The 144,179-nt window shown below is 42.0% G+C and overlaps 1 long non-coding RNA gene across 1 annotated transcript; it reads left to right on the top strand.

The window, feature by feature from the left end:
• Positions 1 to 63,950: 63,950 nt before the first annotated feature.
• Positions 63,951 to 113,614, top strand: LOC149455150 (uncharacterized). Its single transcript, XR_016314095.1, has 3 exons — positions 63,951 to 64,059; positions 86,439 to 86,510; positions 113,481 to 113,614. It is a non-coding gene; the product is annotated as an uncharacterized LOC149455150 (long non-coding RNA).
• Positions 113,615 to 144,179: the final 30,565 nt, after the last annotated feature.

The raw sequence follows: 144,179 nt of genomic DNA, 5'->3' as shown, positions 1-144,179 counted from the left end.
ATGTCATCAGTCTGCTCCTCTCCCTTGGGATCTGACTCCAGTGCTGAAGCAGTCAAAGCAAGAAGTTGCAGTAGGAGCTGATCTATATCAGAGATTTGTATAGAGAGACTTACATAATTGTGTCATTTCTTAACCAACACCTCAATTCAGGAAGTAGCTGCTGACCCAGGATAGTGCATGTACAAAGATGATTTTGTCCTTATCGAAACAAAGAAGTGCAGATGACATCCCATTATCTAACACGCATGCACGTAAAATAAAAAAATATATCTGCTACCTCCAAATCTGCCATCTAGCAGAATCCTTAACAAAAAAATCAATGACTGGTCTATGGCCACAACAGCTTAAGAATCTAAACGCTGTTCATGCCCAATGACCCAAGATCTTATTTCCCTGCTATTCATTTTCATACTGGGATACACAAACACACACGCCACAAATTACTGCTCAAGATGGAACACAATTTTAGCACCACCCTGTTTCCCAAGGAGTGGAATAATATGTGGGAAGCTCTGTTTAAATCGTCTCATAATGTGACAGCCATGGAAAACTCATTCAAAGTTATGTCCTGGTAGTCCTTCACCCCTACTAGAAATGGGATGCTTCCCCACTTACCATTCTTCCTGTTGTTGTGGCTGCTCAGACCTGAGGGACATGAAGCATATATGGGTAGATGTGTCCTAGGGTCAATAGACTGTGCATACGTATATACGCTATGATCAATACAGTTCTTCACATTAATGCATGTAAAAATTCCTAGGAAGCGCTTCTATATGAACCAATAGATGACATCACCAAATGCGAGCATACACTCATTACCCATATCTTCATGGCCACAAAGCAGAAAATAGCAAGCACATGTGGCTCATCGTCCCTCAGCTTTGTCGAGGTGAAAAGCCGCATACATGACACACGTATTAATGAGAAACTCACAGCGATTCTTAACAATATACCTAAATAATTATTTTGCACCTGGCATCCTTGACTCAATAATTTTCCATTTTTGCAGCTAGCTCACAAGACTGCTCTAACTGCTGATGAGAAAAGGTATTTAGCAGTTTATATTTACTAAAATAATTGCATTTTCATGTAGTGTATACTGTGGGAGACCAGACAGAGTGAAATCAGGATCCTGGGTTTAGTAACACTTTAATTTGAGCCTGTGGGTAGCCCTTTCCCCCCTCCTTTTTTCTGTTCCTCTGCTTCATTTTTTCTTCTCTTCCCACTTTGCCCATTCCTTTTTCTTTTCTACTAACCTCCTCTGCTCCTTTTCATTGTAGTCTCCCTCCCTTCACACAAGTGGCCCTCTTTCTTTAATGGGTAACCACAACAGAAAGTCATGACCTTTTTACTAACACACTAACCATCCCATTCACGACATACATATCTCTGATGAGATCATCCCATAGTGGGTCTTTTTGTAACATATCTTTGAATGTGTCTCCATATTATAGTCCCCCACATTAATAGTACAAACTGTCCTACTAATTATTCATCTACCACTAGTTATTTTATATGTATTTAGCATTGCAACTTGGAGTAGGTTTTCTATTTTGCTGTACTCATCGTTTCCCATTTTCATGAGGGTATACTGTTTGCACTTCTGTGTGAAACCTTGCACAAAATTATAAGTGTGCCACAATTTTTTTTTCAATAATAATAACAAAGTGGAATATATAAACTATATCTGATACTAGATCCACTGCATGCTAAATATAACAATCAGGGTGCCCTACTACAACATTGGAGTGAAAATCTTTCAGTCTATATATTCTAAAACAAAAAATTAGTTGTATATCAATAATAATATATAATACTATATAAATTGTGATCTGTAGACTTAGAAAATTCAGTCTGCAGCTACATGGAAAACTGCTTTAAAGTCACAATTGGGAGATAAATGTGGTAGGCTGCTTTCCTAGCTAACTAGGGAGCAATCTTCTGTTAGGTCTATACTTAGAATATACAACTTCTGTAACCAAATTGTTACTTCCCCTGGACTCATTATGCATTGCTTCTCCTTATTTTCTTGCACTTTATATGCCTTCATGTAGCTTATACCCCAAATAACCTGGAGGATTAGCTACCTGATATTTCATTGCCCACCCTAACCCCACCTCAGTATGCTAACCTGGAGACAGATGTCACATCAGAGGAACTGCTTGATGCTATCATGTTACATCAGTCAGGTAAAACTCCTGGTGCTGATGGCCTTTCAGCTAAATATTACAAACAATATGCTGATACTTTAACCCCTTATTTGCATTAGATCTTACAGCATGTGTTTCAGGTCAAAGTGCTCCTTTACTCCATAAGTGACCACGCAGGGTCTCACAGGTCTCTCAAAACAGGCAATAATGCTAAGAAGACACATTTTTCGGATCCAAAACATTGGGGAGCCCTAACACAGAAGAAATAGATGATCCCACATCTTTCCAGAGCTGTTGTACCAAAGGACATGACCAGAAGCTGTGCAAGAAGTCCGCATTCTGGGCACAGCCCCTAAAACAGGTTGCCGGACCTATGGTATGCCAGAGGTGGCGGACCTATGGCACGCATGCTGCAGCGGGCATTCAAAGCCCTCTCTGTCACATCTTAAAAGAATATAATCAGCATTTATTGTTTATCTGGCCATCTTGCTAGAGGGTGGATTCTTACATGCTGTCATTTATTGCTGACTGGGAGATCTTTACCCTGGTGATGTGTTCTGGCTCCAGATAAAAAATAAATGCTGATTATATTCTTTTAAGATGTGAGTGGTTTGGTATTTGCATTCATCCTGTTTGAATCTTGCAGTATTACACTATATACATTTCTCTGCACCAATCATCTTTCTATGATGATTGATCTCTAGTGGTCCTGGTGGTTGGAGGCTGATTTTATTTATGGTTTGGAGTTCTGAGGCATATATCTATACCTGCATTGGGGGATTTTCACCTAAACCTGGAGATTGGAGGCTGAGTTGAATGGGTCTAGGATTCCAGAACCCATAATTAAGGCGTTTTTTTCAGCATTATCTGGTGAGTGCGGTATTTGATCTTAGCACAAACGGGTGTGAACATGGGTCAAGGGTCTTGGAATATGGACTTTCAACTTCACTCTACTCACTATATTCATCTCATAAATATTTTTTGGGAGTGGGACTATCCAATTAATATTATACTGTATATATTATAATTTGTATTATTTATTATTTATTCTTTTGAGTATTTATTTGCGCAGTTTTAATGTTTTTTGTTATTTTAGTAGTGTTTACACTAAGGAGCAGCAGCATTTATTTGGGAATTATTTCACAATTTTTGGCTCTGGTGATTTTTGTATATATTAGGAGATCTTGACCAAGGGGCCTTCATTATATGAGTCACAATAGTATGAAATATAGAGCGTGTGGTATGCAGTATCATGGTCCCCAGATGAGGGGGAATCAGGTCCCTATAGATAATGTCATGGAGTGGAGGCGATAGCCACCTGCATGTTAGTACATGCATTATTTGAGGTGGGATGTAGCCAATCATGGACATGTACTATTTTTGATGCCAGATAATACAAATAAAAATTAGGAAATGCAAGCCCTGCCATTTGAGTGGTTAGGCGCAGGACCTCCAGAGCAATTCTAGGTACCTTGGGGTGCCAAAGGAATACAGTACAAATAGTGTCAATTTGTCTGAAAATGGATTTAGATATCTTACAGGGAGCATTAACCAAAATATTCAACAATTTAGGTAATTAAATAATTTTTAGAATATTGACCCTACCCATGAGATCCAATGGTAGATCGATCCACTGCTCAGTTTGGTGTTTCAGTTGGAAGATTAAGGGACAAGCATTATCTGCAATATAAGAATGCAAAGGCAACTGAACTATAACCCCTAGATAACTAAATTAAGTAACCACCTGCAGTTTGGAATCCAGGTGAATTTCTGACACAGCAGCTGAATCCAAGGGGAAAAGACTGGATTTCTCCCAGAGTAATTACCAAAATTTATAATTTTCTTCAATAAATAGGAGAGAGAATCATATAGGTCAGCGAGATAATCGAAAGTGTTATCCACATACAGAGATATATGTTCTTCAGTCATACCAGTGGGAAGGCCTTTACTGGTGGGAAAGTTGTGGATACGAACTGCAAGTGACTCTATCGCCAATGCAAATAGAAGGGGGGACAACGAGCAACCTTGGCAGGTGCCACGATGTTTGCGGAAGACATCAGTAATATGAGAATTCACCCTGATCCTGGCCACAGGGGCAGTATGGAGAAGATAAATCCAGGCAATTATACGTGGGCCACAGCTGTACCATTGCAATAGCAAGATAGGGCCATTCAACACTATCAAAGGCCTTACAAGTGTCTAGGGAGATGAGAACACAAGCAGGAGGTCCTTCATGAGGGTATTGAAGATTATAGAATAAGCTGTGAATATTCATTCTAGTAGAACGACCAGGTATGCAGCCCCCTTGGTCTCCCTGTACAAATCTCATAACCACTGCATCCAGGACTTTTAAAATTTTAACGTTTACATTTATTAAGGAAATTGGTCTATAGGAGTCACATTTAAGGGGATCCTTATGTGGTTTTAAAAGAAGGCTAATTAATGCTTCCTGCATCAATGGAGGAAGCACTCCAACATCCAATGCTTCTGTAAAGGTTTGGAGAACAAAGGGGCTAATTAGATGTTTAAATTTAATATGCCACTCAGATAGTAAGCCACCCAAGCCTGGGGTCTTATGATTAGACAGCTGCGAGATGGCAAGTTAATTCTCCTCTACAGACAGTGGGACATCAAGCTCTTCTCTTGTATGAGAGGACAGGAAAACATCCAATACTTCGTGAGAAGGGTACCAATATGACCAGTAGGTAAGTAGATACAGGAAATGGAAGTGGGAGTAGAATCAGGTCTAGCCAGGTACACAATTAAACAACCAGCTTTGTTACCATGTTCAAAGATTTTCTTTGTGTAGTGTAAAGCATATTTTTGTTAGTTAAATTCAATAAGCGAAGCTCTTATTCTCTCCATGCATGCAACCATAGTTCCCGTGTGGATTGGGTAGGGCCAGTAGTGTAATTGCCCTTGGCCTGGAGCTTAGCAGTTTCCAGTTCCTCCTTGCATAAATTATTATTTTTATGGAGAGCACCTGTAACAGACATAAAAGTGCCACAGAGGGTGGTTTTGAGAGCCTCCGATTCCACAGACAGGGTAGCAGAGTGCAAGTTTGTATTCCAATAATCAGCAATGCCTTGTTTAAATTCTCCCTGTACTACTTGATCCTCTAGCCACAGTGATTTTAAATGCCAGTGGACGGAGCCCATACGAGGCAGAAGTTTTACGTCTACCAAAAGAGATGCCTCTAGGAAGATAAGAGACAGCGGAAATGAAAGGAAGAGTGACAGGAGTAGCAAAGGCCAGATCTATACGAGACATAGTATGAAAAAAATCTAAATGACAGGAATATTGTAGAGTATCCGGATACTTCCATCGCCGCACTTCAAGACCAGTACCCAATCTAGAAATTTCAGAGTGAATGTGACCGACACAATCTGCAGTGTTAGCATAACAAATCATTTGTCTGTGTGTATAGATACCTGCACTATATCCGCAGAGAGTGATTTAGCCAGTAAAATAGACACTCCACAGGATAAGGGGTGTGGGTGGCATGAAAGGATCTAGCAACCCAGTTATCTTTAACCTCCCTGGTGGTATTCCCGAGTGTAGCTCGGGGTAAAATTTCAGTACCACAAGCGGTAACCCCGAGCTACACTCGGGCTTACCATGCGGTGTTGCTCAGGGATTCCCTGCAGCGCTTACCTTGCCCTTCGCTCCCGCGATGCGTCCCCTGCAGCGTCCCCGGTCATCGCTTCCGGCCGATTCCGGCTTCCAGCTTCCGTGTTCCGGTCCCTGCGAGCGTCGGGACGTACAGGGGCCGGAACCGGCTGCAAAATTAAAAATTTTAGAAACTGTCATTTTCTAATAAATGAATATGACATAGTAAAACATTACTGTTTCAAAGCATTTCACATACATTTTGTCCCTACTGCTTTGTCCTGTGCCCTGCCTGCATTTTGACTGTTCTTTCTGCCTGGAAACTTAGAAAAGTCCATGGCGTCCACAAAGCGTCATTTTAGGTCAAAAGCGGTTTTAGACCAGCTAGAGAAATCAGAACCACTTGCAGAATTGAGTGATAATGATTCGTGGGGAAATTCGTCATCAGACACTGAAATCGATTCTGCGACTTTGCTCAGCGATGTGCGAACTTGGCGCTATATTTCAAAGTTCAGTGTTTTTGGTTTGATTATATTATTGAATTAAATTTGTTATTATTATATTATTATTTTTTATGATTATTTATTAAATTATAATTTATGATTTCGTGTTTTAAGTTTTATCCTACCCGGAATGTTTACTAGACTCTTGTTTGGACAGATTTCAGTGAGTTATTCCTAAAAATTACAGGCTTACAATATAAAACGCCAAATTTCCATGCAAAATAATGGTACCGCTTTCAGCACCAAAAATCTGAAATAATCATACCGCCAGGGAGGTTAAGTGCTAAGATTTTGGAATTAAGCAAGTGGGTCTCCTGTACACAAACAATATGAGGTTAATATTTTTTGAGAAAAGAGAACACTAGGGATCGCTTTTGAGGTGAATTTAACCCTTTTATATTCCAGGAAATAATACTCAATGCGGGAGCCATAAGAAAGACATATAAACATAATGAAACACACAGTACAGTAAACTTTCCCAGAGTGATTCCAGTAAAGGAACTAATAGCAATGCATGTAATTAGAAACTCATGAGACAAAAACAGAAAAAAAAGGAAAAAAGTCAGACCAGTTGTGAGCCGTCACAAAAAATAACCATCCAACTCCCACCCATCCCACCCTGCTCATCTATCCCAAACACAGAGAGCTTGAGTCCCAAAAAGAAAACAGATAGGCAGACCCCCAGATGGGTCAGGGGGTGTCATGAAGCCAGTAAGAGGCCCATCCTGTGAGCCTTAGGTACTCTGAAAGGAGAAACAACATCTGAACAGTGTGATAACAATAATGAAGGACAGGTTCACAGTCATCCAATAAACATTACAGAGTAAATAATACTAGAAACCAGTAACTTATGAAAAGGCAGAGGAAAGTTTAACAACCCTTTATTATATAAGTAGCATAGTAATTCCAGTGGGTAAACGCAGCAAAAACTGGTGCAAGTACCCAGATCAGTGACACCATCTGAAGAGAAGTGGCAGAATGGGTCAGGCAGGATGCCTACACAGATTCCACCAGTGGAAGCACATCAACTATAGTGAAGGCCAGAAGGAGTAGGGATCCGGTACGATTCCATCTAGCTGTTGGTCCAAAACGAGCATCCAGCCAGGATGAAGCTTCTTTTGGAGCAGAAAAGAAGTGGGCTTTTCCATCATGAGTAATGCGTAACTTAGCATAAGGAAGACCATGCAGTTAAAGATGATCCTTTACAGCTGTAAAGGAGGTGCGCTGGCGTTGGACCTCCGCCAAGGAGTCCAGGTAGATGGAGATGGTGTTGCCAGTGTAGTGAAGCACTTCTTTCTTTCTTGCCAGGTGTAGAATGGTCATCTTATTCTGAAAGTTGAGGACGCAAGTGATGAGAGAACGCAGTGGTGAGCTCAGTGGAGGTTGACAGAAGGGTGTACGGTGTGCTTTTTCAATAGCAAATATAGAAGGTAGTGGATTAGCCCCAAATGCTACATGTAGCCAAGAACAAAGAAAATGTTTTGACTGGCTCCCTCAGAACACTCTGAAAATCCCATAAAGCAAAGATTTTTGCTGCACGAGCGGTTCTCTAAATCATCCAATTTAGCTTTAAGGGCTGCCAACTCATCTGAAGCAGAGCAGACTGTAGGAGACAGAAGATGAGCATGTCTTCTATGGAGCCAATTCATTCGTCAGCTGCTACTGTTCTTTTCCTCAGGCTCTGCACATCCTGTTTCAGCAAAGAGAATCCAATACGGATGATCTCTATTTGGGTAGTAAGGGTAGCTTTGAAGTCCTGTATAGCCTGCATGATCTCAAAGAGTGTAGGCTGAGCTTGTGGAGTATCAGGATCACTGTCAATGGCAGCATGGTGCAGGGGAATTAGGATGGATAAGAGGAGAAGCACTCACTGCTGCAGAGCATGCTGCATGACTGTAGACAGTGCAGGGAGATCAGCGCCTTCTTGACTGTGTAACCTGGTCAACTTCTCTGTCACCGCAGCAGCCATAGTCTGCCCCATTTTCACCATTTTGATGGAGTGTGTGTGTGGGGGGGGGGGGCACCACCTCCAGGCACCACCAGGAAGGACACTGAGTATTGCAGCAGAGAATCCACCTCAGGATGAGTGCAGGATGATTGGGGAACACCAAAGCTCAGGAATTAAGCAGCTGCTTGGTCTGCCATCAAGGATATTTACCTTAATGAATTCTCTGCATTGAGGTAAAAAACCTTCCATGGTCAGATTCCCCCAGCCTAAATACTTACCTGAGCCCTATCTTGATCCAGTGATGCTCTCCCTCTCTCTCCTCACTGGACATAGAGGCAGTAGTGGGAGCCATTGGATCCTGCTGCTGTCAATCAAATCATGTGAGGAGGGAGTGAGGCTGAGCCAGTCTTGTGTGTCAATAGACACACAGCCCAGCTTGGTATCAAGCCCTCATGTGTGCCACCATAGGAAGCATCCTCCCTTGGTGGCACATGCAGAAGGGGAGAAGCCTAGAGTGCTGGTTGGGACCCCAGAAAAGGAGGTTTTGCAAAACCATTGCACAGAGCAGGTAAGTATGACAGTAAGTCTGTTATTTGAAATTAAAAAAATGTTAACGTTATCACTTTAAGCATGATAATATTGCTATCAGCTCTATGAATGCTGAGAAATTATTTGATTTCATGTTGCCATGAAACCCTCACCAAATTTGGATTTGGTCCTGGTTTCATTACATGGATCAAGCTGTTGCACTCTGCTCCTGCAGCTAGGGTTTTTGCCAATAATGATAGCTCATAATATATTTTGGCCTACATAGGGATATAAGACAGGGCTTTCCCCAGATCTTTTTGCAGTGGCCGTGGAACCTCTGTGGTCTGTGGGTGAGATCATTGGAAGATAAGATATCATTATATCCACTCCTCCCACCACCTCATCCCCCACAGCCACTTCCTCATGTACCACTTTCCCCTCCCTCCTAGATTGTAAGCTCAAAAGAGCAGGGCCCTCGAACCCCTCGTGTATCGCACTGTCTCTGTCTTGTCTAATGTCTTGTCCCCCTGCCTTTGTACAGCGCTGAGCAAACCCTTTGGCGCTATATAAATACTGTATAATAATAATTATATGCTGATGATGTTTTATTACATCATCAGCATATAATAAAATAATATATAATGCACAGTCCTCCTTGACATCTACCCTTCATACCTTTGATGCATTTGAGTTTTTTTCCCATTGATACATAAGCACAAAAAATGGTTTCCTCATCTTTACCATGGGTCCAGCAATTTAAAAACGGTGGGTATTTATATTTAATCTGATCCTAAGTACTTCTTTGATTTGAATTTTACCCCTGTTACTACACAGCTTAAATTTAAATGTGAATCCTGGTATGCTTTCCCTTTATCTCAGGTGGAAAGAGTCAACCTTTTCAAAATAATTTTTCTCTTCAAATTTACCTATGCCTTTCAGCAAACCCCAGTCTGGGTTCCTCCCTGAATGTTTTGTATAAATATTGCTACCATCTCATCTTTTTTATGGGCCATTAAACCCCCAAGAATATCATTAGCTACTTTGCAACTTCTAACAGAGGATACAGGCCTGGCATTGCCCATCTTATACTTTTACTATTTTGCATTGCTCCTAGTTACTTTACATTGGTGGTTTACCATTCACAAAGGTAATTAGGCCCTTGACTTGGAAGTGACTGTGTTGAATCCCCATCTGCTCTTCACTCTTTAGTGTACAGAGGACCCTACTTTCTTCTAAATATACCTTTGCCAATAAAATCTACTTTAAAAAATTATACACTCTTGGTAAATTCAACAGTACCCCAGAAATTTGGTCTCTTTTCACTCTTCTTTGGAATAATCCCTTTCTTCCCCATTTAAACTCCATTCCTGACCAGATTATTTGGAATAGAATTGGTATTCAGACCCTTTCTCAGCTGTTTCAGGTAGGGGAGTTTTTTACCTTTAACTCACTGAAGAGGGAATATGGTCAAATTTCCCCAAATGCCAAATCTTACTACAACTCTCTCTTCAATCTATGCCCACCTTATTACCTACCACTGAGCTAAAACTTCCTCTCTATTTCAAAAGTAGAATGATATACCAATTCTTTCAGAAGCAGAATGGAGGATGTGGTGGCTCAATATATTAAATTGACATTCTCTGCAAGGGACGAATTTGTGCAACTGAAATTTCTACATAGCATTTATTACACCCCTCAGCGGCTACATGACAATATAGCTCCCTTTCTCCAATTTGTTACAAATGTCAGAAAAATACTGGTTCCTTTTACAACGTGGTTTGGAGCTGTCCACTAGCTTATGAATATTGGGAAAATATAGCATATAGACTGACAACAGTACTAAACCTACCCTTGACTCCAGAACCCTTGGTATTCATTTTGGGTTTAATGATACCCCAAATATTTCCAAACATGCAAACCTCCTGCTCTTTTACGTCTCTCGCTATGCTAGAGGAGAGATACTACTTAAATGGAAGCTACCAACCCCATTACCTTACTCCGACTGGTATCTGGCTGTCAGCGCGTCCAGTGTATCAGCTACCGTATATAAGCAGAGGATGCCTGACTTAATATAAAAAGATTTGATCCATGTGGACAAGTTCTGTATGACAACCCCATTCTCATTTACCCTCCCCCTTCCCTTCCACATAAAGGCTAACAATTTTTGTCCAGACTAGTAATTTGGAGCATGTTCATTGTTGCTAATGTCTTGTTATGATTTGACTATTGGGAATGCTTTTTTGTATGTTTCACCTCTTGTATCTATTTTCTAGTGCTGTGCTTAAGATGTGATATATTTCATTATATTTTGTCTCCATGTAAAATCAAACATTCTTTTAAATACAGCTGGTGAAAAAAAATGTCACAAGATCATCACATTTCATGCTATGAATGATCAAAGTGTTGTTCTCCAAGGTTCCATTGTGGGACCATTGCTTATGAAAGTACATGCAGACATGGATGGATGGGTAAGTTTGCTTTGAATATTAAAAGTGAATTAAATTGCTTTTTTAGTTTGTGATGCTCAGATATAGTTAAGTTCTTCATGTACAAATGGTTTATAAAAGATAGGGTCCTCCATTCAGACATGTTTAGGGAAGGGAAACTACTGCTTTTGGGTCAAATTTAGTTTTTTTACTATCTATGTACACTCTTTGTTTTACAAATAAATATTTGACATATGACACAGAATTTCCAAAGCACTGTAGACTAGCTAAAACACAGCACTGCCATTTTGTAATTTTCTGTCTGCAAGTTCAGAAAGAACATTTCAGTAAGGCATTAGTCACTGCTCTAATTACCTTAGGTATGCAGATTTCATCAGAAGCTATTGAGTTCTATAAGTAACTTATTTAGCATAAAAGAAGAGAAGGTAAAGCCTGGAGAATATGGAAACAAGCATCAAACGCCACATGCTGGCTCAAAAGAAGAATGCAATGTTTTATCAAGCATTACCTTATATTTACATGAATAATTAAAAGAGAAAAATGTTTTAAATGCTATTTTTAGAAAATAAATGAGATTGTGTCCAGAGATTCATGTTTCACAAATGTGTGTCTTTCAAAAGCACCAATGTAAGCACTTAGTAGATTCTCTGAATATATGCTACTCTGGACTGATGATTTAAGGTTTTCAATTGGTCTCTGTCGTGTGACTTGAGACATTGTCAGGACCTGGTAGTATTTCTCCTTGCTGAGCCACCTGAGATGCTGGACAGCTCTTTGGACAATTCCTTGGCCTTGAACCTTGTTTCTGGTGAACCTTGAACGCTTTGCTCCGCCCATTAATCTCCTATTTAAGCAATGTCTTTGCACTTGCTAAATGCCAGATTATTGTGCTCTCTCTAGCCAATCTCTCTCACTTGTCACTCCTGCTGCCATTTGTATCTTTACTCTTGATCCCAACCTGCAACCATTTGTTATGGACTTTTGGCTTGTTTACTGACTATGATTCTACTTGATTCCTACCTGCTATATCTGCTACTGGACTCTGGCTTGCTCACCTCTTGGTGGGGTGATTCTGAGGGCCTTGAACTGGTACTAGCAGCAAAACCCATCTCCACCACCAGGAGTTCTGGTGAATACCAGTTAGTGCTTAGACTCTGCACCTCTAGTGAGCCTGCATCACCTGCTAGGGTGACCAGCTTGTATACTTATCCTGCTTTTTAGTAGGAGTCTCTCTACTGCTATAGTTACTGGACTACCACTTAACTGCTTACGGTGACAAATATTGCTATCACTCTATGGTTCTATGACTGGCTTTTTGTGTAGGACATTCTTTCCACACTTGTGGTTGTGCCAAGGATGCTTTTGCTCCCTGTCTCTTCACCACCTGCATTGATCTCCCAGCTGAATTAGAATTCATTGTGTGTCTGCCTTATGGGAGTGTTCTGGCAGGTGTGAGCTAATTGCTGCCTCATTTGATGCAGCTACTGTATGTCTCAATGCTGAATTACATCATTGAGCTGCAGATGATGTGTTTGATGTCACAACATTGCTGCATTGGTGTGGTCTTCCAGTACATGTGAACACTTTTTTTGGTGCTTGGCAGGGGTATAAATGGAATGCCAGTCGCCACCATATCATCTGCTTCCAATGGTAGGGAAGCTAATGATTCCAGGGATGGTGACAGGAGACTGTTTTTCAAAGCAGTTGTGGTGGCAGAAGATTATTTTCCAGCTTCCAGTTTTTGCTGTCAAAGCTCAATTGAGCAAGCTGAAGTTAGAAGCTGATTGGCTACCATGCACAACTGAACCAGATTTTACATGCTCCAGTTTTAGTAAATCAACCCCAATGTTTTTAACATTGATTTAGTTATACCTACTGTATGTACATGCAAAATGTAAGTTCATTTGTTGGATAGATTTTTCTTATGAATATAAATTTGTGTGTGTTTAAATAATCAACCTATGTATCTATGGAAAAGGCAGATTGTTGCTTTAAAAATCACTTAAGGCTGTTTCACATATGTGTTGAATTTTAAAGCAGCCTTAAAGTGTAGTAAAGCTACTGGTTCCTCTTGATCCTCATCCGTAAGGACACCTCCTATGACAGACACGTTACATGCAAGGTACCAGAATCTACAAATTATCCTCTGGATCGTGCTTTCACATCAGAACAGTACAAAAGGAACTGAGTTAAACTAGAAACTCTTATGGTATGATTACACATCACCTTTTCACCATAGCAATACACAGCCAGCTAATCAAGCCACAGTAGACAGCCAAGTTCTTTTCGCAACACAAGTTAGTCACAAAGGTACTTGAAAAGTTTAATGACCACCCTGAATGCTACAGAGCCTGACAATCTTCTTTCTAAAACACTGTCAGAGGCTTACACATGTAATGCGAGATAGACCTCCTAATCAAATGGCTTGGAAACAAGTCAGCTGAACATGCCAGGCTAGTCAGGACAATAAATATAAACTACCCAGACACTGGCCCTAAAATGATCTGGGATAGACTTGATTAATTTTATGGCTCAGCAGGAGTAATAGAAAGTGTACTATTCAAAAGACTTAAAATCATTCCTAAGATACCTACTAAGACCTATCAGAAAGAGAAGTAAGTGACTTACTAATGGAACTTCAGGTAGCCAAAGCCGAATGGGACTTACAAGGATTTGCTTTCCTAGACACAGCCAGGAGCAGGACCGTCACTAGCATAAGGCGACTCAGGCTCTCGCCTGAGGGCACCAGGATGAAGGGGGGGGGGGGTAAACTTAGAATCCTCAGCCATTTGCTAGGATTCCATACCTCCAAACCGTTTTGCGTATGGTCCTGTCATGAATACTGGCTGCATCCCTGGTCCACTAGTTAGTCTGTTAGGGGCGCGCTAGCACAGGCAAACTAAGTACCTGCCCTGTATCTCTTGCTCCTCCCCTCTATTCCTATTCTCAGCCTGTGTGTGTGTCAGATATAGTATAATGAGATCCTCAAGATTTCCTGCCCTGTCCTGTGTTTGTGTGAGTGTGTGTGTGTGCCAGCCCCGCTCACCTCCCGAGATCTGCACTCCATGGAGCGCAGCTGGAGAGTTCATCTGACTAATGGAGACTTTTCCCAGCCCTGATACCGAGTGAGTACCCTCCACTGCTCCAAACAGGGAGCATTCTGCTTGGTGTATTGGGACAATGCTGCCCAATGTATTGGGCAGAATGCTACCTGGTTAATGGGGGGAATGTTGCCTGGTTAATGGGGGAATGCTTACTGGTTAAATGGGGGGAATGCTGCTTGGTTTATTGAGGAGAATGCTGCCTGGTGTATTGGGGGAATGCTTCCTGGTTAATGGGGGGAATGCTGCCTGTTTAATGGGGGGAATGCTGCCTAGTTAATAGGGCAATGCTGCCTGGTTATTGGGGGGAATGCTGCCCGGTGTTTTGGGTGATTTCCTCCCTGGTCAATGGGATGAATACTGCCTGGTTAATGGGATGAATACTGCCTGGTTAATGAGGGGGAAAGCTGCTTAATGTATTAAGGGGGAACGCTGTCCGGTCAATGGGGGGAATGCTGCCTGGTTAATGGGGTGAATGATGCGCGGTTAATGAGGGGAATACTGTTTTGTTTATTGGGGGGGATGCTGCCCAGTTAAATGGGAGAATGCTACCTGGTGTATTGAGGGGAATTATGCCTAGTGTATTGGGGTAATGCTACCTGGTATATTGGGGGGAATGCTACCTGGTGTATTGGGGGAGAATGCTGCCTGGTAATGGGAGGAATATTGCCCAGTCAATGGAGGTGATACTGCCTGGTATATTGGGTGGGGGTGCTGCCTGGTGTATTGGGGGGAATGCTTCCTGGTTAATGGGGTGAATGCTCCCTGGTTAATTAGGAGAATACTGCCTTGTTTATTTGGGGGAATGCTGCCTAGTGTATTGGGGGGAATGCTGCCTGGTATATTGGGGGGAATGCTACCTAGGTAATGGGGGGAATGCTTCCTGGTTAAATGGGGGGAAGACTGCCTGGTGTATTGGGGAGAATGATGCCTGGTTAAATGGGGGATGCTGCCTGGTGTATAAGGGGGGAATGCTGCCTGGTTAGTGGGGGGATTGCTGCCTGGTTAGTGGGGGGATTGCTGCCTGGCTAGTGGGGGGAATTCTGCCTGGTTAGTAGGGGGAAAGCTGCCTGGTGTATAGGCAAAAGCGCTGCCCAGTCGATGGGGTGAATGCTGCCCAGTCAATTGGGGGGGAATACTGCCTGGTTAATGGGGGGGGGTGCTCCCTGGTTAATGAGGAGATTTCTGCCTTGTTTATTGGGTGTAATTTTGCCCTGTTAATGGGGAGAATGCTGCCCGGTTAATGGGGGGGTGGAGGGGGGGGATGCTGCCTGGTGCATTGGGGGGAATGTACTGCTACAGGGCGGCAAGGCTGTGGAAAATCATATATATATATATATATATATATATATATATATATATACGCAATTTGTATTTCCCTTACCCGCGCCTCTATGGGCAGCTAGGGATATCAATCACCAGATCCCAATCAGCAAATCCCGATTGTCAGGTAAAGCTGACATGGGAGAGACAGGAGAGAAAGAGTGTGTAAGCAACATGAACATGCTGTTTTGTATCTCTCTGCACAGCAGAGAGATACAAAACAGCATGTCTTACTAGTAAAATACAGCACACAGTAAAACACACACAGTTAACCATTTGATAGCCCCAGATGTTAATCCCTTCCCGCCCATTGTCATTAAAGATTTTTTTTTTCGCAAAGACATGTAGCAGAATACATTTTGGCCTAAATTTATGAAATAATTTGATTTTTTAAAATCTTTTGATTGTTAATGTTTTATAGAAAAAAAAGTCTAAATATAGTTTTTTTGTGGGAAAAAAATTACATAAATGTGATGTATGTACAGCGTTGCATGACCCAGCAATTGTCACTTAAAGTAATGCAGCGCTGTATCACAAAAAGTGGCCTGGTCAAGAAGGGAAGTAAATCATCTGGAGGGCAAGTGGTTAATGGAGAACAAATTAAGAAGCGTATGCCATATGGGAGTGAGAGTTGCATTGTGGATGGGAGAGGGGTGGAGGGAGGACAGGGAGGGGGCTAAATGCACCTTTGCCTGTGTATACAAAAATCCTTGCACCAGCCCTGGCCAGGAGGTCAACCAGTTTGTACAAAAACTACCCTATAACTTACATGAGCAGTGGATCACACATGGCTTCAAATATAAAGACAGCATAATGTTCCATTCCCCTCTCTCGCTCTTTTTTTGTGGACTTTGAAAGCTAGCAAGCTAGAACAGGAACAGGAATGTTGCAGTACCAGGGGTGGACTGACCATTTGGAAACTCGTGCACTGCCCGAGGGCCCAGGGTCAGTAGGGGGCCCCATGAGATGCCCCTGGTACCTTTTTCATAGGCTTTTTTGAGTGTGGGTGAGGACACAGGGGCCCCATGATCCCCTATTGCCTGGGGGCCCCATGAGTTGTCAGTCCGCCCCTGTCCAGTACATCATTGTCAGAGAGAAAGACAGAAACTTCTTGAGATTTCTTTGGTTTAGAGATAATGACCCCTCCAAAGACATCATTAAGTACTGCATGAGAGTACACATCTTTGGCAATAGCCCTTGTTCTGCAGTTGCTATCTATGGACTCAGATGGTCTGCTCTGGAGGGTTAGCTTAAATATGGCTCAGATGCTAGACAATTTATAGAAAAGGATTTTTATGTAGATGGCTGTTTAAAATCTCTACCCTCCAATGAGTCTTCAATTAGTCTCCTAGAAAAAGCACAGCAAATGTTAGCCTGCTCCAGTATCAGGCTTCAAAAGATTGCTTCTAACAGTAAGGAAGTAATGGAAGTTTCCCTTCCTGAGATCACTCTCATGATCTAAGAGACTTAGATTTAGGAACAGACTCTTTACCTGTACAAAGCAGTCTTGGTCTGTTATGGGACTTTACCTTCCAAATAAGCAGAAGAAAAACCATTCACTCGCACAGGTGTCTTATCCACGATTAATAGCCTGTATGATCCATTAAGATTCGCAGCCCCTGTCACCATTCAAGCTAAAGCACTGTTTAGAAACTTAAAGCGGTTGTAAGCCTAACAAACACAAATAAATATATTCCTACAGTTGAATAGATTTTACCTTTACTAAGCATTTGAGCCTAGTTTGGTATTTTGAAGCAATTCCTTTCTCCATAAATCCCCCCTGCTCTTCTAAACAGAATAAATCTGACACAAACAGAAAAATGGTGTCGCCACACCCCTTCTCCTATGAGTGACACGCTGTGCTGAAGACAAGACCAGCATGAGCCTTCATGTAATACACTGCAAAGGGGTGTGGGAGCGGGTGTCCTCTCCCTGCTGGTTTCTGCCTTCACAAGATCAAGAACTCAGCAGCAGTGATTTATGACATAGATCGGCATCACTTCTGTAATGCTATAGTTATCTAGGTAAGTCTGCTGACAGCTGATTATTGTCCTGCTCTTCACAGCATCTAGCTTTTGAATTGCTGTTTACAGAGGTTTACATGAGAATGTTTCCTGGTCAACATTGCTACTTTAGGCTGCAGGATTCCTAGGATTTTAACATTAACCCCTTCTTACCAGCTTTCTCCTGATTAGCACAGATCCTGCACTGTAAGCAGAGCTGCATTAGGCACTGGCACCTGTGTATTCCATTGAATGCACTCAGGAGACATGATCACAGGCATAGAGATGTCAGATAGCTGTGCAGGTTCTTGAGCCGAGACTGGAGGGTGTGTATAACTGAGAGATTGTGTGACATCACATCTCCGCCTACTATTCTCTGGTCCCAAGCCATGCCCATAGACCATCTGTTTTTGGAGGGCTGAGACAAGCTAAGGGAGCATTTTTTTTTTTAGGTACACTCACAGCTGTATGTATGTTTACATTAAAATGTATTCATTTATGGCAAAAAGTATTTTTTTATATTTGGGTTTACAACTTTAACTTGTGAAACATCTGACTGTCATGCCCCACTTCCCCTTGATTAAAGTAACTCTTATGTGGAGAGTGGAGAACTTTCCTAACAGCTTTATCTGATCTGTGAGTTTCATGTCCATATGCTCCTACAGAAGTACAAAGCCAAAAACTTTGCACATTCTCTGATGCTTCTGTCAAAGCAATAGCTGCTGTTGCCTCCTTAAAAACTGTAGATGTTACAGCACAGCACCACATAGGATTTATCATGGGCAAAGCAGAACTGGCTCCACACCCTAAACACATCATACCTAGACTAGAAATTTGTGCTGCAGTATTAGCTGTGGAACTAGCCAAACTTATTGCATCAGAAATGGACATTGACCTTAAAGGTGCCATTTTCTACATTGACAGCAAAGTGGTGTTAGGTTACATCGATAATGAAACTTGATGATTCTATGTTTATGTCAACAAGAGAGTCTTAAGGATTAGGATATCCACGTATCCAACACAATGGCACTATGTATCTACTGACGATAACCCTGCAGACCAAGCTACGAGAGTTGTCACTGCATGCTGCCTTAAGGACACAACATGGTTTACAGGACCTGTGGTCTTGTATAGTACAGAACAGATCAATCCTGATAGTGGCACAATTTAGCTAGTAGATCCAGACTCAGATGCTGAAATCCACTTTGAGATCTCCACAATTCAATCAGTCACCTTAAATCCCACAAATTTAACAGATTCTCAACCTGGAAGTCACTAATTTGAACTATTACTTACCTCATCCATATAGATCATTCCTTTAAACGTGCAGCCCATCCCAATAACTATGACTGTAAAAACTGGCACTATTGTCAAAGGATTAGTTCAGCAGTAGAACTCCAGCAGTCTCAAGATTTCAGCATCAGCACTGTGCAAAAAACCTATGCCAGGAAAATTGACTGTATCTGAAACAAGAAAGCAATACCCATTTCTAGATAAAAATGGCCTCGTCACCAAAACTCTTCTAAATGAGGATGGGAGAGTAAAAAAAGTCAAAGTAAACAGGGAAGCAAAGTATTTCCTCAGACCATTTTCGGATTTGATATTGCTGTTTTTTTTTCTGAGGATCCAAATAGTGGTATTCAGTGACACTTGTGGGGGGGGGGGGTATTCTGCCTCCAGTTGGGAACTTCATCATTCCTCCCTGCAATATTACATTAGGCCACTACATGGAGCCCAGAATAAATGTAATGTTTTACATAAACTAGAGACTGTTTAGCCTTAATAAAATACTCTTTCATTCTAAAAAAAGGAAACTGGTGCATCCTGAGAACTCAGACTCCATCTTAAGAAGTGAGGGAAAGGAACCAGCCATAATTCTCTGCAGCACGTTTATTGACTAAATTTACATCTGCTAAAGGCAGCATCACTAGTGAGCATGGACTTATTACCATCCACATATAATGATTGCATGTACTTCTTATCTGTTTTTTGATAGTATCACCCACCTTGTTTTCTTAATAAAGCTTCAAGATTACATTCAGTCTAACTTATTGCAGAATAGGAGGGTTTAGCTGCATGTCAAGTTACACACAGGGAAAAGTTTAGCAAGGACAGAACACTCTGATAACATAACACAATCTTCTGGAAAAGGCATGTTCTCTTGTCAGTTTCACAGCTTAAAGTGTTACTAAACCCACAACAGTAAAATAAATCTGTATATGCCAGTAAAGCATGCTTGTTATACTCACTGTGGAACCTAAGGGGTTAATCATTTGCACTGTGTAAAAAAGTAGTTTGATCCTGTTTTCTCTGCCCCTCCTCTTGTTAAGATGTCCATCTGATAAGACAGACTGAACCCGTAGCTACATGTACATGCTCAATTTAGTGTGCATTGCTAAAAATTATTTTTTTTCTTGAGAGAGTGCATGTGATCAGCACAGGACCAATCAGCACTGTCCAGACAGAGGGTCAGGGGTTTTTCATCCTCCTAGAGCAGAAAGAAAACTCCTCCTACAAGCTTTAACCAGTGCTCTGCTGAAGTCACAAGACTGCTCCAACTGCTAATGATAAAAGGTATTCAGCAGTTTATATTTACTAAAATAATTGCATTCCATGTTCTGTGTACTGTGGAAAACCAGATAAAGTGCATTGCAGGGTCCTGGGTTTAGTAACACTTTAGGCTTTAATTCTAAAAAAAAAAAAATTGTGTACTATTGCTTTAAATTTTTATTCACTTTTTTTAGTCATTTTTCTGTGAACAAAAGTGTACAAAAACACAAAAATAAGGAAAAACAAAACAAGCACAATGCAACACATAAAGAATTTTCAAAGTAACCGAAGCTTTCTCTTTCCAGTAGTACCTTAATTTAGCCCTTTTTTCTCCATTGTCTGGAAATATGTGTTTTTTATTTGCAGATCCTAAATGTTGCAGAGTTCAATATCATGTAGAGTTGTGGTGCTTATGTGCTGCATTGTCCTGTGAGTCAAAGGTAAGGAGCAGAGTCTTAATTCTCAGTGTTATTCAACCTAGAAAAGGAACAGTCAGCAGGGATGCTACAGAAGGTATGACTATAGCAGCCAAAGTTGCTTTTTTATTTTTAATTACTGCTGGAGACTTCCATTATTTTATTATTTGTCCAATATGGAGTTTGGCTGTAATGGCACTAATAGTGGAAAAGACACATGTGCTGTAGAGGTTAACTGCTGTGCTATGTTTTGCTCAAATATGGACAGGGTAGTTGTCAAGTAATATAGTTGAGTAATAGTCCTTTTGAAGTGGTATAAAAAAAAACAGGAAAAAGGATATGGGGTTCTTTTCCAGGCATGCAGTATGAATGACAAGGAATGAGAAGGCTTCCAGTTTGTGCCTACCTCCTGACTAAACACCCCCCAAACCAGAACATGTCAAATGACTTTCAACATGAGGTGGGGTTCTTGCAAAGGGATGTGGCAACGCTTCCTAATTATGTGTTATTGTTCTTGTTTAAATGACTTATATGAAATGTTTTTGTGTTCATTGTGTTTATTTGTGTATATTTAACTCTTTGTGGGAATTATTATTATTATACAGTATTTATATAGCGCCAAACGGTGTGCTCAGCGCTGTACATTAGTGAGGGGGACAGAACATGAGACAATACAGTACAATACACGAGGGGTTCGAGGACCCTGCTCTTTTGAGCTTACAATCTAGGAGGGAGGGGATAGTGGTACAGGAGGAAGGGGCTGTGGGGGATGGAGTGGTAGGAGGAGTGGAGGAGATTGGTTGTTAGGTGAGGGTGGGGTAGGCTTCCCTGAAGAGATGGGTTTTCAGGGTGCGCCTGAAGGTGAGGAGGGTAGGTGACAGTCTGATGGATTCGGGTAGGAAGTTTCAGAGGATGGGGGAAGTCCTGCAGAAGTCCTGCAGTCGGGCGTGGGAGGAGGAGACCAGGGAGCTGGAGAGTAGGAGGTCCTGTGAGGAGCAAAGGGCACGGGTAGGGTAGTATTTGGGTATCAGGTCAGTTAGGTAGTTTGGGGCAGCGTTATGAATGGCTTTGTATGTCAGAGTTAGTAATTTGAATTTAATGTGTTGGGCAATCGGGAGCCAGTGAAGGGATTGGCAGAGGGGGGTGGCAAATGTGGAGTGGTTGGTGAGGTGGATGTGTCTAGCCGCTGAGTTCAGGATAGACTGGAGTGGGGATAGCATTTGTTTGGGTAGGCCAGTGAGAAAGGAGTTGCAGTAGTCCAGGCGTGAGATAATGAGGGAGTGTCGAGTTGTTTAGTAGTGTCTGGGGTGAGGAACATGCATATCTTGGAGATGTTGCAGAGGTGGAGACTGCATGACTTTGATAGTGATTGGACATGAGGTTGGAAGGAAAGGTTTGAGTCCAGGGTGACACCCAGGACTTTGGTGTGTGGGGTGGGATTAATGGTGACGTTGTTAGTCGTGATGGATAGGATGGGGGGGCGAGGGCTGGGGAGAAAACTAGGAGCTCGGTTTTGGACAGGTTTAACTTGAGGAAATGGAGTGACATCCAGTCTGATATGTCGTTCAGGAGATGGGCGATGCGGGCAGAGAGTGAGGAGGTGAGGGGTGGAGAGGTAAATTTGTGTGTCGTCGGCATAGATGTGATAGTTGAAGCCGTGGGAGTGTCTCAGTTTGCCAAGGGAGGAGGTGTAGATGGAGAAAAGGAGGGGTCCGAGGACAGAGCCTTGGGGGACTCCAACAGAGAGGGGGAGAGAGGGTGAGGTGGCAGTGTTGTAGGTGACATTGAAGGAGAGTTGGGATAGGTAGGAGGAGAACCAGGAGAGATCAGCGTCCCTGACGCCAAAGGAGTGCAGTTTAGTAAGGAAGAGGGGGTGGTCGACTGTGTCGAAGGCCGCGGAGAGGTCGAGGAGCAGGAGGACTGAGTAGTGGCCATTAGCTTTGGCGATTAGCAGGTCGTTAGTGATTTTAGGTAGGGCGGTTTCGGTGGAGTGTAGGGGACGGGTTGGAGTATGGGTTGGGGTACCTGTTCCCCTGGGAAGGGGTGTATATTTGGGGGAGTCCTTGTTATAAAGAGAGCTTCCAGACAACTATAAGTCCTCCCCCACATCCTTTTTGGAAGACAGGATGTGGGGAAGAGACCATTGTCCCTCAACAATGTAACAAGGTGCTTTGCAGGGGAAGGAAGTTTTTTTTCCTGTACCATTCCAAGTAACATGCCTTTAAACACTGGGGATGGGGGTACCTTGCAAAGCACAGTGGCAAAAATACCAGACACATTTTTGAGGGACAAGGGCTTTTTCCACACATCTTGTCCCCAAAATAGATAACAAGGTTTGTGGGGGAGATTTATAGGAATCTGGATACCCCATTTATAATAAGGAGGTAGTCAGATATCCACTCCCCTCAAGGTAAATGTGTATGGGGGCACATCATGAGCCCTTAGTACTTATTCCCATAAAAAAACAAATAATGAAACTCACACTATAAAAAATCCTTTAATAGCAATAAAAAATGTAAATAATTTCACCTGATGTGCTGTAATTCTATTGTCAGTCACATCAGCCAGTCACAATGACCTGCCATCTGACTATGTTTCTCCACCACACTTCTGTTGCAAATTAAAGAGTCCACAGTGTTACTGGAATGTGAACACAGTGGCAGGAATCCCGGGTGACCTCAATGACCAAATATGGTCAAGATTATATTTGGCCAATGGCAATCCTGAGGATCCCTGGTGGTTATTTCAGCAGCCAGAGCCAGCCAAGACAACATCTCGAAAAAATGCGCTTATGCTATATCACATAGAACATCTAATAGTAATTTTGAGACTGATTTACATTTTCCTGAAAACACAATTTATAATCTGACCTTTGTTCAGATGACTAACTTAGTCCCAAATCTGCACAAATTTGGGACATTGAGGTGCCTTTTAGGGATTAAATTAAATAGCAACTATTTCACATTAATCTAAACCTCAGACGGCCTGGAAGAATGTAAAACGTAAAACCGGTCTCCCGGTAAACCTCTGTTTTCCCACATTCCTTTAATTTTTAGGCTTTTTATGGCTTCTTAACCAGAGGGAGAAAGTGAATATAAAGGCTTGTTACATAATAATGTACAGTCATTAGCACAGCAAATGTCCAGACTCTCACAGCCTAAATCAAAGATTTCCCTGGACAATGAGTGTTATTTGTAAAAGAAACAGGATTTGCAGAATTGTTTATTTTTGTATCTTAACTGCCAAAGCTGCTTGAAGCGCAATGTAAAGCATGGTTCTGTAGACCCTAAGACAAATAATAAAAAGGTTTTCCCATATTGTAAGCTGTAGCACAGCTTTAAAGCAGCAAAGTCATCAAATGTATGTTAATATTGTTATCCAATGGCCATCTAACCAGATGTGTTTTGGCTATTGCATTTAAAAACAAAAAAAATAAGACTTACATACATTGAATCTAAGTAAAATGCCAACTCACATCTAAAAACTACAAAAAAGGTGGTACTGCTGAGCAGGAGTAAAATCATCTATTGCTCAATTTAACAAGAAAATGATCAGTGCACTAATGTAGCTCAGAGCTTAAAAATAGAGATGAAACTTGGTTCGGGTCAGGTTTAGGCGAAACCAGCCTGTTCACCGTTCGTAGACCCACTAAACGAAATGATTTTCTGGCTGCTGTATTGCAAACACAGTACCAGGGATGCAGGGTGTTGTAATTGACTGACTATCCCTAGTGCTGCAGTAATATAAATAAAATGTTGGGGATATGTGGATAACTGTCATTTAGTGATGGGAATGCAACATATATACATCAGTAGGCATCAAGTCATCATGATTGAAGATGTGTTCACGTCAAACCAAGCCACACACCTTTCAACTTTGAGAGGGTACCTTAAAAGGAAGGCCCCCCCCCTACAAGGCACTTTGTCAAAATGCTCCCCAAGAAGGATGTGGAAGTATAATTGTGGCTCAAAGTGAAATCTGGAAGTCCCCTTTTTAATAAGGGGGACCTCAAATATCTTCCTTCTCCCAGGAGAATGAGTACAAGGGCACATTGGTAAACCTTAGTTATTCCTAAAGAGTTACAGTACATGTAAATAAACGCACGCCTTATAAAAAGTCAGTTATTGAAATTACAGTAAAATTACACAAAAGTTTAATCAACATGATTGATGTGGAATTACAACAGGAAACATTAATTGATTTTTTGGGTGTTTTATTTCAATGAACCTGTTCCTTCCCACATAACAAATACTGTATATGCAGCAAAAATGCTGGTGGGCCTTATTGTCCAATTGCCACATATATGCATCCATGCAGAGCATTGTTTTGTGCTCCCAGCAGAGTAACCAAGCTGTCACCAACAGCTACTTATGTTTATGATTGGGTGCTCGTAGTATGGGCTCCCAATTATGTGACAGTCATTCACACTGATCATATGGTCAGGAACTCTCATTTATATACCTTAAAGGGCTGGCAGGAGGCATTCTTTATGGGAATGGAACAACAAATGGGTCCAGCACTGAATTCATTCCATGGTTGCCAGCATCCCGGAAGTGATATAATCAAAGATTAATTCTCCAGTAATCTGGATTGGGACTTTTTGGGTGCAGGTTAACTTTTGCTATTTACTTTCTTTTTAGGTTTTTTATTTTCCTATTCTATATATTCTTATGGACAAATCCCCAATAGTGGGGATAGGATTTATTTTCCTAGTTACCTGCCAAGTCTCCATAGTTAATTATATGGACTCCTATTGAATCTATATTACTTATACAACACTTATTATGAAGTATTCACAGCTAGTGTGCTGTATATACTGTATGTACAATTGTAGTCTTTCACAGAGGTCCTGTGTTTGTCCTTGTTCTTAGTCTCCTGTTAGGACCTTGCTGGCTCATTTGAGGAGTAGTAGAGATAGTTCTAGGACACGTTGCCCTATTTACAGTATATATCGTGTGACACACGTGCTTTGCTATGGCTAAAAGAGAGTATAGCAGATTAGTTTCACATACTTATTATTACAGTGTTAGTACTGACTACTCCAACTTCTTTCCTCTTTTTTGTCTGTTGTCCTTAAAGGGCAGACAAGGCAATGGTGTCATATTGCTTGCACTGACCTCCTGCGTTTTACAGTCCGCTGTCTGTGTCAGGCGATCCCTGTGTGAGAGGATTGTGCCCCTCCCCCCTTATGGGGATTCATTTTTCTCTCCCTCTTTATGCTCCTGTGTGAGCCTCCATTGTCATCTATTCTTGGGCACACCGGGGCTCCACTGGTTAGCAGTTTGGAACCAAAGTATTTTCTGCCCTTCTTTGTACAACTGGATCATTCCAGAAGAAAATTAGATGGAATGTAGGCTGTAAATTGATGTATATAATTTTGTGTATATCTTTTATTGTCATGTTTTGTGTTTTTGATCTATATCCACTACATTTTGCAGAATGTTTTTGCTGGCCATATTCTCCTTCAGCATACTCCTGAAGAAAGACTTATGTTCTGAAACATTTTGGGTTCTCTGCTGAAGCTTACTCCCTCCTTACTGCCCTTTGAGTTGTAGGAAAAGCTGCAACATTACGTTCCAGCTTAAAACAAGTTATAAATACAGACCATTAATTTTCTATGCTGTGTAGGTTTTTATATGAATGTTGTGTTACACCATGATGTTCTTTCACATGGTTTTTTAATATGATTTATTGATAATTTTTCTATTGTTTGTTCTGGGTTGCCCTTAAAGTCCCAATCCAAATAGTTGGGGAATTCATCTTTGACTTTATGGGTATGGGTAAAGGTTACTAATGTATTTATTCCCCTGGTCAGGCATGGATATCCCTAGGCACAGTGTGCTTAGCCACTTCACTCTTAAACAAGAAATCAACCAAAGACCTGAAAATATAGATTATAGAATGAATTTCCCTTCATTTGGAAAAAGGTTTCAACAATTATGCAAATGTAAACCTTTTTGGATTTTTACGCCTAATATCCTAGCTTCTAAGGGGTTCAATGAAGAGGTATACACCATCATTTAATTCTACAACCTAGCTATTTACTTGATCCCTAACAGAAACCAAAAACCAGCACTCGAATCTTCTTGCTACACTGAGAACACGGAATCTAGCACCCGCTGAGGTGCCGCCCTTGATAGATTGGGGAATCTTGTTACTAACAAAATAGAGCAAAACAGGGCACACTCTCCTCGTGTATTACCATGATAAGAAATTTATTATAAAATTACAAAGGCATACTCACAAACCAAAAAGGTCATAAAAACAGACAAGAAGTCAAAGATGCCAGTCGTGGACAGCAGAGGTCCTCGGGTAAAAGTTCTAACGCATTTCTGGAGTCAAACTCAAACTCCCTTCCTCAGAGCAATAGATAAATCACAATGCATAAGGATGGTTCTTTTCAATGCTTGCTCAATATTGAGGTCAGTCCCTCCATAGTAAGAATTGGTTTTTAATTTAATGTGCATATATATGTATGTATATATACACTATATTGCCAAATGTATTGGGACATTCCTCCAAATCATTGGATTCAGGTGTTCTAATCACCTCCATGGCCAAAGGTGTATAAAATCAATCACCAATTCATTCAGACTGCTTCTGCAAACATTTGTGAAAGAATGGGCCGCTCTCAGGAGCTCAGTGAATTCAAGTGTGGTACCTTGATAGGTTGCCACCTGTGCAATAAGTCCATCCGTCCTACTAAATATTTCATGGTCAACTTTTAGTGGTATTATAACAAAGTGGAAGCAACTGGGAACAACAGCAACTCAGCCAGAAAGTGGTAGACCACGTAAAATGACAGAGTGGGGTCAGCGCATGTGCCTGAAGTGCGCAGAAGTTGCCAACTGTCTGCAGAATCAATAGCAAAAGACCTCCAAACTTCAAATTAGGACAACAATAGTGTGTAGGGAGCTTCATGAAATGGGTTTCCATGGCCGAGCAGCTGCATCCAAGCCTTACATCACCAAGTGCAATGCAAAGAGTCGGATGCAGTGGTGTAAATAACATCCCCACTGGACTCCTGAGCAATGGAAATGTGTTCTCTGGAGTGACAAATCATACTTCTCTGTCTGGCAATCTGATGGACGTGTTTGGGTTTGGTGGTTGTCAGGAGAACTGTACTTGCCTGACTGCATTGTGCCAAGTGTAAAGTTTGGTGGAGGGGAGATTGTGGTGTGGCATTGTTTTTCAGGGGTTGGGCTTGGCCCCTTAGTTCCACTGAAGGGAACTCTTTGTCAAGGTCCTACCTTTCCTCAGAGATTGTGTTGCTCCATGTGCTGGCATCCATCTTTAGTTCCTGCAAAGCATGGTGGGAGCCTTTATGCTTTCAGGCCTCTGCGGCTTCTCCTCCAGAAGGGTGTGGCTGATCACATTTAAGCCTGCTGTCTGAAGTTGCTCTTTGCATTCATGTCCTGTATGTTCCTTTTGCAGCAAGCTCTTGTTCTGTTCTCGTTGCTCTCCTGGTAACCGACTCGGCTTGGACAAGACTATACATGGATGAGCGAGTTTGGGGTGAAGGAACTTGACTGGTCTGCACAGAGGCTTGACCTCAACCCGATAGAACACCTTTGGGATGAATTAGAGTGGAGACTGTGAGCCAGGCCTTGTAGTCCGACAATAGTGCCTTACCTCGCAGGTGGCAACCTATCACGGTACCACACTTGAATTCACTAAGCTCCTGAGAGCAGCCCATTATTTCACAAATGTTTGTAGAAGCAGTCTGCATGCCTAGGTGCTTGATTTTATACAACTGTGGCCATGGAGTTGAATGGAACACTTAAATCCAATGATTTAAGTTTAAGGAATGTTCCAATTTTTTTGGCAATATAGTGTATATATACACACATATATATGCACATTAAATTAAAAACAAATTCTTAATGTGTTCTTATGTATGTACCGTATTTTCCGGCGTATAAGACGACTGGGCGTATAAGACGACCCCCTACTTTTCCTGTTTAAAATGTAGTGTTTGGGCTATACTCGCCGTATAAGACTACCCCTCTTCCAGTGCACACCAGTGGGAAGAATCGTGCCCCATCATTGGTGTCAGTGGGAGGAATAGTGCCCCATCATTGGTATTAGTGGGAGGAATAGTGCCCCATCATTGATGTCAGTGGGAGGAATAGTGCCCCATCATTGGTGTCAGTGGGAGGAATAGTGCCCCATCATTGGTGTCAGTGGGAGGAATAGTACACCATCATTGGTGTCAGTGGGAGGAATAGTACACCATCATTGGTATTAGTGGGAGGAATAGTGCCCCATCATTGGTGTCAGTGGGAGGAATAGTGTCCCATCATTGGTGTCAGTGGGAGGAATAGTGCCCCATTATTGGTGTCAGTGGCAGGAATAGTGCCCCATCATTAGTATCAGTGGCAGGAATAGTGCCCCATCATTGGTGTCAGTGGGAGGAATAGCACCCCATCATTAGTATCAGTGGCAGGAATAGTGCCCCATCATTGGTGTCAGTGGAAGGAATAGCACCCCATCATTAGTATCAGTGGCAGGAATAGTGCCCCATCACTGGTGTCAGTGCTAGGAATAGTGTCCCATCATTGGTATCAGTGGGAGGAATAGTGCCCCATCATTGGTATCAGTGGGAGGAATAGTGTCCCATCATTGGTGTCAGTGGGAGGAATAGTGCCCCATCATTGGTATCAATGGCAGGAATAGTGCCCCATCATCAGTATCATTGGGGGGAATAGCACCCCATCATTGGTGGGAATAGCACCCCATCATTGTGTCAGTGGAATAGTGCCCCATCTTTGGTGTCAGTGGGAGGAATAGTGCCCCATCATTGGTGTCAGTGGGGGGGGGGGGAATAGTGCCCCATCGTTGGTGTCAGTGGGGGGGAAGAATAGTGCCCCATCGTTGGTGTCAGTGGGAGGAATAATGCCCCATCATTGGTATCAGTGACACCAACGATGGGGCACTATTCCTCCCACTGACACTTGCTGACCCCTGTTCCAGTACGGTGCTGCTGCAGCCAGCATATGTGGTTGCAGCAGCACCTCTACACGGCACACTTACCTGCATCTCCACTTGATTTTTGCGGGGCCGCTCAGCTCCGCCTCCTCGCCGGTGATTGGCCGCCTGTGTGCCTTTCCTGAGCTACAGTTCTGGCGGCCAATCACTGGTGAGGAGGCGGAGCCGAGCAGCCGCGCGAACATCCAGTGGACGAACCGAAGGAAGGAGCAGCCGCGCTTCCTGGACCGGATCGTCGTGGGACCGGAGCCAGGTAAGAGACAGCAGCCCCTGCCCATCCCTGTACTTAGTTTCCCTTCTGTTGGAAGGGGAAAAAAAAGTGTCAGCATGCCGTTACCGGCGTATAAGACGACCCCCGACTTTTGAGAAGATTTTCAAGGGGTAAAAAGTCGTCTTATACGCCGGAAAATACGGTATATGTTTTTATATATATTCTAGATTCTCTTCTTTTTTATATATATACAGTAGATAAAAACGGGTTTTTGTCCCATATCACTCTCAATATAACTTTTTAGACTTCTATTTTTTGTATTTTGTTCATCAGGAATATTATCAATTTAATATTAGAACAAATTAATAGTTACCGTATATACTCGAGTATAAGCCGACCCGAATATAAGCCGAGGTACCTAATTTTACAACAAAAAACTGGGAAAAACTATTGACTCGAGTATAAGCCGAGGGGGGAGGAATAGTGCCCCATCATTGGTGTCAGTGGGGGGAGGAATAGTGCCCCATCATTGGTGTCAGTGGGGGGGAGGAATAGTGCCCCATCATTGGTGTCAGTGGGGGGAGGAATAGTGCCCCATCGTTGGTGTCAGTGGGGGGAGGAATAGTGCCCCATCGTTGGTGTCAGTGGGGGGAGGAATAGTGCCCCATCGTTGGTGTCAGTGGGGGGAGGAATAGTGCCCCATCGTTGGTGTCAGTGGGGGGAGGAATAGTGCCCCATCGTTGGTGACCCCTGCTCCAGCCTGGGCTCGCTCGCTCCCTCCCTCTCCCATGGTACACACTTACCGGTCAGATGTCTTCCTTCTCCGGCTGCTCTCCTCCTCTTCACTCGCTCGATCTTCGCGGTGCCGCTCGGCTTCTCCTCTCCAAGCTCCACCTCCTCGCCGGTGATTGGGCGCCTGTGTGCCTCTCCTGAGCTACAGTTCCGGCGGCCAATCACCGGCGAGGATTGATCCCGGGGGTGTGTCCAGATGACAGGCACGGCATGTCATCTGCAGACGTTGACTCGAGTATAAGCCGAGGGGGCCGTTTTTCAGCACAAAAAATGTGCTGAAAAACTCGGCTTATACTCGAGTATATACGGTATTCTTTCTTTTGCTTTATATTTCGTTTCAGCAATGCTTTTTTTCATGCCTTTGATTTTTAATGTTTTTTTATGATGTTTATTATAATGCTACCTTGTATCGTACTTCAAACATTTTATTCCACGGGTATTGCTTTTTTTGCCCTTTTTGACCCCCATATCTGTACCTATAGCTTTCCCCGTGCACTTAGTTACCATCTACCCCAGCTTGGCATCTGTGTGCACACACACAGACCTATCATCTCTGCCTCAAGTGCTCTGCCATGATCCACCTCCTCACGGCTTCTCTGTGTGGGCACAAAGATCTGTCATTTCTCTGCAATTTCTGGTATCCCGTGTTTACTGCATACTTGGCCCTTCCAACATTTACCTTCATTCTCCATGGTGAGCATCTTGTTGTGAGCTGTGTTTTTTGCTTGTTCCCTTTCTTCAGGCTTTGATATACACACCAGCCTGCTAGTTTGGATTGGACTCTACTGATTGGTCAATTTAAAGCTGTCACTTTACTCCCATTTCCCGCCCCTTTTTTTCATGCATACTAGCTTCCAGCTACAGGTATAAAAGTGGCTCATACCCCATGATTGGTTGTATTTGATAAAGGAGGCGGGGCCTGTGAAACACATTGTACATGCCCCTTTCTTACTTCCCACATGTTGAGCATGGCAGTTGTTGATGCTGCTGCTGTTCCATCTTCACATGGCGGGTCCGGTTCCCAGTGGATGGCAGTTGTCCCTTGTTTGCAGACTGTGCTTTTCATCCTTACACATGCTGTCTTTCTCCTCCACGTCCAAGCAGCACCTTACTTACTTGAATGTAAGTGTGGATATTTGTTTTTCTAAAAAATTATACAATGTTTTTACAAATTCGTGCTCTTTGACTTCCTTGTTGTCTTCTACATACTGTCCAATAACATCATATAGAGATTTAAGGCATCCCCCAAGCATGTTTTTTGTGTATTTACAATATTGCCTTTTAAACAACATGAAAAGACCATCTCCTTACTGAAGATTTTGCATCAATACATATCCTCTATGGCAGTGCCCAACGCTCTACACTCTTTTTTTTCAACAATATCTTGGCTTTTAGCCACCAGAAATCTTAAGCGACATAGTCGTGCACTGGAGCAATTGTGGCGTAAAACCAAATTTCAGCAAGCATTCACCCTATATAAATCTGCTTTCTTAACATACAATTCCCCCCTCCATGATGCTAAACAAGCCTACTTTGTCACTCTTATTAATACCTTCTCATCCAGCTCTCGTTGTCTCTTCCCTACTTTTAACTCTCTGCTTTCTCCACCTCCACCAAGTAACTCACTGCTTACAAGAATTAAATAATTTCAAAAACAAGATTGATGGGGGGCGTGGCCAAAGATGAAAATGATTGGCTGCATAACCACACAGCTCTGCTGTACTCACAGCAGCGGTGGAATGGAAACTCCAGAGGAAACGCAATAGCCTGGTGACCCTCAGGGAGATGACAAAGAAGAGGAAAGCTGAGAGGAAACTCTCAGAGTTTCTCCTTGGCTGGATCACAGCAATCCCCAACATGGCAGCAGCAGCTCAGGTTCTTCCTCCTCTCCCTCAGCACACAGGCAAGTCTCTGCAGCTTCTCCTCTGACACCTGTTAAGCAGAAAAACAGCTCTATCTTACTGCAGCCTGTCTCCCCTGCTTTCTCTACTTCCTCTAATGAGAGCCCAGCAAATCTAAACCTAGAATGACAGATATTAACCCACAGCATGCTGTAACAGATTCTCACACTAATACTTCACATTCTGCAAGTAATTTCTCAGCTCCAATAGCTAACTTTCCTACTACTAGTCAGCCTATTTATTTCATTAAGATCATTCATACAGTCAGATATCATTAACTCTATGCAACAAATCAAATCAGAGATTAATGACCTTGGCGACAGAGTTGACCATGTTGAAACAAAAATGGGAGAATACGCCACTTCCTTTAACACCCTAGTAGACGCCCACAGTGGAAGAGACAAAGAAATTGAATGGCTCAAAAATAAAGTCGCAGATCTGGAGGATAGATCACAGCGTAACAACATTAAAATAAGAGGCATTCCAGAATCTATACAACCTAACCAATTGAAAGCATATACCGAAGAGTTCTTTTGTGCCCTCCTACCTGATGATACAAACACAGATCTGACCATCAATAGAATACATCGCCTTCCAAAACCCTCCCATCTGCTAGATAAAATACCTCGAGATGTCTTAATCAGAATTAATTTTTTTTATGTCAAAGAACAAATCATGGACATTGTGTGCAAACTCCAAAATTTGCCTGCTCACTTCTCCTCTTTATAGCTTTTCACAGATTTATCTAAGCACACCATGCAACTCAGGAAAAATCACCTCCCAATAACAAAAGCTCTACGAAACTACAAAATTATTTATTGTTGGGGTCACCTCACTAAATTGATCATCACCAGAAATGACTCAATCATCACAATCAACAGCCTAAAGGAAGGTCTGCAATGTCTTAGAGAGTGGGACATTCTACCAGACCCAGAAAGCTACCCACAACATTCTACCGCCACCAGAGCATCTCCAGAGTGGAACCTGGTCACTCACAAACGCCAAACTAAACATTGACCGTATACTTATTATTATTATTATACAGGATTTATATAGCGCCAACAGTTTGCTCAGTGCTTTACAATATAATGGGAGACAATACAGCAACAATACAGTTCAATACAAGAGGGATAGGAGGGCCCTGCTCCTCGGAGCTTGCAATCTAGGAGGAAGGGAGTATACTTGCAAATTTATCTCATGGTCCCAGCTTAGATGTAATTTCACATGTTTAAGCAAGGCACTGAGGGTACTGCCCTTACCGAACACACTACCTGTAAGTATGCCTGCCAATGGCAAGGTCACTTTTTTTTTTGCCCCAAAAGTACTACGCAGTTTTTATTGCGTTCAGATCTTGGCTAAGATCCTACTTTTTACTGATTTGTTATCTCTTCAGTTATCTGTATTTGTTTATTTTTTTCCCTTTTGGTTTCTACTATCATGTAATTCCTGATAGTCTAAATGGTTTAACTGACATGTGCAAAAAATGTATTAGTGCTTTAGGGGCCCCTTGGTTAAGCCCCGATTAATATTGGTAAATATATCTATTCAATTGGTATAAAAATGATCTCTATTAATGTCAATGGCTTGAATCATCTGGCCAAATGTACAAACATGTGGAAACAGGCATTTAAAGATAAATGTGATATATACTCTGTGTTCAAGAGACTCATTTCGTAGATTGAGGCCTTTAGGCCCCTCCTAAATGCTCACACAAAAAGTTTCCACATGTCTATACTGCCAATGCCTCTTAAATTTACACTAAACTTTGTCCATCATAAAAATATCTCAGACCCCGAAGGCCGGTACATGATTCTTACTGTATATGTACTATAGATAATACAGATTACACTATTGTATATTCATATGCACCTAATACTCATCAAAAAAGATACTTTACCAAGCTCTTCAAACTAATCTCCAAAAATCGTTCTGGTTCCCTTATACTATGCGGTGACTTCAACCTCATAGTTGACAGAAACCTAGACTTAACAAAATCTCAAAAAAAGACTACCCCAACCCTATACTTCTTTCTAATAAATGAAGATGTCTATGACGTTTGGAGGTGATAACATGAAGGTGAAAGAGATTGCACCTTTTTTTCAGATAGACACCAATCTTATTTGAGAATTGACTGCATATACGTAGATAAATGGCTACTGAAAAATGCTACCACATAAACCATAGATGATATAATGTGGTCATACCACGCACCGGTTTCAATTACTATTTCGGATAACCACGTATTGAAATCACACAACCTCTGGCACATAAATTTGTCCATTATAAAAATCCCCAACAATAACTTGATACTTGAAAAACATCTTGAGGCGTTCTTCCATATAAATTTGCAATCTGTATCAAACTCTAGCACTCTTTGGTGCGCTCACAAAGCATATATACGTGGTATAATTTTACAAATGTGCGCTAAAGCTAAAAAGCAAAGAAATAAACAGCTTAATGACTTACTACAGGATATTCACAAACCAGAAACACAAAATAAAGCTCAAATCGATCAAACCACCTCGAATACACTCTCCAGAGTAAGGAACTAATTACACTCCTTACTAATGTACCAACTTGATATAAGTACGCAAAGATTAAAACTCAACTACTACTCTAATGGAAACAAGGCAGGGAAATACCTAGCGCATAAAATGAAATCCCTGCATACTAGAACTAAAATACTGTATCTTATCAACTCAAAAAATAAAGCTAAAATCACTAATCCTCAAGAAATAGCAAATTAATTTGCTAGTTACTACGATTCGCTTTACAACCTAAATCAAGACAAATCCACTCTCCAACCTTCTATAGAAAACATACAAGCATTTTTGTCACAAATTCTCTTACCCACTCTTTCAAAATCACAATTAAGTATCTTAAACTCCCCTATCACAATAAACGAAATAAAAAGAACAATAGTAAAATTAACCAATGGCAAAAGTATGGGACCAGATGGATTTTCCAGCGACTACTATAAAATTTTCAAAAATACCCTCATCTAAACCAACTATACACTGACGCGTTTTCTTCCGCCTCATTACCTTACGAAATGCTACAAGCATTAGTCGTAACAATCCCCAAATCAGGTAAAGATCCAAACAACCCACAACATTTCAGGCCTATTTCTTTATTAAATACTGATATTAAGATTTATGCTAAAATTATAGCATGCAGACTGCCCAATATACGCCCAGATTTGATCAAGCCTGACCAGTTAGGCTTTACTAAAGGTAGACAAACATCTGACGCAACCCGGAGACTAATCAACATAATTCATTATGTAGACTCACAAAAAATTCCCTCCTTATTACTTGCTGTGGACGCCGAAAAGGTTTTTGATAGGATACACTGGACATACATGTTCCCAGTACTGCATAAATTTGGATTTTCGGGAACGATTATTAATGCTTTTTCAGCACTTTACTCAAATCCTCCGCCCAAGTCTAAGTATCTAACATGCTATACAAACCATTCTTAATTACGAATGGTACCAGACAAGGATGCCCTTTGTCGCCACTAATTTTTAACCTATCAATTGAACCTCTTGCTGAAACTATAAGAAACAATCCAGATATACATGGCTTCTATATACAGGTGAAACTCGAAAAATTTGTATATCGTGCAAAAGTTCATTTATTTCAGTAATGCAACTTAAAAGGTGAAACTAATATATGAGATAGACTCATTACATGCAAAGCAAGATAGTTCAAGACGTGATTTGTCATAATTGTGATGATTATGGCTTACAGCTCAAGAATCCACAATTTCAGAAAATTAGAATATTACATGCAATTAATAAAAATTAATAGAACAATATTGGACCTCTGAAAAGTATAAGCATGCATATGTACTCAGTACTTGGTCTGGGCCCCTTTTGCAGCAATTACTGCCTCAATGCGGCGTGGCATGGAAGCTATCAGCCTGTGGCACTGCTGAGGTGTTATGGAAGACCCAGGATGCTTCAATAGTGGCCTTCAGCTCTTCTGCATTGTTCGGTCTCATGTCTCTCATCTTTCTCTTGGCAATGCCCCATAGATTCTCTATGGGGTTCAGGTCAGGTGAGTTTGCTGGCCAATCAAGCACATTAATCCCACGGTCATTAAACCAGGTTTTGGTGCTTTTGGTAGTGTGGGCAGGTGCCAAGTCCTGCTGGAAAATGAAGTCAGCATCCCCATAAAGCTCTTCTGTGGAAGGAAGTAGAGATGAGCGAAGAAATGAAAAATTCGATTCGACTGATTCGGCGAATTCGTGGACAATATTCGATTCGAGTCGAATAAATTCGCTGTGAATTTAACTTAAAAAAGGGTGTTTCTAGGCTTCAGAGAGACTTAATATTAGTGCAGAACACTGTACCTTTAATTTAAATGCCCTTGGAGTCTGCTGGGGAAGAGAAATAATACTGTCAGTCAGTATGACATGCAGATGAGTGCCGTCGATCTTAGAATCACCGCACACTTCACTCATTTGGGCAGTCACGGGGCCAAAACCAGAGTGTGGAGCCACAGTGTGGCGGTGGAGGCAGCAGCAATGGGAGGCCATACAGCACCCTATGACAAAAATGGAAACCACCAGCAATGTGAGGAGACCTGAAAGTGGCACATGGCAGAGTGTGGCGATAGAGACAGCAGCAATGGGAGGCCGTACAGGGACCCATGACACACTCTGGACCTGGCAGCAGCATGAGGAGGCGGTACAGGGGCCCATGACAGATTACGGGCCTGGCAGCAGCATGAGGAGTCGGTACAGGGGCCCATGGCAGATTACGGGCCTGGCAGCAGCAATGGGAGGCCGTACAGGGACCCATGACACACTCTGGACCTGGCAGCAGCATGGGGAGGCGGTACAGGGGCCCATGACAGATTACGGGCCTGGCAGCAGCATGAGGAGTCGGTACGGGGGCCCATGACACACTCTGGACCTGGCAGCAGCATGAGGAGGCGGTACAGGGGCGCATGACAGATTACGAGCCTGGCAGCAGCAACTTGGACAGGAGGACGTTCAGCTTCTGCACCGTCGGGTGCGTGCTCGCAAACTGTTGTCTCTTGGAAACGGATTCCAAGAAAGACTGCTGACGGAATCCGTGAAGAGGAGTAGCAGGAGAAGGAGCATCTGAACGAGCGGAATATGCCAACAAGCGACAACAGTGGCCCATGACAGATTACGGGCCTGGCAGCAGCATGAGGAGTCGGTACGGGGGCCCATGGCAGATTACGGGCCTGGCAGCAGCTATGGGAGGCCCGTAATCTGCCAGCACCCTATGACAAAAAATGGAACCCACCAGCAGTGTGAGGAGACCTGAAAGTGGCACATGGCAGAGTGTGGCGATGGAGACAGCAGCAATGGGAGGCCGTACAGGGACCCATGAGAGACTCTGGACCTGGCAGCAGCATGAGGAGGCGGTATAGGGGCCCATGGCAGATTAGGGGCCTGGCAGCAGCTATGGGAGGCCCGTAATCTGCCAGCACCCTATGACAAAAAATGGAACACACCAGCAGTGTGAGGAGACCTGAAAGTGGCACATGGCAGAGTGTGGCGATGGAGGCAGCAGCAATGGGAGGCCGTACAGGGACCCATGAGAGACTCTGAACTTGGCAGCAGCATGAGGAGGCGGTATAGGGGCCCATGGCAGATTAGGGGCCTGGCAGCAGCTATGGGAGGCCCGTAATCTGCCAGCACCCTATGACAAAAAATGGAACACACCAGCAGTGTGAGGAGACCTGAAAGTGGCACATGTTTGGGGCATGATTCATGGCGGATTTAGTCAGTTGTGTCAGGAACTGGTGGTTTGAAATCCAGACTAATCCACGCCTGATTCATTTTCACAAACGTGAGTCTCTCCACACTTTGGGTGGACAGTCGTGTCCTCCGCGGAGTTGCAATACCTCCTGCCGCACTAAACACGCGCTCCGATGCCACGCTACTGGCCGGGCATGACAGCCTTTCAAGGGCAAATTCAGCTAGTTGGGGCCAAAGGTCAAGTTTCGTTGCCCAGTAGTCAAGGGGATTGTCTACCTCGGTTGGCAGGGTGCTGTCCAAGTAGGCCTAAGCCTGTTGTTTGAGGTCCTGCTCCAGGTCCACCTGATGCTGCTGCTGCTGCTGCGGCTGGTTAGTAGTTTCCTCACTGCGCTGGTGAAGAAAGCTACTCATCATCGACTGCAGACTGAGGCAGCCGCTGCTGGTGGAGCTGCCACTGCTCCTACCACCCCACCCCTCCCCTGCTGCCATGGCAGCGGAACACGAGCGCACAGGGCCCACAGTGTCTGAGGATGGACGTTGGCGCAGACAGGCAGAGACCAGCTGACTACATAGGTGTTTTTTATAGTACGTTATTTTGGCCTCCCTCTCAGCAGGTGTGAAAAAGGCCACCATTTTTGAACGGTAGCGAGGGTCCAACAAGGTGGACAGCCAAAAGTCATCCCTCTGTCTGATGGTTATTATTCGGCTGTCGCTACGCAAGCAACCGAGCATGCTATGGGCCATTTGTGCCAAGGAATGCGAGGGACTCCCTGCCTCCATCTCCACAGCATACTGCCACGGTGCGTCTAGGTCCTCTGTCTCCTCTTCCTCCTCCTCTACCAGATGCTCCTGCTCCTCCACTCCTGTCCGCTGAGTGGAAAAACCACCCATTTCACTCAATAATTCCTGAGCACCAATGTCCTCCTCTACCTCCTCCTCTTCTTCCAGTCCTGCCCCCACAGGGGCCATGTGGCGTTGAGATCTGTGCGCCACGTCTACCGCACCCTGACCAGCCATTGTTAACAGCATTTGTTCCAGGACGTGCAACAGAGGAATGACGTCGTTCATCCCATAGTCCTGCCGACTCACGAATAGCGTGGCCTCCTCAAAGGGCCTGAGCAAGCGCAGGTGTCACGCATGAGCTGCCAATGGCTGACATCTAAGTTACACAGGGAGTACCTTTATCTGCTTTTAACATCAGGAAATCTGTGATGGCCTTTTGCTGTTCGTAAAGGCGGTCTAACATATGTAGGGTTGAATTCCACCTTGTTGCAACGTCACAGCATGAGGAGTCGGTATAGGGGCCCATGGCAGATTAGGGGCCTGGCAGCAGTTATGGGAGGCCCATAATCTGCCAGCACCCTATGACAAAAAATGGAACACACCAGCAGTGTGAGGAGACCTGAAAGTGGCACATGGCAGAGTGTGGCGATGGAGACAGCAGCAATGGGAGGCCGTACAGGGACCCATGAGAGACTCTGGACCTGGCAGCAGCATGAGGAGGCGGTATATAGGGGCCTACGGCAGATTAGGGGCCTGGCAGCAGCTATAGGAGGCCCGTAATCTGCCAGCACCCTATGTCAAAAAATTCAACACACCAGCAGTGTGTGAGGAGACCTGAAAGTGGCACATGGCAGAGTGTGGCGATGGAGACAGCAGCAATGGGAGGCCGTACAGGGACCCATGACAGACTCTGGACTTGGCAGCAGCATGAGGAGGCGGTATATAGGGGCTTATGGCAGATTAGGGGCCTGGCAGCAGCTATAGGAGGCCCGTAATCTGCCAGCACCCTATGTCAAAAAATTCAACACACCAGCAGTGTGAGGAGACCTGAAAGTGGCACATGGCAGAGTGTGGCGATGGAGACAGCAGCAATGGGAGGCCGTACAGGGACCCATGACAGACTCTGAACTTGGCAGCAGCATGAGGAGGCGGTATATAGGGGCCCATGGCAGATTAGGGGCCTGGCAGCAGCTATGTGAGGCCCGTAATCTGCCAGCACCCTATGTCAAAAAATTCAACACACCAGCAGTGTGTGAGGAGACCTGAAAGTGGCACATGGCAGAGTGTGGCGATGGAGAAAGCAGCAATGGGAGGCCGTACAGGGACCCATGAGAGACTCTGGACCTGGCAGCAGCATGAGGAGGCGGTATATAGGGGCCCATGGCAGATTAGGGGCCTGGCAGCAGCTATGTGAGGCCCGTAATCTGCCTGCACCCTATGTCAAAAAATTAAACACACCAGCAGTGTGAAGAGACCTGAAAGTGGCACATGGCAGCAGAGTGTGGCGATGGAGACAGCAGCAATGGGAGGCCGTACAGGGACCCATGAGAGACTCTAGACTTGGCAGCAGCATGAGGAGGCGGTATATAGGGGCCCATGGCAGATTAGGGGCCTGGCAGCAGCTATGTGAGGCCCGTAATCTGCCTGCACCCTATGTCAAAAAATTAAACACACCAGCAGTGTGAAGAGACCTGAAAGTGGCACATGGCAGCAGAGTGTGGCGATGGAGACAGCAGCAATGGGAGGCCGTACAGGGACCATGACAGACTCTGGACTTGGCAGCAGCATGAGGAGGCGGTATATAGGGGCCCATGGCAGATTAGGGGCCTGGCAGCAGCTATGTGAGGCCCGTAATCTGCCTGCACCCTATGTCAAAAAATTTAACACACCAGCAGTGTGAAGAGACCTGAAAGTGGCACATGGCAGCAGAGTGTGGCGATGGAGACAGCAGCAATGGGAGGCCGTACAGGGACCATGACAGACTCTGGACTTGGCAGCAGCATGAGGAGGCGGTATATAGGGGCCCATGGCAGATTAGGGGCCTGGCAGCAGCTATGTGAGGCCCGTAATCTGCCTGCACCCTATGTCAAAAAATTAAACACACCAGCAGTGTGAAGAGACCTGAAAGTGGCACATGGCAGCAGAGTGTGGCGATGGAGACAGCAGCAATGGGAGGCCGTACAGGGACCCATGAGAGACTCTAGACTTGGCAGCAGCATGAGGAGGCGGTATATAGGGGCCCATGGCAGATTAGGGGCCTGGCAGCAGCTATGTGAGGCCCGTAATCTGCCTGCACCCTATGTCAAAAAATTTAACACACCAGCAGTGTGAAGAGACCTGAAAGTGGCACATGGCAGCAGAGTGTGGCGATGGAGACAGCAGCAATGGGAGGCCGTACAGGGACCATGAGAGACTCTGGACTTGGCAGCAGCATGAGGAGGCGGTATATAGGGGCCCATGGCAGATTAGGGGCCTGGCAGCAGCTATGTGAGGCCCGTAATCTGCCTGCACCCTATGTCAAAAAATTTAACACACCAGCAGTGTGAAGAGACCTGAAAGTGGCACATGGCAGCAGAGTGTGGCGATGGAGACAGCAGCAATGGGAGGCCGTACAGGGACCATGACAGACTCTGGACTTGGCAGCAGCATGAGGAGGCGGTATATAGGGACCCATGGCAGATTAGGGGCCTGGCAGCAGCTATGTGAGGCCCGTAATCTGCCAGCACCCTATGTCAAAAAATTCAACACACCAGCAGTGTGTGAGGAGACCTGAAAGTGGCACATGGCAGAGTGTGGCGATGGAGAAAGCAGCAATGGGAGGCCGTACAGGGACCCATGAGAGACTCTGGACCTGGCAGCAGCATGAGGAGGCGGTATATAGGGGCCCATGGCAGATTAGGGGCCTGGCAGCAGCTATGTGAGGCCCGTAATCTGCCTGCACCCTATGTCAAAAAATTAAACACACCAGCAGTGTGAAGAGACCTGAAAGTGGCACATGGCAGCAGAGTGTGGCGATGGAGACAGCAGCAATGGGAGGCCGTACAGGGACCCATGAGAGACTCTAGACTTGGCAGCAGCATGAGGAGGCGGTATATAGGGGCCCATGGCAGATTAGGGGCCTGGCAGCAGCTATGTGAGGCCCGTAATCTGCCTGCACCCTATGTCAAAAAATTAAACACACCAGCAGTGTGAAGAGACCTGAAAGTGGCACATGGCAGCAGAGTGTGGCGATGGAGACAGCAGCAATGGGAGGCCGTACAGGGACCATGACAGACTCTGGACTTGGCAGCAGCATGAGGAGGCGGTATATAGGGGCCCATGGCAGATTAGGGGCCTGGCAGCAGCTATGTGAGGCCCGTAATCTGCCTGCACCCTATGTCAAAAAATTTAACACACCAGCAGTGTGAAGAGACCTGAAAGTGGCACATGGCAGCAGAGTGTGGCGATGGAGACAGCAGCAATGGGAGGCCGTACAGGGACCATGACAGACTCTGGACTTGGCAGCAGCATGAGGAGGCGGTATATAGGGGCCCATGGCAGATTAGGGGCCTGGCAGCAGCTATGTGAGGCCCGTAATCTGCCTGCACCCTATGTCAAAAAATTAAACACACCAGCAGTGTGAAGAGACCTGAAAGTGGCACATGGCAGCAGAGTGTGGCGATGGAGACAGCAGCAATGGGAGGCCGTACAGGGACCCATGAGAGACTCTAGACTTGGCAGCAGCATGAGGAGGCGGTATATAGGGGCCCATGGCAGATTAGGGGCCTGGCAGCAGCTATGTGAGGCCCGTAATCTGCCAGCACCCTATGTCAAAAAATTTAACACACCAGCAGTGTGAAGAGACCTGAAAGTGGCACATGGCATGAGAGACTCTGGACCTGGCAGCAGCAGGAGGAGGCGGTATAGGGGCCCATGGCTGATTAGGGGCCTGGCAGCAGCTATGTGAGGCCCGTTATCTTGCAGCACCCTATGTCAAAAAATTTAACACACCAGCAGTGTGAAGAGACCTGAAAGTGGCACATGGCAGCAGAGTGTGGCGATGGAGACAGCAGCAATGGGAGGCCGTACAGGGACCCATGAGAGACTCTGGACCTGGCAGCAGCAGGAGGAGGTGGTATATAGGGGCCCATGGCAGATTAGGGGCCTGGCAGCAGCTATGTGAGGCCCGTAATCTGCCTGCACCCTATGTCAAAAAATTTAACACACCAGCAGTGTGAAGAGACCTGAAAGTGGCACATGGCAGCAGAGTGTGGCGATGGAGACAGCAGCAATGGGAGGCCGTACAGGGACCCATGAGAGACTCTGGACCTGGCAGCAGCAGGAGGAGGTGGTATATAGGGGCCTATGGCAGATTAGGGGCCTGGCAGCAGCTATAGGAGGCCCGTAATCTGCCAGCACCCTATGTCAAAAAATTCAACACACCAGCAGTGTGAGGAGACCTGAAAGTGGCACATGTTTGAGGCATGATTCATGGCGGATTTAGTCAGTTGTGTCAGGAACTGGTGGTTTGAAATCCAGACTAATCCACGCCTGATTCATTTTCACAAACGTGAGTCTCTCCACACTTTGGGTGGACAGTCGTGTCCTCCGCGGAGTTACAATACCTCCTGCCGCACTAAACACGCGCTCCGATGCCACGCTACTGGCCGGGCATGACAGCCTTTCAAGGGCAAATTCAGCTAGTTGGGGCCAAAGGTCAAGTTTCGTTGCCCAGTAGTCAAGGGGATTGTCTACCTCGGTTGGCAGGGTGCTGTCCAAGTAGGCCCAAGCCTGTTGTTTGAGCTCCTGCTCCAGGTCCACCTGATGCTGCTGCTGCTGCTGCGGCTGGTTAGTAGTTTCCTCACTGCGCTGGTGAAGAAAGCTACTCATCATCGACTGCAGACTGAGGCAGCCGCTGCTGGTGGAGCTGCCACTGCTCCTACCACCCCACCCCTCCCCTGCTGCCATGCCAGCGGAACGCGAGCGCACAGGGCCCACAGTGTCTGAGGATGGACGATGGCGCACAAAGGCAGAGACCAACTGACTACATAGGTGGTTTTTATAGTACGTAATTTTGGCCTCCCTCTCAGCAGGTGTGAAAAAGGCCACCATTTTGGACCGGTAGCGAGGGTCCAACAAGGTGGACAGCCAAAAGTCATCCCTCTGTCTGATGGTTATTATTCGGCTGTCGCTACGCAAGCAACCGAGCATGCTATGGGCCATTTGTGCCAAGGAATGCGAGGGACTCCCTGCCTCCATCTCCACAGCATACTGCCACGGTGCGTCTGGGTCCTCTGTCTCCTCCTCCTCCTCCTCTACCAGATGCTCCTGCTCCTCCACTCCTGTCCGCTGAGTGGAAAAACCACCCATTTCACTCAATAATTCCTGAGCACAAATGTCCTCCTCTACCTCCTCCTCTTCTTCCTGTCCTGCCCCCACAGGGGTCATGTGGCGTTGAGATCTGTGCGCCACGTCTACCGCACCCTGACCAGCCATTGTTAACAGCATTTGTTCCAGGACGTGCAACAGAGGAATGACGTCGTTCATCCCATAGTCCTGCCGACTCACGAATAGCGTGGCCTCCTCAAAGGGCCTGAGCAAGCGGCAGGTGTCACGCATGAGCTGCCAATGGCTGACATCTAAGTTACACAGGGGAGTACCTTTATCCGCTTGTAACATCAGGAAATCGGTGATGGCCTTTCGCTGCTCGTAAAGGCGGTCTAACATGTGTAGGGTTGAATTCCACCTTGTTGCAACGTCGCAGATCAGGCGATGCTGTGGAATTCCGTTCTGCCGCTGCAGCTCAATGAGGGTGTTCTTTGCGGTGTAGGAATGGCTGAAATGCATGCACAGTTTACGTGACATTTTAAGGATGTCTTGCAGTGGGATGGTGGATTTTAGGAACCGCTTGACAACCAGATTGAACACGTGAGCCATGCATGGCGCATGGCACAACCTTCCTTGACGCAGAGCAGACACCATGTTCTTTCCGTTGTCAGTCAACATGGTTCCGATTTTTAGTTTGCGCGGAGACAGCCATCTGTCGATTTCTCTGTTCATTACACTCAGCAGTTCCTCCCCTGTGTGACTACGTTCGCCAAGGCATACCAGGTGCAGCACAGCGTGACACCGTTGCGCCCTGCACATGTGATATGCCGGTCGGGTAATGGGACTTGGCACGGGGGTGGCGGCTGAGGACACGGCGGAAAAAGAGGTGGTAGAGGCGGACATGCTTGCTGGACCAAGGACGTGCAAACGTGGAGGCAAAAGCGTCGTGACCTGTCCAAGTTGCTGGTGCGGCTGTGCCGGCACCACGTTCACCCAGTGGGCCGTAAATGACATGTACTGTCCCTGACCGTAGTTACAGCTCCACACGTCGGCGCTGCCGTGCACTTTGGCAGAGACCGACATGCTCAAAGACTGGCCCACCATCTCTTCTACATGTGAATGCAGGGCTGGCACTGCCTTTTGGGCAAAGAAATGACGGCTTGGCACTCTCCACCGCGGCGCGGCACAAGCCATCATTTCTCGGAAAGGTGCTGAGTCCACCAGTTGGAAAGGGAGGGACTGCAGCACCAGCAACTTGGACAGGAGGACGTTCAGCTTTTGCACCGTCGGGTGCGTGCTCGCAAACTGTTGTCTCTTGGATACGGATTCCAAGAAAGACTGTTGACGGAATCCGAGAAGAGGAGTAGCAGGAGAAGGAGCATCTGAACGAGCGGAAGATGCCAATGAGCGACAACTCCCCTCAGCAGAGGTGTTGGAGCCTTGACTGGCTGATAGAGGGCGATTGACGACGTCGGGTGACGGAGCAAGTAACGGAGCGGGTGATGGAGCGGGGGCTGGGGCAGGCAGAACCGCCGTATGTTTATCACGGTTTTCCCAGGCCACCGAATGGTGACGCTGCATATGCTGACGCAACGCTGTAGTCCCAACATGGGCCCCCTGGCCACGCTTGCATTTCTGGCCACATAGTCGACATACGGCTACGTTTACTTCCTCGGGCGGCTTGAGGAAAAATTGCCACACCACCGAGTAGGAAACTTTGCCCCCGCTACTCTTCACTGGCTGACTGCTACTTCCTCCGTGCGCACCGGCACCACTACTGGCCGTGGTGGTAGGCTGCAGTGGAGCTGGTGCTCTACTCCGTGGACGTTTGGCTCCACTGACACTGATGCGACCCTGCTGCTGTCTCCTGGGCAACCCACCGACTGTTTTGCTCGCTGCCAAGCTGCCACCCTCTTCTCCTGATGATGCGGAAGAAATTGCCTGATGACGACGAGGCTGCCAAGTGCGATCAACCTCCTCATCATCAAGTAGGGTCTCCGCCTCACTACTAGCCCCCTCGGCTGCGTCTGGGTCAGGAGACAGACCTGTCTCTAGACCGGCTACCGAGCCACTCTCCTCGCCAGTACTTGTTCGCTTGGCTGCTGAAAAGGCCGATGTCTCCCCCCGTTCCTGACCGCCCTCTGTTAGCTCTTCCTCACTGTACAGTGGGGCTGAGCCCACAGCATGCGATACTTCGCTTGGTGAGGGAACAGCAAAGGACAGGGGCAGGTAGAGGACACGTGATTTCAGTGGGCTTGGTCCCGGGCCATGCCAACTAACGGTTGTGTCTGACGTACCCACCGACCGTTGGCTGTAGGTGTCAGAGGTGACCTGGGAAGAGGAAGACGACCGAGCCAACCAATCAATGACGGCAGGGTTGTCGGTGGAGACACGACCGCTGGATGACACCGGGAGCACTGGCCTCTGGCTGCGAATACTGCTGCCTCGACCCCTTCCTCTGCTGCCACGTCTGCTCGCTCCTAAAACATTGCCTCCTCTGCCACTCCTCTGCATGTTGTCTGACATACTATTTAATTCAACGATTAGGTGTCCCTGAGTAACAATTCTCTGGCACGCAGTAACAATTCTGTCTGTCCCTGAGTATGAATTCTGTGGCCCTGAGTAACAATTCTGTGTCTGTGCGAGTAACAATTCTGTGTCTGTGCGAGTAACAATTCTGTGTCTGTGCAAGTAACAATTTTGTGTCTGTGCGAGTAACAATTCTCTGGCACTCAGTAACAATTCTGTCTGTCCCTGAGTAACAATTCTCTGGCACTCAGTAACAATTCTGTCTGTCCCTGAGTAACAATTCTCTGGCACTCAGTAACAATTCTGTCTGTCCCTGAGTAACAATTCTCTGGCACTCAGTAACAATTCTGTCTGTCCCTGAGTAACAATTCTCTGGCACTCAGTAACAATTCTGTCTGTCCCTGAGTAACAATTCTCTGGCACTCAGTAACAATTCTGTCTGTCCCTGAGTAACAATTCTCTGGCACTCAGTAACAATTCTGTCTGTCCCTGAGTATGAATTCTGTGGCCCTGAGTAACAATTCTGTGTCTGCGCGAGTAACAATTCTGTGTCTGTGCAAGTAACAATTTTGTGTCTGTGCGAGTAACAATTCTCTGGCACTCAGTAACAATTCTGTCTGTCCCTGAGTATGAATTCTGTGGCCCTGAGTAACAATTCTGTCTCTGTGCGAGTAACAATTCTGTGTCTGTGCAAGTAACAATTTTGTGTCTGTGAGAGTAACAATTCTCTGGCACTCAGTAACAATTCTGTCTGTCCCTGAGTAAGAATTCTCTGGCACTCAGTAACAATTCTGTCTGTCCCTGAGTATGAATTCTGTGGCCCTGAGTAACAATTGTGTGTCTGTGCAAGTAACAATTCTGTGTCTGTGCAAGTAACAATTTTGTGTCTGTGAGAGTAACAATTCTCTGGCACTCAGTAACAATTCTGTCTGTCCCTGAGTAACAATTCTCTGGCACTCAGTAACAATTCTGTCTGTCCCTGAGTATGAATTCTGTGGCCCTGAGTAACAATTCTGTCTCTGTGCGAGTAACAATTCTGTGTCTGTGCAAGTAACAATTTTGTGTCTGTGAGAGTAACAATTCTCTGGCACTCAGTAACAATTCTGTCTGTCCCTGAGTAAGAATTCTCTGGCACTCAGTAACAATTCTGTCTGTCCCTGAGTAACAATTCTCTGGCACTCAGTAACAATTCTGTCTGTCCCTGAGTAACAATTCTGTCTGTCCCTGAGTATGAATTCTGTGGCCCTGAGTAAGAATTCTCTGGCACTCAGTAACAATTCTGTCTGTCCCTGAGTATGAATTCTGTGGCCCTGAGTAACAATTGTGTGTCTGTGCAAGTAACAATTCTGTGTCTGTGCAAGTAACAATTTTGTGTCTGTGAGAGTAACAATTCTCTGGCACTCAGTAACAATTCTGTCTGTCCCTGAGTAACAATTCTCTGGCACTCAGTAACAATTCTGTCTGTCCCTGAGTATGAATTCTGTGGCCCTGAGTAACAATTCTGTCTCTGTGCGAGTAACAATTCTGTGTCTGTGCAAGTAACAATTTTGTGTCTGTGAGAGTAACAATTCTCTGGCACTCAGTAACAATTCTGTCTGTCCCTGAGTAAGAATTCTCTGGCACTCAGTAACAATTCTGTCTGTCCCTGAGTAACAATTCTCTGGCACTCAGTAACAATTCTGTCTGTCCCTGAGTAACAATTCTGTCTGTCCCTGAGTATGAATTCTGTGGCCCTGAGTAAGAATTCTCTGGCACTCAGTAACAATTCTGTCTGTCCCTGAGTATGAATTCTGTGGCCCTGAGTAACAATTGTGTGTCTGTGCAAGTAACAATTCTGTGTCTGTGCAAGTAACAATTTTGTGTCTGTGAGAGTAACAATTCTCTGGCACTCAGTAACAATTCTGTCTGTCCCTGAGTAACAATTCTCTGGCACTCAGTAACAATTCTGTCTGTCCCTGAGTATGAATTCTGTGGCCCTGAGTAACAATTCTGTCTCTGTGCGAGTAACAATTCTGTGTCTGTGCAAGTAACAATTTTGTGTCTGTGAGAGTAACAATTCTCTGGCACTCAGTAACAATTCTGTCTGTCCCTGAGTAAGAATTCTCTGGCACTCAGTAACAATTCTGTCTGTCCCTGAGTAACAATTCTCTGGCACTCAGTAACAATTCTGTCTGTCCCTGAGTAACAATTCTGTCTGTCCCTGAGTATGAATTCTGTGGCCCTGAGTAAGAATTCTCTGGCACTCAGTAACAATTCTGTCTGTCCCTGAGTATGAATTCTGTGGCCCTGAGTAACAATTGTGTGTCTGTGCAAGTAACAATTCTGTGTCTGTGCAAGTAACAATTTTGTGTCTGTGAGAGTAACAATTCTCTGGCACTCAGTAACAATTCTGTCTGTCCCTGAGTAACAATTCTCTGGCACTCAGTAACAATTCTGTCTGTCCCTGAGTATGAATTCTGTGGCCCTGAGTAACAATTCTGTCTCTGTGCGAGTAACAATTCTGTGTCTGTGCAAGTAACAATTTTGTGTCTGTGAGAGTAACAATTCTCTGGCACTCAGTAACAATTCTGTCTGTCCCTGAGTAAGAATTCTCTGGCACTCAGTAACAATTCTGTCTGTCCCTGAGTAACAATTCTCTGGCACTCAGTAACAATTCTGTCTGTCCCTGAGTATGAATTCTGTGGCCCTGAGTAACAATTCTGTGTCTGTGCGAGTAACAATTCTGTGTCTGTGCAAGTAACAATTTTGTGTCTGTGCGAGTAACAATTCTCTGGCACTCAGTAACAATTCTGTCTGTCCCTGAGTAACAATTCTCTGGCACTCAGTAACAATTCTGTCTGTCCCTGAGTAACAATTCTCTGGCACTCAGTAACAATTCTGTCTGTCCCTGAGTAACAATTCTCTGGCACTCAGTAACAATTCTGTCTGTCCCTGAGTAACAATTCTCTGGCACTCAGTAACAATTCTGTCTGTCCCTGAGTAACAATTCTCTGGCACTCAGTAACAATTCTGTCTGTCCCTGAGTAACAATTCTGTCTGTCCCTGAGAATGAATTCTGTGGCCCTGAGTAAGAATTCTCTGGCACTCAGTAACAATTCTGTCTGTCCCTGAGTAACAATTCTCTGGCACTCAGTAACAATTCTGTCTGTCCCTGAGTAAAAATTCTGTGGCCCTAATAACGTTTCTGTGGCCCTAAGTAACAATTCTCTGGCACTGAGTAACAATTCTGTCTGTCCCTGAGTATGAATTCTGTGGCCCTAACTAGCGTTTCTTTGTCCCTAAATAACGATTCTGTGGCCCTCATTAACAAGTCTGTGTCCCTGAGTAATGGTTCTCTGTCCCTAAGTAACTTCTCTCTGTCCCCAATTCTCGTTTCTGTGGCCCTAACTCTGTCCCTGTCCCTAGTACAGAGCGGTCTGCCTCTGTTCAATGACTGCAGGCAAATGAAGATTTCCAAAATGGCCGCTATATATACCTCGACCATTACACAGTGCTGGCTGGCTGGCTGCTGATTGGCTGATGCGATCACATGTCGTTGAGGAATGCATTATGGGGCAGCGCGCCTTGTCTGCGCGCCTTCCCCGACATCCCCGCTCCGTCGCCGCACATGTCAGCCGCCATTTTCTGAAAAATTTCGATTCGCGCGTCCGAATTAGGCTGTTTTTCGGATTCGGCACGAATCGAAATTTTTCCGATATTCGACTCGAATTCCACTTCGGATACTTCGATTCGCTCATCTCTAGAAGGAAGCATGAAGTGCTCCAAAATCTCCTGGTAGACGGCTGCATTGACCCTGGACTTAATGAAGCACAGTGGACCAACACCAGCAGATGACATGGCTCCCCAAATCAACACAGACTGTGGAAACTTCACACTGGACTTCAAGCATCTTGCAGTGTGTGCCTCTTCATTCTTCCTCCATACTCTGGGTCCTTGGTTTCCAAATGAGACGCAAAAGTTGCTCTCATCAGAAAAGATGACTTTGGACCACAGCAACAGACAGGTCTGTTTTTCTTTAGCCCAGGTAAGACGCTTCTGATGTTGTTTGTTGTTCATGAGCAGCTTGACAAGAGGAATACGACATTTGAAGCCCATGTCCACAATCTGTCTGTGTGTGGTGGCTCTTGATGCACTGTCTCCAGCCTCAGTTCACTCCTTGTGAAAATACCCAACAGTTTTGAATGGCCTTTTCCTGACAATCTTCTCCCTTCCACATAACTTTCTATTAATGTACTTTGATACAGCACTTTGGGAACATCCAACTTCTTTTGCAATTACCTTTTGAGGCTTTCTCTCCCTATGGAGGGTGTCAATGATGGTTTTCTGCACAACTTCCAGGTCAGCAGTCTTTCCCATGATTGTGATTCATACTGAACCAGACTGAGAGACCATTTAAAGGCTCAGGAACCCTTTTCAAGTGTTATGGCTTAATTAGCTGATTAGAGTGGGACACTTTGTGCCTAGAATATTGCACCTTTTCACAATATTCTAATTTTCTGAGATTGTGGATTTGGGGTTTTGATAAGCTGTAAGCCATAATCATCACAATTATGACAAATCACGGCTTGAACTATCTTGCTTTGCATGTAATGAGTCTATCTCATATAATAGTTTCACCTTTTAAGTTGCATTTAACTTTTGCACGATATTCTAATTTTTTGAGTTTCACCTGTAGGTACAAACCACCACAAAATAACGCTCTTTGCGGATGACATCATTTTAATGCTAACTAATCCCTCTACTTCTTTAGTAGCAATTCAGAAAACTCTCATACAATTCAGTAATATTTCATATTATAAAATAAATGCATCCAAAACTAATATCCTAAATCTGGGTGTAGATCAGCGACTTTTGGCGGCAATCAGCGACATATGGCGGCGACCAGCGACTTATGGCAGGACTGCGGGACTGCGGCGGACATTTTGACATTGGGGGGGAACTGACTTGGGGTCACCGACATCCCCAGTGACACCAATACAGTGGTCAGTGAAAAAAAACCCACTAAAACTGTACTAATGTCACTGGGGAGGAAGGGGTTAACATTTTTAGAATTTGCAGTGTAAGGGGAGTGTTTTACTAGGGGCGGGGGTGTGTACTGGACGGGGGGAGGGAGGGGGGAGCTGATTGAGGGAGAGAAACTCTGCAGGTTCTCACAAGCTGTCAGAGAACTGACACAGAACAGGGCTGTGTGTAAACAATGCAGCCCTGCTCTGTGTCAGCGATCACCGTCAATCGCGGGAAAACGGCCGGTGAAAACCGGCCGTGACTTGTCGGCTGACACCTGCTGTTGACACTCGCAGGACAGGTAGGGCGGGCACACGCCTCGCGCGCGCCCCCTACCTGTTTTGAAGGCAGCCGTTTTAAAACGTGCTTTTGCCTACGAGTGCCGCCCTGCCACCGTTTATATGCAGTGGCTGGGCGGCAAGTGGTTAATGACCAGGCCTCTTTTTGCTACTTGGCGCTGCACTAATTCAACTGATAATTACATGGTCATGCAATGCTGACAAAATTTACGTCCTTTGTGTTCACACAAATAGAGCTTTCTTTCGGTGGTATTTGATCACCTGTGCACTTTTATATTTCACGCTATAAACAAAATAAGACCAAAAATTTTAAAGAAAAATGATATTTTTTACTTTCAGCTATAAAAAATATATAGTAAACTCAAAGTTAGTTAAAATTTAGGCCAAAATGTATTTTGCTACATGTTTTTGGTAAAAAAAATCCCAATAAGTGTATATTGATTGCTTTGTGTGAAAGTTATGTCTACAAACTATGGTATAGATACTGCAATTTACAGCATTTTTTTGCTATACAGCGCTGCGCTAGTTTAACGGACAATTGCGCGGTCATGCAATACGGTACATAAATGAAATTTACATCCTTTTTTTCCCACAAATTGAGCTTTCTTTCGATGGTATTTTATCGCCTGTGCATCCTTTTATTTTTTGAGCTTTAAAAAGAAAGGCTGACAATTTTGAGGAAAAAAACAATATTTTGGACTTTTTGCTATAAAACATGTCCAGTAAAAAAAAATTTAAAAATCAAATTTAGTCATAAATTTCTGCCAAAATGCATTCTGCGACATGTCTTTGCTAAAAAAAAAAAAACAATACATGTAAATTAATTGGTTTACGTGAAAGTTATAGCGTTTACAAATGGCGGGAAATATACTGGGATTTTATTTTTTTTTTATAATAATAATGGGCGGCGATCAGCAACTTATGGCGGCGATCAGCGACTTATGGCAGCGATCAGCGACTTATGGCAGGACTGTGGGACATTCTGACACTGAGGGGGAACTGACTTGGGTTCACTGACATCCCCAGTGACACCAATACAGTGATCAGTGCAAAAAAAAAAAAACACTGACACTGTACTAATGGTACTGGGGAGGAAGGGGTTAACTTTATTATTCAGTGAAAGGGTTAACTGTGTGAGGTGAGTGTTTTACTAGGGGGCGGGGGTGTGTACTGCAGGGAACACCGCTGATCGGCAGAGATAAACTCTTCTCTCCCAATCAGCCTGTCAGGAGCTGTCAGGGAACTGACAGAGAGCAGAGCTACTGCAGCCCTGCTCTCTGTCAGTGATTGCCGCTAATCGCCGGAACACAGCCGGTAACGATCGGCTGTGATCCGGCAACTGACATCCATGGCCGTGATCGGCAAGGCAGGTAGGGCAGTGGCGCACCTCGCGCACGCCCCCTACCAATTTTGAAAACACGTTTTAAATTGTGGTTTTGCGCAGCCGTGCCACCCTGCCAACGTATTTCTACAGTGGCTGGGCGGCATGTGGTTAACCACTTGACTCCCAAAGCAATTTTTTCAAAATGGAAATATGGATCATTTGTTCATTTGCATCCATTTTTCTTTTGTTGTAAAGGAAAAAAAATAGAGCTTTGATCAGTTAAAAAAACAGATGTTGATGGATGCAAATGTAAATAAATGATCATCCGTTTACATCTATTTTTCCATAGAGATGCATTAATGTCCATTTTACATCTGTCAAGGGATGAATGAAGTTTGGACAAACAGTTTGCAAGCGTTGAAGGGACCTTGAAAACAACTACTGTAATTTAATAAATATATAAGAGATATTATTTAGGATTACCTGTATTTACAAAAATAAGAATTTAAGTTAGAAACCGCACACAGCATATAAAACAGAAAATTTGGTACAGTACACTATTTGGAAGTCCACACAATCACAACAATATTGTAGCAACAATATTATAACTAGTTCTCCCACTATGCCAAATTGAAGTCAGAGAAACAAACTCTCTACTCTTGCATTTTGAGAGAAGGAATGAATGTAGGGACTCTTCCAGTAATGATATAGTCTTAATTATTTACACTGACCCTTTGTGGTTAGATGGGATGAAATTTTACTGCTGCAGCTCCTTTCAGAAAGAGAATTATGCATTTGGAAAACTACATTTAAATGTCTCTTTGATGATCTATATTAAGTATAGAAGCTGTTAAAATAACACAAAAAAAAATTCATTTGATTGGGGCCTGGTCAATATGTTTTTACATTTTGACTACAATTGTTAAAATATAAATTCTCCTCTAATTTCACTATACAGATTGCAAAAATTGTTTAAGCATTTTAAAAGATGTATACCTTCCCCTTTCTGAAGAAATGTTGTTTGTTTTAACACATCGTTTCTCAGACTGATTTCTGGATGGTAGAATCTGTCTTCATTATAACCACTTGAGAAATGTCAATATTGCAGTGAGAAAAGCTGAAGTATCTGCATTCCTTTAATGGAGGATGAACCATAGAATTTTTCATTAACCACTTACTCTTTTTACGGGGAATGGCTAGAATTTGATTTGGAGGTATATTTATAAAGGATTTCTTGATAAATATGCCATTAAATCTCTTATAGCTATTCACATCTATATTTGTCTTGAATGTCATGCCCATATGCACCCTAAATATAATAGGGTGAATCTGTACCATTCAAGTGTGACAGCCAGTGAACAGCTGGTTAATGATAGGTTTACAGTAAGCTGTGAAACCAACTTTTACTTGGATGTTAAATGTACTGTTCTGAGCTCATTACAGTGCTGAAACTGTGTTTAGCACTAGTGAGATTGAACATATATGTTGTTTTACTTATGTAAAAAGAAAAAAACTGTCCTTTTCCCCCTTTCATATATAACCAATCCAGCATATTTGGCATGCCAGCTGGTATACTGGTGGCGTGGCATGAGGGAGTGCCCCCTTACTATGTTGATATCAACCTACATGCCCTTCAGCACTCAGCAGTTCCCACCAAAAAAAAAAAATGTTAAACCACAGTTGCCCAATGCTAACAGGTATTGGGCTCTTCAGCATATGGGATTTGCAGAAGAGAGTGCAATCAAGAGGAAGCTTATGTGTAATCTAACTACCAATTATGATGGAAAAGTCAGACACATTGCTAACATATAATTTTATTGTTATTGTTCATACTTACTTTCTAGGTTTCAGTGTATTATGGAATAAAATTTGGAGGGGATCTTTGCTAACTGAAAAAGGTGATATTCTATTTATCCATATTAAAATATATTCCCAGAATTTTTATATTTTTAGACAGTACTACCATAGATGCATAAGTGTTCGCCATTGGTTTCAACCTTTCCAACAGTTTGAGGGGAGCCCTTGGGTCACTTGTGTTATTCAAATGGGGTTCTGTACCATGTGGAAGATAATTTATAACCAAGTTCTTGAATTATTGTACTATAGAAGTAGAGTGAGCGAGAGTGAAGAATTCTAACGTATTACTAAGTGGAACTTCTTGTCCCATGTTGTTAGAGAGTTTGTTGATCTGGGTGGTGTATCAAGAGTTTTCAAAAATTGTGAGAGCTGGAGATGTCTTCAAAAATCCATTCAGAAGGACCCAAACTGCTGCCAAAGATCAAAAAGGGTTAGTAAATTGCCTTCCAGTGCTAGTGCACCATAGCTTAGGTCTGTGCACTTGCCCCATGTGCCAAAAAAAGATATATCCTCTCCTGGGGCAAACCAGGGAAATCCTCCTAACGTAGTAAGACTATAGACGCTAATTTCACTGTTTATTATGTCCCAGACTTTCAATGTGGCTGTAGATAGTGGAGACACCCCATCTGACAAACCCCTATGTGCTCTTGATACCCAAGGGGTACGAGCAAGGTTGTTTCTATTCATGTGATTTTCTGTTTTGACACAGATCTTGTCATTCTCATAATAATCTCAGTTTAGAATCCTCACGAGTATCATAGCTTTATAATGCAAATGAGGATCCAGTAGTCCCAAACCCCCTCCCCCTACTTTTCAACCTCCGCAAGATTGAAAAAGATATTCTAAGGTTTCTTGATAACCATATAAAGTCTATAAACAACTTACATATGCATCTAAAAAAAATGCATTTGGAAGAAGATGGGAACTGTATGGTAAAGATACAAAATTTGGGGCAGGACATTCATCCTCCTTAACCACGTAAGAGTGCTCCATTGCCACCTAAGCATGTCTGTTTCTAAGGCTTTCAACAAATGCTCATAATTTTATAAGTATATGTTTTTCTGATCTGCTGAAATGGATATGCGTAAGTAGAGCATAGACTGTTTTACCCATACAAATGGAAAAGATGCCTGCAAATATTGTCGGATATTTGTATAATTTCAGATTTTTTTTTTATGTTTTCTAAAATTAGATAACTTTCTGTACTTATTCCATTCTGTCATCTGTCATTAATATAGGAAGTGATATAATGGGGTATTTAACATAAAAGAGAATATCGTCGGCATATGCTGAAAAGTTTATTTTCAGTAAGCCCTATCGAAAATTCTTTTGTATCAGAATTTTGCCTAATCTTGCAAAATAAGTGTTCTAACACTAATGCAAACAATAAAAGTGACAGGGGGCATCCTTGTCTCATCCCATTTCCAATTGGAAACCTGTCCAAAAATGTTACAATTACTTGTATCCTAACTTCTGGTTTCCGATACAGTGAACTTATCTATTTCCCCACATGACTATCTAGTGCCAGGAGCCGCAATAGTTCTTCCATAAAAGTCCAGTCCACTATGTCAACAGCCTTTTTGATGTCTGCAGAAAGAATTAAAGAGGGCAAGGAGGTTAGCTCAGTGTCGCCGTAGATGGTATTAAAGTCCTGCACAGGGGTGGACTGACAACTCATGGGGCCCCCGGGCAATAGGGGATCATGGGGCCCCTGTGTCCTTTCCCAAACTCAAAAAATCCTATGAAAAAGGTACCAGGGGCATCTCATGGGGCCCCCTACTGACCCCGGGGCCCTCAGGCAGTGCCCGAGTTTCCAAATGGTCAGTCTGCCCCTGGTCCTGCATGAATTATCTCTTGCCTTCCTACCCGGGATAAACCCCATTTGATCAGGGTGGTCCAGAAAGGGAACAAAAGGCTGTAATTTCCTGGCTAGAATTTAAAAAAAAAAATTTGTATTGCGGTCAAGTAGAGAAATTGGTCTATAACTTTGACACAATGTGTGGTCTTTCCCTGGTTTAGGAATAGCAGTAATATCAGATAATAATGCTTCATTAGGTAATGGTGAGTCGGCTGTGATAAAGTTAATATACTCAACCATGGGGTCTAATAAGATTGTCTTAAATCTTTTATAATAAGAATTAGTAAGGCCGTCTGGGCCTGGACATTTTCCATTTAGAAAGGAAGAGATCACCTCCCTGAGTTCTTTGACTCTGAATGGCTTTTCCAAGCTTTTCTGGGGATAACTTCGGGAAGTTGTCCTCAACCAAATAGTTCCTTATTAACTGCTGTTGTTGCTCAAGTGACACAGTTGAGTCATTTATTTTAATATTGTATAGAGAAGCATAATAGTCCCCCTGATATTTAATTTATGAATATGGGTACTTTCTTAATGCCCTCTTATTGTATTTGCAAGCATCTTTTCACATTTATTTCCTAATTCATAAGCTTTATATCTGAATTTTGCTTTTATTCTACATTCTGATAGTTTTGCCAATCTTTCTAGTAGTTTCTGTTCATCATAGGTATTTATTCCAGATGTATGCTTTTTTTCATAAACTTGAATTTAGGCAATACGATTATCCAGTTTCTGTTGTTTTGCTTTTTTAATACATGTGCCATGTGGAATGAATACCCCTCTTACTACTGCCTTATGTCCTTCCCAGATAGCCTGCGATAAGACAGAACCCCAAGGGTTATTGGATAACTATTCTTCTAGAGCCACTGTGACTTCTTTATTTACAATATCCTCATCGAGTAAACAATCATTAAGTCTCTAGGACCATTTCCTTCATGGAAAAGCTCCCACTTTTAATACTACTATTACTGGGGCTTGGTCTGAGACTGTAATTTGTTCAATTGAGGTCAAAGTTACATTATGGAGGTAATAATAGTCTAAATAAATGCTATCTAACCGAGAGTATGTTTTATGTCTTTTAGCATAATAACTGTAATCCTTGGTTTGGGGATTTAATACCTGCAATATCTACCAAGTAAAGTAACTGTAACATATTTCGTAAATGATTAATTGCTCTAATAGAGATAGCAGATTTCCCCTCAGAGGTGTCTAATGATGGATCCATACAAAGGTTAAAATCACCTCCTAGTATCAGGAGACCTTCTGTAAAGTCTGTCAATTTAACCAATGTATTAGAAAGGAATTCTACTGTACATGAATTAGGTTCATATATTGCTGCCAGTGTACATAACTGACCTGCAATTATTCCCTTTACAAACACAAAGCATCCATCTATGTCAGTCAGCTGCTCCTTAAATAAGATGGGACACGATTTCTGAGTAGTAATTGATACTCCTTTAGGTTTAGATCAGGGGTGCCAAACTGGTGGCCCTCCAGCTGTTGCAAAACTACAAGTCCCATCATGCCTCTGTTGTTGGGAGTCATGCTTGTAACTGTCAATCTTGCAATGCCTCATGGGACTTGTAGTTTAGCAACAGCTGGAGGGCCACCAGTTTGACACCTGTGGTAAATATTTATTCAAAAGTGTATGAAACCAATGGAGTTAGGTGGTTAGGTGTGGGTTGGAAATTTGGGAAGAGATGCTGCAGTAAAATGAGTCTCCTGCAGCATCACTACATGTGAAGAAAGGTCACTTCTTGCTATAGTTTGTTTTGCTTAATTGCAGAGTTTAAGCCTCGCACATTATATGACAAACATTTAATTACTACCATAAGGCATATTAATCTAGTGACTGTGCCCATGAAATAATAAATTAAAGTGCATAAAATGTGTAAATGAATGATTTGTGTGAGTTTAGCTGCTGTGAATTAAAACAAGTGCTATATAATCAAAAGCTAAATTTCATAAATAAACCTCTCTGCCCCAAACCTACATAAAGAAAATGTAAAACATGACCATAACAAACATGTTATAGTAATACAAAAATAGCAAAACTAAATACTCAAGTAACAGCAAATAGATCCAAGTAAAAAATCCCAGAAGAAAAGGTGCTTGCGAAGGTGTACCCAAAACAGGTGCTCCACCTTTAAGTGTCTTCAGTCTTCCCATGCAGACATACACTCACCATAAGTTACTAGTCAGGTTTGTAGCACTTGGGCATATACCCTAGGTCTCCAATAGCTTGTTCCTATGGGTTCTTTTCAGATGGTGTACCATCATGCAAACAAAATACCAGGGAGGGTCTCATAACATAAAACCATTTGATTTTATTAAGACACACAAAAGTATAGTAAAAAAAAATTCACACTCACATTTTTAAGTGCCTATAAGAACATGCACTCGGTAAGTATATCTTACATAGGGAGGAAAAGATGCTGTGCACACCTACAGATGACGTCACATGGCTTATTTGGGTCTTGTGATGGAGGTCCTGAAAACCAGTGTACTCTGTCTAACTCAATATAAGCTGGTGCATCTTTGCATAATATTTGAATAAAGATGCCCTGTACCATGGGGGTTAAGTTAAGGTAATCATTTCCGGGAGGCCCCAAATTCTTATATTTGGCTGTCTAAAACAGTTTTCATAATCATCCGGTTGGTAAGTTAGGTTTGTGATGAAAGCTTTTTGAGCTGTAACTTTAGTCTACAGTGGATTCAAAGACTGCACCAGACATTCCTAATTGGTCTCAACTACCTCTACTCTATGTCCCAGTTGCATTGTATCCTTCTTAATAGCTTTCACCTCTTGTTTAAACATATTCTCCACCGCTGAGATAAGCTCCACTATACCTGCTTTAGTGGGTAACACTTTATTATGTTCCCTTAAAGTGGAGTTTCACTCACCCTGTCAAAAAATAAAAGTAAGCAGCTACAAAAACTGTAGCTGCTGACTTTTAAAAAACAGCCACTTACCTGTCCCTAGGGTCCCGCAGTGTGTCCCCTGCAGCCCTTTCCACTGGCCATCCTGTATTCCAGGAGGCCGTAATCTTCAGTGTGGGCACCCGGCTGTGACAGGTTGCAGCTTCACAGCCGGGTACCCACTGCGCATGTGCGAGTAGCACTGAGCTTCATGAATGGTCCTGTAGTCTTCTGGGACCTGTCACGTGTCCCAAAAGACTACAGGGAGGGAGGGAGGACACTTTCCACTTCCGGCCAGCTAGGCGATCGGACCAGAAGTGGGAGCGGCAGGGGTGGACTGACAACTCATGGGGCCCCTGGACAATAGGGGATCATGGGGCCCCTGTGTCCTTGCCCAAACTCAAAAAAAAGCCTATGAAAAAGGTACCAGGGGCATCTCATGGGGCCCCCTACTGACCCCGGGCCCTAGGGCAGTGCCCGAGTTTCCAAATGGTCAGTCCGCCCCTGGGGAGTGGGTACCTGTCAAATTCGGGTATCCACTCCCCCCCACCCCCCAAAGGTGCCAATCCTTAATGGGGAGTGGGGGAGCAGTTCTTAAAGTGGAACTTCCCCTTTTGGGTGGCGCGCCGCTTTAAGTCCCAGTCCTGATTATGTGGTTCAGCAGTCGGGTAGGCAGGTGAATGCAAGTTCGTGGAGGTCTGATTATGTAGCACTGAAGAACTCTGGCTATGTTTATTATTGTCTGCAGAAAACAAAACAGCACCATTTTCTTCAACAACTTTGAGAGCAGAAGCAGGAGCAAAAGCAGAGAACAGAGCAGAGGAAAGGCTGTGTTCCTGATCTTTGCTTAATATTGAAAATTCTGCTCTCCTGAGGTCTGTTCACACCCTTAATGTCTTTAAAGGCTTCAAGCTTGGTTCAGACTGTCATGTCTTATGTGATTCGCACAGGAATCGCACCATATTCCTATGCAAATCACATGCTATTCTGTGCAGTGCGATTTAAGCCCATCATTTTGTATGGCTCAAATTGCACCACATCTGTACAAAAAAAGTGCAGGCACCTTTTTTTTTGCCACACTGGAATCAGATCACATGAATGTTCACACCCATGCAATTCAATTCAGGAAAAAACACTGATTTTTGCGACCTGCTTTTGGGGTGTTGTTAACCTTTAATTGACATCTGCAACAGATCGCAGATATGCAGGAAATGTAGTGATTCCTGTGCATTACATCACATCAGTGTGAACCGAGCCTCAGTCACGTCTGCCCTTTCCCTTTTCCCCTCAAGACTGTACGTTATAAGTTACTGCAGTCTTTCTTGATGTGTTTTATCTCTCAGACTTTCCACCATTTTTCAGTCTCTGGACTCATTCTATCTTATTAATATTTTGTGAGGTCTGGAGACAGTATTCTAAATGAGGTCTAACAAAAAATCTATGTAGGGAAACCAAGGCTCCTGCTGTTGAGCTCTTTAGTGATTAATCTTAGAATTATATTTGCTTTTCCCACTGCTGGGCCACACTGTTTGCTCATTTTGCAATCATCTGAAATAACTACCCCAAATCTTTTACCTTTTTACCTGTAGTGCTGGCCAACACTGTACCCCAAATATTGTACTCTATCAAGGGATTCCTTTTCCTAGGTGCATTATTTTACATTTAAAAAGAAGTAAATGCAGTCTGCACTGCTTGAATCAATTGTAAGATTCCTTCAAGCAGTGGAAACTGCATTTCCTTCTTTTTAAATGTAAAATAATGCACCTAGGAAAAGGAATCCCTTGTTCATGTTCTCATGTTTCATGTTACAGGCATCCACAGGAGTATCAACCCTATTTTTTTTTTTATTGAACACCTTTGTGTGATGCCAATTCTTTGGGTGGAGGATAGCACAAAGCTGAGTGCAATGCACATGGTTTCATGTTCGGTTTGTTTTTCCTCTCTGTTTCACCTTCTTTGTACAAATTGGTCCTTATTTTTGGTGAGCGAGGCTCTAATTTGAGGAAGTTTTGTTCATATACAGTATATCTTTTGGATTTTTGGAGTACTATTACACAAAAGCTTGGATTCAACACTGAAAGCATTGTCTGATATTACGAGGGGAATTCAAGGCAAACTGGGACTTTTAAGTTTATATTAAAAAAAGAAGGAATTTCAAAGAGTAGAACCTGCATTTATTTTTCAACATACTCCCCTGCTACATTTATATATTTATCCCAGCATTTAACTAATACCTGGAAAGCTTTAGTATAGAAAGATTTGTCAGTACACCTGAACCATCCTAGGACAGCCTGCTTCACTTCATCATGATTGTATTCACTGTTTCCACACAAAGATTCGTCTGTTGTGCAATTCACAACAAGTTATGCAGCGATTATCCAGGATCAGGTATTCCATGCACTGAATGTTCACAGGAATGACTGCTGTGGGATAGGAACCACCACTGCTGGGATCATCACTGACGGACGTGCGGCCATCTTTGAAACATTTACACAATTCAAATGTCTTACTGTGGCTGAGCATCTCATCATCGTACTGTGCCTGAAGTTTTCTGTAGATAACTGCGAGTTTTACACCTTCGTTCACAAGACATTTCATAACCACATGCTGTTCCATGCACGCACTAACACTGTTGTCTGCCATCTTGATTACTGGTCTCTGGACTGGCCTGTGACATGTGCGCCACCTACACTCGCTACTGCATGTAGTATCACCATGCTAGCATCCATTTTTATACCTATAAAATTAATGCTGGGTTCTCATATATGCAGTGCAGTATATCACATGTGATTTGCAACATGAACCGCACCATATTCCTGTTCAAATCACATGCGAATCATGTGCTGTGCAATTGGAGCCATACAAAATGTATTGCTCCAATCACACCGCATCGGCATCAAAAAGGTGCAGGACACTTTTTTTGGTCCGCACTATAATCGTATCGCGTGGTTATTCACACCCATGCAGTGCAATTCTGCACATCGCCCCATGTTTTGTGGACCGATTTCGGGGTGTTGTTAACTTAACATACACACTCGCAGTGGTTCGCATGAACGAGGTGCAATTCTAATGCGGTGCAAAATTTATACAGAAAACACTGAACCCAGGCTGAACCCAGGCTAAAACTCCCAGTTTGATGTGAATGCGCCTTCTATAATGAATGTCTGTGAAAAGTGTACATATTTGAACAAATGGCAGATTGGATTTTTTATTTGCTAATAGCAAGGATTTGCATACTAATTTGAAACTATTTGGTATTAGTCCAATTACATAATTTCCCGTATTTCAAGTCCCTAGAAGTGTGACTTGCAATTGAGTAAAGCCTGTATGCATCTGCCACTGACCAAAGTAACGGACACACTGCATGACAGACCTCATATGGTAACTGCTCTTACGTTTACTTGCACAGATAAAAGTACCTGCCTTGTACCATACATGTACAAAGGGTAATTGTCTTGGCTTACTTCCCTACTACTGTATGCATTCTGCCAATATACATGAGTTTAAAAGTGATTTTGTATATATATATTCTTGAACTTTTATGGTCAGTTCTGATTTAGTTAAAAAAAAAGTAAAAAAAGCATTCTGTTAAGAAATGGTGTTAAACAGATATATTGGATGGTTTACTGTAACAAAATATCTATCCCCAGTGAGTCAGGCAGAGAAATGTCACACCTGCTGTGTGTATTGTGTGTGGTGTGTCAGACACAGTACCCTTGGAATCCTGTGTACAGATGATGTTGGGAAATGAATTTTTGCTTTATAAGCCATGTTCTCTTTTGCTCTGGGGCTCAGTGTGAAGTCCTTTTGTTTCACTGTGAAAAGAAGTGCTGTGTGTTGCTGTTTACTTTATGCCAGGCTGAGGGGAGGTGGGCAGTAGAGGATTGTTCTGGCACGTTTTCTGACACGCATGGGAAGCTTCCTAGACCGTTTATTTTACACTGTTCAGATTCTCATCTGGAAGCTGGATAAGGTACCTTAGTTTGTTTAACTCTTCTGCTTACATTCAAAACTGTTATTAGCAAAGCTGTCATTGCTCATGATATTTTTATAGTTGTTTTTGCTTTGAATTGTAATCTGCTACTTCTGCTCCCCTCCATTTCTGGAGCTCTCCACTTTTGCCAGGTGCTGAAATTTTAGATTTCATCTGCATCACCACCTGCTGGTAAAATTTGATATTGCAAAAACAAAAATATTGTTGAATTGCATTCATCTAAGCAATACAAAAAACAGTAAACAATCTTTTGGCTATATAGAGCATGCAGAAAGCTGGATTCTCTGTATTGTTACATAGAAAGAAAAAGAGTTTAACATTTTCATTTAAAGTGGAAATTATATTTAAAGTAGAAAAAGTAATGTTTCTTTGGGATCCCTTTTCTTTGAGCTTCTATCAGTTGACAACACCTCTTCTGAAATACTCAGTCATCAGAGAAAGTTAACAATTTTTTAAAAGTTTGATTTTTCAGTATATCAACAGGTTCTAGACCACTTCAAATCTCTGGCACTAGGGATGAGCTTTTTCCAAGTGTGGAATGACCATGAGTTCAACCCAAACCCACGTTGTTCCTAGTTCAATGATCAGGTGAACTAAATTGCTAATTTTTGACAATTTACCCACCTGAATCTGTGGCTATTGTAGCCGGAAGTCATTCACTTAGTGGTGGGGTGCCAGGGTGTCATTCATTATGACTGACCTACATTGCTGGGTGATGTGATTGACATTATATTTTTTTCAAATTGGGCATTTTCAGAGTATATGTATTTACGTTTTTATAAATAAATAAAAAGTGGTACTATGTGCCCCTTACTTTTTCTTGTCGAGTTGAAGCAGATACATGGGGACTATTTTCTGCCCTGAGTGTCTCTTAGAAAAGCATACAAGGCCTGTATCTAGGATAAGGATCTAATGTGATTTTTTAGGCAGGACCCCACATCTTTTGTTTGTCTTTTCTTCTGTATGACATGTGGCTTTGGTTCAGGGCGATGGAGAAGGGCACACTCTTTCCTCCCCATTTTTCTATCTAGACAGGCAGAATGCATAGATGATGGTTTAAATAGTGTAAGAAAACATGCACTATGCGTAATACCTCCACTGGACTGCCACTGTTATTAAAGGCAAAACATCCTTTTCCTAAGTAAAAAAATTTATCTCTTACAGCGCTGTCCTCTTACTGTATGTGCATCAATATCTAAATATAAATAAATAAAGGTGAATAGATACATAAATCAACAAACATCAAAAATGAATTATTCATTAAACATAAAGTGTTTTGTGCTCAACCAGATATCCTCAGCAGATCCACTGATTCCGCTTTACACCTACACCAAAAACTCTTAATATATGTAAAAAGTCCAGTCCTTGTAAATAATATGTAATTCACTATAATACACAGTCCATAGAATAATATATCAATAACAATAAAGTGCTCTGTGCTAAAAAAAATGTGACTTGTGTGGATCTGGCACCTCCTCTTTGCACCTTTTTCACACATGAAAGTTGACTCTAAGCTATATAGCTACAAGAGTCTCAATAGCTTATATGAACTTGACATCAACATGGGTAATCAGAACGGGTCCTCTTAGAGCTCTCCCAAGGCTCTGCTTCCTTATGCTTGATGTCATCCTCCAATCCACCGTTCTGTCATCAAGGATTTCCATGATCAGGATGCATTATGGAAAAAGGAAGGGAATCAAAACCCTTTTTATTTTAAAATACGGATATTAAAATTGCACTCACTTAGTATATAAGGTACAAGCTCTGTGTCAAAATCTGGACCCAGAAGCGCTACCATGGTGTGTGTTCCACAGGCTGGATGTGACATCACCAGAACCAGAAAGTGAATTCTATGTGTTTTGCCTGGCCCCCAGGGCCTCTTCAGGAACTGCGATGTCTGGTCTCGGTTGTTCAATATATCCTCCTAAGTGCCTCTTACTCCACCTTAACTTTCAACTCTCTATTATAGCACACCGATGGGCATATTTGAAAATAACATATTCAACCTATGTCCCTCATTAAAAATAAAAAGCAAAAAAAGACTGTTAATAATTTAATAAAAATTGATATTGAAATCTATAATGGCACTAAGTTGTTGTCTGACTAGCCTAACTACAGTTCCCTCCTAGCAGCCAATACTATAAATAAAATACTAATAATTCAGATAATACATATTAGTTATAAATGATGTTAAAAACTTTTATGCGCATGGGGATAAATATAAAAGTTATTCATATATATAGTTACATAGTTACATAGTTGTTAAGGTTGAATAAAGCCATATTTCCATCCAGTTAAATCTGTGTGGATGTGGATGTACTATGTCTCTACTATTACCCATATCCCTGTATATTGTGTTCAGTAAGATTGCCATATCTGAGTATATGTTATTAAATCCATGATGGACTATTATTATTAAAAAACTGGAAATTACGCATACTTTTTTGCTTTTTATTTTTAACGAGAGGCATAGATTGAATATTTTGGTTGAAAAAGCTGAAAGTTTGAGTGGAGTAGGAGGCACTTAGGTGGATATATTGAACAATCGAGACTGGACATTGCAGTTCCTGAAGAGGCCCTGGGGCAGGACAAAATACGTCACATACGGCCCTTGGAACACACACTGTGGTGTTGTTTCTGCGTCCAGATTTTGATACAGAGCTTGCGCCTTTTACAGTATACCAAGTCAGTGCAATTTTAATGTTTATATTTTTTTAAATAAATAGTATTTCATTATGTTGGGATTCCCTTCCTTTGTCCAAAATGCATACTGAGCATGCAAATCTTTGATGGTGGTATGGTGGATTAGAGGAGGACGTCAATCATATGAAAGCAGAGCCACAGGAGAGTTCTAGGAGGACCAATTTTGATTACCCATGGTGATGCGAAGTTCATACAAGCTGTTGAGACTCTTGTAGCTACATAGCTCAGACGCAACACCCTCTGTTGAGTGGGGTGACACTTTGGGGGGGGGCACAACTTTCGTTTGAGAAAAAAGTGTAAAGAGGAGGCAGCAGATCTGAAGAAGTCACATTTTTTAGCATGGAGCACTTTATTGTTATTACTATATTGTTATATGGACTGTGTGTTACAGTAAATTAAATCTTATTCAGAAGGACTGGTCTTTTTGTTGTAGATGTAAAGCGAATGTGGTGGATCCACTAAGGATATCTGGTTGCGTACACATCACTTTATTTTAGATGAATGATTAATTAGAGGTGTTTTTTCATTTATATAGTTATTTACCTTTATTTATTTATATTTAGTGATTGATGCGCTTAAATAAGAGGATAGCACTGTAACAGATGTATTGTTTTAGATGATGGTCTAGTATGAACTTTGTGGACCCCATGGCCTTTTTTCTCTATTTTGTTGGGGTTCTTCTTAGGAATGCATACTAGACTCTTATCTAGGATAATTTTTTTTTCTTTGGGGGGGGGGGGGGGCGGCAACACATTTGCTTCCCCCTCCTTTCCTTGTCACCCTGGCTGCATGCTTACATTGTGAATTCTTAGGGGTATATCATACCTCCTTGGTACTCTTTTACAATAAAAAGGACAAGGTAAATAAGGAGAGACTGGGGTTTACTCACTAAAGCTGGTTCACTCATAATCTCTGCATGGAAACCAATCAGCTTCCAGTTTTTATTGCTAAAGCTTAATTGAACAAGCTGGGGTTAGAAGCTGATTGGCTACCAGGTGCACAAGATTCTGAGTGAACCAGCTTTAGTAAATTTCCCCCTACTGTGAAAAGTCCTTTATTAAAAAACAAAGAATTTAAAAAAATTGTTCCCTGATGCAAATCCAACATGAGTCACACCATCCAGCAATGTGTATCCAGTGTCACTCATGACCCACGTACATGATGACCCTTTCCAAAATGGTTCTATCCCATTGCACTACTGCAAATGACAGCTCAGCTCCCCAACTGGCTGTTGAATATCAATGAACCAGCAGGAAATGCTGGCTGATCAAATAGGGTCAATGATGTCACCCAGGACCCCCCTGTCAGTTTTTTACAAACCGAATATGGCAGGAAAGGAACTGTCATTTAGGGACAATAGTTTTTTTAATGTTACATGTGCTAGAGTACCGCCTACAAATGTGGCACTTTACATACAGGTTTATTCTATCCCCAAGGAGGTTATTTAATCGAATTGTGTATCTTTAATGTTGCTCATGAAAAATCTTCTCCCTGCAGGACAGAGTTTAAAAATTGTGTTACATTTTTACATGCACCCTATGGCAGTGTCCAGCTACCTATGCCCTTTTTTACCAAAAGCTTGAAAATTGGACCTGAAAAAAGGCCAGAAAAATACTACGTTTTGGCTCCCATAGACCTCAAAAGGGTTCCAACATTATGTTTGGCCTTTATGGATTTCACAAGGCCATTTTGTTCATTACTATCTGGCACACAGAGTGCCTTCCTGCTGGTTAGGTGCATGGTAATATCCTGCCTTAATATTTTTTACAAAGTTAGCATACAAGGGAGACAAAATGTATATCTAAGCAAAACGTTTTTTATAGTTTTAGATAGAGTGGGAAAGCATTACACCCCCTGTTAAGTTTATATTACTGCCTTAGTCCCTCTTGTGAGATTCATCCTTCTATATATACTAGTATATACTAGTGACCATTGTCACCAACAAAAACATTTATGGGAAATGCAAAATTGTTGTTCCCAGAATATGAAGAAAGAGGGGAAATCCCTTTCAATGGGGAAATGGTGAAATCTGTTCTGGGGAGAGGGGGATACCCTCCAATTTGAACGTTTTCTTCTGATGGGTCTCTGGGAAAGGAAAAGAGGAGGAATTTCCCCAATGGTACACAGACAACAAAAATAACCTAGCAGGGGTTTTAACTCTTTCATACTCTATTAAAAAAACAAACATTTGGCAATACATTATATTGCCAAAAGTATTGGGATGCCTGCCTTTACATGCACATGAACTGTAATGGCATTCCAGTCTTAGTCCGTAGGGTTCAATACTCAGTTTGCCCACCCTTTGCAGCTATAACAGCTTCAACTCTTCTGGGAAGGCTGTCCAAAAGGTGTAGGAGTGTGTCTATGGGAATGTTTGATCATTCTTCCAGAAGCACACTTGTGAGGCCAGGCACTGATGTTGGATGAGACACGTCCATCAGATTGCCAGAAAGAGAAGCATGATTCATCACTCTTGAGAACACGTCTCCACTGCTCTAGAGTCCAGTTGCAGCGTGCTTTACGCTACTGCATCCAATGCTTTCCAATACATTTGGTGATGAAAGGCTTAGATGCAGCTGCTCGGCCATGGAAACCCATTTCATGAAGCTCTCTATGCAGTGTTGTTGTGCTAATCTGAAGGCCACATGAAGTTTGGAGGTCTTTAGCTACTGACTCTGCAAACAGTTGGTGACTTCTGTGCACTGTGTGCTTCAGCATGCGCTGACCTCACTCTGTAATTTTACGTGACCTACCACTTTGTGGCTGCGTTTCTGTTGTTCCCAGTTGCTTCTACTTTGTTATAAAACCACTAATAGTTGACCATGGAATATTTAGCAGCAAGGAAATTTCACAGATGGACTTATTGCACAGGTGGCAACCTATCACAGTACCACGTTTGAATTCACTGAGCTCCTGAGAGCGACCTATTTTTTCAAATATTTGTAGAAGCAGTCTGCATGCCTAGGGGTTTGATTTTATACACCTGTGGCCATGGAGGTGATTGGAACACCTGAATCCAATTATTTTTAGAGATGGCCCAATAGTTTTGGCAATATATTGTATATACTTTAACTGGAAGACATACATTTTCATGCCTTAACCTTTAAGGTTATTTTTTTTTAGTCCCTGTTGAACGTATTAACTACAATCTGCTCACACTAATACGTGTTAAAGGAACCCAAAAGGGTTAACAGTTGCTTATTTCTTACAAAGTTTGGCAGATTCTGTTTTAAGAAGTAACATTTAAATGCATGTAAAGTATAATATACACTGGTACTATATGGGTTGACAGCCGAACTCCATGTAAGTATTTCATGTATACACAATATTCAATTTGAAAAGATACTTGGTACAGTAGAGGATTCATTAAACTCATTTTCTGACTCAAATTCTTAGCGAATACCAACTGGACCAGCTTATCTAAAAATCCAATCTCTATGCTTTGGAGCAACTGTAGCTATAATAAATGTAAATATGTATTTAATTTAAATGTATCTATATGCACATGCACAGAGGTGCAACAGAAACACTTGAATAACAGGTATAAAGACAGAGCAAAGTAAATGCATGGTGTTGTTTACAAGTCTGCTTAACTAATAAATGTAAGGGTTAACACTAATAATTATGTCTTCCAAAGTATTTATCAGGAGGGTTTTTTTTCTATTTCTGAAGGACTTTGTTTGAGGAATCAGATCTTCAGAGCCCCAGGCAATGCTAAGAAAAGGATTGTGTTGAGCAGCTCTGCTAAACAGGCTGTGGGACTGTGTGTTCTGGCTTAGAAATACAGTTCTTTCATTTTAGGACAGTTTGAGTTGCAAATTTCATCTACACAGAGTATGTGATGTGCATGAAATACAGACATAACATTCCTGTGTTTTTATACAGCGAATAGAATTATGTGTAAAGATAAAAATAATTTATTTCTAGAAAACAATGCATGCCAAATCTTCCTGTTAAGAACTGTAATTTAAAAAAAATTATTTAAATATGAACTCACTGCAGCTATTAAAAATGTAATTAAAGAGGAGTTCCAGCTGAATTAAAAAAAAAATAAAAGTCAGCAGCTACAAAAACTGTAGCTGCTGACTTTTAAAATACAAGCACTTACCTGCCCCTTGGTCCAGAGGTGTCCTCACCACGGTCTTCTCTCCCTGGTGCTGGTATCTTCAGTGTGGGCCCCCAGCTGTGACAGCTTGCGGCTTCATAGCCGGGTGCACGAGTAGTGCTGTGCTTTGTGAATGGTCCCGTAGTCTTCTGGGACCTGTCACATGTCCCAGAAGACTACAGGGAGGGAGGGGGGAGGTCAACTCCTGCACCGTAAGTTGGAACGGGTACCTGTCAAATTTGGGTACCTGCTCCCCCTCCTCCTCCCTGGCTCCCCAAAGGTGCCAATCCTTAAAGCGGAACTTCCCCTTTTGGGTGGAGCTATGCTCTAAGTTATGTATTCACTAAAAAGTAGCTAAAGCAACTTTGTGGCAAAACAAAAGATTACAAATAAACTGCTCCCTGCAAAAAAGACATGTAATTGCTTTTACATGAAAGCCAATCGCCGGCTGAAAACACGATACCAGGATGATGCCTGCAGCTGTAGGCATCATCCTGGTATAACCATTCAAAGTCCAGTGATGTACCAGTATGTAGCTGGTCCTTGTTGGGTGTAACCATTAGAATATTCCTCCCTGCATCCACCCACTTCAATGGTGGGCACACATTAGGTCACACTTTGCCACATGCTCCACATGCTCCAGTTCCAAGATTGTACAAATGTCTAAATAGTGGCACGCTTGAATAAAAATTGTCCACGTATAAGTGGTACCCCATATGGAAAAAGGATAACACCAAGTCCCAAACTATCTTGCCACTGCTCCCCATGTGGTCTAGGCTCCCGGGGGGCTCCACGTGACTATCTTTTCCTTGTAAATCCAAAACTTATAAGTATAGCCTGTTATCCTCTCACAGGTCTTCTATATCTTGACCCCATATCTGGCACGCTTGATGGGGAGAAATTGTTTGAATGCAAGGCGGCCAGAAAAATTAATCAGGGACTCATCAACGCAGATTTGCTGGGGAGTATAGACATCTGCAAATTTTTGGTTAAGGTGATTTGCGAGGGGCTGAATTTTGTGCAGCCAATCAAATTAAGGGTCACTCCGAGGATGACAGAATGTATTGTCTTTGAAATGCATAAAACACATTATACTCTCATATCTATGCCTGGCCATCGCAGCAGAGAACATGGGCATATGATGAATCGAGTCTGCGGACCAATACAACCGCAATTCACTTATTTTAGTAATGCCCATATTGAGGGTTAGGCCCCAAAAAAATTTAAATTCGGAAACCGTAATGAGTTTCCATGAGACTGGTCTGGCAAGGTTTGAATTTGGATTGGCGGCGATAAATTGTTGTGCATATAAATTGCTTTGATTCACAATCAATGCATACAGATATTCCGTGAAAAACAGCTCCAAAAATCAAGGGGAGTAGTTAAATTTGTTATTTCCACCTGAATTCCGGGTTGGGCAGTGAATGGGGGAAGTACGAGTGCTGCAGAATTGGTGGGCTGTCAATCGGGATTTGCAAGCACATCCGGAAGGATACTAGGAGCTCTATGGGCCTGTGTGCGAATTCTTGGTGGCTGTGGGACAATACTTGTGCTTGACACCGCACCAGCTTGTACTGGACTTATGGGACTGGCCACGTCACCAAGTCATATTGCAGTGCTGGTATTATTATTATACAGGATTTCCTGATCTTGGGAGCTTACAATCTAAGAGGTATGTGAAAGACCAGGATGTACCAGGCTACTAGTACTCGCCAGTTCACCAGAAGGTAGTGCGGCACTAGTACTGGCACTCTGCTGCATATGAGAGTCCTCAAAATTTACCGACAAGTGCTAACAGAGATCAGGCCTGATTCTGCAAACACTGCGGTTTTGTGTGCAATGTATCAAGTGACAGTGACCTACTGACACTGCACTTGCTGGGGGAGAAGGGGGGGGGGGGGTAAGAGTATGAGCTAAATGCAGGTGTTGGCAGGTGTCGGTGCTGATCCCGCTAACGCTGCGTTTTTGGGGACGTTATACTAATGTGAACGCTGGTATAGTGCTGATCTGATCAAAGATATTGATCCGTTCAGACGCTATACTAGCAATGGAGGTTTATTGTGCATGAGCATGCTCCTGGCAATCAAGGGGTTAAATGTGATGACTGGTGTACTGACGGGCAATCTGACGCTATCTGAAAACCACGGGAGTGCAAATCATGTATATATATATGTGATTTTGTGCGCCCATGCCGCCCTGTAGCAGTATTTCTGCTATAGGGCGGTCAGGAATCGGTTACAGAAGTGGTGTGTGTTATGGCGCTGCGTTATTTTAACTGACAAATGCGTGGTCATTCAACACTGCACCCAAATTAAATTTACGTCCTTTTTTTCCCACGAATTGATCTTTCTTTCGATGGTATTTGATCACCTGTGCTTTTTTTATTTTTTGCGCTATAAAGAAAAAAGGCTGACAATTTTGAGAAAAAAAAATATTTTGGACTTTTTGCTATAAAACATGTCCAGCAAAAAAAAATGTAAAAATCAAATTTAGTCATAAATTTCAGCCAAAATGTATTCTGCGACATGTCTTTGCTAAAAAAATCCCAATACGTGTAAATTAATTGGTTTACGTGAAAGTTATAGTGTTTACAAATGGCGGGAAAGATACTGGGATTTTTTTTTTATATACTAATAATGGCGGCGATCAGCGAATTATGGCAGCGATCAGGGACTTATGGCAGCGACCAGCGAGACTGCGGCGGACATTTTGACATTGAGGGGTAATGACTTGGGGTCACTGACATCCCCAAAAACACTAATACAGTGATCAGTGCAAAAAAAAAAAACTGACACTGTACTAATGGCAATGGGGAGGAAGGGGTTAACTTTATTTTTCAGGGAAGAGTTATAGGAGTGAGGGGAGTGTTTTACTAGGGGGCGGGGGTGTGTACTGGGCGGGACAAGGCTGATCAAGAAAGAGAAACTGTTCTTTCTCGATCAGCTCATCCTCGAGCTGAGAAGGAAGTGACAGACAGCACAGCTACTGCAGCTGTGCTCTCTGTCACTGTTTGCCGCCGATCGCCGGGACATAGCCGCTAAGGAGCGGCTGTGACCCGGCGACTGACATCTGCGGCGGTGATCCGCGGGACAAATAGGGCGGCGGCGCACCTCACGCGCGCCCTCTATTTGTTTACAAAACACACGTCTTAAAACATGGTTTTGCCTGTGAGTGCCGCCCTGCCGCCGTATATGTACAGTGGCTGGGCGGCATGCGGTTAAATCCTTCCTTTAGAATCACTGTAACGAAAGAGTTTAAAGTCTATACTTAATAAATTGTAGCTGGGCTCACTTTGAATATGCAATCATGTGCAAATGAAAACCTAGGAATTTTCTTTTCACATAACTGGATTACTAAAGTGAATATTCACTTAATTTACTCAACTTTAACAGTCTACAAGGCACTTATACCCCCTTCCTGCCCAGGCCAATTTCCAGCTTTCAGCGCTGTCGCACTTTGAATGACAATTGCGCGGTCATACAACACTGTACCCATATGAAATTTTTATCAATTTTTTGTGACAGATAGAGATTTCTTTTGGTGGTATTTAATCACCTCTGGGTTTTTTATTTTTTCTTAAACAAACCAAAAACCACTGAAAATTTTGGGAAAAAAAAGTTTTTTCTTAGTTTTTGTTATAAGATTTTGTAAATAAGTGATTTTTCTCCTTCACTGATATACGCTAATGAGGCTGCAGTAGTGGGCACTGATAGGCTGCACTGATGGACACTGATAGGTGGCACTGGTGAGGAGGCACTGGTAGGTGGCACTGATGGGCATTGACAGGCATCACTGATGGGCACTGAAAGGCAGCACTGATACATGGCACTGATAGGCATTAATCAGAGTATAGTATCAAGTCAATTAAACTCCTGGGATATTGATCTGGTCAGTTAAGTAGCAGAGGGGGTTGTTAATCAGTTTCAGCTGCTTTGGTGTTAATGAAATTAATAAAAGGTGCACTAGACCTGCCAATTCTGGTGTTCAATGGTAAATGCCCATCGAGCTCTATGGTGCCGAGCAGTGAGCACAGGACCCAATACAGGATTTCGGGCCCTCAGGCCACCCTCTGATTGTTTGGTCAGAGACATTCACACCAGTGGCCTGCTGAAGGTCATTTTGTAGGGCTCTGGCAGTGCTCATCCTGTTCCTCCTTGCACAAAGGTGCAGATACCGGTCCTGCTGATGGGTTAAGGACCTTCTACAGCCATGTCCAGCTCTGTTAGAGTAACTTCCTGTGTCCTGGAATCTCCTCCATGCTCTTGAGACTGTGCTGGGAGACACAACAAACCTTCTGGCAATGGCACATATTGATATGCCATCCTGGAGAAGTTGGACTGCCTGTGCAACCTCTGTAGGGTTCAGGTATTGCCTCATGCTACACTGACCCTAGCCAAATGCAAAACTAGTGAAAAACAGTAAGAAAAGATGAGTAAGCAAAGAAATATCAGTGTCCTCCATCTGTAAAGCCATTCCTGTTTTGGGGGTCATCTCATTGTTGCCTATCTACTCCACCTGTTGTTAATTTATCTAACACCAAAGCAGCTGAAACTGATTAACAACCCCCTCTGCTACTTAACTGACCAGGTCAATATCCCAGGAGTTTAATTGACTTGATGCTGTACTCTGGTTAAAAGTGCTCCTTTAATATTTTTTAGCAGTGTATTTGTTTTTTTGATGAACTATTGTGATTTACTCCTTTTGTGATCTTTTTTTTTACCTTTTCCCTGTATGTGTCTTTTAACCCTTGCACTGTGTGAGGTTATCACTAGGGGGTGTTGTTGGTGGGTGGAACTTTGGGTTTATTAGTCTGTTCAGTTCTATGCTGTAGTGTCTTGAGAAAGATGAACTGAACTTCAAAAAGTTGACCATAAAAACACTGCTGTTTTTGATCTTCCTCCTCTGCAAGACTTGTGAGTGCCTCTAAATCAGTTTTGGATTTAGTTGTTTTATATTGACAGCATAAAATAGAATACACTTAAATGTTATTTTGTTGATTGGTTATCTATCTATCTATCTATCTATCTATCTATCTATCTATCTATCTATCTTTCTCATACTTTCATCTGGATTCCCCCCATAGACATACAGCCCTTGGAAGGAGACAAGGGTGGTGGTTGTTGTACTAATTTCATTGGATAATTAATGTTAAGCATAGATCATGTATTTGTTTTATTCTATTATACACTATGAGTCAGTACATTTGTAAATGTATCCTAACAATGAGCAGGCAACCTTCTAAAACATGACATTGATCCACTTATGCTGTCATTTTGAATAAGCTTTGTAAATGCAGCAGAGTTAATTCACTTTTTTCACACTACAAAGAGTTCCAGATTAAGAAAAGTAAGGTTAGGGTTTCCTCCATCTTGACCACTAACACCACCTCATATCACCAACTGCAGGGTCTCCTAGATCCATCTGGAGCCTATGCAACATACGTTTCACAGGTTGTATTTTTGCCCCTAATCATATTATGTCATAGACTGTTGGGAATTCTTCTTGATTTTGCAAATATATTCTCTTTATTTTACTCCTGAGTTCCATTAATATTATAATTGCTACTATTATTATTTCTTCTCCTTCCATGATGTTACACTGGCAATACAGGATGATATGGAAGATAAGCTTTATATAGATGCAGTGTTTTAACCTGCATTACATTTTGCTCAGATCTTCTTAATGATTACTGAGTTTATATGCTTTGATTGTAACCCCCAGGGCTGCCTCCAAATTATTACCGCTTAATAACCCTGACATAGGACTTGTTTACCAATGACAGGTAAAATTAACTGGAGAGCATGTTCGCCCCAGAGAAATAAAATTAGAAGCTCAGCAGTTTTCATGTCTGGGAAAACATCATATAAGCACGAACGCTGTGAGTTGAAATAATCGTGCCTCCTGCTGCAGTTTTCTCCTATACCATGCTACCTATAGCTCTAAAGACAAAAGTTTTATATGATTAATATATACATGTGTGCTGGATTGAGTGTTCACTATTGGTTTCTATTATACAGGGTGTCCCAAAAGTCTGGATCCATTGGCAAAAATTAATTTAAAATTTTTATTACAGTATACATGCTCAATGCTCAAACTGATAGCCTTAGACACATCCTAACACTGATGTATTTGTTGAACACAAGCACATTGAATATTTCTTAATGTAGCAGGACTGATGTTGTTGCTTGCACTGCTTCTTTAGAGCAATGATTGTTTTGGGCTGATTCTGATGGACTACTGACTTCAGATGATCCTAAAGAATAAAGTCAAGCGATGTTAGGTCAGGAGACCTTGTAGGCAATTTAACTGGATCTTACCTTCTGTTCCACCTGTTTGGAAAAGTTTGATTTGAAAAATTTCTCACAGCAATAGCAAAGCGTGGCGGGACACTATTTGCTGTAAGCATATTTTATGCTATTCCAATGATGGAATGGTATCTAATTGACAGACAAGCAGAGATTGTAAACAGGCTGCAAATAATCCTTCGCCAAATATTCCCAGGATTGTGCAGGACTGGTCTGCCTAACTTCTGGCTGTCAATGGTTGCTAAGGAAGCACCTGTCGCATCCTTACCAACCAGTTATGTCACCCGGCCCATTCACTTACATGGTAGGGAATCCCTGGCCATGTAAGCAAATGGGCAGGGATCAGAAGGATTACATCACTGCCTAAATATGGCCACATGGCCATATTTAGGCAATAACATTGCCCAAATATGGCCATGGCTGTATAACTGCTATCCTCCTTCCTTCCCTTAAATTGCTGATGATAGTGCAAAATATGACATTTTAATCCTCCCCCCCAACAAAATGAAAAAAAAATATTTACTAACCTTTCAGAAATGGTATGGATTTAAAGGGGAAAATAGGGTCTTCCCAAATCCTTATCAGACCTCTAATCCAAGCACTTCAGCCTGGCAGGCCAGGAACTAGAGGGGACAGATGCACTGGCAAACCCTCCTAAAACATATCAGGCCACATGCTCTCTTCTTCTTCTTCTTCATCCTCATCCTACTTCTTCTTCTTCTTCATCCTCATCCTACTTCTTCTTCTTCTTCTTCATCCTCATCCTACTTCTTCTTCTTCTTCTTCTTCTTCATCCTCATCCTACTTCTGCTTCTTCTTCTTCATCCTCATCCTACTTCTTCTTCTTCTTCTACTTCTTCTTCTCATTCTTCTTCTTCTTTTCATTCTTCTTCTTCTTCTTTTCATTCTTCTTTTCATTCTTCTTCTTCTTCTTTTCATTCTTCTTCTTCTTCTTTTCATTCTTCTTCTTCTTCTTTTCATTTTTCTTCTTCTTCTTTTCATTCTTCTTTTCATTCTTCTTCTTCTTCTTTTCATTCTTCTTCTTCTTCTTTTCATTCTTCTTCTTCTTCTCATTCTTCTTTTCATTCTTCTTCTTTTCATTCTTCTTCTTCTTCTTTTCATTCTTCTTCTTCTTCTTTTCATTCCTCTTCTTCTTCTTTTCATTCTTCTTTTCATTCTTCTTCTTCTTCTTTTCATTCTTCTCATTCTTCTTCTTCTTCTTTTCATTCTTCTTTTCATTCTTCTTCTTCTTCTTTTCATTCTTCTTCTTTTTATTCTTCTTCTTCTTCTTTTCATTCTTCTTTTCATTCTTCTTCTTCTTCTTTTCATTCTTCTTCTTCTTCTTTTCATTCTTCTTCTTCTTCTTCTTTTCATTCTTCTTTTCATTCTTCTTCTTCTTTTCATTCTTCTTCTTCTTCTTCTTCATCTTCTTCTTCATCTTCTTCGTCGTGCCTCGTGACTGCCCAAATGAGTGAAGTGTGCGGTGATTCTAAGATCGACGGCACTCATCTGCATGTCATACTGACTGACAGTATTATTTCTCTTCCCCAGCAGACTCCAAGGGCATTTAAATTAAAGGTACAGTGTTCTGCACTAATATAAAGGCTCTCTGAAGCCTAGAAACCCTTTTAATAAGTTAAATTCGCAGCGAATAAATTCGCATCGAATCGAATTTCTGCCGCAAATTCAGAGAATCAGCCGAATCGAATTTTTGAATAATTCGCTCATCTCTAATTATAATGAATGACCCACCAATCGTCAAAATAAAAAAATTGTCAAAACACCAACCCATCTGCTTGGGCTGCACACCCACCCTACTGACATCTTTCTGAAGCTGTCATTAGGTTTATGTACATGGGAGAAGGGTGTATTGACATCACTAACCAAATGTGGACATGGCCATATTTGGTCCATAGCTAAGACCATGTTTAATCAGTGATGTTACCATTCCCCTTCCCCTTTGCTTTCATGACTTTGGATTTCCTGCCATTTAAGTGAAATGGGACAGTGATTAGAGATGAGCGAATTATTCAAAAATTTGATTCGGCTGATTCGCCGAATTTGCGGAATAAATTCGATTCGATGCAAATTTATTCGCTGCAAATTTAACTTATTAAAAGGGTTTCTAGGCTTCAGAGAGCCTTTATATTAGTAGTTTCAGATTTACAAGGGAAAAGAATGTCATGTGGAGCCCCCCCCCGGATGCCCAGACTACATGGGGAGCAGTGGTAAGATAGTTTGGGACTTGGTGTCATTCTTTTTCCATATGGGGTACCACTTATATGTGGACAATTTTTATTCAAGCATGCCACTATTTATACATTTGTACAATCTTGGAATTGGCGCACGTGGCACCATGTGACCTAATGTGTGCCCCCCATTAGAAGTGGGTGGATGCAGGGCGGTATATTCTAATGGTGGGCATACCACACACTTTTTCTGGCAGAGATTTTTTCTCTTTTTTCATTCAGCCCCCCATAAAAAAAAGAACATATACCCAACAAGGACCAGTAATGTACTGGTACATCACTGGATTTTGAATGGTTATACCAGGATGATGCCTACAGTTGCAGGCATCATCCTGGTATAATTTTTTCAGCCGATGATTGGCTTTCATGTAAAAACAATCCTAGTGGCTAATTAACTGCAGGATTTCTCTTACAAGAAGCGGGAGTAGATGTCCCCTCCCCCGCTGCCTTCCACGACCTTCTCGGGAAGTCCTTTGCCATCGGGGGAATCTAAGAATGCACCTGGTGTTTCTGCCAGCTGACCATAAAGCTGATTGGAGACCGGATTGGTGCCAATCATCTCTATAGTCTAAGAAATCGGAAGCTATAAGCATTTCATCACTTCAGTTTTGCAGGATATAAACAGCTCCATTTGTAAATTGGGAAAACATCTGATCACACCAATCTTGGAGAGATTAGATAATGTAAGGGCAGAGGAGAGATCTAGAGTCTGATAGACCCCAGATTTCTTAAAAAAAAAAAAAGATCACAATTAGAGATGAGCGAATTATTCAAAAATTCGATTCGGCTGATTCGCCGAATTTGCGGGAGAAATTAGATTCGATGCGAATTTATTCGCCGCGAATTTAACTTATTTAAAGGGTTTCTAGGCTTCAGAGAGCCTTTATATTAGTGCAGAACACTGTACCTTTAATTTAAATGCCCTTGGAGTCTGCTGGGGAAGAGAAATAATACTGTCAGTCAGTATGACATGCAGATGAGTGCCGTCGATCTTAGAATCACCGCACACTTCACTCATTTGGGCAGTCACGGGGCACGACGAAGAAGATGAAGAAGAAGAAGAAGAAGAAGATGAAGAAGAAGAAGAAGATGAAGAAGAAGAAGAAGATGAAGAAGAAGAAGAAGAAGATGAAGAAGAAGAAGAAGAAGATGAAGAAGAAGAAAAAGATGAAGAAGAAGAAGAAGAAGAAGAAGAAGATGAAGAAGAAGATGATGAAGAAGATGATGAAGAAGAAGAAGATGAAGAAGAAGAAGAAGATGAAGAAGATGAAGAAGATGAAGAAGAAGATGAAGAAGATGAAGAAGAAGAAGATGAAGAAGAAGAAGAAGAAGAAGAAGAAGAAGATGAAGAAGATGAAGAAGAAGAAGAAGATGAAGAAGAAGAAGAAGAAGAAGATGAAGTAGAAGAAGAAGAAGAAGAAGATGAGGATGAGGAAGAAGAAGAAGAGGATGAGGGTGAAGAAGAAGAAGAAGAAGATGAGGATGAAGAAGAAGAAGAAGATGAGGATGAAGAAGAAGAAGAAGAAGATGAGGATGAAGAAGAAGAAGATGATGATGAAGAAGATGATGAAGAAGAAGATGAAGAAGAAGAAGAAGATGAAGAAGAAGAAGAAGAAGAAGAAGATGAAGAAGAAGAAGAAGAAGAAGAAGATGAGGATGAAGAAGAGAAGGAAGAAGAAGAAGAAGAAGAAGAAGAGGAAGAAGAAGAAGAGGATGAAGAAGAAGAAGAAGAAGATGAGGATGAAGAAGAAGAAGATGAGGATGAAGAAGAAGAAGAGGATGAAGAAGAAGAAGATGAGGATGAAGAAGAAGAAGAAGAAGATGAGGATGAAGAAGAAGAAGAAGAAGAAGAAGAAGAGGATGAGGATGAAGAGGATGAGGATGAAGAAGAAGAAGAAGAAGAAGAAGATGAGGATGAAGAAGAAGAAGAAGAAGATGAAGAAGAAGAAGAAGATGAGGATGAGGAAGAAGAAGAAGAAGAGGATGAGGATGAAGAAGAAGTAGAAGAAGAAGAAGAAGAAGAGGAGGATGAGGATGAAGAAGAGGATGAGGATGAAGAAGAAGAAGAAGAAGAGGATGATGGTGAGGAAGAAGAAGAAGAAGAAGAGGATGATGAAGAAGAAGAAGAAGAGGAGGATGAGGATGAAGAAGAAGAAGAGGATGAGGATGATGAAGAAGAAGAGGATGAGGATGAAGAAGAAGAGGATGAAGAAGAAGAGAATGAGGATGAAGAAGAGGATGAGGATGAAGAAGAAGAAGAGGAAGAGGATGAGGATGAAGAAGAAGAAGAAGAAGAGGATGAGGATGAAGAAGAAGAAGAAGAAGAAGAGGATGAGGATGAGGATGAAGAAGAAGAAGAAGAAGTAGGATGAAAATAAGAAGAATTCCAGTACAGCAAAAAGTGTATCTGCAGAGAGCTCCGCTATTTCTGACAGTTCTCTGACAGTTCCTTCACATTTACAGCGGTTGAAACATTGTATCTATTTGTTTCCGAATAAAAACATCTGTATCCTAAATGGAAACAAATAGATACAATGTTTCAACCGCTGTAAATGTAAAGGAACTGTCAGAGAACTGTCAGAAATAGCGGAGCTCTCTGCAGGGACACTTTTTGCCGGCTGTAGAAGGGATGAAAATCGGCCGATCGGGAAAAATTTGATTCGTGCATCCGAAGTTTGCTAATTTTCGGATTCGGTGCGAATCAAATTTTTCCTAATATTCCAAATGAATTCCACTTCGCCAAGTTCGATTTGCTCATCTCTAACAGTGATGTTACTGTTTGCTGAAGTCTCAGCGGGGCCTACACCTGCCAGTGTCCTTAACAACCACTGATAGCTTGAAACTGTCTTGTATAATAGTGACAAGCAGAAAAATGTTTAGGCATTCTTCAAAACTGTGCTATTATCAGTTGGTAAGCCGATATATATGGGACCCTCTTTTAGATGGTATGTTGCGATTTTTGGGAAAAAAAAATATTTCCTACAGGCCTGTGAGCCTTTACCATTAGCCTTTTATGTGACATGTTCTATTTTCAGTATAAAATGTGCTTTGTGAAGACTGAACAGAAATATAACTGCATAATACTTACTGGACTGCCAATCAGGCATCCAATCTTCACATTGTTAAATAGCTAAGGTAGTAGGTGGCTGAAGTATCTTCAACATCTGTTACAATTTTTTGGTAGTGTCAAATACCTGGTGTCACCTACCAGCTGCTACATCACTACAGCTCTGCACCAGGAAGGGAACACAAGCTTTCACACACCTGAAAGAGTTTGCTGGCAAGTTACTAATAGTTAGTACAAACGATCTGCTTAAGTGTCACAAGTGTTATTTTTTTTCATTATTAATTTAAGTTATGAAAGCTTTTGTAAAGCTGTTATTTTACCATGTTACATGGGCATCCCCCAAAAGGGAGTATACACAGCTCTAAATCTCTTTTTTTGCTGTAGTTTTGGTTAACACAAGTGTTTTCTTCTGAGTTGGTAAATAGAGTGATTCAGAATGCTGGGGCTAACAAGCTATCACAGCAGTATTGTTAATATGCAGATAAAGTTTACACTGATAGAAGTATTGATCAGCCTTGGCTTGTTCATCAATCACTGACAGAAAGTACTAAAGCTAGGAAGATTGCAGATGAAAGCATTCAATCGCTGTGTTACTTCCTTTTATAGGTAAGACCACTGCAGTCTAACAGGGTTTCTGGAGATACATTTGATGTATGTTAAACAGTAATTGATTTCTACAAGCCTGATGCATAGCAGGTATTCCACATGCACAGTGTAAGATAGAAGGATTGCATCAAGCTGAAAAAATATACAGTATAAACTGCATAGTTAAATCATTAATTTGGTTGAAAAAAGACTCATGTGCATCAAGTTCAACTTTTCACAACTCCTGTAATTTTGGTTTTTGAAGAAACAGGTTTAGGACAGAGGTTGCTCACCGTCTTCTCCCCACATAGGCCATCTGCTCTTGTCCCCACATTTATGGAGAAGACAATGATGGGCTGTTTATATCAAACTGTTTTTGCCACCTATAACTTGTTCCACTACAATGCTCAAACTGTCACCTTCCCAAGGTCCACTTTTAGCTTTCTGCTTTCCCATACTTTCTTCTCATTCTCTTTCCATTTTTCTTTCCCCTCCTAATCATACCCCTATCCCCACCTATCACCCCAGCTTTTTTTCTTTTCTTCTCTTGTCCCCTTCCCATCCATCCCCTATCCCCTTCCCATCCATTTCTTCCCTACCTGGTATTCCTTACTCCAACAAACACACTCACACACAGAGAGACCTGGCTTTAGTGACCCTCAGCTCTGGTTTCCACTTTTAGCTTTCTGCTTTCTCATACTTTCTCCTAATTCTCTTTCTATTTTCCTTTCCCCTCCTATCACTCCAGCTTTTTTTATTTCCTTCTCTTGTCCCCTTCTCATCCATCTCTTCCCTACCTGGTATTCCTTACTCCAATACACACACTCACACACAGAGAGACCTGGCTTTAGTGACCCTCAGCTCTGATTTCGATTTAACACTCCAACAATTTGTCTGCTTCATCCATCAACTGGACTTAGCAAGCCAACTGTGGTATCTATCAAAATTGTTTCATATAAAGTTAAGGCACTTAATGTGCCTTGGAAAAGGTCCTGTTTCCAGGGGGAACTGGGGGAACTATGGAGACTAAGATTACATGTAGTCTTTTTAGAAAAAGCCCATTTTTAATCAATCATCTCAGACTTTCAAGTTTGAGATATGCAATTTCCTGCTATAGCGCTAACTTGCAAGGTTAGGGATAAGCATTCTGATCTTAGGTGCTTTACCATGGTTTTGGAGCAATCGTATCTTACCAATAGGTCATGGCAGCAAGGTCCTCCTGTGCAATTAACTCTGGAGAAGCATATAACCATAACACAAAGTCCACACCCTGTTTACTACTTAGGAATATATGCAGCACATTTTCACATAATATATGCAGCACATGTTGCGTCTCTGATCACAATTCAATATAATGTTAATATTCCCATTACACACGTTTCTGGATCAGGCTCATAAGTAGCGGGTGCTGCAGCAACATCCAGCTGGAGACTGTAAACATCACAGGTAAAAGTATATATTTGTTTGTTTAAGCATACTGATTTGTTTCTCGCAAATATTTCTTCTTAACAGCCTAGTAACAGTTTTACTTTTTGACTACCCAAATGTGAAGTGCATTGTTCCCATTCCGTACTCAGGCAAACACTTTCCTCCCTCCCTTGCTATGTCCCTAACAATCACTACCATCAATGCCAAATGTTTTAATCACCCTTACAAATGCACGCTACTATGGAAATAAGCCCTTTCCCAAAATATAGACATCCTATGCATCCAAGAAATGCATTTTGCTAAAAATAAAGCACCAAATTGTACTCACAAATTATACCCTCACTGCTTTTATGTCCATTTGGATAAAAAAGCTAGAGGGGTCATGATAGCCATCCACTCCAGATTTCTTATTCTTGCGGCGATATTCAAAAAATGCCCATTCATTATAGTAAATCCCTACTCTCCCAACGCAGGACAAAAATCTTTCTTTAAAACTGTACAAAGTAAATTATCTAGCTACCCTAGAGAGCACATTATCTTCTGTGGGGACTTTTATGAGATACTGGACCACTCCCTAGATTCCTCCAATCCCCTAAGGAAACACTCCTCTGTACTATCCTCAATGCTTGCAACAGAAAACCTCTATGATATCTGGTGGTGTGTGCATGGTATGGAATGGGATTATACCTTCTTTTACTCTACCCAGAGGTCCTATTCCAGGCTTGATCTGTTCCTCACATCTAATCCCTTTTACAGCAAATTACATCTGTCTCTATCGGGCTTGTCACATGGTCTGACCACGCTAAAGTGACCATAACACTTAGGACTGGTCCTATATCCAAACCCCATTTAGTATGGAGACTCAATCCTTCTCTACTAACCCTCAAATTACACAATTCACAGATCAAGGATGAAATAGAATCCTATTTTTCAATCAATGTAGATTCAGTAATCAACCCTACCACAGTGTGGAATGCTCACAAATCAGTGCTTAGAGGATTGTTCCTTAAAATTGGTGCCCACGAGAAAAGAAGATTCTCTGACATTACCTCACAATATCTGGACCACATTAGAGCTTGAAAGCCACAACAAGGTATCTCCAACCCCTCAAACTACCAGTGAACTCTGCCAGCTTCGTCTCGACCTAAGCTCCCACCTCTACAAAAATCTTGACTTGTACATTAAACGTCTTCACCTCTCTTGGTATTCCCAAGGAAATAGGCCTGGCAAGGTCTTAGCTAACCAGTATAAGCATAGAGTAGCTCAATCCAAAGTACCATATTTAACGAACCCCCAGGGCAACAGATGCACCAACCCACTCGATATTGCCAATTGCTTTAAAGACTTTTACTCCAAACTATATCATATTGCCACATCTCCCACTGCTTCATCCCCATTTGGACGCAGCCATTCATGCTTTCTTATCTGCAATTCAACTTCCTTCTATTACCCCTACCCAACTCAGTTAGCTAGCAAAACCTTTTACTGAATAAGAACTCACGACATCCATTAAAACTGTCCCCGTACATAAAAGCCTGGGGCCCATTGGGTTTTGTAACTAATATTATAAGGTATTTTCAGATTTACTAGTCCCTCACCTATGCGGCTCCTTAAACAAATTTATGGCAACAGGTGAGATACCCAAGGAATCCCCAGAGGCCTAATAGTTACTATCCCAAAATCAGGCAAGAATTTTGATGACCCAGCTAACTTTTGATCCATCTCCTCAATCAACACCGACTTGAAAGTCTATGCCAAACTCCTGGCATCCCAACTGGCAACATACATTCCTCACCTAATACATCTAGATCAGTTTGGGTTTATTCCTAACTGACAAGCCTCTGATGGCACATGTAGGTTCATAGACCTCTTTCAGTGGGCTGAACATAATCGGACTCCTCTGTTTTTCTCTCTAGATGCAGAGAAGGCGTTCGATAGAGTACATTGGAACTACTTGGAAAAAGTCCTCATTAAATTTGGACTGACAGGTACGTTTCTCCAGGCCGTACTAGGTCTCTACTCTCTACCCACAGCCAGAGTTTGGACAGGGGGATACTGTTGGACTCACTTGCTATTACAAATGGCACATGGCAAGGATGCCCATTATCCCCTGTTATTTTTGCCATGTTAATAGAGCCACTAGCCCCCACCATTCGCACTAATCCACTAATTGAAGGTATCGAGGTAGGGAAGGTTTCCCATAAAATCGGCTTTACGCAGACAACATTATTGTCTCAATCTCTAATCCCTCACAATCCCTATCCACTCTACTGCAGATACTAGACGACTTTGGACAGATCTCACTATACAAATGAATCACTCTAAATCGTCATTGATCGGTATTTATCTCACCCAATCAAGTAAGACTGAGATCTCCCAAAGGGCACATTTCTCGTGGGCACCCAACTCAATGTTCTAATATTTAGGGATACAATTAACTACACCCTCCTCTGCTCTACTATGCATCAACTTGGAGCTCATGATCATCAAACGTCAACAAATAATCTCTACCCTAAAGGGGACCGGAACTTCCTGGGCAGGACGCATTGCCCTAACAAAAATGTTTCTTTTGCCTCACACTTTGTACTTCTTCAGAAGTCTCCCAGTTCAAATTCTTTCTTGCCATCCCAATAGATTACAAAACATCTTGAACTCTTTCATTTGGGAACACAAATGATCACGGTTACACCACTCAATCCTGTACCTAGTGACCAGATCAGGAGGGATGGGAGCACCAGATCTAAAAGCGTATTATAAAGCTGCTATACTTGGTCAAACAAAATCCTGGTGGAATCCCATGGTTTTCACTAACTGGAAACAAATTGAATATACTGTATTACCAGCGGAACCACATCTATTGCTAAGTGCCTTATGGCTTCATTGCCATCCTCCTCATTTTTCCCTAGACACCATTAAAGCTACGATAAGAGTTTGGTGTCCCATCCTGCAATCAACTAAAGGTATCTCCTTTCAAACACTAGAAAATTTCCCGCTGGACTCAATTGATCTTTTATCTCCAAATCTACCTCTACATCTTTGGACCGCAAAAGGTGTTCGCACCCTCTGTGTGAGGTCCCGATTCTTGTGATCCCTGATTGACTAATCAGGGATCACATGAATAGTAGTAAACAAGATGTCACTTCCTGACATCATTGTGTACTACTTGTGAAATCTGTGAATGATCACAGAGGTCACATGGTATAAGGCTATTCACAACAGCCTTGTACCATGTGACAATCTGTGACCAATCACAGCTCTCACAGTATTTCTCAATGGCTGCAAGAATGCAGCCAAAGAGAAGGAGAAATGATTGCTTTTACAGCCATTATGGGTGTAAAAGCAATGTGTAAAAAAAGAAAAAAAAATCTTCATCACCCCCCACAAGTAGTACAGTGTCACCATGGTAACACTGTACTGCTAGTGTGATAGTATGTTAAAAAAACAAAACACAAATAATAATATAAAAAAAATACAAATATAAAAAACATTTAGAAAAATTATAATTTTTGGTTATAAACTAATTTGGCCAAGATTTTGGCCAAGATTTATGAAGAAAGATTATTTATTTGCAAAGTTTTATAAGAAAAGCACTTTTTTTTTTCAAAATGTTCGGACTTTTTCATTTATATAGCAAAAAAATAAAAATCCCAGTATTGCATGACTGCGCAATTGTCATTCAAAGTGTGATAGCACTGAAAGCAGAAAATTGACCTGGACAGGAAGGGGGTGAAAGTGTCTGGACTTGAAGTGGTTAATGACCAATAGTTAATACTTAAAACACAGGGCATTATGGCTTAATGGCACAAGAAGCTGCACATTACCTTAATCATCACAATCCTACCTATACTGCTAATTTCTAGGTAAATTACATATACCCTCTACTGTCCTTGCCCACGATGGAGCCATCTAAGACCATTGTTCTTGATGTGATTTACTGTTCTTTTCTCTCTAACCATTCCGTTTATTCCAGACAATATGGTACCAATTTTTTCTCCTTTTGCGTATTGATGTACTTTCTATATTGGAGAATTCTATGCAACTTGTTTAGTAGAGGATTTAATCCCTACCCCTGATGTTATTGTGTTTTGTAAAACTGGAAAATCTTAATAAAATTAAGTGAAAAAAAGTATATATTTGCCAGCACACCACAGATCATCAAATGTCATATGAGATTTAATTTTATTGAAGAATGATCACATCACAAAAAGAAAGATACAACTTTTTGGAGCCGCGCAGAATGCTTTCGTCAAGCATGTCACATTCTCTCTTTTCAACGTCCCAATCAATCACATGCACAGTAACAGTGCATAAAGTTCAATTATTCTTATCTAGAAAAGCACTAAGCTGTGTGATTTTTATTCCAAGAGCTTTTTCCAAAGCTCACCAGGGGTTGGCTAGTTGACAAGATAAGTAGAACTTTCAGTAACACACCTGTGACTCTGGACTCTTAAGTGTGACTGGCAAAAAATGTGAAACTGAAAGTAAATGAACCCAGTATTCTGTGAGAGACCTTGCAAAAATACAAAGCATACCTTTAATAACCAGGGGAAAGGAAATACTAAAGTTCATAGTGGGGGGCACACCATCTAACACACCCAAAAATAACAGCAACACATGGATCTGTTGAAGAGAGTGAATATGTACCAAACTGGCCATCTGGAAAGGAAAGTAATAGGTTATTTTTTTTACAGAGAATGCCAAGTATGTCCATTGACAGGGTCATATTAAAATACTTTTAATACCCTTTTATTATTACTTGAATCACGGTGAGCTTTGTGTTTTTCTTCAAAAAGTTAACATTTTCACACATATATCAAAAATAAGTGTGGAAACTATTTGAAGAACCCTCATATTTAATAATCCAGCATGAAACAATACCTTATAATCATCTCAGTTCTCCAAAATCCCAAATGCTCCCTATTTGCACCACTGCTATCTCTCTGGTATAGAATATGACATGGTTTCTGAAACTACTGCCTTGGAGCTTAGGGTTAAGTACATAATTTTTATGAATTATTATTTATAACCTTTTCTCTGATTTTTTTTTAATGGTGAAGGAGCCCTAGCCAACAATCTGTCTGACAGAAACATGCACTTGTAGACAAAACAAGATTTTTGAATTGTTTATAGTTAATACCAGTGTTACAGGGTAATTTGGATCCAAGAGCTCAAGCACCAGATGAGCAACCAACTTATATTCCTCCTTTCACTGTGCAGTGAAAGGCTGAGGGAGGGACAAGACATGTGTAATTCAAAGTGCTCCTAAAGAATTAAGTTTTTTTACCTTAATGCATTCTATGCGTTAAGGTAAAAAGCCTTCCAGTATTATCTCCCCCCGGCCCCCTTAAATATTTACCTGAGCCCTGTATCAATCCAGCTCTATGCCTGAGAACAGCATTGCTGCTCTCTCTCTCCTTACTCAGAGGCTCAGAGGCAGGCCAATGGCCTTTGCTGCTGCCAATCAAATTCTATGATGAGGGAGCCAAGGCAGGGCCACGCTGCGCTCTTTGTGAGAGCCTGACTTGGGAACACGTCCACCTATCTGTCCTCATAGCAAGTACTTGCTATGGGGGCAGACACAGAAGGAGTAGGAACCCAGAATTGGGGGACCCCAAGGAGGAGGTTCGGGGCCGCTCTGTGCAATACCATTACACAGAGCAGGTGAGTATAATGTGTTATTCTATTTTTTTTAAATTTCCTTTAATAATGCTTTAACCGCAATAGAAAAAAAACAGGGTCATGCCCCCTTGCCCCCCCACCCACCCCCAGATAGAGCTGTGCAGTGTGGTAGAGCTGTGTATATCTCAGAAATGGATGGACATAAATTAAAATCTTTTGGCAAATAAAATACATCCTATATATGTACACCCTGTTCCAAATTATTATGCAAATTCTATTTAAGTGTCACAAAACTTAGTTTTTCAGTTTAACTCATGGATGGCATTGTGTCTCAGGGCTCTTTTGATCACTGAAAACGATCTCGGACACCTGTGATAATTAGATTGGCCGGTGAGCCCAATTTAAGGAAAAACTACTAAAGGAGGGTGTTCCACATTATTAAGCAGAGCACCATTTTCAAGCAATATGGGGAAGAAAAAGCATCTCTCTGCTGCCAAAAAGAGTGAAATAGTTTAATGCCTTGGACGAGGTATGAAAACATTAGATATTTCATGAAAACTTAAGTGTGATCATCACACTATTAAGAGATTTGTGGCTGATTCAGAGACGGGTTCGTGCAGATAAAGGCACATTGAGGAAGATTTCTGCCAGATCCATGCATCGGATCAAGAGACCAGCTGCTAAAATACCATTACATAGCAGCAAACAGATATTTGAAGCTGCTGGTGCCTCTGGAGTTTCACGGACATCAAGGTGTAGAGCCCTCCAGAGTCTTGCACCTGTGCATAAACCTTCTATTCGGCCACCACTAACCAATGCTCACAAGCAGAAACGGCTGCATTGGGCAGAAAAATACATGAAGACTAATTTTCAAACAGTCCTGTTCACTGATGAGTGCCGTGCAACCCTGGATGATCCAGATGGATAGAGTAGTGGATGGTTGGTGGACGGCCATCCTGTTCCAACAAGGCTGTGACATCAGCAAGACAGTGGTGGAGTCATGTTTTGGGCCGGAATCATGGGCCCCGAAGGTGTAAAGATGACCTCTGCAAAGTATGTGGAGTTTAAGACTGACCACTTTCTTCCCTGGTACAGAAGGAAGAACTATGCGTTCCGTAATAAAATCATCTTCATGCATGACAATGCACCATCGCATGCTGCAAAGAATACCTCTGCATCAATGGCTGTTATGGGGATAAAAGGAGAGAAGGTCATGGGGTGGCCTCCATTCTCCCCTGACCTCAATCCTATTGAGAACCTTTGGAGCATCCTCAAGCAAATGATCTATGAGGGTGGGAGGCATTTTACATCCAAACAGCAGCTCTGGGAGGCTATTCTGACATCTTGCAAACAAATTCAAGCAGAAACTGTCCAAAATCTCACAAGTTCAATGGATGCAAGACTCGTGAAGCTGCTATCAAATAAGGGGTCCTATGTTAAAATGTAACATGACCTGTTAAAATGGTTAAAAAGGTAAAATGTTGTTAAAAGTTTGATTGAAATAGCTTTTGATTTCAGTAAATAAATATGCTGCGAACACAACAAATGACAATTTTCAGTTCTTTACAACCTATAAAGTGTTTTGAAACTTACTGTGCGTAATAATTTGGAACAGTGCATTGTAAGTTTTTTATGTTTAAAAAAATTACTGTTATCATTAGGAGGTTTGTTCAATAAAATTTGAATTGTACTCTTAATAGCTGATAACATGAGAATTATGCTGACTGTTATTTATATCAATTATTTAGGTAAATGAGAAAAATATCATTTGCATAATAATTTGGAACACGGTGTATTTCATCTGTGTTTTTATCTGTTGCCTGAATTTCAGTTTTAAATGTGTATTGCAATGTATGTAAACTAGGATTTGCAGTTTTAAGGAGATTAAATCTTATTTTCCTATTGTGACTAGGTCACTAAAAGCAATTGAAAGTGAATGACACAGTAGTGCACTTTCATAATCACAGTCTTCTGTGTTTTTCTTTTAAAGTTTGCAAAAATACAGTTTGTTGGCTTTCAAAACCTGTGTGGACAAAACCACTCTGTCTATAAAAACTTCCATTACATAATCCATACTTTTGTATCAAGTACTCTGTATAGGGTGTTTCCAATACTAACTGGTTTTTATCGGATATATACTGTAGTATATCAATATTCTTATTTCTTTACCAGCACTTACTTTTTTTTTTTAGTTATGCTTGAACTAAATCAATTAGTCTTTATAGAAGAGTTTGGGTGCTTTATGGGTGAGATTGTGCTACAATTAGTTCCATTCAACATCTGGGGACTTTTATGTTGCATACATATTTTCTATCAGTTCCTTTTTAATTGAGATATTGGAATATTTTTCAATGCACACTCTTCAGGCAAAAAAATAGTGGTTTGTTTAGACAGAGGTCAGGGGTCCTGCATCCTCCTAGAACAGAAATAAAACTCCTCCTACAAGTTTTAACCAGTGCTCTTCTGGGCACTGGTAGAAGTCATAATACTGCTCTAACTGCCGATGAGAAAATGTATTTAGCAGTTTACATTTACTAAAATAATTGCATTTCCATGTTCTCAGTACTGTGGGAGACCAGATAGAGTGAATGCAGGGTCCTGGATTTAGTAACACTTTACATACCTTAGACCTTTATGTCCAGGCATGCATGTAATATCTGAAATTTGCTACCGTCAGATTTCACATTCTCTAAAATGATGATGTGTCTCATGTTATTGCCTTTCTTTTAACAATGTATTGGATTTTATTCTTGCTGAACCTGTGGTTGAACATCCTCATGCTCCTGTTTAGTTGAAGTAACTACAAGCATGTCATTAGTTATTAGGGGAATGTCTCCAAATGCTTCTGCATTTTATACTGAAATCCATCACTGTCAGATTTGATCCCAAAGGGTATCTGATTGAACTTGTGTCATCCCCAAGGTGTATTAATGTAGACAGTGGTGATGATTGTTCATCTATTTTGACCTGCCTGTAACCACCTTTCTTTTTAGGATTGTGAAAAATTCTTTCAAATCTAGTTTTGCTTGTCAAATGAAAGTGTATTTTAATTGCTATTTTAAAAGAACCTTGGGATCCAGATCTATGGCAAGATTTCTATTTTTAAGGGATCATAAAACTGTTCACCAAAGGTTCTTACAAATACTGCATCTTTCAGCTCTGCAAGTGATAATGTAAACCTGCAGGGTAAATTGACTGTATTTGTTGGAAGTAGATGCCACTAAGTTAGCAGTGTTTCTGTTACATCACTGGAATCCTTGAATCTTTCTTGACAATGTGGGTTTATTTCATAACGCTACATTGTAATGCAAGTGTCTTGGTTACCAGATAGAAAAGGCCTGCCTTGCATTGTTGAAAGTTGCATGACATTACTTGGCTAGTGAGGTGCAGTAAAGGCACAGTGGGCTTGCTTTTTTGGCACTAGATGATGTCTATTTGCAACACATAATGTCAGTTTAGCCTGCATATATTCAGTACAGATACACTTTAAATGTTACCATGAAGCTATAGTATAAGGAATCTTCCTGTCAACATGCACTGCTCAAAAAAATTAAAGGAACATTTTGAAAACACATCAGATCTCAATGGAGAAAAATATCATGATGGATATATATACTGATATGGACTGGATAATGTGTTAGGAACGTAAGGATGCCCCATCGTTTGATGGAAATGAAAATTATCAACCGACAGAGGACTGAATTCAAAGACACCCCAAAAATCAAAGTGAATAAATGATGCAACAGGCTATCCCCTTTTGCTGAAAATTCATTGCAGCAACTCAAAATGGTACTCAGTAGTTTGTATGGCCCCCACGTGCTTGTATGCATGCCTGACTATGTCAGGGCATGCTGCTCATGAGATGACAGATGGTGTCCTGGGGTATTTTCTCCCAGATCTGGACCAGGGCATCACTGAGCTCCTGGACAGTCTGAGGTGCAACCTGGTGTCGACCGAAACATGATATCTCAGAGGTATTCTATTGGATTTAGGTCAGGCGAGCGTGGGGGCCATTCAATGATATCAATTCCTTCATCTTTCAGGAACTGCCTGCATACTCTTGCCACATGAGGCCATGCATTGTCATGCACCAGGAGGAACCCAGGACCCACTGCACCAGCGTAAGGTCTGACGATGGTGTCAAGGATTTCATCCCAATTCCTTATGGCAATCAGGGTGCCATTGTCTAGCCTGTAGAGGTCTGTGCATTTCTCCATGGATATGCCCCCCAGACCATCACTGACCCACCAACAAAACGGTCATGCTGAACGATGTTATAGGCAGCATAATGTTCTCCATGGCTTTTCCAGACCCTTTCATGTCTGTCAGATGTGCTCAGTGTGAACTTGCTTTCATCTGTGAAAAGCACAGGGCACCAGTGGTGGACCTGCCAATTCTGGTGTTCAATGTCAAATGCCAATTGAGCTCTATGGTGCCGGGCAGTGAGCACAGGGCCCACTAAAGGATGTTGGGCCATCAGGCCACTCTCATGAAGTCTGTTTCTGATTGTTTGGTCAGAGACATTCACACCAGTGGCCTGCTGGAAGTCATTTTGTAGGGCTCTAGCAGTGCTCATCCTGTTCCTCCTTGCACAAAGGAGCAGATACTGGTCTTGCTGATGGGTTAAGGACCGTCTACGGCCCTGTCCAGCTCTCCTATAGTAACTGCCTGTCTCCTGGGATCTCCTCCATGCTTTTGAGACTGTGCTGAGAGACACAGCAAACTTTCTGGCATCCTGTAGGAGATGGACTGCCTATGCAACCTCTGTAGGGTCCAGGTACCGCCTCATGCTGCCAGTAGTGACACTGACCATAGCCAAATGCAAAACTAGTGAAAAACAGTAATAAAAAATCAGTAGGGAAAAAATGTCAGTGGTTTCCATCTGTAAAACCATTCCTGTTTTGAAGGTTGTCTCATTGTTGCTCATCTAGTGCACCTAATTTCATGAACACCAAAGCAGCTGGAACTGATTACCAACCTCCTCTGCTACCAGATCAGATCAATATCGTAGGAGTTTAATTGACTTGATGCTATACTCTGATTAAAAAGTGTTCCTTTAAATTTTTGAGCAGTGTATATAAAGTCAGTGTCAGCATATTTTTCTGGAAAACGTTATTTAAAAACAACATTGTAATTTGACATTCAAATACTAGGTGCCGTTGTACCTTCAAAATAAATCTTCTGTAAAACCTCTAGCTTTATCAATGTATTAATTCCATTATCTTCCATTTAACCATGGAACATTCTTAACACAACCATATGCAATAACTAGTGATACTAAAAAAAGGAGAATGTAACAGTTCTGCCTTCATTTGCATAAGTCTGGCTGGTGATTTAATACCACGTCTAAAATACAATGATTCTCACTTACTAAATAAAATAAACAAGAGCAGGAACAAACAGCAAAACATGAGCATACAATTGTATAAATGAGTTTGCAACATACAACATGAACACGAGTGACTTAATATGTGCAATCTCGATCCAAGAAACTATATAGCTGATTGCTGATGAGTAATATGCTTTACTAGTATGTTGTGCTATCCAAACACCTATGCTTTTATGCCTTCTGTTCCTAAGATGTGGTCATGTTATTAAACATTTTTTTATTAAATAACCTGTAATAGAAATAAAAAGCATGCCTGGTTTATCAAAACCTCATTCATTCAACATGCAGCCAAAGGCATTTTTAATCACAGCACAAGTGTATATGCAGGAAATGTTACACCATTGTGTTGCTTTCAGACTTGTTTAAAAAAAAGTAAAGCAATCTGTATTTTTTGGATCACAATGCACCACAAATGCATGTAAATTCAGTTCAGTAAATAATAAGTGTATAATACCAAAATACAGAGCAAAGAAACCTTAAATGCACTGCAGACACACCACAAATGCATAACATGGAGAAAAGTACACTGTGGAGATTGCAGTCAATAAAATGTACATTCTATAGCATACCATCCTTGTTAATAAATTCTGTAAATGTTTGCTATAGCCCGTGGGTGAACATTTTCTGCACAACATAAAAGAAAGATATGTTTTGTGGATAGATATTTTGGGGAAGATTTACTTAAACTGGAGCTCTTGGAATTGATAAAACAGGAAGTCCACCGGATGTCATCAGTGATGTGGCAAAATGATGGCCATGCTACTTCTTATTTATTCTTTCAGTTGTTTTCAGCCGGATTTGATAAAATGTTATATATATATATATATATATATATATATATATATATAAAAACTATATTTCCAAAGTATTGGGATGCCTGCCTTTACACGCACATGAACTTTAATGGCATCCCAGTCTTAGTCAATAGGGTTCAATATTGATGTGAACATAAAGTAATGAGAAGAGATCAACGCATACAGATTCCCCAATCCTTCATGACAATGGACACTAAACAAAATGGATATTAAATGGATATTAAAGTCCAAATGACATATAAAATAAAATCCAATTGACTTATGCAGTAGGTCCATAAAGCACTAGGGCAAGCTCTTGTAGCTGTAGCAGGCTCTGGGTGAAGATATAAAAAGGAGAAAAGCACCTCCAAGTGCAATATGTTGTACATTTATTGAGGAACATAATGAGAAACACTTACATAATGAAAGAAAACAAAAGGCTTAGGCATGTGTAGTAGAAACGAAGGACATGGTGGACGCCGCTATGTTCTTTGTTTCTACTACACATGCCTAAGCCTTTTGTTTTCTTTCATCATGTGAGTGTTTCTCATTATGTTCCTCAATAAATGTACAACATATTGCACTTAGAGGCGCTTTTTTCCTTTTTATATCTTCAATATTGATTTGGCCCACCCTTTGCAGTTATAACAGCTTCAACTCTTCTGGGAAGGCTGTCTGAAAGGTTTAGGAGTGTGTCTATGGGAATGTTTGACCATTCTTCCAGAAGCACATTCGTGAGGTTAGGCACTGATGTCAGATGAGAAGGGCCATCTCACAGTCTCCACTCTAATTCATTCCAAAGGTGTTCTATCTGGTTGAGGTCAGGACTCCGTTACTGAAACTGAAAGGCCAAGCCCAACCCCTGAAAAACACACCATAATCCCCCCTCCACCAATCTTTACACTTGGCACAATGCAATCATGCAAGTACCATTCTCCTAGCATCCACCAAACCCAGATACATCTTTTGGATTGCCAGACAGAGAAGCGTGATTCATTACTCCAGAGAACACGTCTCCACTGCTCTAGAGCCCAGTGGTGGTGTGCTTTACACCACTGCATCCGACGCTTTGCATTGCACTTGATGATGTAAAGCTTGGATGCAGCTGCTCGGCCATGGAAACCCATTCCATGAAGCTCTCTATGCACTATTATTGTGCTAATCTGAAGTTTGGAGGTCTTTAGCCATTGACTCTGCAGACAGTTGGCGACTTCTGCGCACTGTGCACTTCAGCATGCCCTGATCCCGCTCTGTCATTTTACGTGGCCTACCACTTTGTGGCTGAGTTGCTCTTGTTCCCAGTTGCTTCTGCTTTGTTATAATACCACTAACAGTTGACCATGGAATATTTAGTAGCAAGGAAATTTCACGGATGGACTTATTGCACAGGTGGCAACCTATCATGGCATCAAGCTTAAATTCACTGAGCTCCTGAGAGAGATTCTTACACAAATGTTTGTAGTCTGCATGCCTAGGTGCTTTATTTTATACACCTGTGGCCATGGAGGTGATTGAAACACCTGAATCCAATGATTTGGAGGAGTGTCCCAATACTTTTGGCAATGTAGTGTATATCCACTATATGCCAGAGGCCCTTTTTTATCCCCTGAAGATGCCCATTGCATCGGACAAAATGCACGTAGGCATGTGGCATATGATTTTGTACACCTGCTGTTGATCCCAGGAGTGGTGCGTTTTGCCTGTGTTACTCTAACCTTTGTGAGTATATCTACTTTTAATAAGCCATGTGAGTTTAGCATACTACTCTACGGTCCTTTGTTCTTCCTCTTACTCATTATTGCTTTGAGGTGTTGGCTTTGGATAATCAGTGAATGACTGTGGCCCCCTAATTGGATTATTTCTGTGCTGTTGATCTCTTATCATTTTGAGATCATCACTGTTTAGTAAGAGAACTGGCACACTTGTCTGTGAGATCATTTGGTATTTTTACTCATGGACTTTAATCATTTTCTAGATTTCACATTTGGACTCCAATATATTCATCTTTGAAGTTTACTTCTTTGTTATGCATAAAATGTATGTTATATGACTGTTATTTTACCATTTATTTGATGAGCATTGTTTATTACTGTTTAATATGAGTTAATTTTATTTTTTTCACACACATATTTTTGTACTGATTACCACACCTACCATTCTTTATCCTGAAGATCATGAACACATTTTCAGTGACTGCTATTATTTCCCTTTTTGGACATCATCCTGACCCTGACATAAACCTAAACTCTGTATCCTTCCTTGATACCTCACTTGTACACCTCCAAAGGAATAGAAATGAGACTTTCAGAGATTTAAAGGGTAATGTCAGGGCTCCCAGGTATGACCAGAGGTGTGTGACTGAAGCAGGGAAACGCAGACTTCAGATATGTGATTAACAATGTAATTTATTAACACTAACAATACAAACATAAACGCAGTGCAATACTAAACATAATACAGTGCAAACAAACCCAACCAACCACCCACAGATAACAGTACATACAAGCAAGCGTCGTCAGGCAGGCCGAGTCAATATCAATTGGGCAGGTAGGTACAGGGGGAGCAAGCGGAGAATGGTCGGGGTCACAGGCCAGGTTCAGCAGGTAGCAAGCAGCGTAGTACAGAGGGTCAGGCAGAGGGATGGTCAGGGTCACAAGCCAGGGATCAGAACAGGTAGCAAAGGAACAGAAACAGGATGCAGGACAGATACAGGGCCCAGGACAAACACAACACCAAGGCAGAGTCTGCAAGTCTGGCCATCCCTTAAATACACCAGTATCATCAGTTCCAGGTGTTAGCTGGCTGAAAGGTTGAGTCTCTGATTGCTGGGAGCACCCGCTGGCCAGCCCTGGTACTGCAGATCAAAAGGCAGGTGAGTCCCACCATTGCTGGCCAGTCCATTCCTGACAGTACCCCCCCCCCCCTCAAGGAGCAGCCTCAGGACACTCCAAACAGTCCTAGCTGGGAAAAATGTTCCACCGCCCGGGTCTGGTAACTGGCGGGATATCAAAGACTGGCACACCGGGCAGGACTCCGGGCAGCGGTACACCGGGCAGAGGCACATCGGGCTGGACTCCGGGCAGAGGCACACCGGGCAGAGCCACACCGGGCAGAGGCACATCGGGCTGGACTCCGGGCAGAGGCACATCGGGCTGGACTCCGGGCAGAGGCACATCGGGCTGGACTCCGGGCAGAGGCACATCGGGCTGGACTCCGGGCAGAGGCACATCGGGCTGGACTCCGGGCAGAGGCACATCGGGCTGGACTCCGGGCAGAGGCACACCGGGCAGAGGCACATCGGGCTGGACTCCGGGCAGAGGCACATCGGGCAGGACTCCGGGCAGAGGCACATCGGGCAGGACTCCGGGCAGAGGCACATCGGGCAGGACCCCGGGCAGAGGCACATCGGGCTACCAGGCGAAACGGCAGGCAGCGGGCCACCGGGCGGAGCGGCAGGCACCGGGTCACCAGGTATGACAGCGGGCACTGGGTCACCAGGCATCAGGTCATTTGGCTCACCAGCGGGCACCGCGCATCTGGCAAGGCAGTGGGCACCGAGTCACCAGGTACGACAGCGGGCTCTGAGTCAATTGGCACGACAGCGGGCACCGGATCAGGTACCGGATCATCTGGATCAACAGCGGGCATCGAGTCAACTGGCCTAATAGGATCGTCAGGCTGGATCAGTTCATCATGCTGGGTAGAGGCATCAGGCTGAATGCCGGCGTCCGGCTGAGTAGAGGCTTCAGGCCGAGTAGAGGCTTCAGGCCGAGTAGAGGCTTCAGGCCGAGTAGAGGCATCAGGCCGAGTAGAGGCATCAGGCCGAGTAGAGGCTTCAGGCCGAGTAGAGGCTTCAGGCCGAGTAGAGGCATCAGGCCGAGTAGAGGCTTCAGGCCGAGTAGAGGCTTCAGGCCGAGTAGAGGCATCAGGCTGAAGAGAGGCATCAGGCTGCATACAGGCATCAGGCTGAAGAGAGGCATCAGGCTGCGTACCGGCATCAGGCTGAAGAGAGGCATCAGGCTGCGTACAGGCATCAGGCCGAGTACAGGCATCAGGCTGAGTAGAGGCTTCAGGCTGAGTAGAGGCTTCAGGCTGAGTAGAGGCTTCAGGCTGAACCACGGAAGGCAGGCTCACCGGTTTGGATACTGGCAGGATGGTATTGGTTGGAAAGAATTTTCGCTTTTTTCTGGTTTTAACTACTGGAGCACTGCAAGTAAACGCAGGTCTGCAAACGAATGGAGCAGCTGGAGACAGAGAAGAACTGGAGGATGGAACAGGAGAGGAAGCAGTTGCTACAGAGGGCTTTTTTACAGGGTTAAAGGCAGGATAGGTGCAGCGAGTGGGAACAGGGTACTGACATGCGGTAGATAGCCAAGTATACTGGGCTGTAACTGGAGGAGCTGTTGGGAATACAGGAGTAGAGTTAGAAGCAGGACTGGGTTTTTGTAGGCTGACTGAGGCTGGGTGCAACAAGTCTGTCCATGTCTGCAGTATGGGTTGAACAAAGCTGAGCTTACACAAAGCCTGTCTGGTCAATGACTGCACTGCGTTTATACAATCTCTTAGTGTCTGTGGTGAACATGTGGAATAACGCTCCAGAAAGTAACCCACATCATCCTCTAATAACCACACCAGGGACTCTACCTGGTCTGCACTAAATGGTGGCAAAAATTCATCCCTGCATTCAGGGGAACCAGATGAAACCAACTCTGCACAAACCTCAATCAAAGGCTGCACCTCAGAGAACTCTGTGCCCTGATCTACTAGAACATGAGCGAGCCGTATACATTCTAGCAGTTCATCCCGGGTATACTCCTTCAGAGTTTGATAAGCATACTCCCTGTCGTCAAACACTAGCAGATATAAATACGCAACCTCATCCAGATCCATCCTTCCCATCAACAAGCCAAGATGGCTTCCCTGTGCAGCCACTTCTGGTCAGGATTGGCCTTGGTGTAATGTCAGGGCTCCCAGGTATGACCAGAGGTGTGTGACTGAAGCAGGGAAACGCAGACTTCAGATATGTGATTAACAATGTAATTTATTAACACTAACAATACAAACATAAACGCAGTGCAATACTAAACATAATACAGTGCAAACAAACCCAACCAACCACCCACAGATAACAGTACATACAAGCAAGCGTCGTCAGGCAGGCCGAGTCAATATCAATTGGGCAGGTAGGTACAGGGGGAGCAAGCGGAGAATGGTCGGGGTCACAGGCCAGGTTCAGCAGGTAGCAAGCAGCGTAGTACAGAGGGTCAGGCAGAGGGATGGTCAGGGTCACAAGCCAGGGATCAGAACAGGTAGCAAGCAGCGTAGTACAGAGGGTCAGGCAGAGGGATGGTCAGGGTCACAAGCCAGGGATCAGAACAGGTAGCAAAGGAACAGAAACAGGATGCAGGACAGATACAGGGCCCAGGACAAACACAACACCAAGGCAGAGTCTGCAAGTCTGGCCATCCCTTAAATACACCAGTATCATCAGTTCCAGGTGTTAGCTGGCTGAAAGGTTGAGTCTCTGATTGCTGGGAGCACCCGCTGGCCAGCCCTGGTACTGCAGATCAAAAGGCAGGTGAGTCCCACCATTGCTGGCCAGTCCATTCCTGACAGGTAAATTCACCTCTGAGAACATGATACATGTTCCACCCATTTTTAGGATGGAACATGCACCATGCTCCTCATCCCTGCACTCCCTATGACAGCAGTAGGGGGAGAAATTCCCTGTACTAGCTGTCAGTTTTTAAAAACAGTGCGGCCGTGCGGGGCTCCACCCACACAGCTTCATCATTCATTCACAGTGGAGCCTGTCAGACTGTATCTGCTTGCCCATATGGGATGTACGATACACTGACAGGTTTGCATGGCACCAGCTCAAAAAACATTTGTATTTAATTATTTTTTTTAATGTGAACTTATTCTTTAAGGCTATGAAGTCTCAGCAGGGCTAATTAGTCAATCACTGAAGCTCTTTTTACGTTGCATATTTTCAACAGCTATTGAAAGTACTTCTAATGTGAGCTTGTATTCCACAAGTTGTGTCATTTACTAAAAGGAACATTTTTGCCTCCCTTTTCATCCCCTAATGCATCCAATCTCTCTAAATCTGGCATTTCTGACTATTCAAAATAAAATTACATTTTAAAAACTTGTATCTAGAATTCACATATTTTCCAACTATTTTAATTGTAAAATAAGTGAATCTTGATTTGAATCTATGTGAATGTTGTGTGAAAACAGTTTTAAATAGACCAAAAAGAGCCAAGAGTGCTGGCAGGGGACCCTTGAAGAGGATGATTGGGGGTGCTCTGTGCAAATCCATTGCACAAAGCAGGTAAGTATAATATGTTTGTCCAACCTCTAAAAAGTAGTGACACTTATTTCACAAAGCTAGTACAAAGGAAAAATATTGGTGGGACAAAGCACCACTGTGTTTTGTAGAGGTTTGAATGTTATATTATACACGATGGTGCTATGGTTTAAATAACAGTATTTAAAAAATCACAAAGAATTCAAGAACCTGTGACAAATTAAAATTCACATGGACCATGTGACTTTTCATTCCTAATTAGTTGAGCTAAGCATAAAATAAAAATCCGATCTGTCCTCAGTCTAAAAATTAAGTATTTTAATTGCTTGCAAATTTATCCCTGTCAATGAAATGCAAACATTTCAGGACAAAAAATGTTACAGACAATTTAAAATTTAACGTATCCATGCTCAGTCCATTAAAATTATATCTAAATGTAATAGTTGCATTGCTGTACAGACATAAACAGGAGAAGTGAGATAGGGGGGCAGGAACTGCTGTCTACAATACACACCTGCAAGTACTTTATGAACACTCAGAGGCATGCTAAGGAACAGACAGGAGCAAAACATAAACTCCAGCTTCCACCCCAATTTCTCCCCTCTCCTACTTGTTTGTACCGTAGTGTGAGCTTATATTTGATTGTGATTTCAATGGACTAAGCAATGATTTTTTGATTGTTAAGAAGATGTGTTTGACTAAATAAAATAAGATGGATATTTGCTGGAACAAGCACTGTGCCCGATAATTTTTATATACAGATTATACCTTCTGTTTTGCATTGGTTAAAGTGATTGTAAACCTTTATTTTTTATTTTTTTAAATAAAAAACATGTTATACTTACCTGCCACCATAGGCACATCATTGTGGCACACCTGTATGCTCACTCCCAAGCTGGATCTGAGTGTCTATAAGACACACTGAGCATGGATTGGCCCCACTCCCTCCTCACTTCCTCACTGGCTTTGAATAACAGCAGCCAATGGCTCCCTCTGCTGTGTCTGAGCCAATGAGGAGGAAGAGAGCAGAGAGCACATTGCTGGATCGAGCATAGAATGCATGAAGGTAAAACTCTCTGCCGTTACAACCAATTTTAGTAATGGAATCTTTGAAGTATTATTAGGTGTTCAGCTAAAGCTGCAAGTTCCCTTTCAGCCAGATTTTCCAAAATCATCCTATGCTATTCCATTTCTTCTAAATAGCAATGCGCTCAGGTGTGTTTGAATATGAGTCTGAACCCACCAGAACTATCCCACCAGGAAGCTGTCACTGCAGACAGCCAATCATAAGCAGCATAGGCATTTACGCGCTTTAGTCTTGTATATTTGCAGCTACGGGGCCTTTGTTGCCTATGATTGGCTGTCTGCAGTGACAGCTTCCTGGTGGGATAGCACAGGAGGGATTGGACTTGTGTCCGTACATGTCTGAGCTCATTCCTACGTATATAGTACATACCAGCACTCCTACTGTTTTAAATGCACCTCCACCCATTACACATGCAGCTGTAGGGGGGCTTCTTCATAAAAACATCTGCCATCTTCAGGATGAGCTGGACATTACAATTGTGTCCCCTCTAGCAGTGGTTCCAGGCTATTCAAACTGTATATATGTGCAGTGCACCCTCTCATTCTCTAGCTGAAGTCAGCTAGGGGATGAATGATTGTAATGTGCATCCTCTCCTGGAAACTGCAGGATGGAGGAGGATTGAGGGGCCACTGGTTTTTGTGGAGATGTCCCCTTAGCTGTATGTGTAATGGGAGGAGGTGCAGCATTTAAAGAGGTCCTAAAACTTTAAGGATTTTACCTTAATGCATTCTATGCATTAACCACTTCCCGTCTGGCCGCTGTATATAAACGGCCGGACGGTGGCAGTGCAGGGGCGGGTTGCCGTTCATAAACGGCACCCGCCATTTTGGATTGCTCCCTGGGAGCACGTGGCACCGCGATCCGGTGCCCGCTGTGTTAGGTCCCGATCATGTGACATGAATAGGTGTAAGCAAGATGTCACTTCTGACATCATTGCTTACTACGTGTGAAATCTGTGAATGATCACAGAGATCAAATGGTACAAGGCTAATCACAACAGCCTTGTACCATGTGACAAACTGTGACCAATCACAGCTCACACAGTATTTCTCAATGGCTGCAAAAATGCAGCCAGAGAGAAAGAGAAATTATTGCTTTTACAGCCTTTATGGGTGTAACAGCAATCAGTGTGGTGACACTGTACTGCTAGGGTGACAGTATGTTAAAAAAAAAAACAACATAAATAAGAATATCATAAATAAAAGCAGTGCTATAATTCCATGTAAATATTGATATGAAAGGTATATGGTATGGTAAACACAAAAATGCGCTGTGAAGCACTAAAATTCATTAATGTGAGAGAACGTCTTATTATTGACATTTAAAGTGCAAAAGTGACAAATAATAAATAACAAATAAATGGTAGATTGCAAGTCCAAAACAAATGATTCAGTGAATTCCGTGACTCCTGTGATTTATGAATGAGTATATATTACACTAACCAGCCTGCGCAATATAGTGTGCATTTGAGTAAACAGACCACTCCTGGTCATCTGGATCTGGGAAGGTGAGAATCAAAGGATCATCTGGAAAACCACCGCAAGACAGGTAATCAGCATGTCATCACTCTCCAGGCTCCAGGGATACACATCCATCCAGCAGGGGGACCACTCTCAATGGTAAGTGCTGAGAATAAGGAATCCACCTTAAGGGGAGGGGGGCTCGCAATAAAACAAGCCCAAGCAGAAACCTCTGATAGTGTAGTATTTTATTAATAGGATCAATGCACATCAAAGGAAAAGTGAACTCACATCTGGCATAAAACAGAATTAAAAATGGCCACCGGCTGGGGCGCATGCGGCACTGAAGGTGGACGTGCAGTAGAACAGCGCCGTCCACCCGCCAGCCTATAAGCGGCTCAAACCGGCCCTGGGTAACAGCAACTGCATGGCACCGATCCGCATAAGGTGCTCAAACACCCGCTGCCATGCCGAGGAGGAAAAAATCCCTGGATCAGCCAGGGAATCTGACACAATTCTTCCCGGCCGTCGGGCCGGGAATCCAAGATGGCGCCTGCGGCTGCAGACAGGGAGACAACAGCAGCGCTCAGCAGGAGGACTACAGGGCTCAGCAACCGGATTCCAGGCTGCAGCACTCACTATACCCCGGGGACGCTGGTGAGTTGTCACCCTTACTGTCCCCTACACTACGCAGCCCAGCTAAATCCAGGCCACGGCTGGATCAGGACCCTAGCACATTTCACCAGGCCTTAAACCCTCCATTACAGCCACCCCATGCAGCTATGCCTGACTTAGAAGCATTCCCTGTGTCAGACATACCTTTGACAGAAATATGCATGAAAAACATGCTTACGTCATTGCGCCAATCTTTATATAACGATATCTTTACGCCACTTAACCAACTATCAACTTTAGTACAACAGCAAGAACATAGAATCAGCCACATTGAAAATACCATGGGAGACATAACAACGGCGCACAACAACCTGACATTGAGCAAATCAATCAAAAATTAGCTGATCTGGAAGACAGATCACGTCGCAACAACATCAAATTCAGAGGCATTCCCGAATCTGTCACCAACGCTGACTTAATCCCATACATACAGCAATATGTCAAAATACTCCTCCCTTCTATCTCTGACTTGGAGCTCGCAATTGACCGGGCACATCGCCTACCTAAGCCCTCCTTTTTGCCGGCATCCACACCTAGGGATGTATTGGCCCGCATTCATTTTTTCCATGTGAAAGATAAAATTATGTCGGCGGCTCGACACCCACCGTCGCTCCCACCATTGTACACAAATCTCCGATTATATGCTGATTTGTCCAAAGCTACCCTCCTTAACAGAAAACGAATGATATCTATCACCAAGGCCCTAAGAAACCATGGCATAGCATATCAATGGTGGTTCCCCACCAAACTATTGCTGCGGCATCAAGGTAGAATTTTTACTATCAAAACATTGGACACGGGCCTGGATCTACTGAAAGCCTGGAATATCCTCCCTGCGGAACCGCAAGAACCCGCGCATAGCTCTATGGAGGCAACATGATCTTCACAAGACATACTTTTCCTCCTTTCACTAAAATATGTCCATACTTTTACCCAGGAGCAATTCTTCATCTGATTTGTCTGGCGTCTGGCGTTTGGCCTACATTTGGCACAGTTCGTTCAAAATGGTTGTAATTGGCTCGACCCCTGTCTGGCGGTCAAACCCACCCGCACCCCCCAGTTTTGAGGTAGCAAAGTTGGCTACTCGGGATATTTGCATTTTTCGCAAATTATTTTTTATTGTTCTTTATATCCTTACCCCTTCCCTACCATGGCACCTTTGGACACCCACGCAACACCCATATATCACGTACTTCGACACATCTTGGAATACTCCCCTCAACACTCCGATTGAGTCACAGTCCTATCACCTCCTCTTACATGTGTATCTTCTAGCAAGACACAGGATCATCTGCCTCTCCCAAATACCACCTCAGGTTACGGAAAAGCGAGAAATCATGATTCCAAATGATTCGTTTTACATCACTTAACGTCCGAGGCCTAAATTCGCCATATAAACGTTCGTTACTCTCTAGAGAAGCACGGAAGTCACAAGTGGACATACTCTTTATTCAGGAAACACACTTCGCTACCGAAAAGGCGCCCAAATTATACCTTCACCGTTTCTCTCAAACATTTATGGCGACTAACCCCAAAAAAAAGAATGGAGTGATCACGGCCATTAAGGATTCTCTTTCATTTCGCCTTTTATCACAGAGGGCGGATCCACTTGGACGCTTTCACATTTTAGTATGCCAAATAAATGACAAGACTTATACACTAGTAAATGTTTATGGCCCGAACTGCAAACAGCTATGTTTCTACCGTAAACTTTACAAAACCATCTCCATACTTAAACAAGGGAAACTCATCATCGGTGGTGATCTTAACATTATGTGCAATTCGAACATGGACTCTTCTTCTACTTCAAAATCCACGAAACCAACTCTCAATCAATTTCTGCACGACAATGACCTTTATGACATCTGGAGATGTCAACATGGCTCTGAAAAAGACTATACCTATTACTCTCCTCCACATCTTTCATACTCACGTATAGACATGTTTATCACAGACAAATGGACATTGCAACAAGTGACAGCATCCAAAATTGGAACTATAACCTGGTCGGACCATGCCCCAATTCATATATCATTAAACGATGACCAAAACACAGCGCTTCCACCCATCTGGAGACTCAACTCTTCACTTCTGACAGCGCCGGAGAACCAGAAGCGTATCCAAGAAGCCCACAAACTCTTTTTTGACACCAACGCCACACATGATATTTCTATTACCACACTTTGGTTGGCCTATAAGGCATACATGAGAGGTATTCTTATCCAGTTAAACGCCCGCACTAAGAGACAACGTTCTCAACAAATTGATCAGCTTATGACTTCCATTCGATCCAATGAAAAACTAAACAAACAGAATCCAAACCCTGATATTACAGCGACTCTAAACTCAGACAGAAACAAATTACGTACCATTTTACTCCACGCATACGACACTAACCTACAAAAAACAAAAGCTAAATTCTATGCACTCGGTAACAAGGCAAATTCACTCCTTAGTAAAACTATCAAACAAAAACGTCTTAAAACCAAAATATCCACAATCCGACATCCTGCTTCGCACAACACTCTGACAAACCCACAGGATATCGCAAATGCTTTTGCGGCCTACTATCAGACATTATATAACCTAAAAGATGATGTCAATACAATCCAACCCACGACACATTCAATAGAACAATTCCTATGTAACATTAACCTCCCACGCATAACCCCGTCTCAACTTGAATCCATTTCTATACCGATCTCTTCGGCGGAGATTGAAAAAATCATACGCACTCTTCCTCTGAATAAATCATCAGGAAACGATGGCTTCACTAATGAATACTACAAAGCCTTTGCCCCCGACCTCTCTCCGCACCTATCCCCCCTGTACAACCATGTTGCTACCTGTGGCGCATTCCCCCAAGACATGCTGCAGTCGATAATTACCACTATCCCGAAACCAGGAAAGGACCCTCAACTGGTACAAAATTACAGACCAATTTCGCTCCTTAATACAGATATAAAGATATACGCTAAGATAATCGCCCTAAGACTGATCCCTTACCTACCGACTTTAATCCATCCTGACCAGGTAGGATTTATTCCTGGTAGACAAGCCCCTGATGCCACCAGACGGATTATATCCCTGATACACCACCTTGAATTAGATACCCAACCTTCGCTCTTGCTATCGCTTGATGCAGAAAAAGCGTTTGACCGAATCCACTGGAAGTTTATGACACATACACTCCAAAAATTTGGAATATCTGACTGGATGCTATCGGCCATTTTGTCCCTTTATTCCAAGCCATCGGCCAGAGTCCTAACTGACGGCACACTTTCTCAACCCTTCTACATTTCTAACGGAACTAGACAAGGCTGCCCGCTATCCCCTATAATTTTTGCGCTACTCATTGAACCATTAGCAACCACCCTTAGAAACGATCCCAAGTTCACAGGAATTAGATGCCTAAAATCCGAACACAAGATCAGTCTATTTGCCGACGACATTATCCTAATGGTCACTAATCCATACAATTCCCTTAAAACTATACGAACGCATATTCAAAACAACACATCCGTATCTTACTATAAACTCAATGAACCGAAATCTTCTATTCTGAATCTACACACACCAGAGGTCACCCAAAATCTAATCTCTAAACACTTCCCCTTCACATGGGAAACACTTAGCATACCATACCTGGGAATCAAACTGACTCCAAAGACTAACCAACTATATACCGCTAATTTTAAACCACTACTTGAATCTATTCCGCAAGAGATTAAAGGTCTACGCACCACTACTCTCTCGACGCTAGGCAGATTGGCGACAGTTAAAATGTGTATCTTACCCAAGATACTTTACATCTTTTGCATGCTCCCTATACCAGTTCCTCACATCTTTTTTACAAAACTTCAGGCAATATTGAACAAATTCCTTTGGAATTCGAAAAAGCCTAGATATGCTACAAATCTCCTAATCCGCCCATCCTCCAGCGGCGGAGCGGGACTCCCACATATGAAATCCTATTACCTAGCCACTTTACTTGACCAGCTCTTTTTTTGGTGGCAGCCCACATTCAACAAAACTTGGACTCTTCTGGAAACTTCCTTATTCCTACCACACACTTTGTCAGACTTATTATTCATACCTCGAGGGGCACACAATACGCATTTACATAGTCACCCTTGCATAACAGCCTCTCTAACAGCTTGGTATGACTTTATTTCTCATACCCAACTACGTAAGGACAATCTCCAAATTCTCACTCCGCTCTCATCCCTACAATTCCTCTCTCCTCATTTAAACTTAAATTTATGGAATGACCATGGCCTACTCTACATACAAAACCTGTACACCAACAATACACTACATTCCTTTCAGACTATTAGAGAAAAATACCAAATCCCAGCTACTGAATACTTTACCTATATACGTATAACCCATGCCCTCTATAAGACGAATGTACCATGTAGTATTAAAATTCCAGCGACTACACAGCATTTCTTACAAAAACCAACCTATCCAAAAAAAGGCATTTCATTGTTCTACAAGCTCCTACTTGAATCGCAATTTAATACACACACATCGTCTATAGCAAACTGGGAAAAAGCAATTCAACAACCCATATCTCTGAGCACTTGGGTAAAAACTTTTATCATTACCTACAAATCTTCAAAGTGCAGTTCGCACTGGGAATCGTATCTGAAAGTACTCCATCAAGGGTACTTAACTCCTGTCAAATTAGCCCTATTCTATCCTCAACATTCACAATCCTGCTGGAGACATTGTGGGGAACCAGGTACTCTCACACACTTATTGTGGGCGTGTAGGTCCCTGACTTCCTATTGGAACCAAGTTTTTCAAATAATATCTTCCATTACAAAGACGCCAATAACCCCAAACCAGGCTCTAGCGCTCCTCCATATCGGAATAGACAAAATTCCATTGTCCTCACGCACCATCACTATACATATTCTGTCAGCTGCAAAGCTCAATATCACCAGACTATGGCGATCTACTAACACTCCCTCTTTGTCCCGACTACTGTCCGATCTTAACTTCCTATGTGAAATGGAGAGGAGAACAGCCCTCCATAACTTCTCATACCACAAATTTGAGACTCAATGGACCCAATGGTTCCACAACCCCAACTGCTCGATAAAATGATTATATAATATTCGACCACACTACATGATTATGACATTCTAGGTGCCTCTACCCCCCCTCCCCCCCTCTTTCCCTTCCCAATCTCTTCTTTAATGTTCATACCACAATTCAATAAGGTGCACTAAATTGAGCATACCTCTCATGTAGCTGAACCAAGATTTTGCAAGGTACTTCGGCCGGATGGCGAGGTACCACTACCCCATTTTACCTTACTTATACTAGATTTTGTATTAAGTGTGCACCTCTATATACTAATGTTTTCAATTATTTTGTATGTTTCAAATTTTCCAATAAAAATATTTGAATATAAAAAAAAAAAAAATTAAAAACCAGGGAATGTTACTTACAACAAGAAAAAAAATGGCCACCGGCCTTCCTTGTGGCCTGTGCGGCGTGACGTCACCAGGCGGGCTCCTCCCTGATCTTTAATTCTGTTTTATGCCTTGCAGTGGTTTTCCAGATGATCCCTTGATTCTCACCTTCCCAGATCCAGATGACCAGGAGTGGTCTGTTTACTCAAATGCACACTATATTGCGCTGTCTGGTTAGTGCAATATATACTCATTCATAAATCACAGGAGTCACGGAATTCACCAAATCATTTGTTTTGGACTTGCAATCTACCATTTATTGTTATTTATTATTTATGTCACTTTTGCACTTTAAACGTCAATAATAAGACGTTCTCTCACATTAATGAATTTTAGCGCTCCAACGCGCATTTTTGTTTACCATACCATATATCAATATTTACATGGAATTATAGCACTGAATTTATTTATGAGTTGATGAGAAGGTTTAGAGGTTTTGCCTTTATGCTAGTTGATTGCAATTTAAAATACCTAGCGCTCGTATAAATTTATAAATAAGAATATAAAATAAAAATGTAAAAAAAGGTTTTAAAAATTATAATTTTTGGTTATAAACTAATTTAGGTTATTGTTTTTTACTAAAAAGATAACTGAACAAATTTTGGCCAAGATTTATGAAGAAAGATTATTTATTTGCAAACTTTTATAAGAAAAACTTTTTTTTCAAAATGTTTGGACTTTTTCATTTATATAGCAAAAAAAATAAAATAAAAATCCCAGTGGTGAATAAATACCACCAAAATAAAGTTTTAAAAAACTCATGGGTACAGTGTTGCATGACCGCGCAATTGTTATTCAAAGTGTGACAACACTGAAAGCTGAAAATTGTCCTGCACAGGAAGGGGTAAAAGTGTCCGGACATGAAGTGGTTAAGGTAAAAAACCTTCTGCTGCAGAGAACCCCCCTCCCTCAGCCCCTCTTATACTTACCTGAACCCAATGTCAATACAATGATGTGCACAAGAGCGGTGGCTCTCCCGATTCTGTCCTTCCTCACTGTGCAGATTGATAGCACTAGGAGCCATTGGCTCCTGCTCCTGTCAATCAAATTATATGACAAGCAGGCAGGGAGCAGGGCTGAGCCCCGCTGTCTGTGTCAATAGACACAGATAATGGGTTTCAGGAGTGAGCCCCCATGTGTGCCACCATAGGAAGCAGCTTCATATGGTGGCACACGGAGGAGCTGAGAAGGTAACCCCAGAAGAGGATGATTGGGGCACAAAGCAGGTAAGTATAATGTTTGTAATTTTAATTTTAAAAAATTGGAAGCTTTAATATCACTGGCTGAGTACAACTGTACTGAAAAGTGCAGTCTAATTGCCTTTAGTAAATCCACCCCTATGTGTCATGGTGACAACAAAGGAATATCATTTAGGAGACAGGAACCCTATACCAAAAAGTGTCCTGGAAGAATTACCAGATATTATTTAAAAAAATCATTATTTAGACATCACATTAAAACTTTAATGCTTATATAAGATTTTAGTGACTGGCTTTACACAAAGTTTAAATTCTGCTGTTTTACAGCTACTCTTGGTATGACTAGTATTGCTTTAACTCCAGTCATAGAGAGAACTGAAGCAGTTTATAGAAAGGAGTTTTTACATGATTAAATTTATTATCCACATCCTACATCCGTCCCTGTTCTGTGAAATGTTCGGTATTGTTTGACAAAGCTGTTATTCTCTGCTGTATAATTCAGCATTATACCAAATAATTGCTCCATGATTCTTACACTTCTTATTAAATTAGACAAGTTATTTAAACAGCCAATAATGCATGAGAAAGAAAGGAAACATCAGTGATGAATAATTTCTTTTATTGAATGGATTCATTTATGCAGTTTAAAGACTGCTTTATATGTTTGGGAAATTTAAGATTACGCCTAGTTCCTTAAACCAGCTGGAGATAATGATGAAGCAAATAGTGGGGTTTCAGAATCATTTCCTTAATAATTTCACTTCCCTGTATCAGCAAACCCTCTCAATCCAATTAAACAACAATAATCATGGGTCATGCAACAGAACACATAGCCCAGAACCCTATTTGGTACCTATGTGCACCCCAGCATAGTCAAATAGATACAAGGCTCAAATAACTACGTTTTAATGCATTTGCCATGTTTATTCTTTTCAGCTATGTGACAACAAATGGCATTACAAGGAGGGAAAAGGAGGAACTCCTGACACAAAATGAATTTCCTTTCCTGATGGAAAAGCAAGCAACAATGCCTGCAAAAACAAACTAATAAACATGTTCTGTCAAATTCCTTTTATTGTAATGTATTTCTTGCCTATTCTATGTCTGTTTTCTAGCATTAGCCCTCTGAACTGCAATCCATAGTGGATCACTTTTCAGAGGGAGTTTGACAGGAAGTACGGTTGCCGTGTGGCCCCATTCACTTTAGCAGGTCAAGTTTTGCAGGTAGTACTGCCTGCAAAAGGCAACAGGGGGTTTCATACTTGCCACAAAGCAAAGCATGGTGGCTGGAGAACATGTACACCCACCTCTGCTGCCTTTGCAGCTTTAGGGGGAACAAAGGAAATTCATAGTAAGTGTTGTTTGGTCTCACTTCTAATGCTTCTCTCATCAATCACTAAAAATGGCTAATGCAAATGCTGTACAGCTCATGTCACTGAAAGAACATGCTATATACCAGGGGTGGGCAATCTTCAGCGGAGGTGGAGATCTACCTGAACAAACATGAAAGAGATCACAGATCATTGGAGCTCAGTGCCATTATTTTTTTTTTCAGAAATTAACTAGCAAGGACTAACTAAATAGTAAGGAAAACATAGAAAACTATAATAAAACAAATGTCACTGTAAAAATATACACTTAGCCTATCTTAAAAGTGGACAGTGTCAGTCAGTAGAGCAGTGGACAGTGTCAGTCAGTAGAGCAGTGGACAGTGTCAGTAGGGCAGAGGTTGGTGTCAGGCAGTAGGGCAGTGAATGTTGTCATTAGGGCAGTGGACGATGTCAATAGTTTTTATTTTTATTTTTTACAATTTTGTTTTTTATTATTTTTTTTTTACATTTTTTAGGATCCCTGTTGGAGGGATTTGGTAAAAAGGGAGCACACAGGGGAAGGGCAGTCAGTGGAAAAAAAATATGAATAAAGGGCAGGAGGGGCAGCTGGGGAAGCATTTACTGGAACTGATCCCTGGATTTTCCTACTGCAGCAGCTGTATGCCAGTAAGAAGGAGAAGAGGAGAAGCTGGCTTTCAGATGTTGCAGGAGGAAAAAGCGGATTGTCAAAAGACAGATATTGAAAAAAATCTTAATTTTCAGCAAGTAGCTGAGGATTCTGATTTTACCACCCCTGATGCTCTAAAGAGGCTGCCTAAGCAGCCTTAGGCCCCATGTACACGGGACACTTCTGAATGATGGAAACTGACTGCTGGAAAACGTAGGTTAAAAACCATCTGTTTAGCTACATTTGCATAACTCGTTTATGCGCATTTATACACGTTTATGTGTGTTTGCGTTTAGAAGCGTTTTTTAAAGATAAGCACAGGAGAACCTCCCAAATGCCCAGAATGCACTGAAAAGTGGTAAATTATTAACTATTTCAGACTGCTTCAGAGAAATACAGAGACTAGAAGCAGAGACAGTAGTATGTGTTGAAATTACCTTAGGTGTGAGTTGCTCTTTACCATTTCCTTGTTTCCAAGGGTGAGAAAGGTGTCTGGTGGAGTGATTCATTAAGGCCACCTGGCAGGGGGTCTTCATGAGGAACTTGAGGTGTGAATGGTCTTTAACATATCTTTCGTTTCCAAGGGTGGGAGAGGTCTGAGGTGTGAATTGGTCATTACAATGTGTGACAAGTTTGATTTTTTTTTTACATTTTTTAGGATCCCTGTTGGAGGGATTTGGTAAAAAGGGAGCACACAGGGGAAGGGCAGTCAGTGGAAAAAAAATATGAATAAAGGGCAGGAGGGGCAGCTGGGGAAGCATTTACTGGAACTGATCCCTGGATTTTCCTACTGCAGCAGCTGTATGCCAGTAAGAAGGAGAAGAGGAGAAGCTGGCTTTCAGATGTTGCAGGAGGAAAAAGCGGATTGTCAAAAGACAGATATTGAAAAAAATCTTAATTTTCAGCAAGTAGCTGAGGATTCTGATTTTACCACCCCTGATGCTCTAAAGAGGCTGCCTAAGCAGCCTTAGGCCCCATGTACACGGGACACTTCTGAATGATGGAAACTGACTGCTGGAAAACGTAGGTTAAAAACCATCTGTTTAGCTACATTTGCATAACTCGTTTATGCGCATTTATACACGTTTATGTGTGTTTGCGTTTAGAAGCGTTTTTTAAAGATAAGCACAGGAGAACCTCCCAAATGCCCAGAATGCACTGAAAAGTGGTAAATTATTAACTATTTCAGACTGCTTCAGAGAAATACAGAGACTAGAAGCAGAGACAGTAGTATGTGTTGAAATTACCTTAGGTGTGAGTTGCTCTTTACCATTTCCTTGTTTCCAAGGGTGAGAAAGGTGTCTGGTGGAGTGATTCATTAAGGCCACCTGGCAGGGGGTCTTCATGAGGAACTTGAGGTGTGAATGGTCTTTAACATATCTTTCGTTTCCAAGGGTGGGAGAGGTCTGAGGTGTGAATTGGTCATTACAATGTGTGACAAGTTTGATAGGAACATCCTGTTTTCAGTGCTTTGTCCATCTGAGTACCTAGTAAACGCTTTGCATGCATTTTTTCATAATGAAAAAAAGGCTCTGGACAGCATCAGGAACTGGAAGAGTTAAAAAGTATTTTCAGACGCAAATGCTTATAAACGCGATTTGCCACATTTACAAGCAGTTTGCGTTTGAAACGCTGATAAAATCGACTGCTGAACGCATGTTTTCTGCGTTCAAAAAAACGACTATAAACTCAAATGCCTGTAAACAGCTGTAAACAAAGATGTGTACATGGACACATAGGAAAACATTAGGGTGAGTTCAGGGGCTGCTGAAAAAAAAATGCTGAACAGCTCCTAAGCGTGAGTTTATCAGCTGCAGTGTACATGAGCCCTTAAGCGTAAGGCCGTATGCTGGCATTGGCCCTGCCCATAGCCATGTCTCCTGCCCCTCTTCACATACCCCCCCAGTAGTATGCTCTTCCTCCTCATAGCAGTGTCCTCTAACTCCATTCACATTCACCCCAATAGTACTGTCCTCCCCCCCCCCCTACAGCAATGTCCTCTGCCCATCCTCCACTTAGGATCTACCTATGGATGCTGGGTGGCAGATAGTTCCTAGGACACTGTGAGTAAAGACCTTGCTGGGGATTGTTAGCTGTGCAAGCTGCAGAAGAGAACAAAGAGCCAGAGGTTGCTATATGGGATGCTGTTGTGGAGTCCTAGATATTCTGGCCTTTCCCTGCTACCTCTAGAAGCTGCTACTGAAAGATTGGAGAAAAGTACTGGATGTACTTCTATCGTTGTTACTGATCGGTTTGGAGTATCCTGTGACCCAAAACCCTCTCTGTTCTCAAGCAATAAATGCTAAAAAGACATCTCCAAGAGTTAACCTGAATTGTTTCCTGTCTGGTGATTGGGAGACTTCTTGTAAACTTTAAATTCCAATACACATTTGAGGAGCTCTTTTCTAAGAGGTGGCTGTTCCCACTGTTGCTATGACTGTCCTGCCAAAATACAGCACTGACAATCCTGTGTTGGGTGCAGCAGTGTTTAAAGTGGTTGTAACCCTAATAAAATGGCTCCTGTTCCTCAGGGCTCATTCACACTAGAATGCAGTATGGGAGAGCTGTGTTCCCATGTGGCTTCCTGCACCACATTCCGATTGCAATGCCCTTGTGATATGCTGCGGGGGGTCAGTTAAATTTAACGACACCCCAAACACAGGTCGCAAACGCATTGCGTTTACCTGCACCGGCCCACACCAAACCACATGGTACAAAGTACCATGAGATGCGGTTGCTGTGCATTTAACAAAAAGAGTGCATGCACTACTTTTAGGGCAGTGAGGTGCAATTTCAGCCCATTTGAATGAATGGGGTTGAAATTGCACTGCATAGACCTGCATATGAATCACACATCAACGCACAGCGCATTCCTGGGCGATTCAGATCAGGGCATAATGTGAACTGGCCCTTAAAGCATGATCCATAGCACAGTGATTTTGCCATGTTATTTGTCCCTTTATATGTTCTAAAATACCTGGTTGATCCTGCCTGATCCTGTGCTCAGAGTCTCTCGTTCTCTCCCCCTTCCTCCCTGCCTGTCATTTCCTAGTCTGTGAGAGATGATCATCTCCCCACCCCTCCCCTCTCCTCCTGCCTGTATTCCGCTGTGGTTGGAGTAAGAGTGTATTTAAATCACTTGTTTCCCCTCTATTTTAAAAATATATAAAGTACTGTGTCCATTTTTTTAAAAATTATAATGCTAAATACTTTCTTGCACAGCGCTGCTGTGTGGTCACGTGACCTCCCTCTTCTGGCTGGCATGTCAGAGGGGAATCTCAGCCCCTCCCACTGCTCTCCTTGGATTGGGGAAAGAGAGAGGAGGGAGGACGTATTTGCTCCTTCCATCACCATAATCTTAGTCTAATCATTAAATAGGGGCATTGGCTAGAATGGATTCATCTTCCCTCCACTATGATCCTTTGACACCCTGGGCCCCTACATCCCCCAAGCCTGCTGACCTTTTTGATATTCTCTTTGGTGTGAGGGGATGTCCTCACTTGTGGAGGGGGTGTCTGCTAGCCTTTGCAGTCACCTGGTCAGAAAGCAACTTATATACTTGGGTACAAGAAGTGGTTTCCAAGAAAGAGTTCTTTTTCTCTACCCTCTGCTGCCTTGAAGTCTACTGGTATTTCTATCCAATCTAGCAGATTTTCATGCTGCTCTAGCAGTTCTTGGTTCAAAGATGTATTGGCCATATCCAACTTCTTTTATTTCCCCAAATTAAAAAGGGTATTGCTCCCATCTTCAATCTGAAAGATCTAATTTTTATGGGGGGGTCGAAAAGTTCCACATGGATTCCTCTATGTCTGTAACATCCTCCAGTAATCAGGGAATCGTTCCTCCAATAATCACAGTTGTCCTGACACCCCCTCCTCTTTTCCCCGCACAGCCATTCCTTGGGAAGTTCAGTGTCCTGCTGTTTCTCCTACCCTGGCTCTTATGCAGTTGAAAACAGAGGGTATGTAAAAAAAGTTTTTTTTAATTTATATGCATACACAAATGTTTTGGCTTTGATTTCTATTTTAAACTGAATGAGTGGTTTTACAAGGTGAGGGTTTACAATCATTTTAAATATTGCAGCTTTTCAATGCTCAAATGTGGTGGCTGCTTTAGTTTTCTTTTTCTCTCTTTTCTTTTTTAGACTTTATTTTCTTTCCTTTATTTTCCTTTATTTTCACCTGGCAATTCAGTCAGTAACAAACTTCCTTTCTTAGGATGTTTCAATTATGGATGGAGAAGCAACAAGACACCTTTGGAAAGCAGAATTGTCAACCTGGGGAAAGTGCACTGTTTTATGTACTAGCAGATTTAGATGAACTTGGCTAACAAATTAAAGTTGAACTGAATTGACACCTTTTATGTGGCTATGGCAACCATCTTTTTTTTCTTTTGGGATAAATATTTTACATAAATTAATAAAAACTGATCACTGTAAGAATCTCATATCAGTCTTAATTAGTTTATTAACCCCCTAACTGCCACTTTTGCTAGACAGCTTGGTCTGTTAAAGGAAATTGAAAAATAACAGGCTTATTGACTGAAACAATAGTGAAAATACAGGTAAAAGCCAAAAAAAAGTAGAAAAACAACGCAGTCACTACACCTAAGAATTGACAGGCTTCAATATACAATATGTTGTACATTGTTTTTCTTCAGTTTTATACCTCTTTAAGAGACATCTATAGTCACAGCATACACTTTCTATAAAATCAGCATTGTAATAGCAATACAAACAATAGTTATTTTGGCAATCCAATAAAAGCTTGCCTGAAAAATCATCTTTTATATTTTATTTGCTGCTTGTCTGCAGGTCATCCTTTTCCACAACTTCCTGGATTCCCTGCATGTTTTGAAGCTTCTCCTCTGCTCATTCCTTTGGTTTACTTTCAATTGCTAAAGACTACATATCCGACTACATATCCCATGGTACCTGGCTACCTGCAAGCAGTGATTCCTGTACTGACAGTGCCTTCTGAAACCTCTGTCAGCATGTCTATGCTTCAGAAGGCAGATTCCGTTAAATGTGTGCCATGTTCAGTACATATTCACAGGGAATAGTGAGTATGGGCCACAGAATTCAAGGAAGTAAATTTGCAGGGTTCTTCAAAAATTACAAGTAAACTTCAAGATAATGCAGAATACTAGGTGTAGGCTAGAAATTGAAATACAATGTGGAAAAGGATAAAAGATTTTACATTTTGACCATTGATACACTTTATTATATGCCTCTCTAGTATTAATAATTAGACTAAACCACATCCATTTGCTTTTCAAGGTCTATCTTGACTGAAGATGACCCCTCACAATCATTTTTTGGTATGCCACAAATATTCCATTCTGACAATGGGCCCACTTGTCCATAGTAGGGATGAGGGAGCTTGTCCAAGCTCAGTTTGAAAAATATTTTGTGAACTTTTCGGTGAACCCCATTAATGGTTATGGGGAACAAAGCTTGTTATGCAATTATGGCCAATCCTGACATAGGAAATGAGCACCGCCTTGGGGGACATGTACTAATACCAAAGCTAAAAAACAAATAGCATACTTTAGGGGGAAAGCCTTTGAACAGCTTCAAAGGTGGCACAAATCATCTATAAGCTTGAAGAATGCATTAAAAGCACACTCTCACTGTGCATTTTTGGCTGTGGAATTATTTCTTTTCTTTTACAAATCAATTTGATACATACAGTATCCACATGCCAATCTGATTCATTTAAGCTAGTTGCTTTTTCTTTAAGCGGTAACAGGCTCATTTTGACCAGTGGATAGATATTGGCCAGTGGTATGCAAAGATTGTCTTATAAAACTGTCCTGCTGCTTGACAGTCTTTCTCAAACGTCCGCTATAAATTAAGAGATTGCATATGACACAGCAGTGTAAGGCTGGCCAGCAGCAGGACATTTCTAATGAGGAAGGGATGGCCAAAATAAACTAGAGACACAGAATACAGTCATGTGTTCTATACAAGAATTAGGATACCACTGATGACAACAGTATAATATTGGCCTGCAACAGGACAGATTTGTTTATTTATCATCGGCCTTATCATGGTCTACGTAACATTTATTTTTACTCTGGGGATAAGGGGGTGCAGGGAATGCATGTCATTTAATTTGAGGTGGTGCAGGAACGTCATATGAAGAAAGTCAGCAATGGGTTTGATTATCCAAAAAGCTAGAAATTATACCTAAAACACAGTTTCTTAACTGACTGTCCTCTTCCGACAGCAGCTTCAATGTATTGTCATTAAAGATGCTCTATGGCGTATGGTGCCCTAAGCATTCTGGCCAATGTTCAAAGGTCATCCAGTGCATTATGGTTAAAAAAAATGACCAACCACAATGACGTTTGCTGCAAACCTATTATAACAGAGAATCCAAACCTCATCCCTAGTTTGTAGATAAAACCACATTCCCATGCAGAAAAAAAACTTTTCTTTCTGAACATTCTGACTAGGAATTTGTATTAATTCTTCATCTGATTGAATGTATTGCTTTTCTGCAGGACAGGGGATTAAGACTATCTATATGTAATAGTCTGCCAAATATTCAGCAACTCTAACTTGTACATTTTATTTTATTTAATTTATTAATATTAATAGTAATATAATTATTATTATTGGATGTATAGTCTCAAAGTCCATTGTTTGATCATTTAAGTTCTGGAATTTTTTAAACTAATTTTTATTCCCAATTGTCACTATAACAATTCCATACAATACATCTTAGGTTTTAGACAATGTGACAGAAGAAATTTGGTTATTTTAAAAGGGTAAGGTTTTCAGGAACACAATGAGCAGCAGCAGGTAGTTACAGTATTGTAAATGAATAGCATTATAGAAATATTCAGTTGCTCGCACATTCGAAGAACATATTATTGTGTGTTTGAAGAAACATCTCTAGACATTTGGAACCTTAGTTCTGTCTCTTTGTCTTGTTTTACTGCCTAATTAAGGTTAAAGTGGTCATTGTCCTCTATACAGAACGTAAAGGGGTTAAATAAGTATGGAAATAATTTCTCCCCCAGCTGAATGGAATGTGTCTTTTCTCCTATCCTTGCTCCTCTGCAGATCGTTAACTGAGCAGAAACTGCACTACAATTATTTTAACCAGAGGCTGTTCCTGACCCATAAAAATGAACCCGCATTTGTCACAGCCTGAAATAGAATAGCGGGAACAGGCTGCCTTCTGCTAACAAACGCCTGTCATCCTCAGCCTCACACAACCTGGCATATGCCAGTATCATTTCTTTGCTCAATCGGCCTTGAACCAGGATATAAATATGTCTGCAGGAGCATTCATTATCCATATAACTGAGCATTGTCTGAACAGCCAGAAAAGTAAGCAAGAGACACACACTCACTGTTTTGCATTTTATATTTAAAGGTGTGTGTGAATGTGTGTGTGTATGCGTGTGTTTATTTATATATATATATATATATATATATATATACACATACACACATATATATATATATATCACAGTCTCTGTTGTAAAAAAAATAGATATATATAGTATATCCTCTCTCTCTATCTATCTATTTACAGTATCTATCTATCTATCTATCTATCTATCTATCTATCTATCTATCTATCTATCTATCTATCTATACAGTGCTCAGCATAAATGAGTACACCCCTTATGAAAAGTAAGATTTTAATCAATATCTCAATGAACACAAGAACAATTTAAAACATTTTGACAGAACAAAGTTTTACAGAACATTTGTTTAGCTCATTACATGAAAGTAAGGTTAATAATATAACAAAATCTTCAGTTTTAGTTAAATTAGTCAATGCAAAAATGAACACATACCACAACAAAAATGACTCCATCTAGTATTTTGTGTGACCTCCATGATTTGTAAGGACAGCACCAAGTCTTCTAGGCATGGAATGAACAAATTGGCGAAATATTGCAACATTGATCATTTTCCATTCTTCATGAACAACCTCTTTTAGAGCCTGGATGCTGGATGGAGAGTTATGCTCAACTTGTCTCTTCAGAATTCCCCATAGGTGTTTGATTAGGTTCAGATCAAGAGACATACTTCGCCACTGAATCACTTTCACCCTGTTCTTCAGAAATGCAGTGATGGTAGCATCTTCTCTTTCAATATAGAGCAATACATCTGTGAATTCATGATACCATGAATGAAATGCAGCTCCCCGACACCAGTACTCATGCAGCCCCGCAGAAGGACACTGTCACCACCATGTTTCACTGTAGGCATCATGCATTTTTCTTTGTACTCCTTACCTTTGCGACACCATACAGTTTTAAAGCCATCCATTCCAAAAATATTTATCTTGATCTCATCACTCCAGAGTACAGAGTCCCAGTAGTCTTCTTCTTTTTCAGCATGTGCCCTGGCAAATTCTAGGTGGGCTTTTTGTGCATGGGCTTTAGGAGAGGCTTCCTTCATGGACAACACCCATGCATGCTATTCCTCTGCAGTGTACGCCGTATTGTGTCATGGGAAACAATCACACGAGTTTGGTTTTCTACTTCTTTAGCTAACTGCAGTGAACTTGCATGGCAATTTTCTTCAACCCTTCTTATCGGAAGACTCTCCTGTCGAGGTGTTAACTGCTGTGGTCGGCATGGACGTTTGTGTGAGATGGTTTCAGTTCCATCTTTGTTACAATTTTGTATCACTTTTGCTACAGTATTCTGACTGATAAGTAATGCTTTGCTGATTTTCTTGTAGGCTTCAGCTTTTTGTGTATAGAAATTATTTTCTTTCTAAGGCCTTGTGACATTTCTGTTCCATATGGTGCCATTGCTGACAGCATGAAATGGGAAGGGGTTTTCTTAGTTAACTACTTAAGGACCACCCTATAGCAGATATACTGCTACAGGGCAGCCCCTCTGTGCAAAATCACGTATATAAACGTAATTTTGCATTTTCAGGTAGGGGGCGCGTGCCTTACCCACACCGCCATTCGCAGCCACAGGTGTCAGTCACTGAGTCCCGGCCAGCGATTACCCATCAGCGCCTGGTGATTATCGGCGATCACCAACAGGCAGGAGGGCTGCTTTGTTTACCAACAGTCCTTCTCCCTGTTGGTTTGGGCACACTGCTCTGGATAGCTGAGCAGAGCCATCCAGAGCAGTGTGCTTAGAGTGAAGCACCCCCCACCCCCTTTGATTGCCCCTCATTGTTAACCTCTTCCTGTCCAGTGCCATTAGTACAGTGTCAGTGCTTTTTTTAGCACTGATCACTGTATTGGTGTCACTGGGGATGTCAGTGACACCAAGTCAGTTCCCCCCAGTGTCAGAATGCCCGCTGCAGTCTCACTATAAGTCACTGATTGCCTCCAGAAGTCGCTGATTGCTGCCATTATTAGTATTTTTAAAAAATCCAGTATCCATACAGCCATTTGTAAACGCTATAACTTTCACGTAAACCACTTAATTTACACGTAAAATTATCGATGTTTTTTTTTTATAGCACAAAAAAAAAACAACACACAGACGATCAAATACCAACAAAAGAAAGCCAAATTCGTAGGAAAACAAAGGACATACATTTCATTTGGGTGCAGCGTTGCATGACCACGCAATTGTCAGTTAAAGTAACGCAGCGCCATAACGGAAACAGCTTCTTTAACTGTTTCCTGACCGCCCTATAGCAGAAATACTATATACATGTGATTCGTGCTCCCAAGGTTTTCACACTCCTCCCAGATAGCATCAGATTGCCCATCAGTACACCAGTAATCACATTTAACCCCTTGATTGTCAGGAACACGCTCATACAAAATAAACCTCCATTGCTAGTACAGTGTCTGAATATCAGATCAGGACTATATTGTTCACATTAATATAGTGTCCCCAAAAACACAGCGTTAGTGGGATTAGCCCTGGCACCTGCCAGCACCTGCATTTAGCCCCTACGCTTACACCCCCCCCCCCCCTTCTCCCCCAGCTAGGGCAGTGTCAGTAGGTCACTGTCACTTGATAAATTGCACACAAAACTGCAGTGTTCACAGAATCAGGCCTGATCTCTGCTAGCACTTGCTGGTAAATTTTGATGACTTTCATATGAAGAAAAGAGCCAGTACTAGTGCCTCTCTACCTTATGGTGAACTGGCCAGCACTAGCGGCCTAGTACATCCTGGTCTTTCATATACTAGCACTGCAGTATTACTTGGTAATGTGGCGAGTCTCATAAGTGCATTGCAAGATGGTGCAGTGGTGAGTACAAGTATTGTCCCGCAACCACCAAGAATTCTTACACAGGCACGTAGAGCCCCTAGTATCCTTCTGGATGTGCTTGCAAATCCTGATTGGCAGTCCACAAATTCTGCAGCACCCGTACTTCCTCCATTCACTGCCCAACCCGGAATTCAGGTGGAAACAGCAAATTTAACTACTCCCATTGATCTTTTGGAGCTGTTTTTCATGGAAGATTTGTATGCGTTGGTTGTGGATCAAATCAATTTATATTCACAACAATTTATCATCGCCAACCCAAATTCAAACCTTGCCAGACCATTCGCATGGAAACCCATTATGGTTTCCGAATTTAAAGTTTTTTGGGCTTAACCCTCAACATGGGCATTAATAAAAAAAATGAATTGCGGTTGTATTGGTCCACAGACCCAATTCATCATATGCTCGTGTTCTCTGCTACCATGGCCAGGCATGGATACGAGAGAATAATGTGTTTTATGCATTTTAACGACAACACACTGTGTCATCCTTGGGGTGACCCTGCATTGACCGGCTCCCCAAAATTCAGCCCCCCATAAATCTTAACAAAAAATTTGCAGATGTCTACACTCCCCAGCAAATAATCTGTGTTGATGAGTCCTCCATTAATGTTTCTGTCTGCCTTGCATTCAGACAATTTCTCCCCAGCAAGCGAGCCAGATATGGGGTCAAGATGTATAAGACCTTTGAGAGGGCAACAGGCCATACATATAGTTTCAGATTTACAAGGGAAAAGAATGTCATGTGGAGCCCCCCCCCGGATGCCCAGACTACATGGGGAGCAGTGGTAAGATAGTTTGGGACTTGGTGTCATTCTTTTTCCATATGGGGTACCACTTATATGTGGACAATTTTTATTCAAGCATGCCACTATTTATACATTTGTACAATCTTGGAATTGGCGCACGTGGCACCATGTGACCTAATGTGTGCCCCCCATTAGAAGTGGGTGGATGCAGGGCGGTATATTCTAATGGTGGGCATACCACACACTTTTTCTGGCAGAGATTTTTTCTCTTTTTTCATTCAGCCCCCCATAAAAAAAAGAACATATACCCAACAAGGACCAGTAATGTACTGGTACATCACTGGATTTTGAATGGTTATACCAGGATGATGCCTACAGTTGCAGGCATCATCCTGGTATAATTTTTTCAGCCGATGATTGGCTTTCATGTAAAAACAATCCTAGTGGCTAATTAACTGCAGGATTTCTCTTACAAGAAGCGGGAGTAGATGTCCCCTCCCCCGCTGCCTTCCACGACCTTCTCGGGAAGTCCTTTGCCATCGGGGGAATCTAAGAATGCACCTGGTGTTTCTGCCAGCTGACCATAAAGCTGATTGGAGACCGGATTGGTGCCAATCATCTCTATAGTCTAAGAAATCGGAAGCTATAAGCATTTCATCACTTCAGTTTTGCAGGATATAAACAGCTCCATTTGTAAATTGGGAAAACATCTGATCACACCAATCTTGTAGAGATTAGATAATGTAAGGGCAGAGGAGAGATCTAGAGTCTGATAGACCCCAGATTTCTTAAAAAAAAAAAAAGATCACAATTAGAGATGAGCGAATTATTCAAAAATTCGATTCGGCTGATTCGCCGAATTTGCGGGAGAAATTAGATTCGATGCGAATTTATTCGCCGCGAATTTAACTTATTTAAAGGGTTTCTAGGCTTCAGAGAGCCTTTATATTAGTGCAGAACACTGTACCTTTAATTTAAATGCCCTTGGAGTCTGCTGGGGAAGAGAAATAATACTGTCAGTCAGTATGACATGCAGATGAGTGCCGTCGATCTTAGAATCACCGCACACTTCACTCATTTGGGCAGTCACGGGGCACGACGAAGAAGAAGAAGAAGAAGAATGAAAAGAAGAATGAAAAGAAGAATGAAAAGAAGAATGAAAAGAAGAAGAAGAAGAATGAAAAGAAGAAGAAGAAGAATGAAAAGAAGAATGAAAAGAAGAAGAAGAAGAATGAAAAGAAGAAGAAGAAGAATGAAAAGAAGAATGAAAAGAAGAAGAAGAAGAATGAAAAGAAGAAGAAGAATGAAAAGAAGAAGAAGAAGAAGAATGAAAAGAAGAAGAAGAATGAAAAGAAGAATGAAAAGAAGAAGAATGAAAAGAAGAAGAAGAAGAATGAAAAGAAGAATGAAAAGAAGAAGAAGAAGAATGAAAAGAAGAAGAATGAAAAGAAGAAGAAGAATGAAAAGAAGAATGAAAAGAAGAAGAAGAAGAATGAAAAGAAGAAGAAGAAGAATGAAAAGAAGAATGAAAAGAAGAAGAAGAAGAATGAAAAGAAGAATGAAAAGAAGAAGAATAAGAATGAAAAGAAGAAGACGAAGAATGAAAAGAAGAAGAAGAATGAAAAGAAGAAGAAAAAGAATGAAAAGAAGAAGAAGAAGAATGAAAAGAAGAAGAAGAAGAATGAAAAGAAGAAGAAGAAGAATGAAAAGAAGAATGAAAAGAAGAAGAAGAAGAATGAAAAGAAGAAGAAGAATGAAAAGAAGAAGAATAAGAATGAAAAGAAGAATGAGAAGAAGAATGAGAAGAATGAAAAGAAGAATGAAAAGAAGAAGAAGAAGAATGAAAAGAAGAATGAAAAGAAGAAGAAGAAGAATGAAAAGAAGAAGAAGAAGAATGAAAAGAAGAATGAAATGAAGAAGAAGAAGAATGAAAAGAAGAAGAAGAAGAAGAATGAAAAGAAGAATGAAAAGAAGAAGAAGAAGAATGAAAAGAAGAAGAAGAAGAAGAATGAAAAGAAGAATGAAAAGAAGAAGAAGAATGAAAAGAAGAAGAAGAAGAATGAAAAGAAGAATGAAAAGAAGAAGAATGAAAAGAAGAAGAAGAATGAAAAGAAGAAGAATTCCAGTACAGCAAAAAGTGTATCTGCAGAGAGCTCCGCTATTTCTGACAGTTCTCTGACAGTTCTGACAGTTCATTTACAGCGGTTGAAACATTGTATCTATTTATTTCCGAATAAAAACATCTGTATCCTAAATGGAAACAAATAGATACAATGTTTCAACCGCTGTAAATGAACTGTCAGAACTGTCAGAGAACTGTCAGTAATAGCGGAGCTCTCTGCAGTGACACTTTTGCCGGCTGATCGGGGAAAATTCGATTCGTGCATCCGAAGTTTGCTAAAGTTCGGATTCGATGCGAATCGAATTTTTCCTAATATTCGCAACGAATTCCACTTCGCCAAGTTCGATTCGCTCATCTCTAATCACAATGCCCAAGTTATAGGGAATATTTGCATTCCCTGTGATATCATTAAACGTGAATAAAAAAAAGAAGGGACAGTGTTAAAATAATAAAAAAAAAATCAAAATAACTTAAAAAAAGCACCCTCGCACAAAGCAACCCCGATCCTCCCCTTTCTCCCCTCCACGAGTGCCCCTATAGCAAGCCAGTTGCTATGAGGGCACTCCTGTGTACTGCATGCAGAAGGTTTTTACCTTACTGTACAGAATGCTTTAAAGTGATATTAAACAGATAAGATTTACTTGCCATAATCCATTCACATAAAGAAAATCTTCTAAGCACCTTATTCCTACAGTGCTGTTGTGTTTTGTTGTTCTTTGGCATCTGCAGGGAAAGATCCTTGGGAGGGGCTTCTATTACTCTGCTAATATATACTCTCTACAGTGTGAATCTGTGTCTGTCCAGCCTTGATTGGTGCCATGCCAGTCACATGACTAAAAAAACTGTTTCGGAAGAGCATTTCAAATTAAATTATGTCAAAAAAACAAATTAGAAACAAGTAGTAATCTGAGGTGGTGTGAACACAAAAATAATATGAAATAAAATACATAAATTAAAATGTGTACACCCAGTGCTAAAATATGTGACCTGTTAAGTGAATCAATTAAAAAGTCCAAAAAGTGCCCAAAAGATATAATAAATGAAAGAAATTCTAATTAGTGTCCAAATTGCAATCTGCACTGGGATTCAGAATGTCATCTTTCACCCTGTGATCTCTCACATCACCACGTATGCAGCTGTGTTTCACCACAAACTTTAGATATGGTTTTCACCAAATACATATGCCACTCATAGAAATGATTGAATACATTCCAATGTACTGTATGTAGATCTGATAATCTACATACATTGATCTGATGATCTGCTGGCAGACATTTTGCCAAGTACAAGCAACTATATATTTAAAGATTTAGCCATGGACAGCTTCAAAGCAGGATGAGTTCTTGGATCAGTCTAAACACAGGTTTGGACCAAATGTAGCTTGTTCAAGCATTTGTCTAAAAGTCTGACTTTGAACTGGTTCAGCAGGAGCCAAATATCATATATACTAGAGGCTTTTTTCAGGCACTAGATAGGACAGCTTTATTCTTTGAGGTCCCCCTCAAATTATATACTAGACCCTTGGGGGTTTATTTACTAAACCTGGTTGACTCAGAATCTTGGGCACCTGTGCATGGTAGCCAATCAGCTTCTAACCTCAGCATGTTCAGTTAAGCTTCAGCAATAAAACCTGGAAGCTGATTGGTTTTTATGCAGAAGTGGACAAGATTCTGAGTCAACCAGGTTTAGTAAATAAACCCCTCGGGGTCTGGAATAGGTTTTAAGGGGAAACAAACACAATTTAAGAAAAAACATCAAGAGGTTCACCCCAAAATTTAATACTGGGCCTAAAGGGCCTGATATAAACTCAACAATTTAAAACACCCTTTTTTCTTTGAAATTTCCAGCTTTGCTGTATTAGTTTATATGCATTGCACAGATGCACCACTTCACAAGCAGGTTAAAGTGATTGTAAACCCTCACATACAGCGTATCCAGAAAGTATTCACAGTGCTTAACTTTTGCCACATTTGTTATGTTACAGCTTTATTCCAAAATCGATTAAATTCATTTTTTTCCCTCAACATTCTACAAACAATACCCCATAAAGACAATGTGAAAAAAGTTTGTTTTTAAATCTTTGCAATTTATTAAAAATAAAAAAAAACAAAAACACATGTACATAAGTATTCACAGCCTTTGCCAAGACACTCAAAATTGATCTCTTGCATCCTGTTTCCACTGATCATCCTTGAGATGTTTCCACGACTTGATTGGAGTCCACCTGTGGGAAATTCAGTTGATTGGACATGATTAGGAAAGGCATAAACCTGTCTATATAAGGTCCCACAGTTAACAGTGCATGTCAGAGCACAAACCAAGCCATGAAGTCCAAGGAATTGTTCGGTGACCTCCGAGGCAGGATTGTATCAAGGCACAGATCTTAGGAAGGGTACAGAAACATTTCTGCAGCATTGAAGGTCCCAATGAGCACAGTGGCCTCCATCATTTGTAAATGGCAGAAGTTTGGAACCACCGGGAATATTCCTAGAGAGGGTCACCAGGCCAAAATGAGTGATTGAGGGAGAAGGGCCTTAGCCAGGGAGGTAACCAAGCACCCGATGGTCACTCTGAAAGAGCTCCAGCATTTCTCTGTGGAGATAAGAGAACCTTCCAGAAGAACAACCATCTCTGCAGCACTCCACCAATCAGGCCTGTATGGTAGAGTGGCCAGATGGAAGACACTCCTCAGTAAAAGGCAAAAGGCAGCCCACCTGGAGTTTGCCAAAAGGCAACTGAGGGACTCTCAGACCGTGAGAAACAAAACTCTGGTCTGATGAAACAAAGATTGAACTCTTTGGCCGGAATGCCAAGTGTCATGTCTGGAGGAAACCAGGCACTACTCACCACCTGGCCAATACCATCCCTACAGTGAAACATGGTGGTAGCAGCATCATGCTGTGGGGATGTTTTTCAGTGGCAGGAACTAGGAGACTTGTCAGGATCGAAGGAAAGATGAGTGAAGCAATGTACAGAGACAGCCTTGATGAAAACTTGTTCCAGAGCGCTCTGGACCTTAGAGTGGGGCGACGGTTCATATTTCAACAGGACAACAACCCTAAACACACAGCCCACATAACAAAGGAGTGGCTACGGGCCAGCTCTGTGAATGTCCTGGAGTGGCCCAGCGAGACCCCAGACTTGAACCAGATTGAACATCTCTGGAGAGATCTGAAAATGGCTGTACACCGATGCTCCCAATCCAACCTGATGGAGCTTAAGAGGTACTGCAAAGAAGAATGGGAGAAATTGCCCAAAAATAGGTGTGCAAAGCTTGTAGCATCATACTCAAAATGACTTTGAGGCTGTAATTGGTTCTAAAGGTGCTTTAAACAAAGTATTCAGCAAAGGCTGTGAATACTTATGTAGTGATTTTTTTTCGTTTTTTATTTTTAATAAATTGCAAAGATTTCAAAACTTCTCTCACATTGTCATTATGGGGTATTGTTTGTAGAATGTTAAGGAAAACAATTAATTGAATCCGTTTTGGAATAAGGCTGTGACATAACAAAATGTGGCAAAAGTTAAGCGCTGTGAAAACTTTCTGGATGCACTGTATACCCAGTGTAGTGACTAGCCTCAGGTGATACAAGGAGATGAAACAAATCCTTCTACATACATTGTACCTGTTTATATATAGTCTTCCCTTTTCTAAAGCCGTTCAAAGTCCAAAATGTGTACAGCTTATTAAAAACACAAAATTGGCAACTCACATTGTTAAAAAGGTCAACAGGCTCACCAATATAGAATACTGCTGTTCTGTGTGTGATGTCTCCATTCCTCTGCATGCTGGATGGCTCTGTGTATCTAACTAGATGGCGGAAAGAATATACCTCAAACTTCCAGCTTCTGGGAACCACTTTGAAATGCATGCTGGTTGAAGTGACATCGCAATAGCAGGATGTATTTGTCTACGCATTTCAGAGCATCTGCACCCCTTTCTCAAGCCAGTGTGTATGTCAGAGAAACTACTATTTATAGAGACAGGTGCTGTGGGACAACCACGAAGAGCATCGGAATCTCATTATAGTGCAAAAACTGTATCCTATGTGCAGAATCTCCTATAAATGCACTGAGCCACAGTTTTTGGTACAATTATGAATTTCACATTCAACAAAGTGTGGCAACTATAGAAACAATATTTTCTCTGATTATAGCTAAAATTTTCATGGCAGTATGAGAAGAAAAAGCCATATTTACAAACTGAAAACCTGAATTGTCTTTCTTTTTTTAATGTAATGTTAATTTAGAAGGATTCGAAGCAAGCTCATGTTCACGCCAAACCGACATGAATACTAATGATATAAAAAAATAATAATTCTTTTCTATCACTATAGTAAATATTTGGTCAACTCCTTGAATGTCATTTTTTGTGGAATGGGGCTTTGTGCACAAAAGTATATTTTAAAGAAAATGCTGTCTGTAAGAGAGAGATTTTTCCCACTGACCACCAATGTAAGGAACATTTCTCCCATTGACCACGTATGTAAGGATTACTCTTCCCACTGACCATCTCACTAATGTACAGTAAGCTGTAGATTTAGTTATTTTATGTCAGGGGTTCCCTGAGACTAAAGAGTTATTTCAAGAGTTCATCATCCATGTTGAAAAGGTTGAGAGAGGCTGTTTTAGACTAGAGATCTACAGTATGCACCAGCTATATCGTGATGACGTACCATGGTGCACTACAGAGGATGCATACCACCATTTATTTCAGCTACAACCTAGAAAACCTGTTCTCTCTACCACAGTCGTCATGTCACAAGAAATTAGAGTCAATTCTGAGTGGAAGCCAGTTTAATTACCACTTTGTTTTTTTGCCTCTTTAGACCACAGGGCATGCAAACTCCATGCTGTGTCTTGAACTGAACTTGGAATTCCAGTACTGCAAGTCCACAGGGATTACCAGTAGACCCCCATACATTTCACTTACTTCTGAAGCCTGTCAAACATGGCTCAAATTCAGTAGGAATAGATTGAAATTCAAGTTGTAGGTGGCCCTGTCAGCACCACCCAGATCAATAAAAGTCGATTTCCCAATCAACTTTTTCTGGGTAGAAAGTTATTGGCTAAAAAGTGCCCAGTTAGATGTTTGGGTATTCTGACAGCCACAAGTGCCAGCTGTCAGAATAGCTAACAAGGAATATTCCTTCATCAAAGCTGTTTAGCTGGCCCAAGGGCTTAACGGTAGAGGTTTAATGGCTTGATGCATCCAACCAAAACAAAAATCTAAGTGTGTATGGCTATCCTTACAAATGTGATATAACAAATCAAGAAAGTGAAATCCCCAACTTTGAAACCTTATTGCCTATTATCTTTAGGGCAGCTTCACATTGCCCCACTGCACTTTGGCTACAGCAGGTGCAGCGCAGTATACCCACAGTTTTGGTGTGGGTTGGCGGCACTTTGCTGTGGACATCTATTGTGTCCTGCAATTTTGGTGTGCAAGGCTTTTGGTGCACTTTCAGAATGTGCACCAGGGCATTGGGACACAGTGGCTGCAGAGCACAGCTAACCCGCATCAAAACCACAGGCATCACAGTGACTAAGTGGTTAGCACCTCCACCTAGCAGCACTAGTGTCATCGGTTTGAATTCCAACCATTGCACTGCCTGCACAGGGTTTGCATGATCTCCCTGTGCCTGTGTGGGTTTCCTCTGGGTACTCCAGTTTTATTACACACTCCAAAGACACTCTGTATGTGTATGTGTGAATATGAGTTAGGGACCTTGAATTGTAAGCTCCCTGAGAGCAGAGACTGATGTGAATGTACAATATATATCTATATATGTAAAGTGCTGCATAAATTGACAGTGTTATATAAGTACCTGTAATAATAATAATAAGCTGCCATTGCCCTAGGTGGTTGAAAAACATCCCTATAGGCTGATTTATGAGATTGAAAATAAATTGTAAAACAGAATATGATTACCCAAAGCAGATCACTGAGAGGCTGAGCCAGGTGCCACTCTGGACTCTAGGGTGCATCCCAACTTTCCCCAGCTTGGAACGGCTGAGTGATATCAGCTGACAGAGGGCTTCAGCCCACTGTCAGCTGAAAACGGGTCACAGGAGTGCAGAATGAACTGCATTCCTGTGATCCACAGAAGTACAGCCAGAAGAGCTTTCACTGAACTTCTCCTTTAATGTTGCTAAAAGTAAGTCTATGCATTTGGAGGCTAAGAAAATGCATGCATTGTACATTCTAGGAGGAAAACAGCTGGGGTAGGGCTGGCACCAGGGGAGGACAGTCCATACACATGTAAGGGGCCTGGGTGTCTCAAGGGGCCCAGGCCCCAAACAACAAGTTGTTGCTACTGTTTAGTACCAAGTGGGTGGACTAACCATTTTAGCACTCAACCAGTAGGGAGACTCATGAGGGCTTCCTGGGGATTAAGCCAGTGCTGGACCAAGTTCCAATGCTGCTCTCTTCTCAGTGCGGTATCCTCAACCCAGTGAGAATTCCTGTTGGTTGCACCTACCTGTGCTCAATGCATTCAGTTCTCCAGCTCCCTAGCCTGATGCCTCTCTCTCTGCTGTCCCGATGATCTCCTTTGCAGTCGCTCACAAAAGGCTCCTGAGTCCTTCTGGTAAGGCAACCTAAATAGAGGTCTTAAAGAGGGCAGAGGGCTCTGATATAAGGGGGGGTCTCTCTGATCTCTGGAGGTTTCTAAGGAAGGGGGTGCACTGATATAAAGGGACTGTGAGCTAATGGGGGCTGTCTCCTTGCTGCATATATGGGGTTGTTTCTTTCTTGGATTAGTCTTTTTCTTTGCTGAATATATGGGGATGTCTCCTTGCTATATGGGATTATCTCTATGCAATATAGCGGTGTCTCTTTACTGAATATATGGGGCTGTCTCTTTTCTAGATTGGGATGTCTCTTTGTTGAATATATGGGGCTGTCCCTTTGCTGTAGTGGGCTGCCTCTATGCTGAATATATGGGGATATCTCTTTGCCGAATATATGGGACTGTATCTTTCCTGGATTGGACTGTCTCTTTGCTAAATATACGGGGCTGTCTCTTTTCTGGATTACGCTGTCTCTTTGCTGAATATATGGGGATGACTCTTTGCTGTATTGGAATGTATTTTTTCTAGATTGGGCTGTCTCTTTGTTGAATATATTGGGCTGTCTCTTTGCGGAATACAAGGGGGTGTCTCTTTGTTGGATTGGGCTTTCTCTTTGCTGGATTGTGCCATCTCTTTGCTGCATTTTTGAAGCTGTCTCTTTGCTGATTGGGCTGCCTTTTGAAAAGACAGTGTAGTTAGTGTTAGTGTAGGGTCCTGCTCAAAAGAGTGAAACTTCACTCTCTTAATTGACACTGACTATTCCTAGTTCTTATGCTGCTAACATTAGTAAATAGATAGGAAAGTACATTATATGTTTGTTTTACATTTATTCAGTTACTTCCTGGTTTTCATGCCTAGGCGAATGATGTCATATGTCCCAGGAGTCTTCAGGAGGGAATGAGGGGTTTACTCAGCCAAGCACACCTTCCTGTCTGCATTCATAAGCTAAGGTTAGATAGATTCCAGGAAGTAAATGCTACATAAATCATCTGCTCTTACTTTAGATGTAGATTGGCAGAAATACTAGAGGGTGGTTTTCAAAGTTATTTCTCAGCAAAAAAAGCATGGAGACATGGATGGATGGGGGTTTGCTTTGAATGTTAAAAATGAATTAAATAGTGATTTGATTTGTGGTGCTCAGATACAATGTAGTTCTGCTTTAAAATTTATGAATGTTGAAATATAACTGGGTGCACTGAAGGACTCGGTGGAAGGGCCTGTAGGCGGGCCCTGAGGAATGTTGTTGGCCAGGCCTGGGAGGGCCCAGGTCTAAAGTTGTGTAATGGGCCCCAAAATCTCTGATAGCTGCCCTGGAATCAATAGTGGTGAAAGATCTGGGTGTTCTGGAAAATTATAGGCTTAATAATGGCATGCAATATCCAAAATATGCAGTTCAGGTTTGGCACAACTTCAAAAAAATGATATTGAAGAACTGGAGATCTAAAAAAAAAAAGACAACCAAACTGATAAGAGGCATGGAGGAGTTCAGCTATGAGGAAAGATTAACTGAACTGAATCTAGTCTTGAGAGGAGGAGATTAAATGGGGATATTATCAACATGTATAAATACATGATTGGTTCATACTGAACTTGGTGTAGATTTATTCACTTTAAGGTAATCACAAAGGACAAGGAGACACTCTATGTCTGGAGGAAAAGAGATTTAACCTCCAAATATGGAAAGGCATCTTCACAGTAAGAGCTGTGAAAATGTGGAATAGATTCCCTCACGAGCTGGTTTTGGCTAGCTTAGTATATATTTTAAACAGTTCATGACCGACCTAAAGCAAAATGATGGTCAGGCAGGACTTTTGTCAATCCGAGTGGACTGTGGGGCTGCACTGTGGTGCAAACTGTCACCAGCTGTGTCCATCAGACATAACTGATGATTGATCAGTGTACCGGCCGGCTGCTGATACCATGTGACCAGTGGATGGCTTCTTTTCATGCCATCCATTGTGTGCAATTGTGTTACTAGCTGTGATTGGCCACAATTATCACATGGTACAGATTGGACCAATCACAGCCCATCTGTACCATGTGATTAGCTGTGGCCAATCTGAATAAATCGATTTCATTGAGTAACATGCTTTCTTATAGCAATGAAATTCATTGCTATAAGCAATCATAATGTGTAAAAAAAAATAGCAATCACTTCCTGAGAGTAGTACAATGTTACTATGATAACAGTATATTGCTCTGTTCACAGTGTGCAAAAAAATTATATATATATATATATATATATATATATATATATGTAATAAAAAATTGTAAAAAAATATAAAAATGTATATATATATACATATTTGTTTTCGCACTGTCACCAGTCAATGTCATGAATCACTGCCACATCAGTTATATGAGGAAGCTTTACTGCACTGGTGACAGTATGTAAAAAAAAAGTGACATTTTCCAAAAAATTATGACAAAAAAATTACAACTGCAACAAACTTGCCATGCCGCTTACTGAATACCTTGGACTGTCTATTATCCAAAATGGGGTAATTTGGGGGAGGGGGGGGGGGGTATCTGCACTGGCCTGACAATTTTGGGCCTCAAGAACCACGGTTTACTCTATAACTTTCCTACAGACTAAATAATGGGCAGCACAGTGGCTAAATGGTTAGCACTTCTGCCTGGCAGTACTAGAGTCGTTGGTTCAAATCCCAGCCATGGCACCACCTGCTTGGTTTGCATGTTCTCCCTGTGCCTGCGTGGGCTTCCTCCGGGTACTCCAAAGACATGCCGGTAGGTTAATTGGCTTCTGTCTAAATTTTCCCTAGTATGTGTATGTATGAATTTGAGTTAGGGACCTTAGATTGTACGCCCCTTGAGGGTTAGGGACGGATGTGAATGTATAATATATATATGTGTAAAGCGCTGCGTAAATTTACAGCGCTATATAAGTACCTGATTTAAATAATATGCACTGATTTGGGTTATTTTCACCACAGAAATATAGCAGAATGCATTTTGGAATAAATTTATGAGGAACAATTTTTTATATATAAAATTTTATAAAAGAAACAAAGAAAAATGTGGGCTTTTTTTTCAAAATTTTTGGTCTTTTTTTTGTTTATTTAGCAAAAATAAAAACCCAGTGGTGATTGAATACCATCAAAATAAAGCTCTAGTTGAGTGAAAAAAATGATACAAATTTATTTTGGGTACAGTGTTGCATGACCGGGCAATTGTCAGTTAAAGTAGCGCAGTGTCGCATAGCAAAAAAAATGGCCTGGTCAAGAAATGGAGTAAATCTTTTGGAGGGCAAGTAGTTAAAAATCCAAATAGATAAATAACATTTCAAAGCTGCTATAGATGAGGTAAGTGAGGTAATATTCTACTTGTTTTTGGTCTCAGTACCTACTAGCGCTGAATTGCTAAAAAAAAAAACTGTGCCAGACTTGTGGTTGCATAGTTCCAAAAATTTTACTTATAATTATTATTATTAGTCATCTTAAATGAATGGCATTGCTTTTGTTAGATTTGAATTTAACAGCAAAGCATATAAGTCATTTTCAAAGCATGTTTCCTAGCTAAATCCTAAGTAGGTCTGTAGTGTCAAGATTGTGATCTCTGAGTTGCTTAAAAACACACCACCTCAGGTTTATAACCAATATTGTCCTGTGGAAGTTGAGTCCTTGAAAATTAAAAATAGAAGCCTGGCAATTACTGAGCTAAGCTCCTCAGAACCCCAGGGTGACTGCCATCTGAGCTAGGCATCTCCTTGAATGCTGTTAAAATTTATTAATGTCCTAAATCTGGATAGTTTTTCCCGATGCTCCTACATGGTGAGCTTAAAGGGTGATCTACATTTGGTCCCAGGGGCAGAATGTCATCATATGAAGTAGTAACTGAGAAATCCTGCTTTTGAAGTAGGTGATTCTGGTTCACATTCCAGATGTCATCTCCTAGTGACCTTGGGCAAGTCACTTACATGCCCGCGGCACCAAAATGAAATTGTTAATGCTTCAGGGTAGAAATTCATTGCACCGTTAGATTCAATTTGCTACATTTAGGAGTAGTATAGTAGAAAATAACACAAATTAGACATGTTAATCCATAAACTGACAAATGTCAGAAGTTGTACACATAATTGTATACTTGTTTCTGCCCATTCTTTTAAATGACCATCTAATTGGATCTTGCTAGCTATTTTTGATTATGTTTTTTTGTTACATGGTGGCCTGTCACCCTCCAGCTTCACAATGAGCCAAATAATGTTGATTTGAGATGCTTGTGTTCTCAACTGATTGAATAATTGTTATCCCTTAACATTCCCTTGCTTTTGCAATTAACAACCCCCTGAAAAATTCCCTTGTTTATTTTTAATCAGAGTACATTTTCTGAGCACCTCCACACCCTAACATCACACTGAGGATGTTAAGCATTCTCAAAGAATTATTCATAAGTCACAGAGTTTTTTTCCTTTACTGCCACCCCAGCAATATAATTATTTACAAAGACAAAAAATAACAAAAGACTGTCACCTTGTGAAGAGAAAAAAGAAATGCATGGAATAAGAAACAAATGTGATGTAAGGCTACTTTCACATTGATCCTGATGCGCGTGTTTTTACTGCATTTGTGGTGCATTCTTTACAGGACATTTGACTCAAAACCACACCAAAAATGCACCAGGGGTGTGTTTTTTATGCTTTTTAAATATGTTTTTGCCACATATTCTATTGATTTCAATGGGGAAGTGTGTTTTTTTTAATGCACCAAACCTGAACCAAAAATGCAGCAGATCAGGTTTTTAAAAAACACACTGGACTCGCAACAGACCACTGTGAAGAGTCCTATAGGAATACATGGTCACACATTTTTTTTCACTTTTTTAATGCAAAAGCGGAATAAAACCAAATCAGTGTGAATTCAGCCTTACAGTGTATATCACTACTTCTATTAATATCCAAACATTTTAATCTTGACAGAATTGTTCACAGAAAGCAAGGGGCACTTGGCAGGCAGGTCTGACCCCTGGCAAGTGCTCCCCATATGATGAGTCTTAATGTGCTCACACAGTATTCAGGTAGGAGGGCAATGGAGTACAGAGCCTGAACAATAAAAGCATTGTTGGAGCCACAGCTGTCTGTTGCTTAAAGCAGTAGTAAGCGTAAAAAAAAAAGTCCCACCGCAGGTTTAAGCCATATCCTGCAAGTATGCATACTAGCACATTATATTAGACTTACCTAATACATTCACTACAATTCCTGTGGTTGATGGGAACTGTAGGTTTTATTTATTGCAGATGAAAAGGTGAGCATAAGATGTGATCCCTGCTGTTACACCTCCTATTTGGCAGAGCAGATGCTGTTATTTTTTGAATTACAGAGATGAGGTCATGAAAATTTAATTAGACATTTCGTCTAAATGGTAAGAATTTTCCAAATTTTATTAACTGTTTAGTGTTTTGTGTAGGGGGTGTACTAATGGGTGATTTTTTGCCTATCCTAGAGTTTTTATTTACCTAGACAGACCAGTCAATCATGGAGATTATATATTTAAAATCACTACAGAACCTATATAAATTATTATACTGGGATTTTTGTGTTTCACTTCAAGTCCGGACACTTTCACCCACTTCGTGTCCAGGCCAATTTAAAGCTTTCATTGATATCACACTTTGAATGGCAATTGCGCGGTCATGCAGCACTGTACCCATATGAATTTGTTTAGTATTTTTTTGAGACAGATAAAACTTTATTTTGGTGGTATTTATTCACCACTGGGATTTTTATTTATTTGCTATATAAATGAAAAAGTCCAAACATTTTGAAAAAAAAAGTGTTTTTCTTATAAAATTTTGTAAATAAATAATCTTTCTTCATAAATCTTGGCCAAAATGTATTCAGCTATCATTTTAGTAAAAATCATAACCCAAATTAGTTTATAACCAAAAATTATAATTTTTCAAAAACATTTTTTAAATTTTTTATATTATTATTTATGGGGTTGTTTTTTCTAACATACTGTCACCCTAGCAGCACAGTGTCAGCATAATGAAACTGTACTACTTGTGGGGAATGAAGAAGATTTTTTTTTTTTACACTGATTGCTTTTACACCCATAAAGGCTGTAAAAGCAATCATTTCTCCTTCTCTCTGGCTGCATTCTTGCAGTCATTGAGAAATACTGTGAGAGCTGTGATTGGTCACAGCTTGTCACATGGTACAAGCTGTTGTGAATAGCCTTATACCATGTGACTTCTGTGCTCATTCACAGATTTCACTAGTAGTAAGCAATGATGTCAGGAAGTGACATATTGCTTATTACTATTCATGTGATCACTGATTGGCCAATCAGTGATCACGTGATTGGGACCTCACACAGAGGTGCGTACAGCGATCAGAGTTCTGCTGTGTCCGGAGGAAACAGTGGGCACCGGATCGCGGGGCCGCGCGCTCCCAGGGAGCGTCATAGGCAGGGAATGCGGGAGGACGTTTATAAATGGCCACCCGCTCCTACACTGCTCCCGTTCAGCCATTTATGTATATGGGCCAGACGGGAAGTGGTTAAAGATACATCATATGACTAGGCCTAGTGAGTTATGATGACAAAAGTGACCCAAAAAGTCTGAGGTTTGACTTATATGGGCTGATTCATCCAATGTACAGGTTTACAAACACCTTGCTGTCTGTGTAGTGTCACTCTTAATCTGTCTATTGCAGCAGCTTTGACCAGAGGAAATTGCACTATGTATAAAACATTTTGCTTTTTACAATTAACCTCAAACCTCATCACCTCAATAGTGATACTAGCAGAATTTGTTTTGAACTGTTTTGCCATATTTTATATAGTACAACACTCACTCCCTTTACCAATTAAAGTCACATATTACCTAAAACATATGAAATATTACTCTTTTCTCATAACCTAAATAGGAATTATTATATTAGTGTCCTTTAATTCGATCTAGGAATCGTTTAAAGTGTCTCAGAGCTTCATAAATAGTGATGAGATCTGGCGTGTTTAAATCCCAGTCTAATTTCAGCTGAGCTAGACCACCAGAAAGCCATCACCTGTAATGCAGCCAGGGCACTTATGCAATGGCTGCATATACATGTAGCTGCAGGGTGGGGCATGCCTTGGCCACTTATGGCCTAATACAGTAACAGCTTCTTGGAGGACTCTTTCAGTTGGGTTTGGATTAGGATGTGAACACACCTGAGCTTGTCCCTGAAAGTGAATCCCTCATCCCTATGGTGTACTGCATAAAAATAATCTCTTTATTAAAAAGATGAAAGCATGCACCTGCTTGTTGGAATACAAAATAAGCAGCACAGAAAATCCATTTCAGAAGAACTGTTAGAGTACTCCCCTCTGCCTAGTCCAGGATTGTCCAGCATAATGATATCCTACATAGCTCCACCATATAAAAATGTTCAAATAATTTAAGCATAGCTCTCAGGACTTGGTTGGTGCCATCTGCTCACTGGATTAAATTTATGCCATTTTTCTTGTTGTTTTGGGAGAAGATTGATTTCAGAATTCATTTGCAAATACATGTTTTGCAGCTACTACAGTTTATCTTCCTGTGCCCCAGGACTCTGGCTTTCAAAATAATGCATACGGTGGAGCTATGGGTGACGTCATTATGCTGAACAATATGGGACCAAGTGGTGGGGAGCCTACGTTTACACAATGAATAAATAAATAAAAAAAGTATAAGCACAAGGGATATTACTTACCTTCATTCAGAGTTGTAACTTGAACCAGAGCCCTTACCACTGATTCCAGGGACCTTTAATCTCATTGTGGGGACCTTTATTATGGTCTTGCAGCAGGACCCTTTCATGTGTTCTGCAGTGGAACCCCTTCCAGCATAGTTCACAATCTTTCTAAAACAATTTTGGGGACACCTTTGTTTTGCTATGTGTTCTGTCAGCCATTTTAGGTGGGGAATGTACCAATACCTTCGCATTGGCCATACGCATATATGTGGCCTCCCAGCAGGTGGGCCTGAACGCCATGAGGCCACATATATGTGTACAAAAATGTCAACAAAGCTGAGTCAAGAGCACGCACCTTGCAGACTCCTGGCACAGGTAACAGAAAACTTTCCACTCATGTGACCACTGTGACAGCCAATCACAGTGGTCACATGACCAAAATCCCTGCCTCCCGGCATCTGAAACTTCCTAAAGGGCCAGGAGATGCTGGCATTAAGGGGTTAATTAGGGATGGAGCATTTGAAATGGGTGTGATTATACAAGAGCCAGCTAATGCCATACCCCTTTGCACATCTCTACAACCCCCTGGAATGCCTCTGTACCCCTCAGCATACCTCCATACCCCCAGCACACATTTGTACCCCCTTGCACACCACTGCACCCCCTACACATATCTCTGCACCTCCCAGCATCCTCTGTACCACCCTCCTCCCACCCCCACACATTTGCATCTCTCAGAATCCTCTGTATTCCCCAGCACACCTTCATATCCCCCAACATGTCTCTGTAACCATTGGCACACCTCAACAGCCCCCAGGGCATCTATATCCTCTGCTGTAACCCTACACACACATTTCTGCACCTCCCAGCACACCTTTGTTCTCCACAGCAAGGCTTTGTAACCACCAGCACACTTCTGTACCCCCCAGGACATCTATGCAGTCTTATGCACATGTTTTGCACACCATCCCCCCACTCCTAACACATCTCTGCACCTCCAATTTCCCCCTGATTCCTCCCCCCAGCACACCTCCAACCTACAGCATATCTCTTTAACCCCTCAACACTCAGCAGTGTATTTTAGATATCTTGATCACACCATGGTCACTCACCTCTGTAGTTTCCGGCATCTCCTTCTGCAGTGGGGGAGGAGGGACAATCAGCAGCTCTGTGGTGCCCGTGGTCTGGAATCTTCCTTTGCTCCTCTGGCCAGCAGTTCAGCTATACAGTGGAGAGGGGAGGAGCATGTGACTCAGGAAGGCACCGGCTTTAGTGCAAAGGTAAGTCACTTTGCTTGTGCACTGAAGCCAGCACCTGCCTGGGTCAGAAGCCCCTCCCTTCTTCACTCTAGCTGAACTGCTGACCGGAGGAGCAAAGGGCACTATAGAGCTGCTGATCACCCCCACTGCATAGTGAACTGCCGGTTGAAGCTGTAGGGGGGATTCCAGATCTGCCCCCCCCCCACAGTGGTGGAATGCCAGGGCTAATTGCATATGTGATTCTGGTAGTTCCGCCACTGCTTTCAGTACTGTTATACAGTGCTGATAGGCACACTGTGGGAGACTGTGCAGCCTCTCTGTGACATACAGAATATCCTGGCTGGTATGTGGGGATGGTATTATGACAACCTTGGAAAAGCTTGATTGGGACCTGTATAACTCCAATTCCTTTGTAACATTGTCCTTGAGATGCTGTTCATGTAAGGCGGTGTTGAATATACGATTACTCATTTGTGGCTATGATATCATCTCTAAAATTCTAGGATGACAGATAACTCATCATTTGCGGCCCTAGTAGTTTATATCCTCTATGGCTCACTCCTAAAATATTGCATTCTTGGATGCCGCATGCTGCCTTGGCAGTAATTAAGCAAGCCTAATGAAGCCATTTTTACCACAGGGTTCTTTGTGTAACATGAAAATTACCTTCATTTATATTTTCCTGAAGAAGTGAATGAATTTCATGAAACACTTTGGGAAAATACAGTTCCAGTATTACATACTCTGGGTTCAAGGTGTTTTTTTTTTCACTTTTTTATGTACATGTTGCAATATTTGACCTATATGATGTATCTGCTGATGTACAGTATATCACAGACTTTTAAATTTGATGTAAAAAATAATCTTTGGGAACTAATATTGTAGGTTTCTATTTTTATGCCAGGATAGTCACAAATTCTGTATCTGAATAAATATTAGTGTGAACAATCTTTGTCACCAATTATGGACATGAGGTTCATAGAGATGTGGTGTCTAAGACATGTCTGGTCCTCATTACATAAAAATCCCAGCTTATAGC

Source organism: Staurois parvus, unplaced genomic scaffold, assembly GCF_062004578.1.
Source record: "Staurois parvus isolate SC_StPar_1 unplaced genomic scaffold, SC_StPar_1.0 ptg000402l, whole genome shotgun sequence".
In the NCBI taxonomy this organism is placed as follows: Eukaryota; Metazoa; Chordata; class Amphibia; order Anura; family Ranidae; genus Staurois; species Staurois parvus.
This window is presented reverse-complemented; position numbering and strand designations above follow the sequence as displayed.